This window comes from Mobula birostris, chromosome 2 (genome assembly GCF_030028105.1).
Source record: "Mobula birostris isolate sMobBir1 chromosome 2, sMobBir1.hap1, whole genome shotgun sequence".
Taxonomy (NCBI): domain Eukaryota; kingdom Metazoa; phylum Chordata; class Chondrichthyes; order Myliobatiformes; family Myliobatidae; genus Mobula; species Mobula birostris.
Genome location: NC_092371.1, coordinates 39874596 through 40018774, shown reverse-complemented (window position 1 = coordinate 40018774; position 144179 = coordinate 39874596). Strand labels below are relative to the sequence as shown.

The following is a 144179-nucleotide window of genomic DNA, read 5'->3' as shown; positions in this document are numbered from 1 at the left end:
AGATCAAAGCTGATAATTTCATAACCATTAATTTCAAAATTTTCCCAGAGGCCTTAGTATTAAGTTTGTAGCTCAAAAGAGTGTTGCTTAAGCACAGGGATTATGGAAAATTGAGCTTTGATATTAAGCTGTAAAACTAACTTTTTTGGCAGAAGGATTTTGGAATACCATTCAAAAGATGGCAGTTAAAGTCAAAGCCCATGAGTATTTTCAAACACATGGCTTTGATTTTAACCACCTCCTTGTGATGAAAACTAGCCTGAGTTTAAATAGTGAATATCCCTCATCCCACAAACTGGTCCCATTTCTTTCCCATTCTGTCTCCACATGAAGACCTTCAGGGCTGAAATGCTAAGCATTCATAGGAAAGAGTAGATCCTGTGGCAACTATACCAAATGGATCTGATGATGGCATTGTTTAGGACATTGAATGCACTTTTCTTCACCAAGGAATGGGAAAAAGCTGCTAGGAATTTGATTTCAGCATAAGATAAAATCTCAGTGGCACTGACCATGATCTTCTGGTGTCTTTGGATGTGGGATGATACCAGAGATCTAGGAGATAACAACCATTACTCTGTTGTTCAAAAAAGGGAGTCAGGATTTGTTCAACATCTCCAGCCCTGTCGGTTTAACCTTAATGTCAGTAAAGCTTTTAGAGTCATTGATGTCTTATAGGGTTAATTGTCAATTGGAAGGAATTCTATTATTTTATTAATTTATTTGGAGATACAGCATGGAGTATGCCCGTTTGGCCCCTCGAGCCGTGCCACCCCAGCAACTCCTGATTCAACCCTAGCCTAAGCATGCGGTCAATGTACAATGACTAATTAACCTACAAACTGGTACGTCCTTGGTCTGTGGGAGGGACCTGGAGCACCTAGGGAAAACTCATGCATTCCACAGGGAGAACATACAGACTCCTTATCGATGACATCAGAATCGAGGACCAAATTCTGACGCCTAGAGCTGCAATAGTGCAATGCTAATTACTACGCTACTGTAGATTAATTAAGGCAAAGGAACAGACAATTGTTCTGGTCAAATCATGTTTGTCCAATTTGACAGAGTTTTGGATTAAGTTGATGAGGGCAATACAATGAATGTGGTATACATAGACTTTCAGAAGGCATTTCATGACATACTGAATAACGCACTTACCAGCAAAGTTGAAGCACATGTTATAAAAAGGACACTGATAACATAGTTATAAAGTTGTCTAAATTACAGACAAAAATAGGTGGTTGCTATTGTTTTTTGAACTGGAGAAAGGTAAATAATGGTGCTTCCTGGATTTTGGGGAAATTAATCAAGAGTGATATGAAGAGAAATGTTTTAATGCAGCATGGAACTGGAATCTGCCAGCAGTTATGGTGGAGGCAGTTTCCATTGTGCCCTTCAAGACGGAATTAGTTAAATACATGGCAGAAAAGGGCCATGGAGAAATGTGGGTGGAATTTAAGATTCAGTCTGGTAGAGAGATGATGCAGCAATCATGGTGTTGATTGGCTTTTCTGTGCTGTAGCCATTCAATTACAGTTTAATCCCTTATCACGATTAATTAAAGGCATCAATTAATGACTGGAAAGCCAGTACTAATACCTCAGTATTTAAAAAGTAAGAAACTAGACGAAGCAACTTATTTCCTGGCATAATTTACATATTACTATTTAATTATTTATGGTGCAACTGTAATGAAAACCAATTTCCCCGGGATCAATAAAGTATGACTATGACTATTTGATTCACTGCCTCCATAGAATTATCTCCAAAATTCCCAACTTCTGCCTGGCCTGCTGCGTTCTACCAGCATTTTGTGTGTGTTGCTTGAATTTCCAGCATTTGCAGATTTCCTCGTGTCTGGCTGTTTGATTGTGTTTGTACAGTAAATCTAGGCTGTTTTCAGAATAGAGACAATGCATGATACTCAAAGAGCACGATGTGCTTAAAATCATCTTGTTCATTTGCCTTCCATTGAGAGTATTCACTGTTCTACTGTTCCCCTGCATCTACTAATTTGTATCATTATACAAAAAAGCATTGTATAATAATTTGTTGTTTGCATTGTATAATAATTGTTGGGTATGTAATGGAATTCACACCAAAACAATACATTCTAAACTATTTACTACAGATTCATCCCGGTTAAAACTACACAGGCCAGTTCAATAAGCTGATTCTGATTGTAGCAACTTCTCACAGATAGTATCAAGGAAACTGTACCACGAATCCATAAGCAATGTCCCTTTTATAAAAGATCAATGATTATCTTATTAAGTGGAGTCAGGAACAAAAAAATGTTGAAGTTGACAAGAACTAATTCTTTCATGAGACGCTTGACTGAAATATCTAAAAATCTTCCTCCCCATGCCTTTTAAATCTAATCCTCATTTTTTTGTCCCTTGTCCTGCTGAAGGGTCTCGGCCCGATACGTTGGCTGTACTTTTCCATAGATGCTGCCTGGCCTGCTGAGTTCCTCCAGTGTTTTGTGTGTGTTGCTTGGATTTCCAGAATCTGCAGATTTTCTCTTGTTTGTATCTAAAACCCTTATATGTTTACATTTTATGCAACCTTATACAGTATGTTATGATTCATTAACTTGCTACCTTCAGGGAAACCAATGTGCTAAGTTCCAAAGAATTCAGTCTGACCATTACTCTGCAAAAAGTCAGATCCTTCCAGATACATTTTTTATCATCCTTCTGGCATCTTTATTTTCATATGTTGTAATTCTGGATGGAGATTGACTTGTATGAACCTACAAGGGTTACTCAGGATTAATTAACTCCATGGAGTAGTATATTAACTCTTGGGACTTTTTTTTTGTGGTGTGGGAGAATCTTTACTCAGAGGCAGCAAAGAAATGGCCATTTTGAATTGAAGATTTGTTTTTAATAAAAAAATACTCAAATATTTGTGCTTCACCAAAGTCTGTGTAGGTGGGCATATTATACAAGGAAAGAAAACTGGCCATTCATTCAAAATCAATAGTGTTATGCACAAAACAAAATCTAAAAGTACTTCTTGTACAAATTGACAAAAGTTATTGTAGAGTGTGTGCTGACAATGCAGGTTTAGCCTACAAAGGAGCAATTACTGTACAGTAATTTACTCAAAGTCTTTCCACTTATCCATTTGTACGGTTCACTGTGAATAACTAAAGGCCCACTTGATCTGCTAGAGTCAAGTATATGGCGGTACAGTATGTGAATCTAGCAAGATCACCATTTAATTTTCTGCTGAGCTCCTCCATCAAACTGTCAGTTCTTTAGATTTACAGGCAATGATTTAAGATAAGTAAAAGCCGAGACTCTGTGGTGTAGGCTTTATTGCTATTAGCAATGAAAGAAAAATCAATGGCAAATCCTTCCTCAGAGAGCACTTCTGGAGCAGAGTCATCACCTTACAGCAATTACCAGCATTTGGTGAACAGCAAAACAGGCCACAAGGGTGGTAAAGCTCTCCTATGCTGATGAAGGAAATATGTCTTTGTAAAGAACCTGAAGTATTATCATCAGAGATGGATTACAATTGATGTTCTGCAAATAAGCAACAAAAGGGTCCATATTCTGCATTGACTCGATTTGTTTTGTGGTTCTTAACTCTTGCGCAAGAAAAATATTTAACATTCAGAAGAGTGTGTTGAGGTATAATAGAACCTTCTTTCAACGTTAACTGATTATGTAAAGAGAGCATACTGTACATTTGGATCTGAGTAGAACTGGTCCTTACTGGGTACATTGACATCCTAATCATAGCATATGACATTGAGCCTAGAATTTAATTTTGCTTTGACAGTGGTGAAACAAAAATAACTTCTTTTGAGGAAGCAGTCTTATTTCATCTCAGAATCAGTATCAGTTTCAAAATCTGACTCACACCAATAGCTTAGCATCGATGAACAATCAAAACTGTTTCACAATGATGCCAATTTTATAGTGGAGATTCACTTTCAATCGTTAGTACCTAATAAAAAGAACTACATTTTTTCCAAGTCATAAAAATAGTTTGGTCTTCCTTTCATTTAGCATTGACAACCTCTACCTCCCACTATAATGTTCAGAAGTTCTACAATCTAATGCAAAGTTACAACTTTTGAATCAGAATAATTTTACTGAAGAGATGATGTGTACAAAGTTAGAATCTATAGTGCTTGTGCCTGGAAGGCACAGCTAGCATCTATGCACACACTTTTAATGCAGATCGGGTCAGGTGCCATATTGATGGGATTATTAACGTTCACACAGCTAACATCTGATACTATATTATAGCAGCCATTGACATATATATAGCAAACATCAACTAGCGCACCAAGCAGGTGGATGGCAAATCAATTAGAACGCAACTGCTTTAATGCCAACACTTCACAAACTACTAACTTTTGCAGTAAACAAACCATCCCACATGGTTCAATATGATTTGTGGAATCAATAGAGGGCACCTAGAGCAGGACAAACTATTGTAAGTAGCAGGACAATAACAGAAGTTCCTACTATAAGACACTATGATGCCACTGCAAGATGCTAAAGACATCCAAGATGTGTACTGACCAACTCTTCCTCTCTGAATCATAGAGACGAACATAGATATCTGCTCTCATTAAAGTCATCTTCAATGAAATCGGCCAACTGCTGTAGCTCTATTTCCAATTGAGCAGCAAGGCAAAGATTTCATTCCCTGTTAAGGTACTTAAGTACCTGTAGGAATGATGGACATGCAGACGTGGATGTCCCCTATATATGCCCTCTGCTGCCTTTGTTTATGCTCCATCTTCTCTTGCATGTTTGTCAGACAGAACCATGCAATATGTTCTGGTGATAGGGCTGATATGGTTGTGTTGCTGACAAAGAGTGTGTGGGAGTGAGATTGCAGAAGCACGATGATTATTAGATGAGGTATAGGAATAACTGCTATGTCATGCTAGATTGCAAAGGTTTGTGAGTGAATGATGGAAGTATGCTGAATTGAGCAGTATTTGAAGTCACTGTTGTAGTGTGATACATTTGTAGATCAATTCTCTGACTGTGGCCAATCGTGCAATGACTTCGAATTTCTTTAGGCAGTGCATCCTTGAGATGTAACTCCTGGCAATGATTCCTGTGACTGCATGCTTCCATCTCATTTTGAACACTTAGAGGATCACATCAGGAAAAGGATGTCTCTTCTGTTCACTACCCCCTGCACCAGTCCAGCAAGTGGCAACCTAAAAAGCCATTTCTCATCAATGTCATGGAATTTTGCGCAATTTCTCTGATCAGATTAACTTCCTGCAAGACTGCCCCTCTCACAATATGTATCTCCCCTTTAAACAGAACAGGCTAGCTTTAATAGAAACTGACAAGTTAAAATATTGGTCACTCAACCCCGGTGATTAGGCCAGCATATCAAGAACACAGTTAAAACTGGCTGGACATTGAAATCATTGTTATTAGCAAGGAGCACACATTTGTGAACAGGCCCTGCAAAGAATTTTTTTTTTGGCAAAGGCAATTACTATTTGTTTAGTCCTGAGGTACTTTTGTTAAATTCATAAAAAAAAAGAAGGCTTGACCGATTTAAATAAAATATTTTATGTAAATAATTTTTCTTTCTTGGTTTTTAAGTTTATAAATCAGAATGTTTGAATTCAAGTCGTAGCATTTGATGAAAGTACACTTTAGCTGTCAAGACATATTAGAGATTTTCTGCAGTTTAGCAGCTTTACAGAGGAAGTTACACAAACCAAGATAGACATGTTTGATCTCTGATCAGTTATCAACCGCACGTGAAAAAAGACATAACATTGTAATCTGGTAACATTGCAACAACAGAATTACTGCAAAAGAGGTGGATATTCATTTTACTGAATCTTCTTCAACTGAAGCACTCTACTGTAATCCTATTCCCCAATTCCCAATTACATTTTCTCACTTTGTTTTCCATTACTTCAGTTTTTATATATTTGAACTCTTCAGATGGTTGATCAACAACAATGTGAATGAATACAGTTCTTTTCATATAACATAATACTTCAATATTTTGGTGTGGAAGATGTAAAAGGAAAGGTGGTAAGCAACAAACAATAGACGAAGGCTTGTGGAGTTTTATTATTTCTCCTTCAGAAGGTACTTGAGATCAGAAATGGACCCATAAATTTCTGCGTGAAACACACTCTTCTCTTTTAATTCTTACAACGACAATTCTTATTTTATTTTTCTGCTGCTACTTCCTCTTTGCTGAGGCAGCCCCTTCAAAGCAGGGACTTCTCACTCCTATTCCAAGCATCCAGGAGGAAGGGGAAGACAATGTGTGTATTTTTTTAACTTGGTCTTACCGTTGATTGCCAGCTGTCACATGGTCTGGATAGTGAAACATCTTGTTCAATCATTTTAAATTGCTAGAAAAATCTCACCCCGATACTCACTAGATCACCTAAAGATTACAGCCAGCAGCATGAAGATTCTCCTGAGGTTAATTTGGAGATGTTTAGCTTGGGATAGTTCAGAGCACATCTAAATTAGACCACATGCTTCAGGCAGCATGGCTGCTCTGACACCTGAATGGGGGTTGTTGATGGTCATCTCCTGAGAGTGAACAGCCAGCAAATAAATCTGGCAACGTTGAACATGAAAACTACTATCCTATTGAATGTTGTAAAAGATCACTTGGTTCAATAATGTCCTTCAGGGAGGAAATCTGCATCCTTACATGGTGTGACCTATATGTAACTCCAGACCCATCACATGTATATGGCTCTAAAATGTCTTTTGAAATGACCTAGCAAGCCTCTTTGTTGTGTCATAATAATTTTCAATTAAACTTAGAAGGAATTAAACTAGATACATAACCAAGTATCAATGTGGGCATCAGTACCAGACATGGCAGAATTACTCTCAGCCAAGGCGATATTGGCAAAACTTCCTCGATGTTGACTCAAAACCACATGATATTTTATGGCATCAAAGTGAAGCTCCTCCTGATTGACACCCACATTCCTCCCCCAGCTGATGAATCAGTGCTTCTCCGCATTGAAGGAAGTAACAAATAACAGCATCTGACCTTCTTTCTAAGATGTTTCTTCCATCAGTAAACCCACTCTCCAGCCAATTCCGTTCACCCCATGTGACATCAGAAGATGATTAAGGACATCAGATATAGCAAAAGCCACAGGACAAGATAACATTTCAGCTGTGATATTGAAGACATGTGCTCTAGAACAGGTCTTGTATCTAGCCAAGATGATCCAATACAATTACAACACTGGCATCTGCATGACAATATGAATGCTTGCCCAGGCACATCCCACATAAAAAGCTGGACAAATCCATTCCAACTATCTACTTCATTTCCAAATGCTCAAACATCAAACATGTTGGAAGCTGTGTCACCAATGTACTTCTTCTCAAGTTCTTAATATATGGCATACCTGATTATCAAAACAACCTCAGGACAGATCACATTAGATTAGACAAGCGACCAATAGTCTAATTTATAAGCCACTGTCCACAGCATGAACATCCTTTGAAACTCTACTAAGACACCAATTTACATCTGGAAATACTTCTCTTATAAGTCAAACTAAGATGGTATTATGTTCACTGTCCACAAAGCCCTAAACTCAAAAAAGAGATTTTAAGCCCTATCTGATATAAGTATCTATGAGTACCCTCACTATAGAGAAGTTACAGAAAAACCTGGAAATTCTGGACAATGTTTCTCACTTTCTGCATGCCACCTTGGCTGAACAGAGGAACACTTTTAGTAATAGGTGTGCTGTTCTAAAGAGTGCTATATGAGGTCATTTTTACCCTCAGCCATTAGGCTCTATAATGAGTCAATCTAAAGCTGGGGAAGTGATGACCCCCTACTATTAGACTGTTTGAGGTAACTTTTTTTTATTCTTTATTACTTCTGTTCTAATATTTGTATATTTGTATATCTGTGCACTTGTAATGCTATTGTGACATTGTAATTTCCTTTGGGATCAATAAAATATCTACCTATCCATCTTACACTATATCAACCTATACTTCAGGGTCCAGCTTACTTCTCTGTCAAGTCTCTGCCATGCAGTCTAGCTGCCAACACCCACTACTTGAGTGGTGGGTTCCCCCTCCCTACCAAGGAGGAGATACCTCCAGCTAGCAAAGTAATTTAAACACTGTTCATTTTATTTTTAATGATACACTTAAATTTAAACAAATAGTTCTTAACAGATATAAAACTCAGAGGATTTCTGATTTATAAAAGATTCCAAAATAAAAAATACAAAATACAAAAGATTTATAAACTACAAGGGATTTCCAAACACAGGTACAACTCTGACTAATTGAAGAACATGCCACCGAGTTATAGATGAATGAGTCATCCATCGCAGAAACCAAAGTTTGAGGAATAAATTCAAGTTCTTCTGTCTATCACCCCATCTTTCTGGCATTCTTTTTGTCATTCTTAGCAATCCTCAATGCTTTCTAACATTTATGCTGTTGTCTACATATAATATTTTTTCAGATACTGTACCTTTGCTGGGATAAATTAATTCACATAGATGGTCTCAAAGATTCTGGGAACAGACATCCCAGACACCCAAGACTAATGCTGTGGAGACTAACTCTCTGAGTACACAAATATCCTAACTAGTGACTGTTCAACTATTTTTGTGACCATGTTTTATGCGCTAAGTGACAAAGTCTGGTTTTCATGCTTCCTTGAACTCAGTCATAATGGTACATATAACTTAGCCAGTGTTGTCTTGTTTGATGCTGGCAAATTAACATAACCCCAATTGTCCTATGTTGATTAAGCATGGCCCTACAAGGCCTCACCGTTTTCTTGTTTATGACAAGAAGCTGAATAAGAAATATTGGTTAGAAGTTTAGCTTGTGACAAACATCTCTGACCCATTGGAAAGGTCATGTGGCTGTGCTAACAAACCTTTCAGGCACTGGAAAATGAATATCCATCACATTTCTAAGAAAACAGAAATAAAAATAAATCCTATGTTGTTAAGGATAGTGGTCTTTAATTGTGTTTTAAATGCAAGTTTATAGGAAAATAAGGGAGATGAGTGAAGCAAGTAGAAGGGTAATGAGAAAAAAATCTTGCACATATGGGCAGAATAATTTACAGACTAACAGACAATGGGGATAGGAAGGAAGAACAGGTGGAAGGAATTAGAATGACTTTGAAATCCTGCACCCATGGTTATATTATATTACATCTTTTGTGACAGGTTTTCCCCCAGGTCTAAGTGATTGTCACAGTGCAGAAGCTCCATTGAAACCAAGGGCAAGAAATGGCTGACGGAAGAATGGTAGTTGATATAATTTGAATATGTAAATATACTTACTTGTTTTAGATGTGTGATAATGCATTTTAGGATTTTAAAGAAAAAATGCTGTATTATTTCTAGTTTTGAATATACTGTATGTTATTATAGATGTTCAAAGCAGCTTGTGTTCGTGGGAGTGCTGCCTCTCTCAACAGATATCAGGCCATTCTGTGAGTACAGCCAGCCTTCTGCTCAAGGTAATGGCCTGGATTACACTGAGCTGGGCCTTGCTGAGGAATGCAGTCAACTTCCCAGCTGGAGACTGTATCTGGGACCACACCGGAACAGTGTGATCTATGGAGACGTGACTAATGATCTCTGGGTGCCAGGTTATCTGCATCATAATACACTGATCATCAGTACAGTTATCCTGTGCTGTCATTGCCTGCTCAGTGTACATTTTAGGCACCAGTCAATAGATGGTGATTATCTGGGATTGTTTCAAGGAGATTGATCAACAATAGCCGCCCAATGAAATTGCAGAGTGGCAAACACAGCCTAGTCATTCACAGGCTTATTATTTCCTTCCATCTAGTCCCCCTTCATGGTGGGTTGCTTCAGGAAGGCTAACAGTATTGTCAAAGATGCCTGCCACCCTGGCCATCCACTTTTTGCTCTTCTACCTTCTGGGAAAATATAGAGCTGTCAGGCTTGTATTGGCTGGCACTTCCCATTCTCCACCCAGCTATCAGGAGTCACCTGCCTCTTGTTTCCAAATCATCACCTGCAGCCTATTTAAACCTGGCTCTCATCCACAGTCCTTGGTTCATCAATTGAACCAAGCAACCTCAACCAGTTACTCCTAGACTTGAATTACCTTTATGCCTTGTTGTATTATGTATCTGCTTTCTTGTATTTTGTGGCCCTTTGTTGTTTGTTACTCTGCAGGTTATTAGTAAACTATAGTTTACTGCTAAATTACCTCAGCTGCTCTGATTTTGGGTCAAGCTTCCTTTACATTTCCTGACAGGATGGGTGAACCAACTATGGTCCCAGCAGAATATACTCACAGAGAGCAATGTGAGTCCACCCAATTCCTCCTTATTGACTCACCCAGCATTCCTCTCATCTTGTGTTACCCCTGGCCCTGGTTGTCCAGTTCACTGCAGCAATGGGGGTCCACCTGCCCGACTCACCCGCCTGCAAGCTCAGCTGATTTCAGCCCATGAAACCATGGAGACAGAGGAAACTGTCATTCTCACCAAACTCCCACAGGAATACCATGACTTAGCCATCACTTTCAGTAAAATGAAAGCCAGTACCCTGTTGCCTCGCTGACGACACGACTATGGGATTGTCCTCCTCCTGGCACCACCCCTCCCTGAGGTTTTATGTTCTCCCTCTCCACTCCTGAGACCCAAGCTATGAATGCCTAAAATGAAAATCACCTAACTCACGGATAACAGTCTGCTGCCATGGACCATGCTTTCAAGGAGCTCAAGAAATGCTTCACTACTTCTCCTATTCTACTCCATCTGAACCCTTCCAGACAATTTGTGGTAGAGGTGTACACAGCATAGGTAGGCGCTGGGTCAATCATCTCCCAGCAAGGACAGGATGGGATGGCACACCCTTATGCCTTCTTCTCTTGCAAGTTGTACTCTACACCGTGCTGTTAAGGAGTTGGAGACAGGGAACTACTCCCCATTAAATGGGACTTGGAGAAACAGAGACATTGGTTGATGGGAAACATCGAGCTCTTTCTGATCTGAACTGACCACCAAACCTCATATCCATCCAAAAGACCTGCCAACTTGATGCTTTCGCCGCAACTTGTGAGTGGGAGGAGGAAGGGGGGTATTGGGTTTCTAACGTTTTCTATCGTTTATTCTTTGTTTTTTTTTTCCTTTTTCATGGATGTCTTCAAAGAGTAAGGATTTCAGGTTGAACACTGTATACATTCTCTGATATTAAATTGAAACTTTGAACTATTGATCTCAACCCATGTCAGGATCGCTAGGCCCTCTTTCTTGAGCAATTCATCATCACCACCTCCTACTGACCCAGCTCCAAGAGCACGAAGATGGATCAATTCACAGACTATCAGACAGTTTGACCCAGCTGAAATGGAGTTCGACCCTCAGCGCATCATTCCATCCTTGCAGATCCTCACCCCAGTGGTCTGGGATCTTGAGAACCAGATACGCCAGGCCCTACAGCACTGGCCTGCTCTGGGTGACACATCTGACAACTGCATGTACGTGCCGGTGGCCGTGCAGTCTGAAGAACCACAGTGGGCCCACTTCTCACACCTCTCCAGCCATCCAGCAACACAATAACTCTGAATTTTCTGTAGTGCCGGTAATAGTGACCCACCATGATCGCAGATGAGCATTATTTTGTCACTGCTTTCTCTCAATGTGCCCAGGCCAATTCCTCTAAGCAGAGTCCCTCTGGGCTCCTGCAGCCCCTATCAGTCCCCCAGTGCTTGTGGTCCCATGTCACCATAGGTTTTATCACAGATTTGACACCTTCCAATGGGGCCATGGTGATTATGACAGTGGTGGAGCAGTTCTAAAAGACGACCCAATTCATCACTCTCCTCAAACTGCCATCAGCCACTGAGATGGTGGATCTGGTTTTCCAAAATGTAGTTTGTCTCCATGATTTCCCTCAGGACATTGTGTTAGACTGGTGCTCATAATTTGTCTCCCGCTTCTGGCAAGCTTTCTGCTCTCTCCTCTACACCTCAGAAAGTTTGTCACCAGGCTATCATTTGCAGACCAGCGGTCAATCAGAAGGAGCCAATTGGCCTCAGGCGATGTTTCTGCGATTCTTCACCACCTCTAACATTCTCACATGGAAGAAGTATCTGCTTTCGGCTGAGCTGTCTACACATCCGCTCTGTCATAGGTGTGTCACCCTTTGAAGTGCCTCATGACTACCAGCCCCCATTGCTCGCTACGGAAAATATCTTTTCACCAGGGCTGATGCTGGAATGCTTGGAAGAGGGCTCAGAGGGCCATCCTAAGTGCCAATCATGCCTACCACCACCAGGCTATCCACTGTTGTTGCCCACCCAGACTACTCCAGCCTGAGGACCAGGACTGGCTCACACCAGCAATCTGCCCCTGCACACTGACTCCTGCAAGCTCTCACCCCAGTTTATTGGTCCCTTTGTGATTATCCATTACATCAACACAGTCACTTACCATCTCCAGCTGCCACTTGTCCTTCAAGATCACACCCATCTTCAATGTGTCCTGCCTCAAGCCTGTTGTCTATGGGCAACTCAAACGACCTGAGCCTGTACCTCCAGAACCAATGATGGTGGAAGATGGTGCAGTGTACATGGTTCGCCAATTGATGGACTCGTGTTGTTGTGGATGGGGTGTGCAGTAATTGGTTATCTGGAAAGGGTACAGCCCAGAGCAGAGAATTTGGGTGCACTCCAGATTCATCTAGGATTCGAAGCACAGTGAAGAGTTCCACCAGGCTCACCTGGATTGTCCTGGGCCACCAGCTGCCCACTGTAGGAGGGGGAGTCCTGTCAGTGCTGCATAGCTAACCTACCCAGCTAACAGAATTTATCTGCCGTTCATTTCCATTTCATCACCTGCAGCCTATTTAAACCCAGCCCTCATCCACAGTCCTTTATTCACCCACTGAACCAACCAGCCTCAACCGGTTGCTCCTAGTCTTCAGTTAGATAGTTTGTTGCCTTGTCATGTTAAATATCTGTTCTCGCTTGGTTTGTGGCCCCACTTGGCTTGTTATTTTGCAATTAATTAGTAAAATATCGTTTACTCCTAAATCGTCTCTGCTGCTTTGCTTTTGGGTCAAGCCTCCTCTACATTTTCTGACAACAGGAGTTTGAACATTCGGATGAACAGACCTAAGAACTCATCTGCTTCTGAAACAATCACCTCTTTTACAACTCCACCCCCAACACCCACCCCCCCCACCCCCCAGTTACCCACTTCCCAGTGATGCTGCCATATTCCTAGACTCTTAATGTTATGAATCTTGGTTGTTCTGCTATTGTCATTTTAGAATTTGTTTTTGCACTACTTCATATTTCACAACTCTCTTTGCACCATCCTGTTATTCTGTGTTCACTGCTGTGCTTATTGTTGTATTTATCATTACCATGTTTATCTTTCATGGAAACAAGGAACGTCATTCTTGCCAGTGTATATGACCACAAATGAATCTGGATCTGAAAACTAATTAAATAATTCCCTCTAAATTTGAAGTTAAATTGATGACTCTCTAAGGACTTGGTAATTTTGATGCGCAGACCGTAACTTATCGTTACCAAGCAACACACATCAAAGTTGCTGGTGAACGCAGCAGGCCAGGCAGCATCTCTAGGGAGAGGTACAGTCAACGTTTCGGGCCGAGACCCGAAACGAAGTCCTGACAGAGGGTCTCGGCCCGAAACGTCGACTGTACCTCTTCCTAGAGATGCTGCCTGGCCTGCTGCGTTCACCAGCAACTTTGATGTGTGTTGCTTGTATTTCCAGTATCTGCAGAATTCCTCATGTAATAGTTACCAAGTTGCATTTTACCAGATCTTGATCCATATTTGATCATTTTTCGTCAATTAAAACAAGGCATGTACAGGTACCATGGCTGAACGAAAGCAACACCCTGTCCAATGCTTCACTCCTTCTTAAAGTTACCTGGCATTCGGCCAGCTAATCATGCAACACAATTCAGATCAAGGACATGCTTCAAAGCTGTCAGTTCACAAGTACCACTAAAAACACTGATGACAAGCTGTCAACATGTCAACTATTATGTACATACTGTTAGGCATAAATCCCAGGGCAGAACTCCATAAGAAACCTTTAAACCATCTGGAATTGCAGATGTTTGTGTTCAGTGATTCACAATTGCTCGAGAGACCTGAGCACAAACTCTAAGCCCACACTACAGCCCCTACTGAGGAAGTATTGCTGTGTTGAAGATGTTGACTGTCCTTAATCATAGCACTGTCGGTTCTCTTAGGAGGACACAATGAGAGTTGGTGGTGGTGCTTTGAGGAATTCTTCCCAGAGACATGCCAAACATTTGTCTGAAGCAGAATGAGTTAATTGATCTTTGTCATATTGCTATCCGTAGGAATTGCTGAGGACTGGCTTTTTTGCTGCATTTTTGGACTACACACCTGAAAAATATTTCATTGTCTGCAAAGCACTGGGAGATCTTGGTCTGTGAAAGGCCCTACATAATAGTAACATCCTGGATACATAGAATCATAAGTGCATACAAAAATAAAGTTAAAAAAATCAAAGAATAGTCCCCACTTTATTTCACACATCATCATAATCACTCCTACTGCCACTGCCTACACATCACAGGCTTTCAAGATTCAAGATTCAAGATTGTTTAATTTTATTTCCTGTACTCATGTATAAGGAGAACAAAATAGTTGTTACTCTGGATCTGATGCAGCACAAAAAAATCCCCACAAAGATAAAGGACACAATATTAATAATAATAATATGCACAATAAATATAAATACTTAAGTTAGGTTGATTGTAAACTTCCAGTTTAAGATGCACTACAAAGATGCGTGCCAGCTTACTGGTAGTTCGAAAGCAAAGGAATTCAATTAAGACCATTATTAATAACACTTTGGAAGTAAATTGTGGCAAACTATCACCACAGGCAATGAAGAAGCAGGTGAAGGCAAAGTGAATTTGCGGGGTGTGCCCTGTTGGTGCACTGCAAAGTCAACGTACTTGGAGTTGGAGCTGTGTTGGAGGGGAGAAAATGGGACAGAGGAGTTCTACTGTCCATCCAACTAACCTAGTTGCGAGGGTGGATCGCTCTAAATGTCAAGCCGATTTGGAGATATTGAGAATGGCTTCTTCGGCAGTGAAATTCAGGTCTGAAGCAAATTAATGGGCGGCATAAGTGAGGTACAATCCGTCGTCTGGACAATCTAAATGCTGGCCCGTATAGACTGGAAAGGCATGGTATCGAGAGTCAGACCAAGTTGGATTGCTCTGGGCACTGAGCGGATTTGGAGAGGTCAAAAAGGGCTCCTTAGGCAGCAAAATCTAGGCCCAGGGTGATTCACTGTCATGAGGTTCGGACAATTTAAACACCGGCCCAGGTAGTCTGGGAGTTTTTCTCTCCATGACGCTAAGGGTTTGAGACTGCTTCTGGCTGCAGTGCTTCGTGTCTGAGAACTTTGCGGCAATTTGCGCCACTAATATGATGAACTGAATACAGAGGCTTTGGGCCTACTTCAGGCTACTCTGGGGAGTTGGATCTAACAACTCATTTTGGTTGTTCTATTTTTGATATGATTTGTTTCGTGACTTTTTTCTCTTTGTGGGCACTGGGGATTTGGTCTTATTTTTTAAATTGGGTTCTTTCAGATTCTTTGCCTTATGACTGTCTGTAAATTAACAAATTTCAAGGTTGTATAATTTATACACTCTTTGATACTAAATGCCCTTTAAAACTTTGAAACTTTCTATGTCCATAAAGAGACGCTAGGCTAGACGCTAAGGTGACTAACTAACGGAAAATAATACAGCAGTGAAGGAGTGAGTAGGTGGAAGTGTTACAGCTTGGAGGAAGAACTGTTTTGAGTCTGTTGGCCCTGGTGTGGATGTTACATAACCCCTTCACTAATGGGAGTGGAATAAAGAGTCTATGAGCAGAGTTCTGTATAAATACATAAAAGCAAGGTTTCAACACGTTTTTGTATATATGTCCTTGATAGAGGGTAGTCTTGTGCCAGTGACGTGTTGGGCATTTCTGACTACACATTGTAGAGCCTTCCTGGCTACCACAGTGCAGTTTCTGTACCAAGCAGTAATGCAGCATGCTCGAATGCCCTCTACTGCACCTCTGCAAAATGATGGGAATATTGAGGTGCGAAGTCCAGCTCTCTTCACCCTCCTCAGAAAGTAGAGATGTTAGTGATCTTTCTTGATTGTGTAGGATGTGTGCTGGGATCATGAGAGGCTGTGCGAGATGTGCACTCGCGGGACTTTGAAACTGCTTGCAGTTTCCACTGCTGTGCTGCTGATGTAAAGGGTGTGCAAGTTCTCCTGAAGTCGATAACCATCTCCTTTGTCATGTTGACTTTAAGGAAGAGATTATTTGCCTGGCTCCAGGCCTAAAGCTGTCCTACTTCTCTCTGTAGACTGTCTCATCGTTGTTGGTGAAGAGCCCCATCACTGTCATGTCATCGGTGAACTTGACAACATGTCTACTCGGGTGTTTGGCTGTGCGTCATGAGTGAGCAGAGTATACAGCAAAGGGCTTGGTATAGAGCCCTGAGGGGCACCTCTGTTGAGGATGAGGGGAGCAGTCATGCATCTGACTATCTGGGGTGCTGGAACTCCAAAACCCAGTTGCACAGTGGTGTATTCAGGCAGAGGAGTAGGAGTTTGCTCACCGGTAGTGTTGAATGTCGAACTGAAATCCAAAAGCAGCATTCTGACAGAAGTGTCCTTGTTTTCTAGGTGTGTCAGGCCAGGTGCATAACAGTTGCTATGGCATCTACTGTATAGTGGTTCTGTCAGCAAGCATAGTGGTGAGTATCCAATATGGCAGGAATGAAGTTTTTGATCTGTGTCATTATTAGCACTTGATGGGGATTGGTGTCAGTGCCACTGGGTGGTTGTCATTTAGTTCTGAAGGTGTAGAGTTCTTTGGTACTGGAACACTTGTGGCTGATTTGACGCATGGAGGGACAGCAGTCTGGATGACAGCAGTGTTGAAAATATCCGTGAAAACAGCGGTGAGCTGATGTGCACTCTCCGTGAGTACTCGGCCTGTGGTATTGTCTGGCTTGCCCACCTTACGGGGATTGACTCTGCAGAGGACTTTTACAGACAGTGGCTGCTCATTAGGGTGCGGGTGGAGCTATTGTGCCCAGCATTGTGCCGCATGCCTCGAAATGAGCATAAAAGTTGTTTAGAGCATCAGCGGGGGGCGGGGGGGGGGGAGGTGTCACTTGTACAGTCAACGCGTTATCAGTAAAGCACTTGATGCCTAACTGCATATTCCGGGGTTCGTTATCAGCCAGACATTTCTGAGGGCATAGGTGGTCTGTGCCCCCTTGATGCCAAAGATGAGATTTCTCCTGGCTGCTCTGAAAACTGTTCTGTCACCAGACTTGAAGGCAGCACCGCACATGGGCTTTTAGAAGGAAGTGAACCTTTGCGTTCAACCAGGCCACAAGATGACATTTCTTGAGGTACCAACACCGTCTACACACTTACTGATGCAGCCAAAGACAGATGACGCGTAGTCCTTAAGGAGAGTGTCTACACCGTTTGTGACAGCCTCCTTGAAACTCTGCCAGTTGGTCAATTCTAAACAGTCCTGAAGCCTAGAGATGGCCTCATGAGACCATACAGTAATGGCCCTCTTATACCATCAAGGAGGAGGTACAGGAACCTGAAGATACACACTCAATATTTCCCCTCCACCATCAGACCTCTGAATGTACAATGAACCTATGACACTACCTCATTATTTTTTACCCTCTTATTGAACTACTTATTTGATTTATATACAGTATTAAAACTTGTGGTAATTTATAGTTTTTATTATGTATTGTAATATACTGCTGCTGTAAAACAACAAATTTCACGAAATATGCCAGCAATATGAAATCTGTTTCTGATTCTGATATTACCATATCTGTAACTTCCATAACGCTACAGCAGTAACTTATTCTCTCTCTGTCAGTTTAAGAATTGGATACATACACATTCTTTCTGAGTGCCTTTATACTTACTGTATAGTGGAACTTGTTGCTTTCAGTTTCACCTCAATGATCTTCTTGGCTTAACAAGAAAAGCACAATACCATTCATTGCTCACAGCCTTATTCTTAATGGGAAGCAAGGCTGTTTTCTAGTATGGTTCTGCTTACATTATTTTCAAGGTTAAATTTTAGTTTATTTGCAAGTCTAAAATTTGAATCTGGCATCAGAGTCTGAAGGGACAGGAAGGAAGTGTTGGAAGTCTTCCTGGATCCTGGAGTTAAACTTGCTCCAATTTTCTTTCAGCTCTTGTTTGAACTGTCATACCTACTGTAAAATCAACTTGCATTTTTGTAACACTGCAAATGATTGTCTCAGAGAATCAACAAAAATTTGTCACCCAGCCACTATGCAGATATTAGGACATTTGGCTGAAATTTGATCAAAGAGAGGAGTTTTAATTTAAGAAGAGTCTTAATGAAGGGAAGAGGGAAAGAGTGATTTAGGGCAGTAATTCTAGAATTAGCCTCTTGATAATGAGTGCTTGAATGCCATTGATGAAGTAGGTTTAGATCACTTAACTTTATGATTTTGTAGTCTGAAGTATTACTCAGACGTTGACGTGATACTAGGCATACGCTGTATCATCAGTTGTTGGGAAAACGCCATTTCAACTGAAAGTTCTGTTAAATTCAGAAAATCAAATGTTCATAGACCATTTTATCTCTTTTTTAACATTTATACCACGGATAGATTCCACATACATACTGTAGATTAAGCTCTCATTTCTTTGGTCACACCTTCTCCATTAATTTGGAGGACATTTGATGTAAATTATGAGTATTTTAGTTTTTTCTAACAGTGCAAATAAAGTATTAATATTAACAACATACATGCACAGTCCAGTTGGGATGGTACAGCACGTAATTTAAATACTTCTATTTTTATCCAATTACTATTTTTAATTGAAAATTCAAATATAGAGACCTGAAAGATGACACCACTGTTGACTAATATGCCAATCAGTAGAAGCAATTTTCATTAAAATATAAACAACTGGAAACACTTGGTTTCTCTCTCCATAGATACTGCCTGACCTAAGTATATTAGAGGAAGAAATTATACACCATTTGAAATGAATGTACAACGAACCCATGTCTGTTTAGTCTAATGTACACTGCATACACACCTGTGCTCTCAACCCAGCATTATGCCATAATGTCCACCCAGCATTAACCACACTTCCTCCTTTATTGCATTTCCTCACAAGTCAACTTGTTGAGTGGCTAGTATCGGTTGAAGCTAGCCGACATTAATTAAAGGCATACCTGTACTTCTTAAAAAGGGATATGCATATTGCTTGCAAATGGTAGTAAAAATCAACCCAGAATTTTAAGAAGGTTGGTGGAAGCCATGATGGAGTTCAGGAGAAAGAAGGAATCCTAATATTTTGACATGGTTCTGGCTGGTGGCTGGGAACCCAGGAAGCCATTCACATTCACAGTCAAGTGATGGTGTTAGGATGTCACATGCAAGACCAAAGACAGGATAATGTCACTGCAACTGGGAATAGCAACTGAAAGAAGACAAAAAACTGCAGACACTGTAATCAAAAGTAAAAACAGGAATTGCCAGTAACATTCAACATGTCAGGCAGTACCTGTGGAAGGGGACACATAACTAACAGTTTAGGTCAGTGACTCTTCATCAGATGCAACAGCTCACCCTTAGTGATTTGTGGGATTTCAGTAGTTCACAAATAGATCTCAACGTATGCAATTTGACCTAAACTTTTACTCCAGTGTGAAATCCAGTAATCTTTCAATAACTTGTGAAAAAAAAGCCAAGCGTACAAAACGAAGACATTGGCAAGGTTACAGTTCTGTGCCTGACCAAGATTCCTGCAGCAGTTGCAAACATGAACGGCAGATGAGGAAGTATCTCAGCTTTGTTCCATTATTGTTAAGGGTCTCATGGATTAAGGTCACAGGCATACTGCCAAAAAGGGCCTGGTCTTCTGGAAACATGATACAGGATGGTGCAACCAACACCCCACAAACCACTAAGAATGGTTGTTTCTTATTATTCTCTTATAAAGTGACTTGTAAGGTCTGAGCAGTTTACAAATTGATCTCCACGTCTCCTCTGACCTAAGCCATTGATCGGATCTGAAATACAATAAACATTAATTAATTGATTGAGTGCAGCATATTTGCCACTGAGGCATTTAACAAGATGTTTTGAACTTAAGAGCTTGAATAGTATTTCCTAACACTGCCTCTAAGCAACATTACGGTGTTAAATAAAGAAACAGTTAACTTTTCTGGTTGGAGATCCTTCAACAGAAACATAAAAGAGGGAAAGCAAGTTTGACCGGGTAGTGGAAAATGTAGGGGATGATGATGGGTGGGTCTGCTGATAACAGATTGAAATGATACAACCACTAAATTCATCAGCTTCACTTTCCTTAAAAAGTAACTGCAGTTCTCACTTGGTATTGCATCACATCATTTCAGTACCTGTCATTAAATTAATCTTACCAATCTGGATCTTGCCTTACAGAAACTTCAAGCAATTTCTTGGGCTCACTGTTGCTGAACCAAGAGTTAATAAAGGAAGGACAAGAGGTCTCTGTAGTAAATTAACTTAAAGTGAAGGTGCTTGGCCATATTGAAGGAACCCATCCTTAAGCCAATAGAAAATGTTCCAATGAAAATGTTGGTTGGATCCTAGATGCAGTATATTGACTTGGAGTTGATCAGGGTGTTGAAAGCCTGATGAAGTCCCAGCTTGGAAGCAAACAGGGACATGGCAGTCAATGAGTGAATGTTGTTTCATTCATTAGGAAACAGGCTCTCTTCTCTTTCTGATTGAAAGCCTCTCAAAGTGCTTAGTTAGAGATGTTGCCTTTTGGGTCATACACTTCCACAGAACAGACCCACGGAGGCTCAGAAGTTAAGAGTATGCAAGTTCCTGAAGAATGGTCAGTTGTCCACAGTTCAGGTTGGCACATTTTGTCATATTCCTCTACCTTAACAGGATCTGGCATAACTTAACATTTCCATACTTTGCATCTTCTAATGTGGCGGCTATAATTCTGATTACACAGCCAAGGAGGTATTGGAGCAGGCACCTCAACAATTCGTAACTCACTGACTACAGTCTGCTTCTATACAGGACACCCTCATCCTCCATCATAAGATACTCTGAACATGAGAAACTGATGGGTTGAAGTTTGTGAGCTTGGTATAGCTTAAATTGGAAGGCCAGTTGGAGGAAGAGCATTCAGATGTGGAGCAGGTCGCAAGATCAATAGAGATATTGTCGTGTGAGAAAATGTGTCTGCGTGTCTGACTACTAGATCACGGAAGACCAGGAAAGTACTGGGCTCATGAACTACACTCAGTGACCACTTTATTAGGTATACCTCTACACCTGCTCATTATTGCAAATATCTAATCAGCCAATCATATGCCCATCACGCACAACCGTCTCTAAGCTTTACAGCGAATGGTGCGAGAACCAAAAAAAAATCCAGTGAGCGGCAGTTCTGTGGGCAAGAATGCTATGTTAATAACAGGTACGAGGAGAGTAGGCAGAATGGTTCAAGATAACAGTAGGAAAAAGGTAACTCAAATAATCACACATTACAACAGTGATGTGCAGAAGAACACCTCTGAATGCACAACCCATCAAAATGTGAAGTGGATGAAGACCAGGAATATACACTCAGTGTCCACTTTATTAGGTACATCCAATAATGTAGCCACTGAGTGTATTTTATAAAATATATGCAACAAAAGGCAAAAGATTTCTGTTGCTCAAGTGGTGGCAATTGAGAACACACTTTGCTTTCAGTTATAGGATGTAGCCTCTGGTCTATGATGCAGGCACTAATGATTAAGACATGGGCAAGATATACAGGGAACTGAATGTACCATATACAGTCTACTGGAGGAGTTGATCCACCGGAACAGAAGGTAGCTGGAATGGACATCTCGGCCACAATAAGTTCACATTTGCATTTGATTAACTTTGAAGTTAAAATAAATGTGGGTTGATTCAAATTCTGATTGACTGAGTTGATAACTATGTACATTGAAATGCATTGCCCTGATGCCTCCACTCCCTACCATCTGCTGGCTAATGTACAGTGTCTGGAAAATAAAAATGAAAACCTCAGAGCAAGTTTACAGTACCAGAGGGACATTAGGACTGCTGTGTACTTTGCTTCATGGAAACATAGCTCACCCCCAGTCAGCCAGACACAGCACTGCAGCCCAAGGGCTACATCTTCCATTGCATGGACTGAACAATGGGATCATGTAAAGGTTGAGGAGACAGAGTTTGCTTCATGATTAACTCATCGTGGTGCACAGACATGACGGTTCAACCTGGAACATCTAGTGGTCAAATGTCCTCCATTTTATCTGTCAATGGAGTATTCCGCCATCATCCTGGTAGCGGTGTACATTCCACCCCTGGCCAATGTCAGGCAGATATTGGAAGAGCTGAGCATCTTGATCAGCATTCATGAAACTTACCAGGAATAAATATTCTATAGTTTTCATCAACTTCATGGATGAATATGTGCCTTCAAGAACATACCAGACACACCCAAACATGGAACAGTGATGATCCATGAGATTCAGTCTGCTGAGGACTAGATCTATGACATTCAAGACTGGTGATCCAGAACTATACAAGAAGTCCAGGTATGATCTACGGAAGCAATTTTTGGAGTGAAAAAGCAATTCTGATTGAAGTTAGAGATGGAACTGGATGCACGCGAGCTCTGGCAGGGTTTTCAGGCTATTACTTCCAGCAAGGTGGAACCTAACATCAGAAATGGCTAAGATACTTCACTTGCAGATGAGCTCAATGCCTCTATGCTTTGAAAGGAAGATTAAAACTACACTTGTACAAGTCCCTGCAGCATCTGCCGACCCTGTGATCTCTGTCTCAGAGTTAACGTCAGAACGTCTTGCTATCCAGTGAAACCTTGCAGGGCGTCAGGCCCCAATGGTAGGCACTGAAAACTTGTGGCAACCAGCTGACGGGAGTGCTCAAGGACATCTTCAATCTCTTATTGCTGCAGTTGGAGTTTCCCATCTATTTCAAAAGGGCACCGTTCATATCAGTGCTCAAGAAGAGCAGGGTGAACTACCTCTAGGAGTATCACCTAGTTGTACTCACATCTGCAGTGATGAAGTGCTTAGTGAGGTTGGTCATGGCTAGAATTAACCCCTGCCTAAGCAAGGATATGAATTCGCTGTAATTTGCTTACGACCATAACAGGTCTACAGTGGATGCAATCTCACTGGCTCTGCACTTGGCCTTTGACCATCTGCATAACAGCAACACCTGCAAAAAGATGCTATTTATTGATTATAGCTCAATGTTCAACATCATCATAGCTTCAGTACCAGTCAACAAGTGTCAAAATCAGGGCCTCTGTACCTTGCTCTGCATCTGGATCCTTGACTTCCCCACCTGAAGACCACAGTCAGTGTGGATCGGAAGTAACATCTCCTCCTTGCTGACAATCAACACTGGCATACCTAAGGTTGCATGATCAGTCCACTGCTCTACTCACTCTATACATATTACTGTGTGGCTAGACACAGTTCAAACGTCATCTATAAATTTTTCGATATCACTGCTGCTGAATCTCAGCTGGTGATGAGGAGAGATACAGGACAGGAATAGATCAGTTGGATGAGAGGTGTCACAACACCAAACACCAAACAAGTCAATGTAGATAAAACCAAGGAAATTATTCTGGTCAGGAAGGGGAAGTCGAGGGAACAGACACACATTGAGGAGTCAGCAGTGGAAAGGGGTGAGCAATTTTAAGTTCTTGGGTGTTAACATCTCTGAGCATATGCTGGGCCCAATGTATTGGTGAAATTACAAAAAAGACATGACAGTGGCTATATTTCACGAGGAGTTTGAAGAAACTTGTTCTGTCATCAACAACTTTCAGAAATTTCTGGAGATGTACCATGGAGAGCACTCTAACTGGTTGCATCACCATCTGGTATGGAGGGACCACTGCACAGGTTCAGAAAAAGCTGCAGAAAGTTGTAAACTTAGCCAGCTCCATCATGGGCACTGGCCACCTCAGCATCCAGGACACCTTCAAATGGCGATGCCTCAAAAACGGGAGCACCCCACCATCTAGGACCTCCATCACCAAGGACATGTCCTATTCTCATTGATCCCATTAAAGGAGAAGGCACAGATGCTGCAAAGACACACTCACCATTTCAGGAACAGCTTCTTCCCCTCCACTATCAGATTTCTGAATGGATAATAAATCCATGTACACTACCTCACTATTTTTGCTCCCTTTTTGCACAACTTTTTTAATTTAAATATATCCATAGATATATTTCTTATTGTAAGTTGTAGTATTTTTTTGTATTGCACTGTTTTGCTCCCGCAAAACAATAAATTTCACACCGCAAGGGGTAAGTTTTTACTCAGAGAGTGGTGGGTTCCTGAAGTGCACTGCCTTGGGTGGTGATAAAGACAGAACATTAGATATTTTTAAGGGACATTCAGATAGGCACATGAATGTAAGGAAAATGGAAGGATATGGACATTGTGTAGACAGGAGAGATTAATTTAGTTAGCCACTTGGCTACTAATTTATTTGCTTCTGTACAACATTATGGGCTGGAGGGCCTTTTCCTGTGCCATACTGTTCTGTGTTCTCTGTGATATAAAATGTGATTCTGATTCTGACATATACATAAATATTTAGTTCTTGGCTTCTGTTGGTTGGGATTGATCGTACATGCTGCGTCCTAGCTGTCAAAATCAATACACAAGCCAGTATGCAAACCGGGGCAGCATGATATGGAGAGCAAATTGGTGCCTGTGCAGCAGGCTCCCTCTCTCCATGCAGCTGATATATCCAAAGGAATGGCCAGATGAGCTACCAACCACAGCTGACAAGCCCCATCTGCCCACAGCCAATAGTTTTAAGGCAACAGTAACCCTCTATTGCCCCTTGTCCTGTCAGTAGAAACGGTTCTGCTGGGTTCAGTAGGTATGCTAGATGTGAACACCAGGAACTAGACTTTGTTGCCAGGGGCTATTTGGAACACAAACCACTGGGAGCATTTAGTAGGAGCTTTTCCTCACTCCGTCCTCCAGCCTATGACAACCTTAAGGAACCATCTATCATGAAAGTTTATATGTGGTTTAAATGAGTTTATTTATTTCTATAACATACAAAACAGTTTCATTGTATGTAAGAAAGGACAACTTTTTTGCAACATTCTTTTATTGTATACTCTGAGGGAAGGACCAAATGGTCATCTGAGTGAATTCCTCTCATAATTATCATTTGAAACACATTCCAATTGAGTTCCATTAAAGCAAACATTGAGTTCACTATAAAGGACTTTCCACTGGAACAATACAACAATGTATTCAGCTTCTTGCCATTTAGTAATAAATGACTGATAGATAACCAATTTTAAGCAAGCATGATATCTTAGGATGAAATAGCATATCGTTTCTCAAGTGACTTTGAGAAAATAATGCCCATCGTCTACTTTTGGAATCAGTGAAGATGACTGGAGAGGCTGCATAATAGGATTGTGATGTTTATCAATGTCACATTCTTGGGGCTAGTGTGCACTTTCAGCTCAATGTAATTCAATAAAGACTTTTACCAATTTCATTTTTCAGATCAGCTAGTTCAAAACAAAACGTAAAGCACAAACTTACAGCCACCAGCCTAGTGAAGTTGTAAGAAACACAGGACTCTCAGCAGACACAGCAGGTGGTTGAATGAGTTAATGGTTCAAGGGCAAATCTGCACGTTTTCACTGTCAGACAGGCTCAATGGCACAAGCTAATTGTTTTATTGTGTTTATGACACTGTATTTGAGATAAAACACTTCTGTTAAAACTATGATATAGTTTTATCACTCTGGCATTCTGCCAATGTGTCACACAGCCTGAAATGGCAGCTTGCCAGAGGCATAATGTGGGGCCAGAGTGTAAATGTTGTGTCTTTTAAAAAAATAGTTTAACTAATCTGTCACATTTGTGTCAGAATTTTCAATATCCTTCAAATAATACAATGAAATCTGAGGAACAATCACTTTAAGCTTAAACCCTTAAAGGCACCAAAGCAACCATGGTTATTATCTGGAGGATCATCTGTATAAGTTATAGGCAAAGATTACTCATGCTAGAGTAATTGTAGAGTCACAAACAATAGGCGAATGGATCTGACAGAATGTCAGTGAGATTTTGGTTTTACTGATGTCTGCAAAACTGAACTGCTTCCTATTCTTATGCTGATAATTTGCAGTTCACATCAATGCAAGGGACTAAAGTAACAAAGAAGCACTTCTAATTAGAATTGAAAGAATGAAGGATTATCATGGATGTTAATCTATTCAAACCTGTACACTGTCTTCCATTAATTAACTTTGAAAAAAATCTACAATTTCCCAATGCTGGTTAGCGCTACCACTATTTTTTTTCTCTGAATTTATGCGTATTTTCCATTAGTTTGGGCATTCTTGAACTTTCAGGATTTTTTTAATATTCAGGAAGTCATTCTGCCGCATAGCATAATTGTGCTGTTGCTTTGGAAGCTGATTTCCTGAACCCCCAAAATTTGGTGAAAGTTTACGAGAAATAGTGAGTGGACTGTATCATCAATCGGCACAGTGCTGAGCATTCGTTATTAAAATCTGGATGTTTTCCTTTGCTGCTTCCAGAGCAGTAAACCCAAACTTCAGGCTGGAGAGGACTGTGTTTCTAAAGTTGACAACATTATTTCCTATACCTTTAAGCTCAGAACACATCTTCCTTCTGCAGTAGTGCTATCATCAAGTGAAGTATCAGATGCTGAAAAACTAAGTAAGGCAGAAATTTTCTAGTTTAGGCAGGAATATTTGAACATTTAAAGCTATGCTTGGAGTTACTAAAAACAATGAGGTAATTTAGATTGTACAATACCTTTCATTTCCTCCATATATCCCTTTAAATTATTGATGAAGATTAACAAATTGCACTTAGAAAGATCCCACATACAACAATAAGACAACAAATCATTGTTTTCTTAATTTTGGCTGAGATGTCAGTCATGGTACTAAGAAAACTCACTGCTTCTTTTTTCCCCAAATAATGTCAAGGGACTTCTTTCCATCCACTTGAACAAGTTACCAAGATTCGAGTTTAACAACTGATCAGAGAGATGACAATTCTCAAAAATGCAATAACTATCACAAATAAGCACAGAAGTACCAGTTACGGCCACGTTGGAAGTGGGCAGGTTCCACAGTGAAACATGAGCTGAGAACTCACGTGGAATGATTGCCATTGAGATAAACATCTATTAAGTGAAAAAAACGGAAATTTTATCTGTCTGCTGTAGAATTTATTTTATTGCAATCAGTACAGAACTATCAGTTATCATTCAATTGATTTTTTGCGTCCTTAAAACACATTTGCAATATTGTTTCAGTGCAGAATCTATGAAAATAACTCTTCTGGGATGTACCTACATTCTGTAAAATAAAAAGATGTAATACATTACCAGCTTCATCAAATGAGAAGTTAATCTTTAACTTTGAGAGAACTCTCTGCCGTTGGCAGTATGACTCCCTCTCCAGAATAATAACATTTCGAACAAGTCTTACACCACAGCGCCACAAATTGGTGGGCAATGAAAGTGCACCGATCACGTTAGAAAGCAGAGATTAACTGAAGGCAACTGATCTTCATCTTGCGCCAGGATGACCCAGCATTTTTTTCATCCGAGTAATGGAAATTTCTCTTTCAGAATTCACAAATTATTACCCAAACACCAGAGATGCAGAATTTATATGAAAAATGTAAACAAATACAAACACACAAGAGATTCTGCAGATGCTGGACATTTTGAGCAATGCACACAAAATGCTAGAGGAAATCGTCAAGTCAGACAGCATCTTTGGAAGGGAATAAACAGTTGATGTTTCACTGAGACCCTCCATCAGGACCTGAAAGGGAGAGGGCAGAAGCCAGAATAAGGTTAGGGGAGGAGAGGTACAGATTATGGGAGGGGATAGTTGAAACCAGGTGATGGGAAAGTGAATGGTTGGAGGAGTGGGGATGAAGTAAGAAGCTGGGAGGTGATGGGTGGAAGAGGTAAATGACTGAAGAAGAAGGAATTTGATAGGAGAAGGCAGTGAAACATAGAAGAAAGGGAAGAAGGGGGCATCTGAAGGAGGTAATGGGCAGGTGAGAAGGGGGGTGAGAGAGAAACGAGAATGGTGAGTGGAAGAGAGAAGGGAGGGAGAGCATCTCCCTCCCTTCTCTCTCAGTCCTGAAGAAGGGTTTCAGCCCAAAACATTGACTGTTTACTCTTTTCCATAGATGCTGCCTGACCTGCTGAGTTCCTCCAGCATGTGTGTGTTTTGCAAGAGGAATAGTGTTTTCACAAGTGACAGACGGAAAAAGGTGTAGGCAAGATATCTGTAAGAGTCAGTAGGTTTACAAAAGATATCAGTGGGCAATCCATCTCCAGAGATGGAGACAGCAAGCTCAAGAACAGTGAGAGGGGTGTCAGAGATGGATCAAGTTAACTTGAGAGAAGAGTGGAAGCTGGAGGCAAAATTGATGAAATTGATTAGCTCAGCATGGTTGCAAGAAATAGCATAGAAACTGTTAGAGAACATTACTAGTACAGACTTGGAATAAGGTCTGTTTGACATAGTTGATGAAAAGGCAGGTATAGGTAGATTCCATGGGCTTGGAGAAAGTGGGAGGAGCTGAAATGGATTCAGTTTTGCCAGACAGAGGAGAGTGGTGTTACTGGGGAATTGGTTAGGTCTGTTCTCCAGAAAGAAACTGAGAGCTAGAAGTCCTTCCTGATGTGGAATTGAAGTATACTGAGACTGAATGTCCATAGTGAAAATGAGGTGCTCAGGGCTAGGGTACTTAAAGCGATTGAAGTGATCAAGAGTTCATGAAGTGTCATGGATGTAGATAGAAAAGGACTGAACCAAGGGGAACAAAGTGGAGTAGAGGTTTGTGGACAGAAGTTCAGTGGGGCAGGAGCAGCCAGATACAATGGACGTACTGGGACACTCAGATTTGTGGAGCTTGGGTAGGTGTTAGAAATGAGTAGTGCAGGGTACGAGAACTTTGAGATTGGTGGCAGTAGATGGTATTCCTCTCAAATAGAGACACACAATAAAAGATTCATAAGTTAAATTGTTTTTTTATGGGCACAATCTGCTTGCCATTATTGCCTACATAAAGGTAGCTGCACTTATCTTGATCATGTAATGGGAGCCCACTCAACCACAAAGTCCTCCTCATTGTCTCACATTGTTCAGAAGGCCCACTCACTGGTAAGGCTGAGGGTTGAGTGCAGCTGAACCCTTATGGGGATGCATAAACTCAAGAACTCTACAACTCATATTTTCTGCATTTATTTTAGTTACTTTTTTTTTGTATTTGCAGTTTGTCCTCTTTTGTACATTGTATTTGTGTGTGGTTTTCCATTGATTCTCTTGAATTTCTTTGTTCTACTGTGAGTGCTTGCAAGAAAATGAATATTAAGGTTGTATATAGTCACATATACAGTAATACTTTGATAATAAATTTACTTTGAACTTTAATTCTTGGAAGAGGAGGGCTGCTGGTATCCATATATCCAACCATAACTTTATAGACAAAAAAAAATATAAAGGAATCTAAAGGAAATCTTCAGATCTACATCAAAATATCAAATAAACAAAGTCAGAATTTTAAGAAGAAAGAGCGTAAACTTGAATTTAACACTGAAACTCCACAGAGCAAAATTGTATAACAAATGAATTAGATACTAACTTTTAAATTTAATAAATAGTTCAGAAAACACTCTAGATTAAACAGAACCGTGTCAGAATATTTCTAATATTACAAATTAGCTTTATTCGATGTATGTACATTGAAGCATATGCACTGTTATCAAATCTAGTAACTAATTCCAGTATGGTTACTGGCTGGAACCAATCATCCCTCTCCTATTCTAATGTGATATTATTGGGTTTGCTGACCGCGAAGTTCTAAACTCCAATGAGGACCTTAAGCCCTATACAATATAGATATAGTACCCTCACTTAAGGGAGGTTAATATGTATCTACCAATCTTCAAAAGCCAGTTCGATTCCCTCTTTATTCCCCATAGTGAGCTTACCTGCCAATACCCACTATTTAAGCAGTGGGTCCCCTCTCCCTACTAAGGAGAAGATACTTCCAATTTACAAAGTAGTTTAAAATGCAGTTCCTTTATTTTCAGTGATACATGTTTAAATCCAAACAATATTTTTTAGACACATTTAAAATTCACAGTGGATTTCTATCTTAAACATTTCTAAATTATAAACACATAGGATTTCCAAAACACAGGTATAATTTCTATAACCTAAAAAGATATACCAATGATACAGACAAATAAATTGTCCATTGCAGAAATCACTGCTAGAGGAATGGATTCTAGTTCACCCTGGGTTTCTTTCATGTTTCTTGATGTTCCTTACCCCCTTCCTAATAAGGCTGAACTGCTCTCTACATTTATATAGTTTCTTTGCCACTTCGGTGACTTCACACGTGTATGATATTTCCTCAGATACCCCCTTTACACAAAAGGTCTATAAGCCTCTTGAGACACATTTCCCAGCTATCCACAAATAAGTCTGTGAAGCTAACTTCCTCGAGTACATAAAATTCCCAATTGTTTAATAGATCAGTTATTAATATGCTGTTTGTTTCCATCTGGTCTGCAAGCTTCCTTGAATTAAACAACTTAACCAGCAGTTTCTGTTATACAACAAGCCAAACTAAAGAACTCATTGCCTTATTCTGCATGGTTTGAGCAGCAATAAACCAGGTACAGTGGTTTACATCCTATTTTCTACTAATAGAAAATTTGCTATTATACAGAGCATATTTGCGAAGCTGTTTTTTTTCAAACTTCAAACTGATTACAGCTTGCCATTTAGACTTTAAGAACTGAAGACAGGCTCCCATTTATGACCAGAAGCTAAACAAAGTTGGAAGTTTTACTTACACTGTTTGATCTTACAAGTGGCAGCTGCTGTGTTTAGAAAGCCAAACTTGACAAATAACATGAGTCTCGCTGGCACAGGAAGCAAATATCCAACACACTAGTACGGGTACCTTTGGATGTCATTCATTTTGCAATAATTTTGCACTTTAATGCATTCTTGATACTTTGATTAGTATCATTAATGGCATCTTATCTAAAACTTCTGCTTATTTCAGTATAGAATACAGGTAGCAAGCACTCATGGACCTCTGCAATTACCAGTCATCGGTTAAGGAATTACTATCCTCCTCACAAGGAAAGAGAAAAAGCTAAAGGAAGCCCCCAACATTTTAATAAAATTACTTCACATTATACAGCTTGCAGTGTCATTTATTGAAGCAATTCATAATTATTCATTGGATCAGATTTGTGGTAAAAATGTCAGTGAAGCTTTCAATACTTATAACTTCTAAGGAGTATATCATTAATGATTAATTGCATCCACTCCCTTCATTCCATCTTGTTTTTCTTCACTTATTTTACTTTCAATATATAACATATTTTATATTTACTGTGATAATAACACTTGTTAGTTTAGAGAACTCTGATTCAGTTTGTTACTTGCCCTAATCACTCAATGCTCAGATATTCTCTCTAGAGTGCTGCATTGTTTCAATCTCCTGAGGACTGTGAAAGTATGTGGAAAAGTCTATCGGTAAAGGTAAACATTAAAAATCAAACATTACTTGCTCACCATTGACCACAACATTTGAACCATTGCATTTGTAATATGTAAATGACAATAAGGCAATGCAAATGCTTTATAAAAATGTTATGGTCATGAAAATCAGTTATATGGCATCGTTTTCACAAACCTATGGTTGCTGATTCATTCTCAACCAATCATACAAATTGCAAATCGACAAGATTAGATGATCCATGCACCAAGTGAACCAACTAGGAGTATGCAGAATAAACAACTGTGGACAGCAAGGGCAATTTTGCCTGCAACTTTACTAAAGCAGGCTGCAACAGCATTTGACAATCATGGACAAGAATACTTGAGTCTAACAGCAGGAAAAACTCAAGCACACCAACAAACTTTATTACTTAAGAAGCTCTCCAGTGAATAGCAGGTTAGTTGATGACCAAATTTTGTTTCAGTTTTCTCAAAAGAACTAGATTTATTAATTAGATTGAGGAGGTAAATACTGCTGGCTCCACAAAGAGCTGTGACTAGAGCTGAGAGAAACATATGCAGAACTACAATATCCAAGAGATTGTGGGAGGAAGGAAGAATGGAAGTAAAGAGGAGTAATCAGGTTATTAGCAAACCATCATCTTTTAAGATTGTTCTTGCAGTAGCACAAGTGTTAGCCATTACTCTATGCTCCAAGTGTGAACTGATGGATTAGTCCTTGTCCCCGGTGGCATTAAGTATGCATTGGTTCTTATTGAAGAAAGAGAGAAATATTTCAATGAGTGTGTACAAACTGCCTAAATAAGCGTATCAAGGAATAGTAAGTGACAAATGTACCAAAGTGCAGTAGAGTATTGGTATATTAGGAACATTGTGGGTATAGAAGTTTATTTCAATCACATTCTCACTTCTTGTCTTGTGGCTGCTGATAAAACTATACTTAGCTCTATCAATTTGCAGTGAAAATGTCCCATTGCTCCTCCTAACTGTGGTTTCTTATGTTAGGTGGCATTCTAGTGTATCTTCACTTCTTCACTGGATCTATTTCACCCCATGGGTGCAACATGGCAAGACCTCAGATATCAGTATATATTGTGCTCTGCGATTAATCTACTTATGTTTATTGCATTGCAGGCTGCCCACCACCTTTTAGCTACCAGCTCATGTTATTGGATTCTTTAGCATGCCAGTGTGAACCAATTTATTTTATAACGGAGTGACAGGCATCATGAGTTGCTGGTTCCATTTAATACTTAAGGCTGCACTAGTCCAGATTGCATCTCTTAAATGGGAGGTACACTGTGAAGGCAGTACATTCTGGCAACCAGCAGAGAGTAATGCATGCCCAGAAAGTACTGAAAGCTTGCACAGCATGGGGTAAGGGTGGACCGCAATGGTTTTTTAGACACTTCACCAGATTCCTTAGCAAGGAATCTAGGGAGGGAAGTGATATATGCAAAGAATCAGATGCATACTTAGCAGTCAGTGGGAGCAGATAACTTTGGAAGTTAATGTCAAGAACCAAGACCCTTGGGCACCTGCATTGCCACATGATTTTTAATGTCTTCACGTGAGGCATATAGTAAATGAATGCATCTTTTATCCCATTACAAAGAGAAGCACCAAGTTACAGCAGGGTGTACTGCAATCAGTAAAAATCCTCCTAATATATCAACCCGGGTACATCTCTGAAAATAGAAAAAAAACTTTGAAACTACTGGACGCTATAGTGTCAGCAAAATCAACCAGGAGAAAATCAACCATCAAATGGTCTCTTAAGTGGAGAACACTATGCTTGTATAGTTCTAGGGGGGGAAGGGGGAGGAACTTAATGTCCTGGAGAGGACACTGTAAATTAGTGTGACTTTAAAAGAGGGGTCCTTGTGGAGCAACAAGGTTTAGTATCACAGTAATGATTGACCTTTAGATCAGCCTGTTCCACACACTCTTAGCAGTTGATAAACCTCAACAAAATGGCATTTCCCCCACCCAAATTTGAACTGCTGAAAGCACCTTAGAGTTCAAAGAATGCTAACTCTTGGGAAAAAAATTCAGAGCTTATATTCCAATTTTCTAAATCAAATTTTATCTAAGCCAACTTCTATAATCAAAATTATACTCATCTTCATTGCAGCAGCACCACAATTAAGGTTTCTTTATTCCTAACTGGTTGAAATATTGCAATTATATTATTTAGAACTTTGATCAATATTCACAAAGATTAATGAAGGGAGAAAGAATCTGGAGTAATTTCTTTAAGTGTCGTTAATTACAATAAATGTTCAAATGTAAATTACTATAAAAATGCATTATTTGAGTGAAAGCTTTCCTTTTACCAGAACAACTTTTAAACAGATTCCAGAGAACCCAGTGAAAGGAATTCTTTTTCCCCTGTCATCAAAACAAATCATGGACTGCTTTGGTGTATTTGCAATAAAGGTAATTTATCCAGAATTCAAAATCCAAAGTTCAAAATAAACTTATTATCAAATATGTATATGTCACCATATACAAACCTGAGATTCATTTTCTTGCAGGCATATACAAGAAATATGCAGCTTTTCATTGAATCAATGAAAAACTGCTGTGTACATACATCTATTGATGCTTCTGGACACATCTTCAGTGATGTTCCTGGAATCATCGGGTGTTTCGGGTCTTTCAACATCATATAACCTCCTCCAGGTGACCCAGCCGGGGCTGATCAGACCCCAGCTTGTGTCCAGATGGCTAGCTGCTTATGACTCCATGGCTCCCCTCTTTTGAGCCACAGCCATCTTGAGGCCCTCTCTGCCGCATCGGTGGTACTGCGGATGGCTCTCCTCTTCCTCTCTCCCTCGATGCCCAAAATGCTGAAGGCTCTAACTAAGGAACGGGCTACGAATCCCCTACAACCAACCTCCACTGGGAGACAACTCGCTCTCCATCCAGCCTGCTGACAGTTGCTGACAATAATTGTTGTCATGGCTTGCAGCTTCCTATCAACCCCTCCCTTCGCCGTTGCCTCCAGAATTTGTTTAACATCTTCATCAAACTGCTTCCACAGTGAAGTCATGTTAGCTGCAGGCCATTTGATCTGCCTCCTGTTAGACTTCATGTTAGAGGGATTAGTTTGCAACACTTGGAGGTTCCAGGTACTATGGGATGACTCTGGGCTTGGCCCCTCTTCGTCTCACCAGGTTGGACACCTGCGCGTTGTGCTGCTCTTGCTCCCTCCAAACACTTCATCCTCGCTTAGTGGATCTTCAAGCCACGATCGTTCTTGCAGATTTTGCCACATGCACTCTGCTTCCTCACCGTCGTTTGTTCATTGCCTGGGTCTGATGTCGTTGTGTCCATCCGGCTGGGGTGCTCATCCTGCCCCCCTCTCGGGCACCCCTGGGGGTATCTTTCCCTTAGATTCCAAAAGATGGACACACAACCAATATGCAAAAGACAGATTGCGCAAATATAAACAACAATAATAATTAAATAATACTGAGAGTCCTTGAAGATGATTCCATAGGGTGTGTCAGTGATCAGTTCAATGTTGGGAGTGAAATTACCAATGCTGGTTCAGGTACCTGATGGTAGAAGGGTAATAACTGTTCATGAATCTGGTGGTGTGGGACTCAAGGCTCCCGTACCTCCTTTCTGATGGCAGCAATGAAAAGAGAGCATGGTCTGGGTAGCAGGGTTCTTTATTGATGGATTTTGCTTTCATGTGGTAATGTTCCTTGTATATGTGCTCAGTGAGACTTTTCTGTGATGGACTGGGCAGTTTCCACCACTTTTTGTAAGCTTTTCTGTTCTTTGACATTTTTTCCTTGCTACAATCATCCTTCCCTAAAAATTTGAATCCCAGTAATTAAGAACAATATGAAATTTCTTTTTTTGCATCTGAAAACAGGTTTTGTTTTGCATACAGTGAACTTGCAGGGCATAACATTAACAAAGTGCTGGAGCTTGTAATTTAATTAGGGTGATGCAAAGGAGGAACAAGGTAGAGTTTGTCCAAAATTCACAATTGAATAGGTACCCTGTCAAATGGAGATGATATGACTACAATTAAATTACAACCAAAGCCAGTGATCCTTTGGTGACAAAGTGATAGGAGTAGAAGTTGAAGCAGAAAAAGGGGTCACATGCTTGAAACTTGATTGACATGTGAGAATCAGGCTGAACACAGAACCTCTGAGAGGCAAAAATAGAGGTAGAACATAAAAGGAAGTACAAACATTTTTGATAGCATGAAATTGTAAATGATAAGACGTATGGCTGTATTGGCACTGATTTCCAAGGGGAGTTGGGAGGGAGAGTGAGGAATAAGGAATTATTGTAGCTGGAGGCCTGATGGTCAGTGTGGACTTTGTAGATAGATGGGTCTGTTTCTTCTTTGGCTCCAAATCAGACATTGACTAATGGATATAAAGGAAATGAGTGAGTATGTGTATTTTGTATTTAACTTCATGAAGGAAGACTGTCATCAAAGTAAAAGAGGTAGTTGAGATACAAAATGGGCCCAAAATTAATAAAAAAGAATCGTTGGAATGCAGACTGTACTGAACTACTTATTGCCTTTAAAGACCAAAGTAATGGCAAACTGTGAACCTAATTGGTAACTCAAGGGGTTTTGGAATGGTATTTTGATTCATTTTGCGCACTACTGATAGGCAGGTTCTGTTGAATTATTAAAACTTTTTTTATGAACTGCCTGAATCAGACCCTGTAGATTCTGTACACATCTACAACAATCAATCACGATTTAAGTGCTGCATAAATCATTTATATTCTCTCTCCTATCCTGAAGTCTTTTACTGGTGATGTATAACCCATCTATCTGACTGAAAATCCTCTTGTAATTCATCCACATCAAATTCTTCACGTGTACGTCCAAGCAGTGAGCACTGATGAGGCATTATTACATCAGAGAGAAAAATCACAATTAATACAAAACCTGTCACCGTACATGGCTACCCAACAATACAGAAGGCAAGAGTAAGAACAACAACTTAAGCTAGTATTTTCCCTCTTTGGTCAGGCTAACCAAATGCAGAGATACTGCAAATGGTTAAATTGCAAGTCAAGGGGTTGTGTCAGTATTTATGGCTCAGTGGCACAAAATGCAATACCTTTATACACTGAACTAACAGATAGGACTTTATTTGCAGCACTTATGCAGTGTCAGGGAGGCAACTGGCAGATGTGGCATATCTAAAGCAAATACAGATAACAGCAATGAAGTACAAATAGAGGGATGTTTGTTTTAAATTATTTAATATTGAAGCAGCATTGAAATTGAAGAATATTTTACATGATATGTTCAGTAAAAGGAACCTCAATGTCAGTTTGTAGTAAACTTGGATATGATTATTTAAATAAACATTTGCAGTATGTTTTGCTGCTGTTGGCAGATTGCTGAACTGCACTGTCTTCATATCTGCAATGAGAATTTTATTTGTATTCCAAGGTTTGAACCATAAAACCGTTACTCTACCCCCACCATATCAAATTATTTATTTTGCTTTGTTATATTCTACAGAAATTGTACTAGACAAATTGGCAGCAACCCCATTGGCAATTAAGAAAAACAACATCTGCAGTCTTATATCAAGGTTTCATAAAATTCTGAGAGCTTCATTTGATATCTGTTACTTCAGCTAACAGCGAATCTTATGCTTCATTGTTAGCTGAAGTTACAGTAAATGGGCAGAGCACAAAACCCATCACTGCATGAAGGGTCTCGGCCCGAAACGTCGACTGTACCTCTTCCTAGAATTGCTGCCTGGCCTGCTGCGTTCATCAGCAACTTTTATGTGTGTCACTGCACATGGGATATCTATGGAAGAAACCACTGGTGTTCCACAAATTTCAATAAAGCTTAAACTATGAAAAGGAATCGATCTCCATGAAGAGATATTGCAGCTAGAAAAAGTGTGTGAAATATTCTCCAGGTTCCTTTACTCTCCCAGCCAACTCTTAAGGTGTTGTCAGTTTTATGGGTGCATTTCTTATTGTGTTTTCACACAGACTCATCAATAGTTGGTGAAATCACAACCTTTAGTGACGTCCAACCATTCACCCATGCAATTCCCGCAGCAAGTTCTGGTTGCTTTTCTGTTCACTACTTGGGGATCCTGTAACTAATAGGATCCTTGCATCACTGGTTCAACTGTGATCAATGTCTCTAACTGCACACATTTTAAGTTATTCATGCTTCAATAAAGGACATTTTTTAAAAGCAGACAGCAGTACTGTTGCAATACAAAGACTTATGTGATACTTACCAAAGTATAGGAACAAAAATGTTCTGATTGATTTATACAACAATGGTTAGAATACAATGCAGAGTTTTGAGGCCACAAATGGAATTGTTATTTTTATTTATTTAGATACAGCACAGTAACGGACTCTTCCGGCCCAGTGAGCCAGTTAGATGCATGTGATCAATTAACCTACTAACCTGTACATCTTTAGACTGTGGGAGGAAACCAGAGAACCCAGAGGAAACTCACACAGTCATGGGGAGAACATACAAACTCCTTACAGACAGAGGCGGTAATTGAAACCAAGTCACTGGTGTTGTAAAGGGATGTGCTCATGGAAACACCACCGTGCTGTCTTCTGTCAGTAAATGAAGGCGGATCATTAAATATAAATGAATTACTGTGAATGGGGAAAGTGCTACAAGGAAATTACTTTGGGGGGGGGGGTTGTTACAGCAAAGAATAGTTTGCGTATTCGCTTTTGTGGGTGGTGGTAACTGAAGACATGAATATGTAAAACGCAAACAAACAAAAGACCATTTGCACATCAACCTAGGTTCATTTGCTTCCGCCTCTCACCCTCCGAACCCATTACACACATTTTCTTGGAAGAGAAACCTAAAGGCTAATTTATGAAAAAAGAGGCTGAAAAATGTTTCAGATTCTTTTTCAAAGGGATTCCTGTTGGTAGCCTTTCAAGATTCAGGAAATTGTAGTAACTGATCCTCTGGTCCCAGTTAAACCATCATTTACATTTTACGATTTCTTCTATTCACCTAGTTTAATCAACAACCAAAATGCTACAGGAATTCAGCAGGCCAGGCAGCATCTGTGGAGGGAAAGGGACAGGGCACATTTTGAATTGAAACCTTTTATCTGGAACAGATCTTGTTCGTCTCTCCAGATTACAGCATCTGCAGTCCCCTCTTTCTCCATTCAACTTGCTTACTATGGAATAGACAATAGACAATAGGTACAGGAGTAGGCCATTTGGTCCTTTGAGCCAGCACCGCCATTCACTGTGATCATGGCTGATCATCCACTATCAGTATCCAGTTCCTGCCTTATCCCCATAACCTTTGATTTCGCTATCTTTAAGAGCTCCATCCACCTCTTTCTTGAAAGCATCCAGAGATTTGGCCTCCACAGCCTTCTGGGGCAGTGCATTTCATACATCCACCACTCTCTGAGTGAAAAAGTTTTTCCTCAACTCCGTTCTAAATGGCCTACCTCTTGTTCTTAAACTGTGGCCTCTGGTTCTGGATTCACCCATCAGCAGGAACATGCTTCCTGCCTGCAGCATGTCCAATCCCTTAATAATCTTATACGTTTCAATAAGATCCCCTCTCAGCCTTCTAAATTCCAGAGTATACAAGCCCAGTCGCTCCAATCTTTCAACATATGACAGTCTCGCCATCTCGAGAATTAACCTTGTGAACCTACACTGTTCAAAAGGAATGGACAATCACTGGAATAAATAGACAAATTTTTCCAAACATCAAAAGTGCTTTCTGAAAAGAACGGCAAAAATTAATGCATTTTTAAAATATATATATAGATATAGTACTGTGCATAAGTCTTAAGCACCCTAGATTTTTATATAGTTTCAGATGGTATGCCCTCCACAGGGATTACCTGGAGAGACAGAAGCAAGCAAGACAGCCAAAGCCTACAGAAGAACTGTGGCAAGTTCTACAAGAGTCTTGGAAGAACATACCTGTCGAATTTCTTATAAAACTGCACAACAATGTACCTAAGAGAATTGATACAGTTTTAAAGGCAAGAGGGTGGTCACATCAAATATGGATTTGATTTTGTTTTCACTGTTTACTGCTCTTTATAGTATTTTTTAACATTCAGAAACTTTTCATTTCAATATTTTTGAAAGTAACTTCACTTTAAATAAGCTTTTTTTTACATGTGCCTAAGACTTTTGCACAGTACCATATTGCTCTGGATAAAAGATCTCCTTTTGTGATCTATTTTGGTATTTTGATTCTATTGTATTTGAAACAGAGTTCTAAAGAAAGAACATAAAAATGCAACTCATTTTAGATTGTTGAAATAAAGAGCCAGGGCAAACACAAGAGACCATGTGACATTCTTCTGTGTTGTAAATTTCTGTGATTCAACATTAACACAGGGAAAAATACAGCTTTCCATTTAAAAGGGCTTGTTAATACGTTGTGGTCAGATGTCAGCAAATTAATTCATCACAACAACCATATTTATTAATACCAATGGAAAATGCTACTATAAACTTTATATTGTAAATGTTACGCAGGTTAGATCCAACTGCAAAGCTTTAACCTAGTTATGCATGTCAGCCAGATGTACATAAATCTCAGGAGGTATGAGTCAGTTGAATGGTCCATAAAGTTAACTAACTCAAACTGGTCATGGCAACAAGCCCGCCCCAGTGAAATTTTATTCCAGGGAACAATCTGGAAAGAATTTACGAGGCAGTATCTCATCAACTTAATCTCATGGTTTGTATTTCAAAATGACCAGGTTAAATCAGTAGACTTCTAAATTCTGAATCATAAGGTAAATTTTATTGTGGCTAGACTTATTTCTATTGAGCAAGTTTTAAAAAGACTTATACACTGAGTGGTGTAGTGCCGTGTTTTTAAGCATCAACGCTCTACAAAATCAAATTTATTTTGAATAGACAGTATCACCAATCATTTTGTGCAATTGCACCAAATGGAAAAAGGACCAGACAATTCTATCTGCAACCATACCAGCATGTCTATACCTTGCCAGACATCAGGGACTTGTCTAATCACTGCACAATTTATAACACTATGGACAATTTACTGATATTAAGGTAGTTGACCAGGCAGCTTCAGAAATATCTGCACTCAGCAGAAAATGCATCAATTAAGAAGGAACTTCTGCCTGATGGGCTCCTCATTCACTAGTTACCTCTGTGATGACATTACAGGCTGCATTCCATGTAATGGACACTCAGGGAGAGTGGGAAATCTCAGGAAGGAAGCAGAGGCATACCAATCTGCACAGAGCCTGTGCCCAGGATCTTCAGAAAGACTCCATCAACTATAAACAATGCATTCACAGGCTAATCAGTCAACACTGAGAAAGGCAATACTTGATTGCAGATTAGTGTCTGGATTGTCCTCTAGTCCAGATGACAGTGACTCTCAATTCCATGAGCATTGGATTGGTACTGGTTGGCTTATTTTTCAATTGCAGATAAGTCATCCAGACAAATGATTTTTTTTGTGTGTTGATTTCAGTCAGAAGAAGGTGACATCTCGGGTACTATGATTTTTCAGCATTACCAGGTTTCCACCATTGAGAACACTCTTGTGCCCTTTATGTCTCCCTTTAATTACCCAGATATTTTCCTCAGTGGATCTTGCGAAGAATTTCCTCATGATGAATGCCATGTTTTCTAGCAGTATTCACAACTCATTTGTCATTAAGGAATACACATTGCAGGACATTTCCACAGCCAAACTCTGCTTGAAGGGATGAATCCTAGGAGTCAGAGCTATCTTACGCTTCCGATGTTCCTTAGTTCTGCCCCCACTCACAGAACTAGGTGTCAATACAATGAGAATCATTATCAAAAACACAATTGGCTCCTAATGATGTGATTCTATTGCTTACATTGGGTGGCCTGCAGTATATACCCCATTGAGGTGAGAAGCACTCATCATCAACTGTTTATATCAAAGCAAAATCTAACTATATCAAAACAGAAAGCCATGATATTTGACAGAAGAAATACGTAAGTTAGCACCTTACACATCTGGCAATTTCAACATCCAAGCAGAGCTTGGCTGTGTCTTTGTGTGGCTGCAACAAGGATGCCCCCTTTCACTTTGACTACTTTGAAGATGTCTGAGAATAAACCAGTTTTAGGTTGCTCTTCCAGTGAACTGAAGGTGTAATTTCAAATTGCTAGCTGTGTAGCACAAGTTAGAAAGGCTGCAGTGATAGTGAATCAGTGTGCTAAGTTTGGATAGTAGACAGCCTTTCAGCAGACTGGATAGACAATGGCTCCCAAACTACACCATCACTGTACCACCTAGAAAGGCAGATTTGACCCCGAATCACAGACGTCTGATCCCAAACTGTCAGGTGTGTTTACAGACATTTTTAATCTCCCAGTGTAGAGTGCCCTCCTGCTTCAAAACATCCACCATTGTCCCTGTACCTAAGAAGACCAAGGTAACATGTCTGAATGACTGGCATCCTGTCACTCTTACCTCAGTAATAAGCAAATGCTTTGAGAGGCTGGTCAAGGCCTACATCTGTAGCATGCTGCCACCTACACTAGACTCCCTACAATTCGCCCACCGACACAACCGATCGACAGATGACGCATTAGCCACAGCTCTACACGCTGTCTTTACACATCCGGAGAAGAGGGATGCTTATGTGAGAATGCAGTTGGACTACAGTTCAGCATTCAACACCATAATTCCCTCCAGGCTCCACAAGAGGCTCAGAGACCTCGGTCTTCACCCGGCCTTGTGTAGCTGGTTCCTGGACTTCCTGTCAGATTGCTGGCAGGTGGTAAGAGTGGGCTCCCTCACCTCTGCCCCTCAACACAGGGCCTCCTCAGGGTTGTGTACTAAGCCCCCTCCTTTACTCTCTGTATACCTATGACTGTGTCACCACCCACAGCTCCAATCTGCTAATTAAATTTGCTGATGACACTATCAAAGTTGCTGGTGAACGCAGCAGGCCAGGCAGCATCTGTAGGAAGAGGTGCAGTCGACGTTTCAGGACTAACTGAAGGAAGAGTGAGTAAGGGATTTGAAAGTTGGAGGGGGAGGGGGAGGGGGAGATCCAAAATGATAGGAGAAGACAGGAGGGGGAGGGATGGATCCAAGAGCTGGACAGGTGATTGGCAAAAGGGGATACGAGAGGATCATGGGACAGGAGGTCCGGGAAGAAAGACAAGGGGGGGGGGACCCAGAGGATGGGCAAGAGGTATATTCAGAGGGACAGAGGGAGAAAAGGGAGAGTGAGAGAAAGAATGTGTGCATAAAAATAAGTAACAGATGGGGTACGAGGGGGAGGTGGGGCATTAGCGGAAGTTAGAGAAGTCGATGTTCATGCCAGCAGGTTGGAGGCTACCCAGACGGAATATAAGGTGTTGTTCCTCCAACCTGAGTGTGGCTTCATCTTTACAGTAGAGGAGGCCGTGGATAGACATGTCAGAATGGGAATGGGATGTGGAATTAAAATGTGTGGCCACTGGGAGATCCTGCTTTCTCTGGCGGACAGAGTGTGGATGTTCAGCAAAGCGGTCTCCCAGTCTGCGTCGGGTCTCGCCAATATATAAAAGGCCACATCGGGAGCACCGGACGCAGTATATCACCCCAGTCGACTCACAGGTGAAGTGTTGCCTCACCTGGAAGGACTGTTTGGGGCGAGACCCAACGCATTCTGACATGTCTATCCACGGCCTCCTCTACTGTAAAGATGAAGCCACACTCAGGTTGGAGGAACAACACCTTATATTCCGTCTGGGTAGCCTCCAACCTGATGGCATGAACATTGACTTCTCTAACTTCCGCTAAGGCTCCACCTCCCCCTCGTACCCCATCTGTTACTTATTTTTATGCACACATTCTTTCTCTCACTCTCCTTTTTCTCCCTCTGTCCCTCTGAATATACCTCTTGCCCATCCTCTGGGGTCCCCCCCCCCCTTGTCTTTCTTCCCGGACCTCCTGTCCCATGATCCTCTCGTATCCCCTTTTGCCTATCACCTGTCCAGCTCTTGGCTCCATCCCTACCCCTTCTGTCTTCTCCCAGCATTTTGGATCTCCCCCTCCCCCTCCAACTTTCAAATCCCTTACTCACTCTTCCTTCAGTTAGTCCTGACGAAGGGTCTCGGCCTGAAACGTCCACTGCACCTCTTCATACAGATGCTGCCTGGCCTGCTGCGTTCACCAGCAACTTTGATGTATGTTGCTTGAATTTCCAGCATCTGCAGAATTCCTGTTGTTTGCTGATGACACTACACTGATTGGCCTAATCTCAAATAACAATGAGGCAGCCTACAGAGAAGAAGTCATCACCCTGACACAGTGGTGTCAAGAAAACAACCTCTTCCTCAACGTTGCAAAAGCAAAGGAGCTGATTGTGGACTACAGGAGGAATGGAGACTGGCTAACCCCTATTGATATCAATGGATCTGGGGTTAAGAGGGTGAGCAGCTTTAAATTCCTCAGCATAAACATCACCGAGGATCTCATATGGTTTGTAAATACTGACTGTGTAGTGAAAAAGGCACAACAGCGCCTCTTTCATCTCAGACAGTTGAAGAAGTTTGGTATGGGCCCCCAAATTCTAAGAACTTTCTACAAGGGCACAACTGAGAGCATCCTGACTGACTGCATCACTGCCTGGTATGGGAACTGTACTTCCCTCAATCACAGGAAACTGCAAGAGTGGTGCGGACACTACAGCACATCTGTAGATGTGATCTTCCCATTATTCAGGACATTTAAAAAAGACAAGTATGTAAAAAGGGCCCGAAGGATCATTGGAAACTCAAGTCACCCCAACCACAAAGTGTACCAGCTGCTACCATCCGGGAAATGGTACCGCAGCATAAAAGCCAGAACCAACAGACTCCGGGACAGTTTCTTCCACCAGGCTATCGGACTGCTTAATTCATGCTGACACAACTGTATTTCTGTGTTATATTGACTATCCTGTTGTACATAATATTTATAATTGCACATTGCACATTTAGACGGAGGCATAACATAAAGATCTTTGCTCCTTATATATATATGAAGGATGTAAGTAATAAAGTCAATTCAGTTAAATTCAAAGCTTCACTCTGCACCTCAGAGCCAGCTAGGTGCAATCTGAGCAGGGCCTTCCTCACAATGAACAGGTGCGTGCTTCTGTTCTTGTAAAAGAAATGCCAGTTCTCGTGTGCTATCTCCTGTCTGGCAACAGGGACAACGTCTGTTCAGGTCTCGCAGCTCTTGCAAAGGAAGCAATCTGTTGGTAGTTTATGGAGAATATCGTTCTGCTCTCATGTCATCAAGCTTAGCTCCAGAAGAAGTGCGAGTTGCTTCTGGGTTGCACAAATCCATTGAAACCAGCAGGTTTTTTTTTAACCTGAGTAGTGAGGACATCAGACTGCTCCCTGGTTTAAAGCCCAACTTGAGGACATCACTATAGGAGTTCCTCAAGGCAGAGTCCATCTCAATTGTTTCATCAATGAAAATCCTTCTGTAATAAGATCAGAAGTGGGGAAGCCTGAGGGTGGTTGTAGAATGATGCAGTCTAATAAAGCCCATAGCAAGACCAGACAATGTTTAAAGCATAAGCTGATAAGTGGTAAGTGGTAAATAAAATGCCACAGTAACGGTCTCCAGTGAAAAAGTTTCCCGATTCTAGGTATTCAATGATATTACCATCACTGTATGCACAACAAGCATTCAGAGAATCACCTCAAAAGCTTTTCCACCATCTACAAGTCAGGATTGGGAAGGAATAATTTTCACCAGCTTAGATGACACAGCCAACATAAACTCAAAAAGAAATCCTATCATATTAAAAGGCTTCACTTTAATTTCAAGGGCATTTAACAAAAATTGTTGTATTAGGCTAGACTTTAAATTCTTAATGACTGAAATTTTGCATCTTATCACTGCTGCTCTATGAAACTTAGGATCTTCAACATACACATAAATACTGAACTACAGACACAAGAGATGGCCGAGGCTGGAATCTGGAGTTTTTAAAAAAAAAACAAACTGCTAGAGGAACTTAGTGGTAGAGGTACAATCAATTTTTCAGATCAAGTCCTGCATCAAGACTGAAATCCTTCAGTTGGTATCAGCAATTCCCTGTTCAACCACAGGGCGCACTGTTTCATTAACTTTCCAAGAGTTAGAAAGTTCTGAGATGCCTTTACACAAAGAATTTGATGGACAGGCACAAATGACTCAAGAAATTCGGTTGTTTGAAGTTCCACAGGCACTTCATATACACTTAAAGTTTTCTGATCTCTGAAGACAATTAATTGCTTTGTGCTTGGATTACATAATGAGTTAAGCAAGGATGTTGAGATAACTCAAGGTCAGTTTATTGATCCCGTTAGTTATTGACACGTGTTTCTTTTTCCTCATTATTGGAGTTTGATAATAAATCTTATAAACCTCTAATTTCAAAATAATGCTTAACCTGATACAGCACACTCCACAGATTATACTTCTTGTACTGGTAAACTTTTATTATCTAGCTTTGTTTGCAGTTGCATTCACGGAATAGTTACAACTCACAATATACAAGCTCTACCCCGATTGAAGTATAATAATATTATACATGCTTGCTGCATCTAGTTGATGATTCATTAAAAACTTATCCTGCTTCAAATGCACTCAGATGCTTGGTAGCTGTAATTTAGTAGTTTAATTAACTTCAGATTAAAATTAAATCCATTATAGAATGATTGTGTTCAATATTAGATTCAATTAGAGATTATATGGAAGAAACAGGAGAAGCAAAATCATGAGAGAATTATGTCCTGCGTGAGGAACAATCTCCATTAGCTTTGTACACTTTTTTCCTTTTAGCTTCAGTTTTATCTCCCTCCAGGTGGTGCAGTTTACATTGCCTACTTGAGTAAAATCATTTGATGCCACTTAATATGAATATCTTTTGTTTTTCCTTGAGTATTTTTGCTCAGGAATTGTTTGGATAAAAACCTGTTGTTTATTTTTTGAATACTTTTGCTCATAAAGATCCATAATCTGTGAACCCAAACAGTCAAGAGATTATGAATGTACAGCCCATGGCAAAACACGTATTCAATGGAGATAATAACTTAATTATGAATTCTTCCCAAATCCCCAGTTCTTGAATACTCATTTCTGATGCTGATTTAGTTAATGCTAACTCCACAAGGACCAAAGCTTGAAAGGCTCACACTTGATCCCTACCCTCACTTACCATACTCCCTTCATCATTCAATATGATTTATCAATAAGCTGTTTGATCAGACAAACATGAAAGAGAATATGATTCACTGATGATTTTGCTTTCCCTTCTATTTTGGAGTGTATACTTGCAATGAGCTATTAAGTATTGAACTCACCCAAGAACAAAGTAATTAATATTCTGAATTATTAACTAAGGTCAAGATTTGAATCCAAACTCTGCTAACTTTAACAGAAGATGCAAGGTGAGCCTAGGATCTCAGATTACAATTATCAAGATAGTTTGTTGTGGGGATGGTCCCACTTCAAAGGTGACTGTGCAAAATAATCACACTTGCTGGATCAGAGCTGCCTACAGAACACAGCAAACAACACTGGATTCTACTTCATCACTGAACTTCAGTTAATTACACTGGGGCTCCATACCAGAAATATACCCATACTACGTTGTCCACCCTCGAGTTTCAGTTACAGAACAGATAGGTTTTGCGTTCTTTGCACCAGAGGTGGGGTGCATTGGTTGTCAATCAGAAAGTTGAGAGGTATCCTGCAGCACTAAGGCTGATGGAGCACTGGACTCAGAATAGAAAGCCCTCTCAGAGAGCTGATCATCAGATGGCTGTTGCTGTGCTGTGGAAACAACCACTGGAAGACTCTGTATAATCACTCCTGAAGTGCTGATGCCAATACTGGATACCAAAAGACTGTTTGTTTCCTCGGACTGGGAAGGAAATTCTGTAGCTGAAGAGTTATGAGATGGGATTTGTAATACTGAGCAAGTAACGCTGGACGGAGCACCAGCTGGAACAAGAGAATAGGTTTGTTTAGATTCCTGCATCTGAGGGGATGGGGAGGAGAAGATGGGCGATGTTGAGGATGAGGAGGCAGATGCAACAGTCTGGTTAGAATCACTAACTACAGTGACTTCTCTGCTTTCCTCTTGAATGAGGGCATTGAAGCCATCCAGATCTGAACAATTAATTGCAGGTTCGGTGATGAATGATTGGTTGTTTGAAGATTCCTGGCTAGCATCTGGTGTGGTCTGCATTAGAGCCTGATGTAGGTTGTCTGTAGAACTTGAATCAACTGGGCTAAGTAAAGGGCCTTCCTGTTCTAAAGACGAGCTAGTTTCAACTTCATTCTGGGATATTGTCTGTTGAGTTGGAGCAATCAGGCTGACCTGTTGTAACAGTTGCAGCTGGCTACTGGAGGTTACATCATCCCCATCTGGGCTGGATTCAGACACCATAGAATCTCTTATTGTAGGATGTTCATTTACAGCTTCTTGAACAATGGGGTTAGTTGGATTTAGCTGGTGGCTAACAATAATATTCACCTCTCCTTTGCTAAAGGATGTGACTGATCTTGATTGAAGATCACTAGACATTGAAGGAGAATTGCCTTGGTTAGCATGATGCACCTGCAGATGTAGAACTCCTAGTTCACTACTTTCACTGCTGTGGGACAAATCACGATGTTGATTCTTATGGCTGCGTAGTGAATCTTCTCTGACAAAACTTGCTTCACACAAGTCACATTTGAAAGGCTTTTTGGCATCCAGTTTGACCACTAACCTTGAACTGTTTTGCTTACGACCATCAATATCTTTCTTCCCTGCACCAGTCTTGTCCTTACCTATATGATGTTTCTTCATGTGCATAAGCAGGTTACTCCGTTGCTTTGAATCAAAGCAGCAAAATTTGCATCTGAAAGGTCGATCTTCAGAATGAATCCTTTCATGCACCTTCAGAGATCCTTTACTGGAACAGGAGTAGCTGCATTGCAAGCACTTTATCGGCTTATCTGGCTGGTGAGACCTTACGTGCTGCCGAAGAGTGGATTTATTGCCACACTGGAAGTCACAGTGAGGGCACTTGAAAGTGTTCTCCATGCTATGCTTCACACGGACATGAGATCGAAGATTCCCCTTCATGGCACAGCGATAATCACAATAGTCACACTGGTATGGTTTTTCACCAGAATGGATGCGCATGTGTCTCTTTAGGTCTGAATTGATTTTAAATTTAGCATCACACAATTGGCATTGGAAAGGAGCATCACCTGGGTAGCAGAGCAGAAATATACATACAAGATTATACAAGGCATGCTTCAAAACTAAACTTAAAGGTGAACAATATGTAATCTTAGACACCACCAGGTTTATACAAGACAGTGTTCAAAAAATGAATAATTTAATTATCTGAGGCTATTGGTAGTCATTCATAAAGAACAGATTTATGTTTCTGTGTATGCCAATTTTCATGATGACTAAGACTGGAAGTGACAAGTGCTTTAAAATATTCTAGCAAATAAAACATGTTTTTCCCCTCTGTTTCAACATTCGACTCTTTCAAATGTTCTTATGTCATCAAACTGCATGCTTTACAAGCATTTTTAAAAGGTCTTCAGCAGAAAATTTTCAAATACCTCCACGGGAGACTGTGAAACTTGATCAATAAATCATAAGACAAGATAATGTGATTTGGATAGATCACAAATGGCAGAGTATGCGACATAACAGTACATGAAGAAGGAAGCAGCAAAAGAAATAAAAATCAGTGATGTCAAACATGAGAGCAAAAACAGAAACTAGCTCAAGGCAAATTAATAGATTGCAATAAGCAGATAACAATCTTAGATTATGAAAATCATAAAAAACAGTTTTTGTGGCTTTTAAAAATAAATTCATAACTGAATAAACAGAATTCTATATTTATGCACAAACTTTGATAGTTAAGAATATAAAGCCATGCACAGCAGGTGTCAAGCATTTTCACATTTCTGTTCTCAAAAGTCTAAAAATTCTAAACATAGAATCAGTTGGTTACTGGAATGTTTTAGGGAGTTTCCATTCAAGTTTTATTTTTCAGTTTGCTTTTCTAAATGTACTATATTGTTTAAATGTTTTACTATTACAGAAATTATTTATCTTTAGATTGGTTGTTGATCTTAATGAACAATGGTTAAGAACGGTTAATGTACACAATACAAATCTTATGTTAAGTCAGAGAATGAGTATTCTAATTGCAATGTGACCTAAACTAATTGCCTATTATAAAATATTAGCAATATAATTTGCAAATGTACAGCAGATTTGGAGTATTGGCCCTCATAATATCATAGTGGCAGCATTCAAATTTTACCACAGCTATTAATCACTGGCAGTGGCTATGCACAAACAATAGACAGCCTCGATCTGACATTTTGCTCAAACTAACTTTGTCAAGTATCAACTGAGATATGGCAGCTGTCCATACCCATAGTCTGCTGATTTATCATAACAGAATCTTAGTTCTACAACTATTTGTTTCCTGTGTGGCCTTTCAGTACATGTTATACTTGTTATACTGAGTGTTTTTTTTGTTTAGCAGCAGAGCATATTTTACAGTGAAAACCCTACAGTACCTAATCAGATACAAGCACCACCCAGTGTGGTAATTATACCTAGAAACATAAAAAAAACTACAGCACAATACAGGCTCCTCAGCCCACAAAGCTGCGCCGAACATGTCCTTACCTGAGAAATTACCTAGGGTTACTCACAGCCTTCTATTTTTCTGAGTTCCATATACCTGTCCAGGAGCCTCCTAAAAGACCCTTTCGTATCCGCCTTCACCACCGTCGCCGCAGCCCATTCCATGCACTCACCACTCTCTGTGTAAAACAACTTACCCCTTTATCTCCTCCGTACCTACTTCCAAGCACCTTAAAACTGTGCCCTCTCGTGCTAGCCATTTCAGCCCTGGGGAAAAGCCTCTGACTATCCACACGATCAATGCCTCTCATCATCTTATACACCTCTATCAGGTCACTTCTCATCCTCCATTGCTCCAAGGAAAAAAGGCCGAGTTCACTCAACTACCTAGAGATTCCAAGGACTTGACTCTGTATCTCTACTAACTTATGGGATTTGAAACTAGTGCTATGGGTGCTCCAAATAGTTTTTGTCTCTGGAATGTTAAAGCCAGCAGTTAGGAATCCCATAGCCTCTGAAGCATCACAAACTTCGAGCAGTGGATGCTTCTGCGACAACATCCCAGCTGCAGGACACGTGCTTTAGAATGATTCCCAGCTCTAGCAATGTTGTCCTAGAATAGTTACACTGTTAGCATTTAATGAGAACGTAGATGTGTCCTATTCACAAAAACACTACAAATTCAATCTGCCTATTACCACCTGTTCAGTTTTTACTGTTCCTTCATTTTCAGCATGAGGGTATCACCAGCAAGGCTAGCGTTTATTGTCCATCTCCAATTCCCTTCTGAATGAACTGTCTTCCTGAACTGTTGTCCTTCCAGTGAAGATACTTCCCCAGAACTACTGGGGAAGATTTTACATGATTTAGGTCCAGCAACACTGAAGGGCTGGCAATATATTTCCAAGTAAGGGCAATGCATGATAAGGTAAGGAACCTGCAGGCAGTGGTATTTCCAACTGTCTACTGCCCTTGTCCTTCTTAGTGGTAGAGGGTGGGAGATGCTGTCTCAGCAGCCTGAGTGAGTAACTGCAGTGCATTTTATTGATGGTACACACTGAAGCCACTGCATGTCATTGGCCGAGGGCATGAATGTTTAGGGTAGTGGATAGGATGGCAGCCAAGTGGATTGTTTTGCTTGAATGATGTTGAGTTTCTTGAAATTGTACTCATCGTTTGAAGTGGAAAGTACTTTATTATGCTCCTGAATTATGAATAGGAAGTGCCTCCAAAAAGAAACACAAAATATTGGACATATTCAGCAGATCAGGCTGCATCTGTGGGAAGAGAAACAGAGCTAATGTTTCTGATTGGAGATCCTTCATCCTGGAAGTCAGTGGAGTTGAAGGAGAAATTGTTCAATGTGACAGCAAGTTCAACCACACGAATGAGTATGTTGGTGGAAGGGAATTGGTTGGCCTCTTTTCAAGGAAGAAGCAGAGGTTCCTCAGATCTTCCTCATGTACAGTAGGATAGAGGTGTAAAAAGATTTTACATCATAGTAAAGATGAGCCTGCTGGGACCAGGTAATTGGACACTGAATGTCACAAAGTTCATCAGATGGATATATTGTAAGTAGGAAAGAAATGGACCTGAGGAGAAAGGATAGGGTTAAGGTTGAAAGAATAATTCTGATAAGGCAAAAGTATTCTAAAACAATAAGTCTGCCAGGGTTGTTTGTTTGTAGATTTCAGGGAGGAGAAAGAAGTCCAAAATAAACAGGGCTGGGATACAGTAAGAGTGGAAGCTGTGGACAGAAGATCTCCTAAGGAAATGAAGTCCATGACTGCCTGGATGACCATGGCTTACGTTCAATGATTGGGTAATTATCCAAAGGGAGGTATGAGATACCCAACAGCCGACGTTTGGCCTCTACAAGATCGTCTCCAGACCAGTTTAGCACAAACTTTTTCAGCAGGTTTAATGATGACATCAGGGCTAGTTCTTAGTGAATGGAGTGCTGCAAGCTCAGAAGGAAGTAGGTTAGAATACAAGAGGGGAGTGGAAAAAATGTCTCAAGTCAGCTCTCAATCACTACCCATATGATCAAAGACACCATTGACAATACCATCAAGTACTCATAAATTCAGTGGAAGCAACTTCAATGGACGGTCTGCAGCAGTCAGAGCAGCCTAGAGAAGACACTGAAGTGGTCCAATTAGGTAGCTCATCACCACTTTCTCAAGGGCAAGCAGGAGCCAGAAAGAAACATTTGCCTTGTCAGCTTCATCCATTCCCCGAGAAATGGATCAATAGAAAAAGCTACTGAGTGGGTCCTTCTATAAAGGTCAGCATTTACAAATGCCTAGAACAAGACTGTACCTGGTTCAAATATTTTGTTCATGTCCAGACACTGGGATGACCATTTGACTAAGATATCCTAAACGGTTGGCAAAGAGAGAATGGAAATTTGGGGGAAATAATGTACAACTACAACAATTTGTTCCCCCATCTAGTTTGGGACAATTTGTTTTATGGGAAGGATGTAATAGAGAAATGGAGGTCATTTAAAGGTGAAATTTTGAGGGTACAGGATCTTTACGTTCCTGTTAGGTTGAAAGGAAAGGTTAAAAGTTTGAGAGAGCCATGGTTTTCAAGGGATATTGGGAACTTGGTTCGGAAAAAGAGAGGGATCTACAATAAACATAGGCAGCTTGGAGTAAATGAGGTGCTCGAGGAATATAAAGAATGTAAAAAGCATCTTAAGAAAGAAATTAGAAAAGCTAAAAGAAGATATGAGGCTGCTTTGGCAAGTAAGGTGAAAATAGATCCAAAGGGTTTCTACAGTTATATTAATAGCAAAAGGATAGTGAGGGATAAAATTGGTCTCTTAGAGAATCAGCGTGGACGGCTATGTGTGGAGCCAAAAGAGATGAGGGAGATTTTGAACAATTTCTTTTCATCGGTATTCACTAAGGAGAAGCATATTGAATTCTGTAAGGTAAAGGAAACAAGAAGGGTGGTATGGAAAGTATAATAATTAAAGAAGAGGAAGTACTAGCGCTTTTAAGGAATATAAAAGTGGATAAGTCTCCTGGTCCTGACAGGATATTCCCTAGGACCTTGAGGGAAGTTAGTATGGAAATAGCAAGGGCTCTGACAAAAATATTTCAAATGTCATTAGAAACTGGGATGGTGCCAGAGGATTGGCGCATTGCTCATGTTGTTCCATCATTTACAAAGGGTTCTAAGAGTAAACCTAGCAATTATCGGCCTGTGAGTTTGACGTCAGTGGTGGGTGAATTGATGGAAAGTATTCTTAGAGATGGTATATATAATTATCTGGATAGACAGGGTCTGATTAGGAACAGTCATCATGGATTTGTGCGTGGAAGGTCATGTTTCACAAATCTTATTGAATTTTTTGATGAGGTTACTAGGAAAGTTGACGAGGGTAAAGCAGTGTATGTTGTCTATATGGACTTTAGTAAGGCCTTTGACAAGGTTCCACACGGAAGGTTAGTTAGGAAGGTTCAATCATTAGGCATTAATATCGAAGTAGTAAAATGGATTCAGCAGTGGCTGGATGGGAGACGTCAGACAGTAGTGGTGGATAACTGTGTGTCAGATTGGAGGACGGTGTCTAGTGGTGTGCCTCAGGGATCTGTACTGAGTCCAATGTTGTTTGTCATATACATTAATGATCTGGATGATGGGGTTGTAAATTGAATTAGTAAGTATGCAGATGGTACTAAGATAGGTGGAGTTGTGGATAATGAAGTAGGCTTTCAAAGCTTGCAGAGAGATTTAGGTCAGTTAGAAGAGTGGGCTGAAAGATGGCAGATGGAGTTTAATGCTGATAAATGTGAGGTGCTACATTTTGGTAGGACTAACCAAAATAGGACATACATGGTAAATAGTAGGGCATTGAAGAATGCAGTAGAACAGAGAGATCTAGGAATAATGGTGCATAGTTCCCTGAAGGTGGAATCTCATATGGATAGGGTGATGAAGAAAGCTTTTGGTATGCTGGCCTTTATAAATCAGAGCACTGAGTATAGGAGTTGGGATGTAATGTTGAAATTGTATAAGGCATTGGTCAGGCCAAGTTTGGAGTATTGTGTACAGTTCTGGTCACTGAATTATAGGAAAGATGTCAATAAAATTGAGAGAGTACAGAAGAGACTTACTAAAATGTTGCCTGGGTTTCATCTCCTAAGTTACAGAGAAAGGTTGAACAAGTTAGGTCTTTATTCTTTGGAGCGTAGAAGGTTGAGGGGGGACTTGAGGGGGGGGGCTATTTAAAATTACGAGGGGTGATAGACAGAGTTGACGTGGATATGCATTTTCCATTGAGAGTGGGGGAGATTCAATCAAGAGGACATGAGTTGAGAGTTAAAGGGCAAAAGTTTAGGGGTAACATGAGGGGGAACTTATTTACTCAGAGAGTGGTAGCTGTGTGGAACAAGCTTCCAGCAGAAGTGGTTGAGGCAGGTTCGATGTTGGCATTTAAAGTTAAATTGGATAGCTATATGGACAGGAAAGGAATGGAAGGTTATGGACTGAGTGCAGGTCGGTGGGACTAGGTGAGAGTAAGAGCTCGGCATGGACTAGAAGGGCCGAGATGGCCTGTTTCCATGCTGTAATTGTTATAGAAACATAGAAAATAGGTGCAGGAGTAGGCCATTCAGCCCTTCGAGCCTGCGCCGCCATTCAGTACAATCATGGCTGATCATCCAACTCGGAACCCTATTTACTTGCCTTCTCTCCATACCCCCTGATCCCTTTATCCACAAGGGCCTTATCTAGCTCCCTCTTAAATATAGCCAATGAACTGGCTTCAACTGTTTCCTGTGGCAGAGAATTCCACAGGTTCACCACTCTCTGTGTGAAGAAGTTTTTCCTCATCTCGGTCCTAAAAGGCTTCCCCTTCATCCTCAAATTGTGACCCCTCGTTCTGGACTTCCCCAACATCGGGAACAATCTTCCTGCATCTAGCCTGTCCAATCCCTTTAGAATTTTATACGTTTCAATCAGATCTCCCCCTCAATCTTCTAAATTCCAGAGGGTATAAGCCTAGTCGATGCAGTCTTTCATCATATGAGAGTCCTGCCATCCCAGGAATCAATCTGGTGAACTTTCTGTATACTCCCTCTATGGCAAGCATGTCTTTCCTCAGATTAAGGGACCAAAATTGCACACAATACTCCAGGTGTGGTCTCTCCAAGGCCTTGTACAACTGCAGTAGTACCTCCCTGCTCCTGTACTCGAATCCCTTTGCTATGAATGCCGGCATACCATTCGCCTTTTTCACCGCCTGCTGTACCTGCATGCCTACTTTTAATGACTGGTGTACAATGACACCCAGGTCTCGTTGCACCTCCCCTTTTTCTAATCGGCCACTATTCAGATAATAATCTGTTTTCCTGTTCTTGCCACCTAAGTGGATAACTTCACACTTATCCACATTAAATTGCATCTGCCATGAATTAGCCCACACACTTATCCACATTAAATTGCATCTGCCATGAATTTGCCCACTCACCTAACCTATCCAAGTCACCCTGCATCCTCCTCACAGCTAACACTGCCGTCCAGCTTCGTGTCATCCCCAAACTTGGAGATGCTGCATTTAATTCCCTCGTCTAAGTCATTAATATATATTGTAAACAACTGGGGTCCCAGCACTGAACCTTGCGGTACCCAACTAGTCACTGCCTTCCATTCTGAAAAGGTCCCGTTTATTCCCACTCTTTGCTTCCTGTCTGCTAACCAATTCTCTATCCACATCAATACCTTACCCCCAATACCGTGTGCTTTAAGTTTGCACACTAATCTCCTGTGTGGGACCTTGTCAAAAGCCTTTTGAAAATCCAAATATACCACATCCACTGGTTCTCCCCTATCCACTCTACTAGTTACATCTTCAAAAAATTCTATGAGATTCGTCAGACATGATTTTCCTTTCACAAATCCATGCTGACTTTGTCCAATGATTTTACCGCTTTCCAAACGTGCTGTTATCACATCTTTGATAACTGACTCTAGCATTTTCCCCACCACCAATGTCAGGCTTACCGGTCTATAATTCCCCAGTTTCTCTCTCCCTCCTATTTTAAAAAGTAGGGTTACATTAGCCACCCTCCAATCCTCAGAAACTAATCCAGAATCTAAAGAGTTTTGAAAAATTATCACTAATGCATCCACTATTTCTTGGGCTACTTCCTTAAGCACTCAGGGATGCAGACCATCTGGCCCTGGGGATTTATCTGCCTTTAATCCCTTCAATTTAGCTACCACTTCCCTACTAACATGTATTTCCCTCAGTTCCTCCATCTCACTGGACCCTCTGTCCCCTACTATCTCCGGAAGATTATTTATGTTCTCCTTAGTGAAGACAGAACCAAAGTAGTTATTCAATTGGTATGCCATGCCCTTGTTCCCCATGATCAACTCACCTGTTACTGACTATATTGTTATATGGTTATGGTTATATCTAAGCAGCAGCAGCTGTGAGAGATTTAAAAGCAGACCTTTCAGAATCAGAAACAAAACCACATTTATGATCACAAATTTGTTGTTCTGTGGCAGCAGTACAATGCAGAATCAAAATTACTATAAACTATAAGATTAAATAAATACTGTACAAAAAAAAAATAAGTAGTTAATTTTCATGGACTATAGAGAAATCTAATGACATAAGGGAAGAAGCTGCATGCCTTCAGGCTCCTGTGCCTACTTCCTGATGGCAATAGAGAGAAGAGGCCATGTCCTGGATGGTGAGTGCCGTTAGTGATAAATGCTGCCTTTTGAGCAAAGCTTCAGTGAAGAAAATAGTTTAGTAGAAACAGACGGTGAAAGTTAGAGAGTCATATGGCATGTAAAAGGTCCTTTGGCTTAACTTGTCCATACTGACCGACCGTCTAGCTGAGTAGGTCCCTTTGTTTGTCCCATAAAGCTCTAAAACTTTCCTGTTCATGTACATGTCTAAAAAGCCTTTAAGTGCAATGGTATCCATGTCTGCAGCTTCCACGAGCAATTTACTTCACTTACCCACCACCCTCAATGCCATCTTCGCCAATCTGTCTAGTCTTCCACTTTCAGGAAGCTATGTACTTTTATCACTAGATTTCTGTTCTAGAACACTTTCCAAGGCCTTATCATTTACTCTGCAAGTCATATCCTGATTTATCTTACCAAAGTGCAACACCTTGCATTTGCTTGAGTTAAATTCCATCTGCCATTTCCACAGTTGATTCAGATCCCATTGTAATCTTAGATAACCCACTTTGCTGTCTACTATACCATCAATTTTGGTGTCATTCACAAACTTCCTAAATCATGCCAAATACATTCTCATTCAAATTGGTGATATAGATGAACAGGAACAGCACCAATCCTTTGTGCACATCTCTAATCACAGGACTTCAAAATGAATAACAACCCTCCACTACCATCTTTTGACTCCTTCCACCAAGTCAATTTTGTATCCAATTGACTAGGTCACCTTGGAACCCATGTGATTCAATCTTCCTGTCTAGCCTACTATGCAGAATCTTGTGAAAGGCCTTGCTAAAGTCCACATAGACAATGTCCACCACCATTTCTCTTCATCACCCCATCAAAAAACTCAATCAAATTTGTGAGACATGATTTCCCACACACAAAGCCATGCTGACTATCCCTAATCAGCCCTTGCCTTTCCAAACACTGGAAGATCCCATCACTCAGAATGTTCTCCAGTAATTTTCCAGCTACTATGGTTAGGCTCACTGGATTGTAGTTCCCTGGCTTGTCAATGCAGCATTGTCAAGTTCAACACCCCTTGTTTTCAAGTGTCTGACCATGGCTAAAGACGATGCAAAAAGTTGATCCGCAAAACCTCTGTGGAAGAAAGAATTAAACTCGCAGGCAACAGGAAGTTCAGAGTCACTCCTACGGACTGAGCGCATGCGCTTAGGCTCGATTGCTGGTCCTGTCCTCCTGATCTGCATTTTGCAACCCCAACATTCTTTTGTCTTGGTTGTTTTGCATATGTTCTCAGTCTTTCACAGTTCCCATTCCCTCATTGACAGAGAATTTTGTTTACACCTTATCCTTATAGTCGTCATGGTTATACTGTCAGACATTACCTTCCCACCCAGTACCCCTCCAACAGTCCTTACAGTTTTATAAACTTCTTTTTGTCTCCTTTTTCATTCTGATGAAGGGACTCTGACCTGAAATATTGACTGTGTTTATTCCCACAAATGCTGCCTGATCTGCTGACTATTTTAAACCATTATCAGTTTTTGTTTTAGATTTCCTGCATCTATAGCTTCTTGGATTTTCACAGCTAGATTGAAGAGTTTGTTTTGCTGTCAGAAGATATGAGGGAAGAGGCTTTGTTTTGCCGCAGGAGAGTTTAGTATCAAGAGTTTACAAAGTTTAAGCAACCAACAGCAAGAATTGTAGTTTTGAATGTATTTTTCTTGTTTGAATCAGTACTATTAATTTAGTAAAAATTGCAGGCCATGAAATTTAACTTATTAGACAAACAAGCTGGCATAACGGTTAGTGTGATGTATGCGGCTCCCATTTCAGTAGGACCAAGAACCAGCCCTCACTAGCTAACCATAAGTATGATCCAGCCCAACCTTTATACATATGCCTTTTCACATATTGTAACTTCCTGATGACACAAACTTAAACACAAGAGATTCAGCAGAATTTTGATTCATCAGGACTGGACGAGAAGGGAGAAAGTCCAGAATAAGACAGTGGGGTAAGGGGAAGGAGTACAAACTGGCAGATGATAGGAGAAGTGAGGTGAGCAGGAAAGTAGGTGGGTGGGGGAAAGGAGATGAAACGAAAAGCTGCGAGGTGATAGGTAGAAAATACAAAGGACTGAAAAAGAAGGAATCTTACGGGACAGGACAATGAACCATGAGAGAAAGGGAAGAGGAGGGGCACCAAAGGAAGGTGATAGGCAGGTGAGGAGAAGAGAAGTGGTAATAAGGGAGTCAGAATAGGGAATGGAAAAAGGGGGAAGGGGTAGGGGAAAGAAATTAACAGAATTTAGTAAAATTGATGTTTAAACCGTCAAGATGGAGGCTACCCAGAGAGATTGAGGTTTGCTCCTCCAACCTGAGAATGGCCTCATTGTGGTGGTAGAGGAGGCCGTGGACTGACATGTTGGAATGGGGTGTGGAATTTAAATGGCTGCCAGTGGGAAATCCAGCCTATTATAGATGGACAAAGACTTACCAGTGTGAGAGCGAAGATGAATAATGAGCTGACTGGAACTATGGCTGGCATAGGGGCATATCTGGCATTTGAATGGACGCTCATCAGAGTGGATCCTGAGGTGCTTTTTCAGGCTGCTGCTATCAGCAGCAGCATAATTACAGTGCTGGCACTTGTGTGGCTTCTCTCCAGTATGTGAACGATTATGCATCTTCAGCTTATCTAGGCGACTGAATCTCTTGTTGCAAAGATCACATTTGAATGGTTTCTCACCTACAAAACAGAAACTTGAAATGATAAGTTTGGAAAAGAAAATTTGCCTATCAAGTTGAACTGTGAGCTCTATTTCAGATTATATGTTCTCATTTAAACATGTTGTAACTTCATTTGAGGCAGGGAAGTGATGAAATTCATAACGATTAACTAACTATTCAGTCTCAGAGTATTGCTTGATCTAATATACTGTCAAAAAATGAAAAGACAGGTTAAAAGAATTCTCTTTTAAATAAGCATATATACACTGAAATAAGTCTTAACTGGAAAGAATCATTATAAATATTTTAAACATATTCTGCAAAATGAAATGCAGGAAGAGTACAGTGATTGTACAAGTAGGAAATAAACAAAATCGGGTGGTAACTGAAGCTATGGGCCCATCATTCGCCCTCTAAATGCAGCACTGTTAAAAGATCACAAGATAACAGAAGAGAGATCATATCAGTGCCATCCAACTATCATCGTATCACTTGCCTGACTACTGCAAATTTGCAAAGGCAGGTACCTACTCCCCCTGGGGAAGTACCATTTATAGCAAGGAAACTTTTCATGGAACTCGGAGCAGATGCTTTAAAATTTACATTGTAAATTGAATAATGAAATAAGGCTAGCTATTAAATTATTCTATTAGTTCAGTAAGCCAGAAGCAATCATGCATTACATTACAATTACAAGATCATCTATTGAAGAATCAAACACTACTTCTTTCATAATACAAATTACAGAACAGTACAGAACTTACTAATCAGCCTGCCTAAACTTAAAACTAAATTGTTTATATATGAACATCAGCAAAATCATCCTGCATAACACCACTAATCCAGTCAGAATACGACCCCTTGATCACTGTTCTTTGTCTTTTATGCCTAAACTAATCTTGAATTGGTAGCTACTGTAGTTGCCAAAAGAGTATTTCCAATGTTTTATTAGGGAAGACAATGATAAAATCTCCAATGAACTTTAAACCAGGTGTCATTTCCCCCTACACTCATAGCTTTAACTTAAAAGATTTTCACAAACTATGGTGTGTTTGAATTTGGAGAAAATTAGAAGTGCAGTTTATGACTCTTCCATTAAGTTTGAAAAAACTTGGAGGCCATTTATTCAGCATTTTCATTTGATGTAATTTGATCATTTCCAAACTTGTTTTATTTCTGTGTACTGTTGTTGGAGGGGAATGGAGTTGTCGACACTAAGGTTTTTTTCTCTTCCATTATTAAGTTGTTAGTTTTGCCCAAGTCTTTTAGTTTAGTTGATTAATTCTGTTTTTCTTTGGGGGGATGGGCCTTTTTTTTTGGTTTAGTTTTTTTCTTTTTCCTGATTTTTTTTTCCCCAGTTTTTTTTTGATTTGTAGTATCCGTTGTCAGTTCTACATGATTGGGAGCTTTGCTAACTTACACTATTTGATTTTACAATTACTTTTCTTACTGTAACAACGTATCTCCTACTATTTGTATTATTGCTATGGTTTGTTTATATATTTTGAAATTAATAAAGAGATTGAAAAAGAAAAGATTTGTTTACTTGTCAACTGGATTACTTCCTCACAAGTAAAATCACTGGAAATAATTGAATAGTAAAGCTACAATAAATTAAAAACAAAAAACGTTGGAAATAGTTGGCTGGTGAGGCACCTGTGGAGTGAGAAGCAGGTTAATGGTCAGTTCTGATTAAAAGGCACCTATTCAAAATATTTACTCTTGTTTCTCTCTTCACAGATGTAGTCTGATCTTCTATTTCCAGCATTTCCTGCCTTTATATTAGATTTCTAGAACCTGTAATGTTTTGTTTTTCAAATAATACAAGAAGCATGTCTTACCTGTGTGAGTTCTTAAATGTCGATCTAAATCTTTATTTCCATGGGATGTTTGAAATGGACAACCTAGAGGCAAAAATAAAATTTACATACATTATAGGAAATAACTCTTTCCATTTTCCCAAAGACTCATCAGGTTAGCATTGCTTGATAGATTTTTAAGCAGTAGAGACTGAATGTATCTTGTGTTTGCTTTAGAATTAGGTTGTTAGTTATAAGCAGAAATACTCTGTGTTCCAATTTATTGAAATAGTCAGGCTGAATTTTCTTCTCAGAGTAAGATTGGATTTGTCAGCCCCCTGCAACAATGTTTGAATATATACTCCATATCATACTGTCATAATTTTCGAAAAATATGTGTGTTACCTATACAGTGACTATAACTGGACTTCTCACTTGCAATTCAAACAGAAGGCTGCTGAATAGTGGCCACAATAAAACCTTTACAGGACCTAAAAGAATTAAGCTGAGGAGATTAGTTTGTTTTTCGAGGATGCTCTTTCACCTGGGACACTTCAGTACATTAAAGAGAAGTTGCTCTTGGTCTCATCTAGCAAGAGCTCCAGGAATAGCAGGACTAAAGCTAAGTTACTGTTCTATAGATTTACTAACTATGCCTGCAGAAAAAAAATCTCAAGGTTGTATGTGGTGATATGTCTGTACTCTGATAATAAATTTTACTTTGGACTTTAAATGGGGCACAAGTCAGTAATAACCGGAAGGTTTTTGGTTTTGTGTTGGTTCTATCCTGTTGCAGATACGGCTATAGAGCGTTCATACCCAGTACTGAAGACAGTAAGATGTAGCAATCCAAGGGTTCTCATGCTAACATGCTACATAAACAAATTACTTTGTAAACCTGAGTAGAAGTAATATTTGAAATTCTGCAGCAACTATTAAATATTAAGCTGGAAAAATATTAATGAATTACTTGGGTTTTTGCTAATTGATGTAAAAAGTGCAAAAGAAACAGAACTGTAGTTTATAGGCACGGACCACTGAAATGAAATGGAGTGAATTCTGAGACTATCTAAACCACATTCTATAGACAACCCCCAATTATTGTATAGCGTTAATCACATACTTGAAGTATGTGGTCCCATATCCAAGAGCCTCCACTCCAGCAGTAGAGTGAGCAGCTTCAAGGTCCTGGGCATCAACATTTCTGAAGATCTATCCCAGGCACAATATATTGATGCAATTACAAAGAAGGCATGATAGCAGCTATATTCATTAGGAGTTTGAGGAGATTTGGTCTGCCACCACAGACTCAGACAAATTCCTACAACATTCTAACTGGTTGCATCACCTTAAGGTATGGAGGGGCTGCTGCACAGGATTGGAAAAAGCTGCAGAAAATTGCAAACTCAGCCATCTCCATCATGGGCACTAGTCTCCCTAGCATTGAGGATATTACGAAAAGGCGATGCTTCAAAAAGGTGGCACCTATCATTAAAGACCACACCCCCTGCCCCCAAATCACCCAGGACATGGCCTCTTCTCATTGCCACCCTCAAACAGGAAGTACAGGAGCCGGAAGACACACACTCAATGTTTTAGGAACAGCTTCTTCCCCTCTGCCAACAGACTTCTGAATGGACAATGAATCCATGTACACTACCTCATGGTTTTACTCTCTTTTTGCACCACCTATTTAATTTTATATATATTTCTTTTGTAATTTATAGATTTTTTATTATGCATTGCACCGTACTGCTGCCACCAAAAGAAACAAATTTCACAACATACGCCAGTGATATTAAACCTGATTCTGATTCACTGGGAGTGAAACTAATACTGCAGTTTTAAAATCAAAAAGCACAACGAAGGTCTGGAAGGGCCAACAAAATTTTGTTCTGGAGAGAATAGTCTTCTAGCTTATAACCATTTTTCTTGATACAATCCTGCACCCTAAAGAAAGACTGCTAAAAGAACTCAGACCAACTCTCAATAGACAATTACTGGAATTAATGCTTCAATTTTTGTCCACCATGTCCATTATGTCCTCAGGTTGTAAGTAGGCACTGGCAGGATTTGGCTTTTATTCATTGAAGAAATCTCACTGGGTCTTTTCTCTATGAGAGAAGTTGGGTAGAATCAAATTCAAACATTTCCTACCTCTCAACTCCACTCCACCCATTCCATTTCTTCATTGTTATCTGGCAATGGAAAGTGTCAGGACACAACTGAATCATTAGCAAAATAATTTTATACTGAGTGTCTGTGTTGCATAAGCTAGAGCATAGCACGGTGCCATCTTTTAGTAGACCTGAAAGATTTTGGCCATAATGCCAAAGCCAAAGCTGAATTTTCAGTGAACTCCCTACCTGTACAGAATCATTAGCACTGAGATTTCATAAGATTGGAAGTTAACTCAGATGATGAATCATTTAAGAAAACCTGTACATACCTGGGTAACAGCATGCTAATTTCTTTGGTGATGTTGAATTTGATTTTGATTTTTTTGCAGTAAGTCTGGTGCGTCCTAGGGATAGATTGGTAACTGGACCTGCACTGCTGGTACTTGGTAGATAAGTCTGATAGCCTTGTTCAAAGCCAAACTCTGACAAACGGCTGGAAACTGCACAAAACAAAATATTTAATATATAATTAAATGTTCTCCATTTCTTAGAATCTGTTGTTTTAAAAATACTTCTATTTTACAATGTATAAGTGAATTTCAATAATAAAGTTATAGCTTAATATTCCACAACATATATGTAGGAAGCAGCTGACACACAACTTTTGGTGCTTGGGAATATCAATTTTAGCAGTGCCTAGAATCTGATGGCAAAGCATGCTGCTACCTCTACTGATAGTCAATTTTCTAAAGATAATCTATACCGTATATTCTGTAAAACAGAGGCAATCTTATCAGAATGAACCTAAACTCTGGGTAAAATAATGTTTTATAAAACGGGTCTCTCTGAACCTCAGATCTATTTTGTTGATTAGCATGTACAAAAGTTGGAAGGCTATCAGATGGAGAATATAAATATTTTGTTTGCTCTTTCTGTTCCAAATTAAATCAAACCTAATGAGAGTAAAAGCCAATTATATTCCTTTTTACAATTAAAGGTATAAATAGCAGGTCATGATGAACTCTATTTTCTCCAAACAAGGCTTTTATCTCTAGAGAAATGCCACAAAATGCTGCTTGGCAATTATTAAATCATTCAACAGACCTGTATAAGATCACCTCAATAATAGTGTTTAGTTATCAATTTAAAAGCTGATAACCAAGTAAGATCTCTTCCTCATCTATCTGCTTTTCTTCCAAACTTTCTGAAGGACCATAAAACTCACTGGATTATCGTTTGACAGCTGATAACCTGGCTATTCTTAATGGATAACGCTAAATATTGAGCACCAACAAATTATTTAATTTTGATGTATGGCAGTAGCCAAGACTAATCCTGCCCTCAGTGCTGCAGACATAGAAAAATGCACAGATTTTCCAACAGTCAATATATTCCTAGACACTTCCCCTACTTATTTTTCTCTCAGCGTTATCATAGAATTCCAAATGCTCCCCTGACAACAAGCTCCAAGGAACACACTATGTGGATAAAGCCTTCACCCACTATGCCATCAATGGAGTCCAGTCGAGAAGTTCAGGCCTTCAGCTTGATCATGAACAAAATATGGTGCTGTAGACATAAGTTACCCATGGTGGATACTGAAAATGTGGTAAAATCTAACATGAGATTGGATTCAATTGTTCGTCATCTAAATCCCCAATTTTACATTGACCTTTCAAATCCAATCCTATTTAAGCTAATCCAGTCACCTCATACTCAACTCTCTTGCACTAGTGAAAATGATAATTGTTCTAAACGTGGCAGCAACCTTCAGCTGGAAAGCAATTCTGAATGTGGATCTCTTCCGTGAATACTGAAATCTAGAAGTTCTGTCCTCAGACTTCACAACTACAAGCAGATTTATTGGGCAGTGAGTTGAAGATTGGGGCAAGCTTATTCATTCTTGTCAATTGATTTTGACGCCGACTGCAAAAAACAAAAATGGATAACCGGTCTACTCTTGTGATAAAGAAGGGCTTTTCAGAAATATTGAGCCATGTCATCATTCATTATTTTTTAAAAATCCTGTAGTTTATGCTGAATTGATATTGTCATTATGGCAATACATTTTGATTTACAATTAAGTAATGCAGATGGTTTTCCGCCATTACCCAGCTTGATGGAACTGCAGTTGGTGCCATCCTCACCTTTCTAGTCATAGGCAGAGGATCTCAGTAATGGCTTTGCTTTTCACACTCACAACTGTTACTTTAGGTCAATCCTTAGTGTTCCTAAAGATTAATCATTGTATCTTTTGGATCTTTCTATTACATGTTGTTTAAAATTTAGAAACAATTCCTAGGCAAGTGCTGGCAAAAGCAGCTTTCCATACTTACCACCTCATTTGACCTCTCCACTTTCTCTAAACTGACAAAGTATTTAATCTGACATTCAAAACTAAATGGGCACATACTTCTTGCATTTAAATTTGTGGAAATCTGAAACCACAGACTCATCACAAATTCCATTCTCTATCCACTTATTTCATCTTTCTCCTTAGCAAATTGTACCAGCTTATTGGCAACATTGGCGTCCTACTACATCTAGACATGAGTTGCATATTCCACATGTTCACCTACTCAAAGACAGCTTATGCTCACTTTGGTAATATTGCCTATTTGTTTTTTTTTAAATATATATTGAATCTACAATAAGAACATGCATATTGCTGAAAAGCTGGCATTTATTGCCCATCCCCAATTGCCCTGAAATAAATGACTTCTTGGTCCAGAGGGCTAAAAAGACATTTGTAAGTTTGCAGTTGGGCCTAGATGTAAGCCAAGCTCAACAGTGGTGAGAGATTTCTACACACTGTTAGTGCTGATGCCTCGCAGATCCTGGTTCAACACTGACCTTGGGGATGCCACTCCACAGCTCACATGTTCTTTCTATAAGATTTCCATACTTTTTGCTATTAGATCAAGGGAAAAAAAATTCAAAGGGGATTTGATGGGTATGTGTAAGAGGGAGTAAGTTGCAGGGTTTAGGGATATAAGCAGAGGGGAATAGAAGTAATAGAATTGTTTCCCAGGAAGCACATGGACTAAATGGATAGGAAAGGCCTGCTTCCGAGTTACTTCTATAAACATTAATAAAACACATTTACTTAACAGAATTTTCAATGATCCTAGCTTTTTATTCCAAATGTATTTACCTGAATTTAAATTCCCCATGGTGGGATTTAAAACTCAAATCTCCAGGTCAATGATCCAGGCCTCTCAGTACCAATGAATGCTAACAGACTTTCCCTCAACTTATCTGCTGCTGAAACATTGAAAATTCAGCATGTTATCTAAAACTCTGACAAACTTCTATAGATGTGTGATGGAGAGTATATTGACTGGTTGCATCATGACTTGGTATGGAAACACCAATGCCCCTGAATGAAAAAGCCCACAAAATGTAGCCAATGCAGCCCAGTCCATCACAAGTAAAGCTCTTCCTACCATTGAGCACATCTACAAAGAGCGCTGTCGCATGAAAGCAGTATCCATTGTCAAGGACCCCCACCATCCAGGCCATGCTCTCTTCTTGCTGTTGCCATCAGGAAGAAGGTGTAGAAACCTGAGGACCCACACAGCCAGGTTCAGGAACAGTTATTACCCCTCAACCATCAGGGTCTTGAACTAGGAGGGATTACTTCACTCACCCCAACATTGAATTGTTTCCACAACCAATGGACTTACTTTCAAGGACTCTTCTTCTCATGTTGTCAATAATTATTGCTTATTAATTATTATTAGTTTTTATTTCCTTTTTGTATTTGGACAGTTTGTTGCCTTCTTCACATTAGCTGTTTGTCAGTTTTGTTATGCAGTTTTTCATTGATGTATTGTGTTTCTTGGTGCTTACTGTGAAAGTACACAAGAAAATGAATGTCAGGATAATATATGGGGACATCTATGTACTTTGACAATAAATATAGTTTGAACTTTGCTTGCTGATCTTTATTGGTTACTGTTACAGAAAACCCTCACTTTTTTTCTTTCTAATCCTTCTATGGTCTTACCTCCCCTCTTTCGGTTAGAATTTTATTCTATCTCAACAAACCCACAAAATCAAAATCAGAATTAGGTTTATTATTCCTGCCATGTGTCGTGAAATTTGTTAATTAAGCAGCAGCAGTTCAATGCAATATATGGTAATATGGAAAGAATAAATAAATAAATAAATATTTGCACTCTTCCAATTACAGAATTTTACAAGCTTCAAATTTTAGAATTGGTCATTTCTTCAGCTGTCACAGATGTAAGCTCTGGAATTACTCAAGAGTCTGGGTTATAGGGTGAGGTTAGACAATCTAGGGTTTTTTTCTTGATTTCCTGTAAGGGACTAAGAGTGATCTCACAGCAGTATCTAAAATTACAGGGCAAATGCACTCAGTCTTTTCCCCAGGATTGTGGAATGAAGAATTAGAAACATAGAAACATAGAAACATAGAAAATAGGTGCAGGAGTAGGCCATTCGGCCCTTCGAGCCTGCATCGCCATTCAGTATGATCATGGCTGATCATCCAACTCAGAACACCGCCCCAGCCTTCCCTCCATACCCCCTGACCCCCGTAGCCACAAGGGCCATATCTAACTCCCTCTTAAATATAGCCAATGAACTGGCCTCAACTGTTTCCTGTGGCAGAGAATTCCACAGATTCACCACTCTCTGTGTGAAGAAGTTTTTCCTAATCTCAGTCCTAAAAGGCTTCCCCTCTATCCTCAATCTGTGACCCCTCGTTCTGGACTTCCCCAACATCGGGAACAATCTTCCTGCATCTAGCCTGTCCAATCCCTTTAGGATCTTATACGTTTCAATCAGATCCCCCCTCAATCTTCTAAATTCCAACGAGTACAAGCCCAGTTCATCCATTCTTTCTTCATATGAAAGTCCTGCCATCCCAGGAATCAATCTGGTGAACCTTCTCTGTACTCCCTCTATGGCAAGGATGTCTTTCCTCAGATTAGGGGACCAAAACTGCACACAATACTCCAGGTGCAGTCTCACCAAGGCCTTGTACAACTGCAGTAGTACCTCCCTGCTCCTGTATTCAAATCCTCTCGCTATAAATGCCAGCATACCATTCGCCTTTTTCACCGCCTACTGTACCTGCATGCCCGCTTTCAATGACTGGTGTATAATGACACCCAGGTCACGTTGCACCTCCCCTTTTCCTAATCAGCCACCATTCAGATAATAATCTGTTTTCCTATTTTTGCCACCAAAGTGGATAACTTCACATTTATCCACATTAAATTGCATCTGCCATGAATTTGCCCACTCACCCAACCTATCCAAGTCACCCTGCATCCTCTTAGCATCCTCCTCACAGCTAACACTGCCACCCAGCTTCGTGTCATCCGCAAACTTGGAGATGCTGCATTTAATTCCCTCACCCAAGTCGTTAATATAGGTTTAAGGTAAGGCAGCCTGTGGCATGATGCAGGAATCAGAATAACAGAATTAGGTTACAAGAATTGCATCCAAGTATCATTAAAACCTAATTATTTTCAGAGTGCTCAACAATAATTATTCCTGGGACAGTTTGGTCTATATTCCTCTGGAAAGGGGATTACCTCATTCTATGTGCAACAGCTCCTGTTATGAATGCAAGGGAAATTCACTCCAGTAAATGTTACATTGAATTTTTGCAATGTGTCAAGTGATTCTGAAATGATCATTACTGCTTTACATTCTACATAATGTCTGATTAAGTAACAGAGAGATTTTTCAGCCTTTGATGCCACAATAGGTTTCAAAGTAATGGTTCTAACATTTGGGCTAAAAGTAGATGAAGTTAAAATTTTATGTAAATGTTAAACTTATTCAAGACAAAAATACTCATAAATTAAATTCACTGTTGTTCCAAATTCTGCAGCAAGTTATTTATATGAACTAACACAATGGTGGGAAGATAGTCTCTTAAAGTCCAGTGAACATCTTGACAGTTACCGGGTTATAATTTTGTCACATCCTTGCCAAAGAAGTACAAAATAACAAATCATCTGTATTTGCGTTTAATGGAATTTTGTCTGTAGCCTCCAAATTCACTGTTTGATGCCATAGAATTTTAGAAGTACTTCCTCACTGACTACCCCTGGCAGCTGAACACCTGAGGACATTCAGGGTAACACACACAAAATGCAGGAGGAACTCAGGAAATCAGGCATCATCTATGTAGGGGAATAAACAAATGGCATTTTGAGCAGAGATCCTGCTTCAGCATTTCTGGATTTCCAGCATCTGCAGAATCTCAAACTCATCATTCCAAATAAACTGATTCCTAAGCTCCAGAACCTGAGCCTTAGCACTCAGATCTGCAGTTGGATCTTCAACTTCCTCACAGACAGGACCCAGGCTGTAAAAATAGGGGACAAGCTCTCCTCTACAATCACTCTGAGCACCGGTGCCCCACAAGGCTGTGTACTCAGCCCCCTGCTGTACTCACTGTACACCCATGATTGTGTAGCTAATTTTCCATCAAACTCAATATATAAGTTTGCTGATGACACAACAATTGTAGGCCGTATCTCAGGTAATGATGAGTTTCAGTACAGAGAGGAAATTAAGAACCTGGAGGCATGGTGCGAAGATAATAACCTATCCCTCAATGTCAGCAAGATGAAGGAATTGGTTATTGACTTCAGAAGGAGTAGCGGACCGCACGACCTAATTTACATCGGTGGTGCGCAAGTGGAACAGGTCAAAAGCTTTAAGTTCCTCGGGGTCAATATCACAAATGACCTGACTTTGTCCAACCAAGTAGAGTTCACTGCCAAGAAGGCCCACCAGCGCCTTTACTTCCTGAGAAAACTAAAGAAATTTGGCCTGCCCCCTAAAACCCTCACTAATTTTTATAGATGTACTGTAGAAAGCATTCTTCTAGGGTGCATCACAACCTGGTACGGAAGTTGTCCTGTCCAAGACCGAAAGAAGCTGCAGAAGATCGTGAACACAGCACAGCACATCACAAAAACCAATCTTCCGTCTGTGGACTCACTTTACACCGCATGCTGTCGGAGCAGTGCTGCCAGGATAATCAAGGACACAACCCAACCAGTCAACACACTTTTAGTCCCTCTTCCCTCCGGGAGAAGGCTCAGGAGCTCGAAGACTCATACGGCCAGATTTGGGAACAGCTTCTTTCCAACTGTGATAAGACTGCTGAACGGATCCTGACCCCGATCTGGGCTGTACCCTCCAAATATCCGGACCCGCCTCTTGGTTTTTTTTGCACTACCTTACTTCCCATTTTTCTATTTTCTATTTATGATTTAAGTTTTCCATATTTACTAATTTTTACTATTTTTAATATTTAATATTTGTAATCAAGGGAGTGTGAAGCGCAGAATCAAATATCGCTGTGATGATTGTACGTTCTAGTACCAATTGTTTGGAGACAATAAAGTATAAAGTATCTCATGTTGGGGAAATTCAGCCCTCCTCAGACTAACCAACCTTGACCACTGTGTTTCCATTGTATTCATGATATCAGATGCAAGAGTCCTGAGTTTCAAGTGTAGATTCAGTCAGCCTAATGGGAAACAACATCTTAACAACAAGAGAATTTCATGGAACATAGTTTATTACTTTCGTCCTCGATTGCAAATCAATTAATGAAAACAAGAAGTGAATTTTATATACATAGTGACAAAGTTGGTAAACCGTTGGCTAACTAGTTGAACACTAACTATTCCAAATTTCAAATTAATCAGATTCATAATCAAAATGGTCAACTGGTATCTGATCAAGCTGAGACTAATCAATCCTTTTTTGATTTTTATTCCTCCTTATATCAATCAGAGTCTCCACGAGACTCTAAACATATATATGACTTTTTAGATAACCTAGATTTCCCTAAGATTTCACATGATGTACCTCCTATGCTTGACACTTCCTTTACTACTGATGAGATTAAGAAGGCTATTTTCTCTATGAGTCCAGGGAAAGCTCCTGGTCCTGATGGGTTTACTGTGGAATTTTATAAATGTTTTGCATCTTCATTAATTCCTTGGTTATTCAGGGTTCTGGAGGCCTCATTAAAACTTGGTAAACTGCCTGAATCTTTCTATAGAGCTTCGATCTCTTTAATATTAAAGAAGGATAAAGATCCTACTCAATGTGCGTCTTATAGACCGATATCCTTATTAAATGTTGATTCTAAAATCTTTTCTAAATTATTAGCAAACAGATTAGAAAAAGCACTTCCTTATATTATTTCCGAAGACCAAACGGGTTTTATTAAAGGTCGTTACTCTTTTTATAATATTCGTACACTGTTAAATATTGTTTATACTCCCTCGCAAAATGATCCTGAATGCGTCATTTCCTTAGACGCTGAAAAAGCCTTCGGCAGAGTCGAATGGCCTTATTTATTTAAGGTGCTTGAAATGTTCAATTTCAGCCCAAAATTCATATCCTGGATCAAATTGTTATATCATTCTCCTATGGCCTCAGTCCGTACTAACTCTTTAAGCTCATCTTTTTTTCCTCTTTTCCGAGGTACCAGACAAGGTTGTCCTCTTAGTCCTTTATTATTTGATATTGCATTAGAACCTCTTGCAATTGCTATTCGAGAATCTTCAAATATTATTGGGATAACTCGGGATTTAAAGTCCCACAAAGTATCACTTTATGCTGATGATTTACTTTTATATATTTCTAACCCTCAAAAATCTATTCCTGCTGCTTTAGATTTATTAGCACAATTTAGTCTTTTTTCAGGTTATAAGTTAAATCTCGGTAAGAGTGAACTCTTTCCGATTAATAAGCAAGTTCCCTTATATCAGAATCTTCCGTTTAAATTGGTTAATAATAATTTTTCATATCTTGGGATTAAAGTTACCTGTAAACATAAAGATTTATTTAAGACTAATTTCCTACCCTTAATCGATCACATTACTAAACTTTCATTTAAATGGTCTCCATTTTATTTAACTTTGATTGGTCGTATTAATGCTGTTAAGATGTTTATTCTTCCAAAATTTTTATATGTATTTCAGACACTACTGATTTTTGTTCCCAAAGCCTTTTTTGATAAAGTTGACTCTAAAATTTCTTCATTTATTTGGCAAAATAAAAACCCGAGATTGGGTAAAATACATCTACAGAAAGCTAAGACAGATGGAGGTTTTGCATTACCTAACTTTAGATTCTATTATTGGGCAATTAATATTCGACATATGAAATTTTGGTTACTTGACCAAGATACACTATCCATTCCTAAATGGGTAGTATTGGAATTACAATCTGCCCAAGGTTATGCACTTGGCTCCATTTTAGGTTCTTCTCTTCCTTTTGATTTGAAACGCTGTAAACTGGTTTGTAACCCGATAGTTAAATATACCTTACGTATTTGGTTTCAATTCCGAAAATTTTTCGATCTCAATCAATTTGGGCTTGCGATTCCTATTTTAGGTAAGATATTTTTCCCTCCATCTTCCACTGACCATGCCTTTCAAATTTTGTACGACTAATGGTATTTCACGGTTCTTGGATTTATTTTTAGATGGTTCCCTTATGTCTTTTGAGCAATTATCTAATAAATATAACTTACCAAGAATACATTTTTTTAGATATCTCCAAGTTAGAAATTTCCTAAGTACTATACTCTCTTCCTTTCCGACGTTATCTTCTACATATATTTTAGACACTATAAATTAACCTTAATCCATGTCAGAAAGGTGTAACGGCTATTATTTATAATACTATTATGAAACTTAAGGAAAGCTCCATTTGATAAGATTAGGTCAGATTGGGAAAAGGAATTGGGTCTTACTATTCCGGTGGATGACTGGGTGCATATTTTACAACTGGTTAATACTTCCTCTATCTGTTCTAAACACTCCCTAATTCAATTTAAAGTTGTCCATAGAGCACATATGTCTAAAGATAAATTAGCTCGTTTTTAATTCTCATATTAACCCTTTGTGTGACAGATGTCACTGGGAATTAGCTTCCTTAACTCATATGTTTTGGGCCTGTCCTACTCTGGAAACTTTTTGGAAAGATATTTTTAATATTATTTCAAAGGTATTGAATATAGATATTTCTCCCCATCCTATTACTGCTATCTTTGGATTACCTAAAATTTCCAGTAATCTTTCCCCTTCAGCCCATAGATTGATTGCATTTCTTACTTTAATGGCGAAAAGATGTATTTTACAACATTGGAAGGAGATTAATGCTCCAACTACATTCTTTTGGTTTTCCCAGACGATACTATGCTTAAATCTGGAGAAAATTAGAAGTCATCTTTATGATTCTTCAGTTAAATTTGAACAGACTTGGAGATCTTTTATTCAACATTTTCATTTAATGTAATTTTTTTTTCTTTCTCTGGCCATATCTACATTCCCTTCTTGCTTTTTAATTGTTTTTGATGGAGGTCGGGTTTGAGGACGTAATTGTTTTAAGTTGTTTAACTCTACTTGATACCTAGTTAGCCCATTGCTTTGCTTTGCTTTTTAGTTTAGTTGCACGGTGGGTTTTTTGGGTTTTTTTTTTCTCTTACTGACATGTTTGAAAATTAGTATACTATTATATTACTTGGTTATTTTATATTTAAACTGCACTGTCTGTACTAATTTTTTTGTATTAATATCTCTTGTAAATTTATATTGCAATTGTGTATCAGTGCTTATATGGTTTACCTTTTGTGTACTAATTCGATAAAAAGATTTAAAAAGAAAGAAAGAGAGAGAATTTCAGAAAATATGCTCACTTGTGATTAATGTGCTATTTTCAAAGTGACCCTACCATAAAACGCATCTTTTCCTCCCCCTCCAACTCCCCGCCTTCTGCAGGGATTGCTTCCTCCATGATACCCTTGTCTATTTGTCTCTCCCCACTAATCTCTTTCCTGCCACTTATCCCTGCAAGTGGCAGAAGAACTATAAATGCCCATTTACCTCCTCCCTCAACTGCAATCAGGGCCCTACACAGCACTTCCAGGTAAGGCAAAACTCCACACGGGGTTGTCTACTGAACCCGTTGCTCCTGGTGCAGCCTCTGCTACATTGGTGAGACCTGACATAGACTGGGGAACCACTTTGTCAAGCACCTCAGCTCCAGCCACAAAAAGCAGCATTTCCCAGTGGGCAACGTTTTCAATTCCTATCCCCACTCCCACTCCAACAAGTCAGTCTATGGGCTCCTCTTCTGCCACAATGAGGGCACTCACAGGCTGGAGGAGCAGTACTGTACCTCATATTCCATCTAAGTACCCTCCAATCCAATGGTATGAACACTGACTTCTCCAACATACAGAAATTTTTTTCCCCTTTCCCTCTTCCTCATTTCCCCACTCTTGGTCTTTTAACCCTTCTCTTCAACTGCCTATCACCTCCCCCTTGTGTGTCTCCTCCTTCCTTTTCTCTTATGATCCACTCTCCTCTCCTAAAGGATCTCTCTTCTTTGCCTTTTCCAAGTAGCAACTCCCAGTTTCTTATTTATGCCCCTTCCACCACCCACCTCACTTGACCTATCACCTTCTAGCTTTTCCTTCTCTCCCTTCCCCACCTTCTTATTTTGGATTTTCCCTTTCCTATCCAGTCCTGATCAAGGGTTTTGGCCCAAAATATCAACTGTTTCTTAATTTCTATAGATGCTGCCTCACCTCTGAGTTCCACCAGCGTCTTGTGTCTGGATTTCCAGCATCTGCAGGATCACCTGTGTTTCTGATTAATGTGAATATGAACTGTTCTTACAAACATTAAATCCAGGAAACAAGCAATAAGTTTGACCCCAGAGAGAGAGGGGGAAAAGAAAACATTTTGCTTTGGATCACTTACAATGAAAATAAAGATCAATACCAGGATTAGCTACAGTATGTACAACAACTGATAAATAATTCCGCCAGTATCAAACTGGTTTGCTACTTCTAACAAACAAGAGATTGAAACATTGTCACAGCTTTTAAACTAGCTTCTTGGATTCACTACATGTCCCTGAACACTGCTTCCAAGGATGAATTTAAGACAATTCTCTTGGAGGTGCTTCCAGCAAACTACATCATTTCCAGCTTTTTCTGCTAGTGGTCCCCACTTATTTATCTGCTCTCTCACTGAGTACAGTGAGAAAGCTGTCCGAACAAGGTTCCCAGTATGAATACCAGACAATAAGAATGTTAAGAGTCTTAAATCTTACCCCACCAATGTACCTCTATAAACATTCAACTGGTTAGAGTAGACTAATTAATACATTGAGGAAGACGAGGAGAGAGAATTTGTCATGCGATCAGGCTCAAGAACAAACTGTAAGGAAAAACAACTGGAGATGGTTTACAGACTGATGGAGTAGTCCCTTTGAATATTTGTTACCTTCCACGCTGGTAGTTTTAAAGACATGAAGATATTTCTTGCTTCTTGGAATATTGAAGACTACAAAACAGCACAGGACTTTCGGCCCACAATGTTGTGCTGACTTTTTAACCAACCCTAACATCAATCTAACCTTCCCTCCTGCACATAGCTGTCTATTTTTCTATCATCCATGTGTCCATTTGAGAGGTTTTTTTAAATTCCACTAACGTATCTGCTTCTACCACTAACCTTTCTTGCACTCACCACTCTCTGTGCAAAAAACTTACCTCTAACAAACCCAAATACTTACCTCCAATCACCTTAAAATTTTGTTGTTCTATTGTAAGACTTCATAATTATCAGCATTCTCCTGAAAGAACTGAATTTACAGCTGTAATGATAGTACTGGCACATCTGATATTACCCTTAAAGGTCACTCTTGCAACCTCAAATATGAAATAAAAGCTTTGATCTTTAGCCATCTTCTGTCTGCAGGCAGGCTAAATGCATATTCCATGGCTCCATTTTCTCATCTCCTGCATACTATTCCACCTCTGTCACTTCCAACTGTTGTTTCTGCCTTGCACTGCAAATCAACAAATCCCTGATGACGCTTACAAGTACACTGTAGTATGAACCCCATCCAGATGCATCACAGCTTAGTACGGCAACTGTTCTGCCCAAGGCCACATGAAATTAAGTTGTGAACGCATACCAGTCTCACATACATGACTCAAGTTGAAGTTTACTGTCATGGGCGTACATATACAGGGTATAAATGCCATGGCAATTAGTTTTTTTGTGCCAACTGCACAGTACCTTATAAATATGACAAACATAACTTAACATAAAGTTAACGAATTATATATAACCTACTTGACATTATAAACATGACATAAATCTAAGATGAGAGAGTGCTTGCTGCCTTAGAAAAGCAATCACATAATCAAGAAACCTTCCCAGGTAGAGGAAATGTCCTTTCAACATCTCCACCAGTATCTTACTTGTTTCTAGAAGATCAGTCTTCATTCCTCTAATCTCCATTCAATCTAGGCTCAACCTTTCATAGTCATAGTCATACTTTATTAATCCCGGGGGAAATTGGTTTTCATTACAGTTGCTCCATAAATAATAAATAGTAATAGAACCATAAATAGTTAAATAGTAATATGTAAATTATACCAGTAAATTATGAAATAAGTCCAGGACCAGCCTATTGGCTCAGGATGTCTGACCCTCCAAGGGAGGAGTTGTAAAGTTTGATGGCCCCCGGCAGGAATGACTTCCTATGACGCTCAGTGCTGCATCTCGATGGAATGAGTCTCTGGCTGAATGTACTCCCTTTACCACCCAGTACATTATGTAGTGGATGGGAGACATTGACCAAGATGGCATGCAACTTAGACAGCATCCTCTTTTCAGACACCACCGTGACACCATCATCCCTCACTGCAGAAATCAACCCAAAAGAACTCTCTGCAATGAAAGTACGGTGGATTCCGATTAATTGGGCCATTGGTTAATTGGAGCAGCCACTTATTTGGGACAACTCTTAAAGAACAAAAACTAATCAAGAAAATAACTGGTATTCAAGTCAAGATGGTGCCTGTGTACAATGCTCTTTTGGTTGACATCTTCTGGATAGATAAGGAACCATCTTTTTCACTCCTTTTATGTCTTTTACATTTGCTTCTTGTCTTGGATGTGATTCTGGAACTATTGGAGACTGTGTTTTGCAGGATGGAGACCGTTTGGGTGCTTCAGTGCCCTGCAGTCTCCGAGATTCCGGGAGATAGAAGAGGCATGAGTGAACATTGTGGAGAGAAGCCTGTAGGATGGCACGTGAGCCAATGTTTGACCTGATTTGATGATTATAGCTTTTATTGTTCATCGAGTGATTGACACATCACGCGAGTGCAGAAGTTTGGAGATCATTTGGGTGTTCCAGTGCTCTGCAGTCTCCGAGAGGATTCTAAGAGGCAGAGGCAGCGTGCATGAACATTGTAGCAGGCAGGCTAGAAGGCAGGGTGCAAACCAATGTTTGTCTTCATTTCACCGATTAAAGCTTCCATTGTTCGCTGACAAAAGCAACAAGGGTGATTGAAGCGCAAACAACAGGAATTCTGTAGATGTTGGAAATTCAAGCAACACACATCAAAGTTGCTGGTGAACGCAGCAGGCCAAGCAGCATCTGTAGGAAGAGGTGCAGTCGACGTTTCAGGCCGAGACCCTTCGTCAGGATTAACTGAAGGGTGATTGAAGCATTGAAGCAAGTGTGGAGGGAGATCACCATCTGCCTGTCATTTGATCGCTCTGCTATGCTACCAGAGAAGGAAGAGCCAGTCGCTGCAGAGAGAGTTGCCCAGCTTTTTCTGTGTTTCGGATATGGACTCAGGTTATAAATTTTTTTTTGAGCCTTATAGTTTACATATTCTGTGCTTTTTCACCAGATCTCTTTTTTTTGCATGGAAGGAGGGATTTGGGGGGGGTCAATGTGCCTGATCCATTTTGCTAATTTTTTGAGTAGGGAGAGAGATTTGGGGTCGATGCGCCTGATCTGCTTTGCTCATTTTTCTATGCGGGAGGACAGATTTAGGGGCTGATGTGCCCGTTCCATTTGTTTTTTGTTTATTGTGGGGAGGCTGGATTTGGGGGTTGATGATCTTGCTGCCTTTTTTTTCTTTCTTGGTTTCATGACTACCTGGAGAATTGAGGTATTTCTGAGTTGTATACTTTGATAATAAAATTAACCTTTGAACGGCTTTTTATATGAACATTTATTCCCTTCATTTATTTGGGACACTATACCACTTAACTGCGGAAGGAGACTGTTGTTGAACAGTTTCTAACTAGCGTCCACCACGTGTAATTGCATGCCATTAGACACAATACTCTGCTTCAAGTGTAATGTATGGATCGATTACATTTAGCGCAATAACTCCCCTTAGCACTACTTATTGAATGAGTGATCTATTGACCTCTCTCTCTGCAAACTGAATACACCAGTTAACATTACCTCCATGTGCGTGCTGTTATTTAACTGGTATGTAGTTGTACAGACACAATAAATTGGCAACGAGTACAAAGCTGAATGCCAGCAGATATGACCAACTGCACTGATAGTTATGAGGTGACAGAATTCAGAGGAAGAGAGAGAGATCATGAGGGGAAAGAGTAAATTAGTATGGAGAAGGCTGTGAGGGATGCTAACAATGCTCGAGTAATAGTGCACAATATACAGTGAGCGATGCATAGCTAGCAACGTTTAAGTGGAAATAACATGATAATGGCCTTAATAGGGAAAGCTGTTGAAATTGATAGTGCAAATGAGGACTGGGAGTCGTATATCGAGAAGATTGAACTACATTGTAATGTGAACGACGTGGATGAGAAAAAGAAAGTCTCCACACTTCTTAGCTTAATAGGTGCTGAATGTATGGGCCTGTAGGCAACTTGGTAACTCCTGAAAAGCCAGCAAGCAAGATCTTTGTCGAAATGTTTACATTTTTACAAAATCAAGACCACTAAACCACAAGTAATAGCTGAGAAAATTACATTTCACAAAAGGAACCAGTCAAAAGGTGAAAGCATTTCTGAATACATTGCAGAACCACACAAACTTTCCCAATACTGTGACTTGAGAGATGGACTTTCTGATGCATTAAGGGACAGGCTTGTATGTGGCATGTATAGAAACATAGAAACGTAGAAAATAGGTGCAGGAGTAGGCCATTCGGCCCTTCGAGCCTGCACCGCCATTTATTATGATCATGGCTGATCATCCAACTCAGAACCCCGCCCCAGCCTTCCCTCCATACCCCCTGATCCCCGTAGCCACAAGGGCCATATCTAGTCAAGGCACTGAAAAGAAGCTTCTGTTAGAAAGAGACCTAACCTTAGAATGGGCATTGACCATATCACAGGAGATAGCAGAAAAGGATGCACCAAGGGATATGGGGAAAAAGCTGGAAATTGGAACTAGATGGGAGAATAGATTAGCTCATGGTGGAGGGGCGGAGCAGACTCGATGGGCCGAATGGCCTACTTCTGCTCCTTTGTCTTGTGATCTTGCGATCAAACTACAGAAAAAGAGCTTAGAATGTGAAATGCACAAAATGCCCCTGAATGGTGCAAAAAGCCAAAAATCTTATCGATGTGACTAATCCTCCCATGATGCAAATGATTGTTAGTTCAAAGAAAAAGTTTGCAGAAAGTGTCACAGACAAGGTCACACAGCGACAGTGTGCAAGTCAGACAAAAAGCATAACCAAAGAGAAACATTTCAGACACAAAACTAAACAAATACATAATGTGAATGAATGTGAAACTGAATCAGACAACACACAGTCTGACAAAGGTGAGCTGTCATGCCTAGAACTGCACAGCATTACTGAGCAGATCGCAAAATCATATAAATCACAAGACATGTCTGGTGTAAAACTGAAAATGGAGTTGGATACAGGGTCAGCTTTGTCTGTAATTTCCAAGGCTCACTACAAAAAACTGTATTCTGACCTACCACTAGAAATAACCTCAGTGATGCTAAAGACCTACTCAGGTGAAAAAGTGTCTCCCAAAGGCAAACTGAAATTAAATATGACATACAGAGGCAAAACACAGCAGTCAGAGCTTTATGTGTTGAAGATCAGAGGGCCAGCCCTATTTGGGTGTGAATGGTTAAGAAAAATCCAACCAGACTGGCACGCAATCAAAGCTCTCAATGTGTCATCAATAGGCAACTTTAGCCCAAAGAGTAGCACTAACCAGAGTCTGTCACAGCTGATTAATGTGAATGAAAAGGTGTTTGAGAAGAGTACTGGCAACCTCAAAGGCATGAAGGCCAGAACTGAACTGGATGAAGCAGCAACGCCAGGATTCCATAAACCTTGGACACAGTGCCACCTTACGCACTACGTCCTAAAGTGGATGCTGAACTTCAGAGCTTGGAGGCATCTGGCATTCTCTCCAAGGTTGAGTGGAGTGATTAGGCCATCCCGATTGTCCTACTGATCAAGAAAGGGAAGGCTGGAGCAGGGATATCAAAGGTGGAGTATCAGCTCTGTGCTGTGTACTGTGCAGTATCCCCTGCCACAAATAGAAGACATTTTTGCATCTTTGGCAGGCGGGGAGAGGTTTTCCAAGATTGACTTGTCACAAGCCAATCTGCAAGTAAAGATCGAGGAGTCAAGCAGGAAGTTCTTCACAATCAACACTCACAAGGGACTGTTCCAGTATAACATCTCATCGATGGTGTTGCGACAGCTCCAGAAATTTGGCAAAGAGCAATGGACCAAGAGCTCAAAGATATCCCAGGAACACAATGTTACCTTGATGACATTGTTGTGACTGGCAAGAACGATGAAGAGCGCCTCCAGAACTTTGGTAAAGTGCTTCCCAGGCTGAGTGAGTATGGTCTGCGTGCAGAGAGAGAAATATGAGTTTTCAAGAATGAAATCGCGTACTGTGGACATGTCAGTAATAAGCATGGCTTGCATAAGTCACAAGAGAAGATTGAAGCAGTGCTGTAGGCACCCAAATGTGTCACAACTCAGGGCATACTTGGGCCTTGTAAACTACTACCACTAGTTTCTTTCAAATAAATATTGCTCCAGTGCTGCACCCATTAAACACATTGTTGCAGACAGAAGCAAAGAGGTAATGGTCAGAAAGATATGAAAGAGCATTCAAGGAAACAAAGTTACTAAGAACATCAGATGAACTGCTCACCCATTATGACCAACTCTGCCCATCCCTGGCAGGTGATGCACCCCCTTATGGTATTGGTGCTGTTTTGTCACACTCCATGGAAGATGGATCTGAACATCCAATTGCATTTGCCTCAAGATCACTGACGAGCATAGAACGCAACTATGCACAGATCGACCAAGAAGCCCTTAGTCTAGTACAGAAAAAAAGAAGTTCCACCACTACCTCTATGGACAAAAGTTTACGCCAGTGACAGCCCAGCAGCCCTGGTGTCCAATCCCAGGAAGGAAATTCCAATGACGTCTTGCAATGTTGGGCACTTTTCCTAGGAGCCCACTCTTATGACATAGAGTTCAAGGAAACCAAACAACACAGCAATGCTTACCAGAACAAATTGTGAGTGACAACAGACCATGATACACGTTAGAAGAGCTCAGCCTATTCATGAAGAAAAATGGCATCAAACAATTCAAGTCAGCTCCTCACCACCCAACAAAGAATGGGTTGGCTGAAAGGTTTATCCAAACCTTCGAGAAGTCCATTAAAACTATGGACAAGGAGGACATGTCTCTATAGCACAAGGTGAGCAACACGCTTCCTGTGTATCGGACTCTGTTCATGCGACAACAAATCAAACACCTGCAATGTTGTTCATCAGCATGAATCTGAGACTTCTCACAGACCTCCTGAAACTAGATCTACAGAGGAAAGTGTAGAATAAACAGTTCAACCAGTTGCCAAGTAAATCAGCAAGCAACTTCGAGTTTGGACAGAAAGTCCTAGCACGTGATTTCCGAGAAGACAAACTTACACCTGGTAGGATAGCTAAAGAACAGAACCACTAATGTAGACAGTGGATGTTGCAGATCATACACGGAGATGTCATGTGGACCAGATACTGAATGCTCAGCTGAAGAGCACACCTGAGTCGAATGCATCTAAAAAGACACATTACAGCCACTCGACTTATATCTCAGTGATGATAACGTCACTAACAACAATGGGACACCTGCAACAGAGAAAGTTGTCTTTGACGAGACACCTACCAAACCTGATGCCACTCAAAGGCACTATCCTGAAAGAAACAGAGTGTCACCCAAAAGACTGAATCTTTAGTATAGTGAAGTTAGTTATGGACTGTACTGTTAAAGCATGTTTATTTGGATATGATTTGTTGAAGGGAAATTGAATATTTTGTTACATATACAGTTTTATTTTACATTAATCTAAAGGGGGAATACGTGTAATGTATGGATCTATTTCTTTTAGCACAAGGACTCCCCTTAGCAGTACTTATTGACTGATAATTTATCCATGTGGACTGATCTATTGAGCTCTCTCTCTCTGCAAATGAATACACCAGTTAACCTCATCTTCGCCTGTGTGCTGTTATTTAATTGATATGTTGTTGTACAGACACAACATTTAGCATATGAGTGTATGTTCGTGGTGTTCAGCTGCTGTAGCACATCTATGTCAAATTTCAGAGGGTTTTGCATTCAGAGATGTTCTTCTGCACAGCACTTAAACCAGTCTGGTCATCCTTTGACTTTTCTCAATAACAAGGCGACTTTGCCCATAGAACTGCCACTCACTGGATGTTTTATTTTTTTCTACCATTCTCTGTAAACTCTAGAGACTGGTGTGCATGAAAATCCCAAGAGATCAGCAGTTTCTGAGACACTCAAACTACGCTATCTGGCATCACCAATCATTCCACAATCAAAGTCACTTAGATCACATTGCTTTCCCATTCTGACGTTCGGTCTGAATAAAAACTGAACCTCCTAACCATGTCTGCATGCTTTTATGTGTTGAGTTAATGCCACATGATTGGCTGATTAGACATTTGCATTATGAATTGACTTTATTACTTACATACTTCAAATACATGAGGAGTAAAAATCTTCATGTTACATCTCCGTTCAAATGTGCAATGTGCAATTATAGTAATTTATAATAAATATTATGTACAACAAGATAGTCAATATAACATAGAAATAGAGAAGCGTCAGCATGAATTAAGCAGTCTGGTGGCCACGTGAAATAAGCTGTCCCGCAGCCTACTGGTCCTGGCTTTTATGCTGTGATACCGTTTTCTGGATGATAGCAGCTGGAACAGTTTGTGGTTGGGGTGACTCTGGGTCTCCAATGATCCTTTGGGCCCTTTTTACACACCTGTCTTTGTAAATGTCCTGAATGGTGGGAAGTTCACATGTACAGATGCGCTGGGGTGTCCACACCACTCTCTGCAGAGACCTAGATTCAGGGAAGTACAGTTCCCATATCAGGCAGTGATGCAGCCAGTCAGGATGCTCTCAATCATGCCCCTATAGAAAGTTCTTAGAATATGGGGGGCCACACCAAACTTCTTCAACCATCTGAGGTAGAAGAGGTGCTGCTGTGCCTTTTTCACCACACAGCCAGTATGCAAAGACCACGTGAGATCCTATTGTCGATTGAGGTTTACAGGTGTACCTAATAAAGTGGCCACTGAGTGCATATACAAGCTCTTGTTGACGGAGAAGGTAAGAAAACTCCATCATATAAACAACAATTTTTTTTAAAGTATACTGTATCTCACTGTCATAATTAGCTTAAGCTCTGAACATGGCATCAAGCACAAGGGTTTTCATATTGATTTTATATTGCTTACTGTTGACCAGGAAGACTCTATGCTAAGATAAAGTGTCACACACACTAATGTTGGTATGTGCAGCGGAAAGGACATATAAAAAGGAACGTTCAGGCAAGGTTATTACTTTAACAAGTGATAATGCATTCTATTATCAGTATTTTTAAATATAGTGCTTCTTACTGCAGTTAGAATAACTGTGTTTTATTATGTTAGAGCAGACAGTGAGGTGGAGGAGGATAAAGGTCATGCGAGAACTGTAAGTACAGTGCATGGAGTAAAGCCAGATCTAACATACAAAGAGGGTTTAAGGAAAGAGAAGCAGAAGAAAGGGTGTAAAGGTAGTAAGGTAGAAGGGCTAAAGTGTCTGTACTTCAATGGAAGAAGCATCAGGAACAAAGTTGATGAACTGAGAGTTTGTATACAAGCATGGAATTATGATGCAGTGGCCATTACAGAGACTTGGCTGGCACCAGGGTAGGAATGGATTCTCAATATTCCTGGATTTCAGTGCTTTGAAAGGGATAGAGAGGGAGAAAACGGGGAGGAGGGGTGGCATTACTGGTCTACTACTACTACTACTACGTCGAATCAGGCCTAGGGGGCCGGCGTCGGGCACGATGACGGACTCTCCACTTCACCCTCTCCCTCATCAGTGTGTTCAGCTCATCTACATTAGCCGCGCCGCTGTCTTCTAGGAGCGTGATGACCATAGTCTTGGGAGGGCACCCAGGGTTCATCCTCCTGTGCTTGGGCTCCCATATGACGACTAGGCTGGCAGGTAGCTCAGGGTGGCGTAGACAGTGCCCCGCTAGTTGCAGTCTTCTTGCCTCGATTTTAGTGGAGAGCATCGGTAGGTTGTTATAGAGCTCAACATTTGTCTTGTGCTGTAGCCAACTCACATCAAGAGCCATCCGGAGCATTCATGTATAGCAACCATCTAGAGACTTTCGCATCGTCTTGGTGAGTGTCCATGTCTCGCATCCGTACGTGAAAGTGGACTCTATGACTGCTATGAAGATCCTCTTTTTAAGCCCTATGGTCAGGTTCAACTTCCAGATTTCCTTCATGTCGTTCATAGCCCTCCATGTCAGCGCCTTACTGATCAGGGATACTACTACAGCTACAGAGAGGGCGGGTAATGTAGCAGGATCCTCTTTTGAGTCAGTATGGGTGGAAGTCAGGAACAGGAAGGGAGCAGTTACTCTACTGGGAGTATTCTATAGGCCCCCGGTAGCAGCAGAGATACTGAGGAGCAGATTGGGAGGCAGATTTTAGAAAGGTGCAAAAATAACAGATTTGTTATCATGGGTGACTTTAACTTCCCTAATATTGATTGGCACCTGATTAGTTCCAATCGTTTAGATGGGGCAGAGTTCGTTAAGTGTGTCCAGGACAGATTCCTGTCACAGCATGTTGACAGGCTGACTAGGGGGAATGCCATACTAGATCTAGTATTAGGTAACGAACCGGGTCAGGTCACAGATCTCTCAGTGGGTGTGACCACCGCTCCCTGGCCTTAAGCATTATCATGGAAAAGGATAAAATCAGAGAGGACAGGAAAATTTTTAATTGGGGAAGGGCAAATTATGAGGCTATAAGGCTAGAACCTGAGGGTGTGAATTGGGATGATGTTTTTGCAGGGAAATGTACTATGGACATGTGGTCGATGTTTAGGGATCTCTTGCAGGATGTTAGGGGTAAATTTGTCTTGGTGAGGAAGATAAAGAATGTTAGGGTGAAGAAACCATGGGTGACAAGTGAGGTGGAAAATCTAGTTGGGTGGAAGAAGGCAGCATACATGAGGTTTAGGAAGCAAGGATCAGATGGGTCTATTGAGGAATACAGGGTAGCAAGAAAGGAGCTTAAGAAGGGGCTGAGGAGAGCAAGAAGGGGGCATGAGAAGGCCTTGGTGAGTAGGGTAAAGGAAAACCCCAAGGCATTCTTCAATTATGTGAAGAACAAAGGGATGACAGGAGTGAAGGTAGGACCAATTAATGATAAAGGTGGGAAGATGTGCCTGGAGGCTGTGGAAGTGAGCGAGGTCCTCAATGAATACTTCTGTTTGATATTCACCAATGAGAGGGAACTTGATGACGGTGAGGACAACATGAGTGAGGTTGATGCTCTGGAGCATGTTGATATTAAGGGAGAGGAGGTGTTGGAGTTGTTAAAATACATTAGGACAGATAAGTCCCCGGGGGCCTGACGGAATATTCCCCAGGCTGCTCCACGAGGCGAGAGAAAAGATTGTTGAGCCCCTGGCTAGGATTTTTATGTCCTCGTTGTTCTCGGGAATGGTACCAGAGGATTGGAGGGAGGCGAATATTGTCCCCGGTTCAAAAAGGTAGTAGGGACAGTCCGGGTAATTATAGACCAGTGAGCCTTATGAATGTGGTGGGAAAGCTGTTGGAAAAGATTCTTAGAGATAGGATCTATGGGTATTTACAGAATCATGGTCTGATCAGGGACAGTCAGCATGGTTTTGTGAAGGGCAGATTGTGTCTAACAAGCCTGATAGAGTTCTTTGAGGAGGTGACCAGGCATATAGATGAGGGTAGTGCAGTGGATGTGATCTATATGGATTTTAGTAAGGCATTTGACAAGGTTCCACATGGTAGGCTTAGTCAGAAAGTCAGATGGCATGGGATCCAGGGAAGTTTGGCCAGGTGTATTCAGAATTGGCTTGCCTGCAGAAAGCAGAGGGTCATGGTGGAGGGAGTACATTCGGATTGGAGGGTTGTGACTAGTGGTGTCCCACAAGGATTGGTTCTGGGACCTCTACTTTTCATGATTTTTATTAACGACCTGGATGTTGGGGTAGAAAGGTGGGTTGGCGAGTTTGCAGACGACACAAAGGTTGGTGGTGTTGTGGATAGTGTAGAGGATTGTCAAAGATTGCAAAGAGACATAGATAGGAAGCAGAAGAGGGCTGAGAAGTGGCAGTTGGCGTTCAACCCGGAGAAGTGTGAGGTGGTACACTTTGGAAGGACAAACTCCAAGGGAGGGTACAAAGTAAATGGCAATGTGGAGGAGCAGAGGGATCTGGGGTACACATCTACAGATCCCTGAAAGTTGCTTCACAGATAGATAGGGTAGTTATGAAAGCTAACACCCCATTAGCTTTCTTAAGTCAAGGGATAGAGTTTAAGAGTCACGAGGTAATGATGCAGCTCTATAAAACTCTGGTTAGGCCACACTTGGAGTACTGTGTCCAGTTCTGGTCGCCTCACTACAGGAAGGATGTGGAAGCATTGGAAAGGGTACAGAGGAGATTTACCAAGATGCTGCCTGGTTTAGAGAGTATGCATTATGATCAGAGATTAGGGGAGCTAGGACTTTACTCTTTGGAGAGAAGGAGGTTAAGGGGAGACATGATAAAGGTATACAGATATTAAGAGGAATAGATAGAGTGGACAGCCAGCACCTCTTCCCCAGGGCACCACTGCTCAGTACAAGAGGACAAGGCTTTAAGATAAGGGGTGTGAAGTTCAAGGGGGATATTAGAGGAAGGTTTTTTACTCAGACAGTGGTTGGTGTGTGGAATGCACTGCCTGAGTCAGTGGTGGAGGCAGATACACTAGTGAAATTTAAGAGACTACTAGACAGGTATATGGAGGAATTTAAGGTGGGGGGTTATATGGGAGGCAGGATTTAAGGGTCAGCACAACATTGTGGGCCGAAGGGCCTGTACTGTGCTGTACTATTCTATGTTCTATGTTCCATGCATGAAAACAAAGTGACCTTGAACATTGCAAGAAATCTGATTTGTGTGTGAAGCACAGAATAATGAAATGATCAACTCCAAGGAAAAGAAGGCTCTGCGACATTGTACAAAAGTTTTAATGTCCACCAAATGCAATGCCAGCATGTGTGCCTTTGCTTAATTGCTATTTGATAAACCTAATGGCATTGTCAATACTGGCATTATAACAAGCAGAAACTCACAAAGTTCAGTTTTAAAAGATTATGTTAATGCCACTCTGAGGGAGTGTATTGGACACAACAATATTTTTCAGATGGGGCACTAACTGAGATCCCAGTTAACTCTCAAGTGAATGTAAAAAGACAGCATAACTAATGCTGTTACAGCAGAATGACCTACTGTTAATTTAACTATACATAGTAAAATTTTGTTCAGGACTAATATGTTTACCTTAGAGTTGTCGATTGTGGTTGAAAGTCTTGCTGAAACTATAATCCTACAACATATTCAAAAAATTATAGCATTTGTCAATTGAAACATTTAATATAAATTTATCAACAAGGTACATATACTGAATGTCACTATTTACCACCTTGAGTTTCATCTTCTTGCTGGCGCACGGTAAATGCCAATAGAATCAATGAAAAAATGGACACAACAAAGACAGACAAACAACCAATGTGTAACAGTTAACAAACTGTGCAAATACAAAAAGGGAAATAATCAAAATAACAGAGATAGATAAATAAGCAATAAACATCGAGAACATGATTTGCAGAGTCCATGAAAGTGAGCCCATAGATTGTGAAACCAGTTCAGTGTTGGGGTGAGTGAAATTATCCACTCTGGTACAAGTGCCAGGTGGTTGAGGGGAAATAAATGTTGCTGAACTTGGTGGTGTGGGACCTGAGGCTCCTGGACGTTCTTCCTGATGGCAACAGCAAGAAAAGAGCACAAGCTGGATGGTGGGGACGCTTGATGACGGATGCTGCTTTCCTGCAATAGTGTTCCATGTAGATGAGCTCAATGGTGACTAGGGCTATACCGGTGACGAACTGGGCCATAACCACTACTTTTTATAGGCTTTTCCATTCACAGGCTTTGATGTTTCCATACCAGTTCATGATGCATTCAGTACATATACTGTTCATTGTACATCTACAGAAGTTTGTCAAACTTTTAGATAACATGCCAAGTCTTCACAAACTTCTAAGATACATTAACGATACAAGCTAATGGTTTAAAAAGCTTGTGTGTTTCGCGAGGTAAGTGGGTGAGTAGACTTACTTTTCTTTGTTTCATTCCTGTAGAATTAAGTAGCATGTCTGCAGGATTAGTGCTTTGTCAGGGTGTCAGATGTGGGAATCCTGGGAGACCTCCAGCCTCCCTGATGGTCACATCTGCGCCAGGTGCACCAAGATGCAGCTCCTCAGAGACCGTGTTAGGGATCTGGAGCTGCAGCTTGATGAGCTACTGCTTATCAGGGAAAGTGAAGAGGTGACAGACAGGAGCTACAGGGAGGGAAAAGATGAACTATAAAAGGAAGCTAGCAAATAATATCAAAGAGGATACTAAAAGCTTTTTCAAGTATAATAGAGTAAAAGACAGATGACAGTAGATATAGGACCAATAGAAAATGATGCTGGAGAAATTGTAATGGGAGATAAGGAGATGGCGGAGGAACTGAACGAGTATTTTGCATCAGTCTTCACTGAGGAAGACATCAGCAGTATACCGGACACTCAAGGGCGGCAGGGAACAGAAGATTCAAGATTGAAAAAACTTTATTGTCATTCTAACCATACGTCAGCTCTACAGGGCGGAATGAGACAGCGTTTCTCAGGGGCAGTGCAATCATAACATAACAAACGCAACACTAAATAGTAAACATAACAATAAATAGTAAAACACAACAGCCACATGTCAGTTAAAATCAGTTATAAGTGTTCAGTGCAAGTTAAAAGTGTCCAAAGCAGAGTCAGGTGGAGCAGCTATTTAGCAGTCTAACTGCCTGTGGGAGGAAGCTATTTAGTAGCCTTATGGTTTTAGTTTTGATGCTCCTGTAACGTTTGCCTGATGGCAGAAGAACAAACATGGAGAGGGTATGAGGGGTCTTTAATGATGTACCGTGTCTTCTGGAGGCATTGACTCTGAAAGAGGTCTTGGACAGAAGGTAGGGAGACCCCAATACCCTTCTCTGCTCCCCTAACCACCCTCTGCAAGGCTTTTTTGTTGACAGCACTGCAGCTGGAGTACCAGGTTGTGATGCAAAAGGTCAGCACACTCTCAACCACGTCTCTGTAGAATGTAGTTAAGATGTTAGTGGGGAGTGATGCTTGTTTAAGCTTCCTCAGAAAGTGCAATCTCTGCTGTGCCCATTTAACAATCCCAGTGGTGTTCCTGGACCAGGTGAGATTGTCCGAGATCTGCACCCCAAGGAACTTGATGTTTTCCACTCCACTGTGGAGCCGCTGATGCTGAGGGGTATGTGCTCAGGCTGAGACCGTCTGAAATCGACGATCATCTCCTTGGTTTTGGTGACATAAAGTATCAAGTTGTTATCCCTGCACCAGCTCTCTAGGTGTTTGACCTCCTCCCTGTACATAGTTTCATCATTTTTGCTGATGAGCCCCACAACTGTGGTATCATCTGCAAATTTAATGATCAGGTTCTCCTTGAATCTGGCTGCACAGTCATGTGTTAGCAGTGTAAACAGCAATGGGCTAAGCACACAGCCTTGTGGGGATCCAGTGCTCAGTGTGATGGAGTCAGAGATGTTCCTGCCAACACGGATTGACTGTGTTCTCTCTGTCAAGAAATCCAGAATCCAGCGGCACATGGCAGTGTGTGCGCAGTCACAATTACGACAGATAAAGTACTCAGGAAGCTGAATAGTCTAAGGGTAGATAAATCTCCTGGACCAGATAGAATGCACCCTCGTGTTCTGAAGGAAGTAGCTGTGGAGATTGCAGAGGCATTAGCAATGATCTTTCAAAAGTCGATAGATTCTGGCATGGTTCCAGAGAACTGGAAGATTGCAAATGTCACTCCGCTATTTAAAAAGGGGGCAAGGAAGCAAAAAGGAAATTACAGACCTGTTAGCTTGACATCGGTGGTTGGGAAGTTGTTGGAGTCGATTGTCAAGGATGAGGTTACGGAGTACCTGGAGGCACATGACAAGATAGGCAGAACTCAGCATGGTTTCCTTAAAGGAAAATCCTGCCTGACAAACCTATTGCAATTTTTTGAGGAAATTACCAGTAGGCTAGACAAGGGAGATGCAGTGGATGTTGTGTATTTGGATTTTCAGAAGGCCTTTGACAAGGTGCCACACATGAGGCTGCTAAACAAGATAAGAGCCCATGGAATTACGGGAAGGTTACATATGTGGATAGAGTGTTGGCTGATTGGCAGGAAGCAGAGAGTGGGAATAAAGGGATCCTATTCTGGTTGGCTGCCGGTTACAAGTGGTGTTCCACAGGGGTCCGTGTTGGGGCCGCTTCTTCTTAAGTTGTACATCAACGATTTGGATTATGGAATAGATGGCTTTGTGGCTAAGTTTACTGATGTTACAAAGATAGGTGAAGGGGCCAGTAGTGCTGAGGAAACGGAGAGTCTGCAGAGAGACTTGGATAGATCGGGAGAATGGGCAAAGAAGTGCCAAATGAAATACATGTTGGAAAGTGTATGGTTATGCACTTTGACAGAAGTAATAAACAGGCAGACTATATTTAAATAGGGAGAGATTTCAAAGTTCTGAGATGCAATGGGACTTGGGAGTCCTCGTGCAGGATATCTTTAAGGTTAACCTCCAGGTTGAGTCGGTGGTGAAGAAGGCGAATGCAATGTTGGCATTCATTTCTAGAGGAATACAGTATAGGAGCAGGGATGTGATGTTGAAGCTCTATAAGGCACTGGTGAGACCTCACTTGGAGTACTGTGGGCAGTTTTGGGCTCCTTATTTAAGAAAGGATGTGCTGATGTTGGAGAGGGTTCAGAGAAGATTCACTAGAATGATTCCAGGAATGAGAGGGTTAACATAAGAGGAACATTAGACCGCTCTTGGACTGTACTCCTTGAAGCTCAGAAGAATGAGGGGGGATCTCATAGAAACATTTCAAATGTTAAAAGGCATGGACAGAGTGGATGTGGGAAAGTTGTTTCCCGTGTTTAGTACGAGAGGGAATGACTTAAGGATTGAAGGGCGCCCATTCAGAACAGAAATGCAAAGAAATTTTTTTTTAGCTACAGGGTGGTGAATCTGTGGAATTTGTTGCCACCGGCAGCAGTGGAAGTTAAGTCATTGGGTGTATTTAAGGCAGAGATTGATAGGTATCTGAGTAGCCAGGGCATCAAAGGTTATGGTGAGAAGGCCGGGGAGTGGGACTAAATGGGAGAATGGATCAGCTCATGATTAAATGGCAGAGCAGACTCGATGGGCCGAATGGCCGACTTCTGCTCGTTTGTCTTATGGTCTTATGGTCTTATTACCATGCTGTCTTTGTAATCGCAGTTATGTGCTAGACCCAGGACAGATCCTATGAAATGATAATGCTGGGGATTTAAAAACTGGTGATCCTCACCACTTCTGATACCCCAGCGAGGACAGGCTCATGGACTTCTGGTTTTGTCCACCTGAAGTCAGCAATCAGCTCCTTGGACTTGCTGACATTGAATGAGAGGTCGTTGTTGTGGCACCACTTAGTCCAATTTTCAGTCTCCCTCCAATATGCTAATTCGTAACCACCTTTGATTCGGCCAACAACAGTGGTGTCATCAGCAAACTTAAATATGGTGTTGAAACTGTACTTAGCCTTACAGACTACGACCTTAGTTTCTTCCTTCTCTCTCTTTGTTTCTATCTTTATGGGAAGGAGAGTTGCTTTCACCAGTGAACCATTGGTGAAATGGGGAGAAGTAAGATTTGAATTTTAAATCCCACGCCACCATTGCTCATGTTCTGTCTATTTATTTATTTTTTGTTTTAGACAATAGGTGCAGGAGTAGGCCATTCGGCCCTTCGAGACAGCACCGCCATTCACTGTGATCATGGCTGATCATCCACAATCAGTATCCAGTTCCTGTCTTATCCCCATAACCTTTGATTCCGCTACCTTTAAGAGCTCTATCCATCTCTTTTTTGAAAGCATCCAGAGACTTGGCCTCCACTGCCTTCTGGGGCAGAGCATTCCATATATCCACCACTCTCTGGGTGAAAAAGTTTTTCCTCAACTCCGTTCTAAATGGCCTACCCCTAATTCTTAAACTGTGGCCTCTGGTTCTGGACTCACCCATCAGCAGGAACATGGTTTCTGCGTCCAGCGTGTCCAATCCCTTAATAACTTTATATGTTTCAATAAGATCCCCTCTCAGCCTTCTAAATTCCACAGTATACAAGCCTTGTCGCTCCAATTTTTCGACATAAGACAGTCCTGCCATCCCGGGAATTAACCTTGTGAACCTACGCTGCACTCCCTCAATAGCAAGAATGTCCTTCCTCAAATCTGGAGACCAAAACTGCACACAGTACTCCAGGTGTGGTCTCACCAGGGCGCTGTGCAGCTGCAGAAGGACCTCTTTGCTCTTATACTCAATTCCCCTTGTTATGAAGGCCAGCTTGCCATTAGCTTTCTTCACAGCCTGCTGTACTTGCATGCTTGCTTTCCGTGACTGATGTACAAGAACACCTAGATCTCATTGTATTTCCCCTTTTTCTAACTTGACTCCATTTAGATAATAATCTGCCTTCCCGTTCTTACCACCACATTTATCCACATTAAACTGCATCTGCCATGCAGCTGCCCACTCACCCAGCCTGTCCAAGTCACCCTGCATTCTCATAACATCCTCCTCACATTTCACACTGCCACCCAGCTTTGTGTCATCGGCAAATTTGCTAATGTTACTTTTAATTCCCTCATCTAAATCATTAATATATATTGTAAACAGCTGCGGTCCCAGAACTGAACCCTGCGGTACCCCACTGGTCACTGCCTGCCATTCCGAAAGGGACCCGTTAATTGCTACTCTTTGTTTTCTGTCAGCCAGCCAATTTTCAATCCACGTCAGTACTCTGCACCCAATACCATGTGCCCTAATTTTGCCCACTAATCTCCTATGTGGGACTTCATCAAAGGCTTTCTGAAAGTCCAGGTACACTACATCCACTGGCTCTCCCTTGTCCATTTTATAGTTACATCCTCAAAATATTCCAGAAGATTAGTCAAGCACGATTTCCCCTTCATAAATCCATGCTGACTTGGACCAATCCTGTTACTACTATCCAGATGTGTCATAATTTCATCTTTTATAATTGACTCCAGCATCTTTCCCACCACCGACGAGAGGCTAACCGGTCTATAATTCCCTGTTTTCTCTCTTCCTCCCTTCTTTTCTTTTCAATCTTTTTATTAATTTCATAGAACGAAAACATAAAGCAAAAATACAAGTAGTAGGAGAAACATTGTCACATTTAAAATGAGTAATTGTAAAACCAAATAGTAAAAATTAACAAAGCTCCCAATCGTGCAGAATAATACAACGCAAAAAAAACCTGAAGAAAAATCATGAAAAAGAAAAAAAAGAAAAAAAAAACAAACCCCATCCCCCCAAAAAAACTAAACTAAACAGAGTTAGTCAACTAAACTAAAAGACTTGGGCAATACTAACAACTTGAAAATGGGAAAGTAGAAAACCTTAGTGTCGACGGCTCCATTCCTGTCAACCAACAGTACAGAGAAATAAAACAAGTTTGGAAATGGTCAAATTACATCAAATGAAAATGCTGAATGAATGGCCTCCAAGTTTTTTCAAATCTAATGGAAGAGTCATAAACCGCACTTCTAATTTTTTCCAAATTCAAACATACCATAGTTTGTGAAAACCAATGAAATACCGTAGGAGGGTTAATCTCTTTCCAATTCAGCAAAATTGATCTTCTAGCCATTAGAGTAAGAAATGCAATCATCCTACGTGCTGAAGAGGTTAGATAATTTGAATCTATCATTGGTAATCCAAAGATAGCAGTAATTGGATGAGGTTGTAAGTCTATATTCAAAACCGTTGAAATAATGTCAAAAATGTCTTTCCAATATTTTTCCAACAAAGGACATGACCAAAACATGTGAGTTAAAGAAGCTATCTTCCTCCCTTCTTGAAGAGAGGGACAACATTAGCCACCCTCCAATCCACAGGAACTGATCCTGAATCTATAGAACATTGGAAAATGATTACCAATGCATCCACGATTTCCAAAGCCACCTCCTTAAGTACCCTGGGATGCAGACCATCAGGTCCCAGGGACTTATCAGCCTTCAGACCCAATAGCCTATCCAACATCATTTTCTGCCTAATATAAATTTCCTTCAGTTTATCCATTACCCTAGGTCCTTTGGCCACTATTACATCTGGGAGATTGCTTGTGAAGACAGATCCAGAGTACCCGTTCAACTCATCTGCCATTTCCTTGTTCCCCATAATAAATTCACCCGCTTCTGTCCTCAAGGGCCCAATTTTGGTCTTAACTATTTTTTTTCCTTTTCACATACCTAAAGAAGCTTTTACTATCCTCCTTTATATTCTTGGCTAGTTTATCTTCGTACCTCATTTTTTCGCCGCGTATTGCCTTTTTAGTTACCTTCTGTTGCTCTTTAAAAGTTTCCCAATCCTCCGGCTTCCCACTCGTCTTTGCTATGTTATACTTCTTCTCTTTTATTTTTATACTGTCCATTACTTCGCTTGTCAGCCACGGCCTCCCCTTAGGGAGGGTTTTATTTGTTCACTTTTTCTAAGGTGGAGAAGCACCAGAGGGAGGTGATGGGCAGGTAAGGAGATAAGGTGAGAGAGGGAAATAGGAATGGGGAATGGAGAGGGGGTGGGTGGGGAGAACATTACCAAAAATTCAAGAATTTAATGTTCATGCCATCAGGTTGAAGGCTAATCAGATGGAATATAAGAAGATGCTGCTCCTTCAACCTGAGTGTGTCGTCACCATGACAGTGGAGGACATCATGGATGGACATGTCAGAATAGGAATGGGAAGTGGAATTAAAATGGGTGCCACTGGGAGATCCCGCTTTTTCTGGTGGATGGAGCGTAGGTGCTCGGCAAAGCAGTCTCCCAATCTGCATTGGGTCTCACCGATATACAAGAGGCCGCCACACTCAGGTTGAAGGTGCAACATCTTATATTCCGTCTGGGTAGCCTCCAACATAATGGCATGAACATCGATTTCTCGAATTTCCAGTAACGCCTCCCCGCTCTTTAGTCCCCATCTCCTTTTCCCTCTCTCACCTTATCTCCTTGCCTGTCCATCACCTCCCTCTGGTGTTCCTCCTCCTTTTTCTTTCTTCCATGGCCTTCTGACCTCTCCTATCAGAATTTCCCCTTCTACAGCTCTGTATCTCTTTCACCAATCAACTTCCCAGCTCTTTACTTCAGACTTCCCCCTCCCAGTTTCACCTATCACCTTGTGTTTCTTTCTCTCCTCCCTTCTAACTCTGATCCCTTATCTTTTTTACTCCAGTCTTGCTGAAGGGTTTCAGCCCGAAACATCGACTGTACTTTTTTCCATAGATGCTGACTGGCCTGCTGGGTTCCTCCAATATTTTGTGTGTGTTGCTGAAAAATGAATTCATGTCTTTATATTGAATAGACAAGATTACTGCATTGTGCTTTTTTACTGGCCTTCCAAAGCAAACTTCAACTCATTCTGAATACCACTACTTGACTTTAACTAAAACCAGGATGAGAGAGCATATCTCCTCCGTCCTAACTACTCTGCAATAGCTTCCTGTATCTTTTACAATTGATTTTAAAGTTTTTAAAGCTCTCAATAAGACCAAGGTACATCACAAAATTGCTTTCATTTTTCACCTTCTGCAGCTCCCACATTTAAATCCACTGGTCTCTTAAATTTAAATAACTTCCATCAAAAGAAAATTAGCTGGTCAACTTTTTTTTAAAACTACACTCCTAAACTGGGGAATTTAATACTTAAAACTATAAGGGATGCAGACTCAGTTGACATTATTAAAAGGCCAGCTCAAAACATATTAATTTAACCTTGCTTTTAACTATCATCATTTTACAATGAGATAAAGTTTGCACTTTATCTCATTTTAAAGCACTTTGAACTACATTGCTTAAATGAAAAGTGCTCTATAAATAAGTTATTATTAAAATGAGGAAGGATTCTCAGAGACAATTAAGGATAAATATTAAAAATTGGGCTTATCCATATGCCACTCATAAATGAAAATAGAGTCAGAGGGTCATAAAAATGTACAGCACAGAAACAAGACCTTCAGTCCATCTAGACTATGTGAATCATTTAAACTATCTACTCCTACCAATGTTACAAATTGAGGGACTTGAAAATGTAGCATTTTTGGCTCAAGCTCCAGCACTCAGGTACCTCACCTGTCATGGAAGAGGTGAGGGGATACAGATACATGCACACCACTGCACAGTAGTCTGTAGTTTTTTTGCAGTCAACAATTCCAGTCTTTATATTTCATTTTATTTTTTATATATTTGAGAATGCCAATCCTATTAAATTCAATAAATATAAAAAGAAATTTGTTTCAATTAAATAAATTGACAGATTACATGAAGGTTGGTGTTACAACAATTTTGGTATTATACTGCCCTCTAAAGGAACATATTGTCATAAAGTGATTTCAAACATAAGCAACCCTGTGGGACAACAATTTTGAGAATAATCGTGATGGAGTTGTATCTTTACTGATTCTGTTGGTTGGTCAGGAAGTCAAGGATCCAGTTGCAGAGAGAGGTGCTGAATCCCAAATCTACAGGTTTGGAGATGAGTTTGCTTGGAATTATCAGATTGAAGGCTATACTCATCCAAAGATGAGTACAAGGCCAGGGAGAAGGCATCTGCTGTAGACTTGTTTCAGTGGTGGACAAATTACTGTACCATGGGATGAGGTTTTCTGGGATGCTGGAATTAATGCAATCCATGAACAGACTCTCGAAGTACTTCATGATGTTAGATATCAGAGCCACCAGATGATAGTCATTAAGGCATGTTACCTTGTTTTTCCTTAGGTACCAGGATGATAGCTTTCTTCTTAAAGCAGGTGGGAACCACAGAGTGAAGCAGGGAGAAGTTAAAAAAGTTTGCAAGTACCCTGCCAGCAGATCAGCCCAGGATCGAAGGGCATAGCTAGGAACACCATTCAGGCCAGATGTTTTCTGCAGGTTCACTCTCAGAAAGGATGATCTTATGTGCACAATGGTGAAAGTGCATTGATTATTTTTGTATCACAATAAATTTTACACAGAATAAAAATTATTTACATGAATAAACTGTGCAACTCCTTTTTACTTTTATGTTTATAGACAATGCGTTAAGTAGAGTTCTATTACATTTCTTAAAAACAAAAGGACTGATGCTACTCATGTCGCCCCCTCCCCAGGACATTACCATTATAACTGAGGGACTTCCTCATCCAACCTGCTCCTCCCTATCTAGTAGTGTAACAATCTTGTACTGTGGTCCTTTCCCTTCGAGCCCTTGTGTGGTGCCTGCACCAGCTTAGGCACAGCCCCCAGCACGTGCTCCAGTTGGCAGCATTCCATTGGAGGCTGTCAGGGTGGGTGGTGACATTTTATTTCCCCTCTGTTCAAAACACACAGCATGGTAAGGGTTATCCTCATACTCACACAGTGGCAGCAGCCCAGGCTCAATTCTGCTGCTGCCTATAAGTAGTTTGTATGTTCTCCCCATGACTGCAGGAGCTTCCTCCCACATTTGAAAGATGTACAGGTTAGTAAGTTAACGGCTCACATGGGTTTAATAAAGCAGTGCAGGCTCGTTGGTTTGGAAGGTGATGTTCCATGCTTGATGTCTAAATAAAAATAAAATCTGCATGGAATGTGTTAAGCTCATCAGGAAGGGATGCAATGTTGTCAGCAATACCGCCTGACTTTCTTCTATAGTCTGTTATAAGATGTAAGCCATGCCACAACTGATGGCTGATCTGATCTGAATTTGGACAGGCACTGTCTCTTGGCATCCTTCATAGAAGTTGATAGATATAGAAACATAGAAAACCTACAGCACAATACAGGCCCTTCGGCCCACAATGCTGTGCCGAACAATTACTTACTTTAGAAATTACCTAGGATTACCCATAGCCCTCTATTTTTCTAAGCTCCATTTACCTGTCCAGGAGTGTCTTAAAATACCCTATTGTATCCGCCTCTATCAGCATCGCCGGCAGCCCATTCCACACACTCACAATGCTCTGCGTAAAAAACTTAGCCCTGATATCTCCTCTGTACCTACTTCCAAGCACCTTAAAACTGTAGCCTCTCATGTTAGCCATTACACTCCTGTGAAAAAGCCTCTGGCTAGCCAAATGATCAATGCCTCTGATCATCTTATACACCTCTATCGGGTCACCTCTCATCCTCCGTCACTCCAAGGAGAAAAGGCCAAGTTCACTCAAGCTATTCTAATAGGGCATGCTCTCCAATCCAGGCAACATCCTTGTAAATCTCCTCTGCACCCTTTCTATAGTTTCCACATCCTTCCTGTAGTGAGGTGACCAGAACTGAACACAGTACTCCAAGTGGGGTCTGACCAGGGTCCTATATAGCTGCAACGTTATCTCTCGGCTCTTAAACTCAAACCCACAGTTGATGAAGGCCAATACACCATATGCCTTCTTAACCACAGAGTCAACCTGCACAGCAGCTTTGAGTGTCCTATGGACTCGGACCCAAGGTCCCTCTGATCCTCCACACCGCCAAGAGTCTTGCCGTTAATACTATATTCTGCCATCATATTTGACCTACCAAAATGAACCACCTCACATTTATCTGGGCTGAACTCCATCTGCCACTTCTCAGCCCAATTTTGTATCCTACTGATGTCCCGCTGTAATCTCTGACAGCCCTCCACACTATCCACAACACCCTCAACCTTTGTGTCATCACAAAGTTGTATCTCAATTTCTTGTAAAGGTCAGGGGGGGGTCAGGGTCCAAGACTTCAGTAGGGAGTGGATCTCCCAATCTGCACGTGTTTCTAATTTAAGACCATCCAGTTTGTTCTCTTTGGTACATAGCCCTCAAGGTATGAAGAGAGACTAGGATCAACTATGGAGCTTCATTTAAAGGCATGATGATACTCTCACTTAAGGAATGAATGCAAGGCGGCAACAGTTATACATTCTATAAAATGATAAGTGTGTCCTACCCGTAGCTAACAGGAGAAGGACAGAAATAAATTCCAAGAGGAATCATACATAGTCGCAGGTCAGAAGTTTGGCAGCAGTTTGAAATTCAGCAAAAATGTTGTATTAAGACAACAAAAGGTAGTGTATTGAGAGTAAACTTGTAAGAAAAATCAAAGTGAAAAAATGTTACAAATGTTTAAAAAGATAAAGATTGATCAAGGTAAGCATAGGTCCAGTAGGGTCAGACATGGGAGAACTTTCCAAGAAATACTTGACAACTAAGAGAGTAGTAAAAATAATTAAAAGAAGTCAACAATAGTAAAACCAAAGCATGCTGGAGAAATTAATGGCATGGAAATTTGGGCCAGATAATTTGCAACCTGTACTAAAAGGTTGTCATGGAAAAATTAGATGCATTGATTGTTGCCTTCCAAAATTAGACGGATTATTAAATAGTTTCTACAGATTAGATGAGGGTAAATGCACTCCCAATATTTTTGAAAAGGAAGGAGAGTTAAAATCAGGGAGTTGCAGACTAGTCGGCTTAACAACAACATCTGGGAAAATGTTAGTGTGCAATAAAGGATATGATGGTAGAACACTTACAAAATATAAATTACGGACAAAGTCAGCACAAGTTCATATAAAGATGGAGGATTTTTGAAAATACACTCAGTGGCCACTATATTCGGCACAGGAGATAACTAATAAAGTAGAGACTGAGTGTATGTTCATGGTCTTCTGCTACTGTAGTCCATCCACTTCAGCCATCCATTTCTAGGTTTGACGTGTTGTGCTTTCTTCTGCACACCACTGTTGTAACACATAGTTATTTGAGTTATTGTCATCTTCCTGTCAACTTGAACCAGTCTGGCCATTCTCCTCTTGCCTCTCTAATTAACAAGCCATCTTCATCCTTAGAACTGCTGCTCACTGGATTTTTTTTGGTTGTTTTTTGCACCTTTCTCTGTAAACTCCAGAAACTGTTATGCATGAAAGTTCCAGGAAATCAGTAGTTTGAGATACTCAAACCACCCTGTCTGGCACCAACGACCATTCCTCAGTGACATAAGAGTATTGCATAGAAAATTAAACAAGGGATTGTGAATAATATACTGGCATGAACTGGAAACTGGTTGATAGACAGGAAACAGAGTAGGAGATAGACTTTTTTTAGGGGTGGCATGAGTAACTGTGTGCAGTAACTGGGGAGCTAATCAAGACTGTCTAATCCTGGATGGCATCAAGCTTTGTGAAAATTGTTGGGGCTGAACTTATCCAGGGAACTGGAGTGTATTCCATCATACTTCTAACTTACAGCTTTGGAATGTCACTAAGCAAGTTAGTCACTAGTGCTAGTCTGCTCTAATATCCACAGTATCTGTCTGACTGGTTCAGTTGAGCTGATTAGTAGTGACCCTAAGATGATGTTGGAGAGAGACTTCGTGATGGCACGAAGTGTCAAGAGAAGGTGATTGAACTCTTCCTTGTAGAGACAATCACTACAGCACAGAAATTACTTGCCACTTACAGCATCATACTACAAGTATACAGAGCAATACAGCATAGATACCAGCTCTTAAGCCCAAAAAGATGATGCAAATTGTGTTGCCCACACAGCTTGCCCCAATTTCCTGCATTCAGCCCATACCCCATCCCAACATGTACCTATCCAAAAGTTTAAATTATACTAGTGTACCTACCTCAACCACTTTCTCTGGCATTTCATTTCCCATATTCACCACCCTCTGGATGAAAAGGTTGCTCTTCAAGATCTCTTTTCAAACTTTCCCCTCTCATCCCAAATCTATGCCCTAGTTATGGTATCCCCTACCCTTTGGAAAAGAATGTTACCATCCACCTTGACTATGCCTCTCAATCTTAAACATTTCTACAAAATCAACCCTCATTCAAAGTCAAAGTTGAAGTAAATCCATTATCGAAGTCTGTATATATCACATACTACCTCGAGATTCATTTTCTTCCATGTGTTTATAGGAAAATAATTAAATACAATAGAATCTATCAAAAACTATTCACAAAGACTGACAAAGAACAAATGTGCAAAAGAAGAAAAACTGTTCAAATAAAGAGAAATACTGAAAACATCAGTTGTAGTGTCGATGAAAGTGAGCCTGTAGGTTGTAGAATCAGTTCAGAATCGAGGAGAGTGAAGTTATCCATGCTGGTTTAAGAAGCCAGTTAATAACCGTTCCTAAACCTGGTGGTGTGGGACCTAAAGCTCCTGTACCTCCTGCCTGATGGTATGAGTGAGTAGGGGGCAAGAACTGGATGTGGGGGTCCTTAATGACAAATGCTGCTTTCTTGTTTCAGTGCTCAATGATGGTGAGGGCTTTGCCTGTGAAGGACCGGAGACTTTTTCATCCCTAGGCATTGGTGTTTCTATACCAGCCGTGAATCAACTAGTTAGGATACTCTCCACTTTGAAGTTTGTCAAAGCTTTAGGTAACATGCTGAAGCTACACAAACATCCAAGAAAGAAGAGGTGCTGTTATGCCTTCTTTGTGATAGCATTTGCATCCTGATCCCTGGGCAGATCATCTGATCGGTTAACACCAAGGAATTTAATGTTACTGATCCCCTCCACCTCCGGCCTTCTAATGAGGACTGGCTCATTGACCTCTGTCTTCTTCCTCATGTAGTCATTCTCCTACATATCAAGAAATAAAGACCTAGCCTAGCAACCTCTCCCTATAACTCTAGCCTTACAACATCCTCACTTTTTGTGTACATTTTCCAGTTTAACAACATCTTTTCTATAACAGGGTGCCAAAAACTATACACAGTATTCCAAGTGTGACCTTACCTACAACTTATACAACTGCAACATAATGTTTCAACTCCTATATTCAATACCCTGACTGATGAAGATTTGACATTGCTGGTCTGACTTTCCAAAAGGCATCACCTCACATTAATCTGTATTGAAAACTGTTTGCCACTCCTAGCCCTACTTCCCTAACTGATTAAGATTGCTTTTTAATTGATACTGTACAATCTTCTTCACTATCAACAACACCTCCTAATTTTGTGTCACTTGTAAACTTACCAATCAAATCTTGTACATTCACATCCAAAGCATTTATATAAGGAATGAGTAGCAAGGTTCTTGACTGGCCTCCATTTCAAGAAACAAGCTTCAACCACCAACCTCACTTCCTGCCTCCAAGCCAATTTTGAATCCACCTAAATCATTTTCCCTAGAATCCATGGGACATAACATTCCAGATCTGCCTCCCATACGGAACCATGTGAACGGTATTGCAGAAGTCCAAATAATCAACATCTACTACCTAACTCTTGTCCATCTTTATTGGTTACTTCTTCAAAAACACAAAGTTTCTTCACGTATGACTTTACATGCACAAAACCACGTTGACTCCTCCTAATCACACTCTGTCTGGCCACATTAATCACTTAATTTCTGAATGTTGTCTAGGTCTTACAAGATCATTACATCAGATCCTCAAATGAAGAGCTAATACCAAATTTGGCATGCACTGTGCCGATGGGCTGAAGCAGAGCCACACTGAAAATGCCTGTTACTAGAATTAGAACAATAAAACCCCACCCCACCTCAACTTATCCAGTGTTATAAGGCCCTCAAACATTTCCTACTTATTTACCTACTCTGAAATTCTGCGGGCCAGCCTCTGTGTTTCTAATCTCCTCAGCCTTTTGCTCACCCGAAACTCTGCTGCCTGTAGCTGAACTTGCTTAGAGACTTGTTCACCACTCCTTGACCTTGTCATCTTCACCACTCTTTCTCTAAATGGCCAGTCCATCTCTGCAATTTCTTCAGCTCCTTAAGACTCCTCGATCTCTGTGCTGCTCTAATCCTGGAGTTGTGCCCACTTGCATCACTGGTGATCATGCTTTCATCTGCCTCCAGAACTTACGCCCTAAATCATCTCTCCATGTCTTCTTTTATCGAATATCTATTACTGTTAAATTTTTGACCTGAATTAATACCTGTGACTTGATGTCTTTTGTTATTATTTTTTGATAAGGTGATATACAAATGCAATCTTTCATGATTATTCCACCCCCCCCCCCCCGAAGTATTTCCCATTAAGAGGACAGAGTACATAAAGTTTTGAACTACTTTTACTATTGTCCCTCCTATCCAATAATACATTCTTTGGTTGGCTCCTTAATAGCTGATCAGGCAACAAGATTGCACCATCAAGGGTTACTACTCAGGAATCTACTACTAAACTGGCTGAGATCTCCAAATTTAAATGAGGCCAAGTGCTGCCATGCAGATGACATTTCTAATCACAAAGCTATTAGATGACTTATTTACTTCAGTGCATATACTGTGATTACTTTGATGATCAGTATTTGTGCTCAGAAGTGATTCATATGTAGAGAAACTTGTTTGGTGAGTCAACTTTAGTAATCCCTGAGTACTGTTTTGTTCTCATTGTTTAGAAGGTCATATTTTATGAATTCATTATTGTGTAAAAACTTGCAACCAATCACCTGTAGTTCTTTAATAATAACTTAAGACTGTTCATTTGGATGCATATCATATATTGGTTTCCTGTTATCGCATAACATGTTATTTAGCAACCTGAGCCACATCAAAATACTTGTAAGATGCACACAAAATCTACTGTTGTTGTGAAAAAATGAAACTCTGCTGATCTCGTCCATCACTGGAAATGCACCACCTGCCACTTTGCAGGACAGAAAGAGAGAGTAGCAAATATATGGTACATTAGTTAATATTCTAGAAAAATAAAGAAAAACAAAACAGTAAAAGTAGAATTCACAGTTATCATTCCAGGGCCAAGACATTTGATTTATATTCCAGTTATGTGAAGGAAAACCTTGGATTTCAAACTTCCCTTTATTCTGCCAAATCACACCTATCTCTACCTCCCAAAATATCACATTATTTTTGGCAGATCAGATAACTAAACACAACTTCAGGTTAATGAACTAATTTTTAAAAAATCAAGATATAGCATTAACATTACAGTAACGTTATCAATGGTCCAATATTAACTCAATTTATTTTCCACTAACAGCTTAATTACCCGGATTTAATAAATTCACATGCATTTCACAAATTTCAGTTCAGTTGCAACTAAGAACGCAATACAAACAAGCACAGCTGAAAATGAAAACTATGCCATCGCTATTCCTTTTCAGAATCTAATAAAATCTGTTTGCCTTTTTTTGTACCTGAGATAGTCTGTGTCTGTGCGGTAATGGTACTGGTAGCAGTCTGAGTCTGTGTTGCTGATGTCGTTGCCTCTGCCACAAACTGAACAGAATTTGGGCCTGCAGCTGTACCCAGATGGCAGCCATTTTGCTTGTGGGCCACAAACGTATCTAATGTGTTGTATTGTTGCTTGCAGATGCCACAAATGTGAATATCGGCACTCACTTCTACTAATACGGTGGCCCCTGGAGAAACTACATAAAAGGAAAAAATTAGGGTATAAAGCAAAACAAAAGATTTTTTTCTCCCTTTTCTATACAGTTGTTCTCTTTGGTCTAAGCCAACATGGAAACCAGCAGTCTTAAATGCTTTTAATTTTCTTCAAGAATACATTATTCTGTTAGAAAATTAGTAAGTGCTATACACAATAGTCTAAAAAAACCTAGAACATTGAAATGTACAACAGCCCACAATATTTTGCTGTCCTTTTAAACCACATTAAGATCAATCTAACCCCTACCCTCCCACATAGCCCTCCATTTTTCATACATCTATATGAAAATAGATCTTAAATCTCCCGACTGTATCTGCCTCTGCTACCACCCTTGGCAGTGCATTACAGACACTTACCACACTCAGTGTAAAAAAAAACTTACTTCCGACATCCCCATATACTTTACTCTAATCACTTTAAAAGTATGACATCATGTTATCCATTGCCGCCCTGGGGAAAAGAGGCTGATTGTCCTCTCTATGCCTCTTATCACTTTATCTCAAAAGCAGAGACGAACCACCACGAGTGGTGCAAGTGCAGCCTATGTAAGATTAAGGAAATGAGACTTTGAAGACCATGACCTACATGTCCAAACAAAACACTCGGGTCTGCAGAGCAGTCATTCTTCTGACATTACTGTATGAAGCCGAATCATGGGCCACCTACAGTAGACAGCTGCAAGTCCTGGAACAATATCACCAAAGACACTTAGAAAAGATTTTGCAGATTCGCTGGAAGGACTGGCACACTAATACCAGCACACTGGAAGAGGCCAATATGAACATCATTTCCACCACAATAAGCAACACCAACTCTGACGGATAGGTCTCGTTATTCAAACACCTAATTCACACCTCCCCAAACAGAACCTTTACTCCCAGTTAAAGAAAGGTCAGTGGGCCCCTGGCAGGCAAAGGAAACACTTCAATGATAACATCAAAAATTCAACCCAAAAAATTCAACATTATATCTAAAACCTGCAAAGATATCGCACTCAATAAGAAATCTGTGCAGGAAGGAGCTGTGCTACATGAAAGCGGCCTCCCCCGTGCCCTTAGAGAGCAAGCTGCAGTTGCAAAAGGACCAAATGAACAACCAAAAGACACAACCACTACTTACTCTTGCTCACACTGCACCAGAATATGTGAATCTCAGATCAAATGTAGTCTAAACCTTCTGAAAATTCAAGTAAACAGCATCCACCAATTCTTCTTTGTCTATCCTGGTTGTTATTTCCTCAAAGATTTCTGACAGCTTTGTCAGGCAAGATTTTCCCTTAAGGAATTCATGCTGACTTTGGCCTATTTTATCATGTGTCCCCAAGTAACCTGAGACTTCATACCTAACATTCAACTCCAACATCCTCCAAACCACTGAGGTGAGGCTAACTGGCCTATAATTTCCTTTTTCTGACTCCCTCCCTTCTTGAAGAGTGGAGTGACATGTGCAATTTTCCAGTTCTCTGGAACCATGCCAGAATCTACCGATTCTTGAAAGATCATTACTAATGCCTCCACAATCTCTTTAACTACCTCTTTCAGAACCCTAGTGTGTACTCCATCTGGTCCAGGTGACCTATCCAGTACCTTCAGATCTTTCAACTTCCCAAAGACCTTTCCCCTAATAACTCACTTCTTCTCCCTGACACTCTCAAACTTCCAGCATACTACTAGTTATCTTCCACAGTAAAGAAGGATGCACCTCCACCAACCTTTATGTCATCCGCAAACTTGGCCATAAAATCAACTTTGACATCCAAATCATTGACATATTTCACAGTGACATTGACATATTTCACAGCAAATTTATAGCCATTGGGATGAGTTGCAGTGCAATCAAAGCAAGAAGTGCCAAATACTGGTCATAAGGTGTTATACTTAAATACACGCAGCATAAGGAATAAGGTGGATGATCTTGTTGTACAGCTACAGATTGGCAGGTATGATATTGTGGCTGTCACTGAGACGTGGCTAAAGGATGCATGTCTCCGGGAGCTGAACGTCCAAGGATACACGGTGTATCGGAAGGATAGGAAGGTAGGCAGAGGGAGAGGCGTGGCTTTATTGGTAAGAAATGATATCAAATCATTAGAAAGAGGTGATATAGGATCGGAAGGTGCAGAATCTTTATGGGTTGAGCTAAGAAATCGCAGGGGTAAAATGACCCTGATGGCAGTTATATACAGGCCTCCAGACAGCTGCAGTGATGTGGACTATAAATTACAACAGGAAATAGAAAAGGCTTGTCAGAAGGGCAGTGTTATGATAATTGTGGAGGATTTTAACATGCGAGTGGATTGGGAAAATCAGGTCGGCACTGGATCTCGAGAGAGAGAATTTGTAGAATGTCTGCGAGATGGCTTTTTAGAACAGCTTGTTGTTGAGCCCACTAGGGGATCGGCTGTACTGGATTGGGTATTGTGTAATGAACTGGAGGTGATTCGAGAGATTGAGGTGAAGGAACCCTTAACAGTGATCATAACATGATCGAGTTCTCTGTGAAATTTGAAAAAGAGAAGCTGAAATCCGATGTGTCGGTATTTCAGTGGAGAAAAGGAAATTATAGTGGCATGAGAGAGGAACTGGCCAAAGTTGACTGGAAAAGGACACTGGCGGGAAGGACGGCAGAGCAGCAGTGGCTGGAGTTTATGCGAGAAGTGAAGAAGGTGCAAGACAGGTATATTCCAAAAAAGAAGAAATTTTTGAATGGAAAAGGGATGTAACCATGGCTGACAAGAGAAGTCAAAGCCAAAGTTAAAGCAAAGGAGAGGGCATACAAGGAAGAAAAAATTAGTGCGAAGACAAAGGATTGGGAAGTTTTTAAAAGCTTACAAAAGCAAACTAAGAAGGTCATTAAGAGGGAAAAGATGAACTATGAAAGAAAGCTAGCAAATAATATCAAAGAGGATACTAAAAGCTTTTTCATGTATATAGAGTAAAAGACAGGTGAGAGTAGATATAGAACCAATAGAAAATGATGCTGGAGAAATTGTAATTGGAGATAAGGAGATGGCGGAGGAAATGAACGAGTATTTTGCATCAGTCTTCACTGAGGAAGACATCAGCAGTATACTGGACACTCAAGGGTGACAGGGATGAGAAGTGTGCGCAGTCACAATTACGACAGAGAAAGTACTCAGGAAGCTGAATAGTCAAATCTCCCGGACCAGATGGAATGCACCATCGTGTTCTGAAGGAAGTAGCTGTAGAGATTGCTGAGGCATTAGCGATGATCTTTCAAAAGTCGATAGATTCTGGCATGGTTCCGGAGGACTGAAAGATTGCAAATGTCACTACGCTATTTAAAAAGGGGGCAAGGAAGCAAAAAGGAAATTATAGACCTGTTATCTTGACATCGGTGGTTGGGAAGTTGTTGGAGTCGATTGTCAAGGATGAGGCTACGGAGTACCTGGAGGCATATGACAAGATAGGCAGAACTCAGCAGGATTTCCTTAAAGGAAAATCCTGCCTGACAAACCTATTACAATTTTTTGAGGAAACTACAAGTAGGCTAGACAAGGGAGATGCAGTGGATGTTGTGTATTTGGATTTCCAGAAGGCCTTTGACAAGGTGCCACACATGAGGCTGCTTAACAAGATAAGAGCCCGTGGAATTACGGGAAAGTTACATACGTGGATAGGTGCTGGCTGAATGGCAGGAAGCAGAGAGTGGGAATAAAGGGATCCTATTCTGGTTGGCTGCCAGTTACCAGTGATGTTCCACAGGGGTCTGTATTGGGGCCACTTCTTCTTATGTTGTACATCAATGATTTGGATTATGGAATAGATGGCTTTGTGGCTAAGTTTGCTGATGATACAAAGATAGGTGGAGGGGCCAGTAGCGCTGAGGAAACAGAGAGTCTGCAGAGAGTCTTGGATAGATTGGAAGAATGGGCAAAGAAGTGGCAAATGAAATACAATGTTGGAAAGTGTATGGTTATGCACTTTGGCAGAAGAAATAAACGGACAGACTATTATTTAAATGGGGAGAGAATTCAAAGTTCTGAGATGCAACGGGACTTGGAAGTCCTCGTACAGGACTCCCTTAAAGTTAACCTCCAGGTTCAGTCAGTAGTGAAGAAGGGGAATGCAATGTTGGCATTCATTTCTAGAGGAATAGAGTATAGGAGCAGGGATGTGATGTTGAGGCTCTATAAGGCGCTGGTGAGACCTCACTTGGAGTACTGTGGGCAGTTTTGATCTCCTTATTTAAGAAAGGATGTGCTGATGTTGGAGATGGTACAGAGAAGATTCACTAGAATGATTCCGGGAATGAAAGGGTTAACATATGAGGAACGTTTGTCCGCTCTTGGACTGTATTCCTTGGAGCTTAGAGGAATGAGGGGGGACCTCATAGAAATATTTCGAACGTTGAAAGGCATGGACAGAGTGGATGTGGCAAAGTTGTTTTCCATGATGGGGGAGTCTAGTACGAGAAGGCATGACTTAAGGATTGAAGGGCGCCCATTCAGAACAGAGATGCGAAGAAATTTTTTTAGCCAGAGGGTGGTGAATCTATGGAATTTGTTGCCACGGGCAGCAGTGGAGGCCAAGTCATTGGGTGTATTTAAGGCAGAGATTGATAGGTATCTGAGTAGCCAGGGCATCAAAGGTTATGGTGCGAAGGTAGGGGAGTGGGACTAAATGGGAGAATGGATCAGCTCATGATAAAATGGCGGAGCAGACACGATGGGCCGAATGGCCGACTTCTGCCCCTTTGTCTTATGGTCTTATATAACATAAAGAGAAGTGGTGCCAACACCGACCTCTCAAACTTCCGCAGACTGCTAGTATTTTCCACGGTGAAGACAAATGCAAAATTCTTATTTATTTCATCTGCCATTTCCTTTAGCCAGGGGACCTTGCCTACCACAGTGTATTGATCATAGCTTTATAATAATATTACCATAAATAAAGAGTACAGGTATAGTGTAATTGATGGGAAGTTTAAAGTGGCTATGAGTGGCTACCTTTTCACCTAGAAGATAGTGGAATCTGGAACACGCTACCTGAAAAGATGACAGGCAAGTATTCTCACGACATTTTGGAAATATCTATACAAACACCTTAAGCACCAAGGTACAGTAGGCGATGCACCTAGCAGCATAATAGGGTTTAGTATAGATAGGTACTTGATGATCAGCATTCACAGGCTGACTAGAGAAGACATGATACTGGTTCTAATACCAGGCAATGAACTTGGTCAAGTGACAGATTTCTCAGTAGGTGAGCATTTTTGAGACAGTAACCTCAACATCCTGACCTTTAGCATTGCCCTTGGACAGGGATAGGAACAGATTGTATGGGAAAGTATTCAACTGGGGGAAGGAAGGTTATGGTGCTATTAGACAGGAACTTGGTAGTGTATATCGGGAACAGATATTCTCAGGGAAATGCGGAGGTTGTTTAGGGGGCACTTACATGGTGTTCTGGATGCGTTTGTCCCATCGAGACTGGAAAAAGATGACAGGGTGAAGGAACCATGAGAGAACAAGAGAGGTGGAACATTTAGTCAAGAGGAAGAAGGAAGCATGCTTAAGGTTTAGGAAGCAAAAATCAGGCAGGGCTTTTGAGAATTATGAGGTAGCCAGGAAGGAGCTAAAGAAGGAACATAAAGCTAGAAGTGGACATGAGAACATGAGAAGGTCTCGGCAAGTAGGATTAAGGAAACCTCCAAGGTGTTCTTCACATGTGCCACACATGAGACTACTTAACAAGAAACCAAGGTGTTGCAGGAAAGATACTAGCATGGCAGGAGACAAAGGGAGCCTTTTCTGGTTGGATGCTGGTGACTAGTGGTGTTTCGTAGGGGGTCGATGTTGGGACCGCTTCCTTTTACATTATATTACATGATTTGGATAACAAAAATGATGTCTTTGTGCCCAAGTTTGCGGATGATACAAAGATAGGTGGAGGGACAGGTTGTGTTGAGGAGGCCACAGGACTTCAACATGTTAGGAGAATGGGCAAAGTAGTAGCAGATGAAATACAATGTCAGTAAAGGCTGATTTATACTTGTGCATCAAATCGACGCCGTAGGTACGGCATAGCCGCGAACCTTACGCAGTGCCTACGCAGATCCCTACGCGGTAGCCTGCCGCGCACCTTTCCCAAAATGTAACTACGCACCACAGCAACGCAGACCGCAACAACTGTGATTGGTCCGCTTGGTAGCATCGCATTTCCTCCTACGCTGCAATAACGTCCCACTGGGCGACTGAAGGGCAGGGAAGGAACTCTAGCTGCAATGCTTTCCATAAAGCTTTACAGACCTCCGAAATTATGGAGGACACATTTCGCTTTTACGAAAAAAGACACTTGCTTTAAACTTGTTTACCCTGAGAAAGACTACCATGACCATGAAGCCTTGCACGGGCAGGTGTGTGCACATGCGTGACGTGCACATACGTGTACGTGCCCGAATTGCACAGCGACGCAAACACACCAATGCACAAGTATAAATGCTCACAACGGCATAGCCCACTTGCGTAGGCTACGGCGTAAGCTGGTACGCACAAGTATAAATCAACCTTAAGTGTATGGTCATGCACTTTGGAAGAAGGAACAAAAGCGTAGTCCATTTTCTAAGCAGGCAGAAAGTTCAAAAATACGAGCTGCAAATGGACTTGGGCATCCTCATGCAGGTTCCCTGAAGGTTAACTTGCAGATGGAGTCGGTGATGAGAAAGGCAAATGCATTGTTAGCATTCATTTCGTGATGACTAGTATATAAAAGCAAGGATGTAACACTCAGGCTTTATAAGGCACTGGTGAGGCTTCACTTGCAGTATTGTGAGCAGTATTTGGCCCCTTATCTAAGAAAGGATGTGCTGATATTGGAGAAGGTTCAGAGGAGGTACACAAGAATGATTCTGGGAATGAAAGGGTTACCACATGAGAAGCGTTTGATGGCTTTGGGTCTGTACTCACTGGAATTAAGAAGAATGATGGGGGAGGAGAATCTTATTGAAATCCCTCAAATGTTGAAAGGCCTGGAGAGACTGGATGTGAAGAAGATGTTTCCTATAGTGAGGGAGTCTAGGATCAGAGGACACAGTCGCAGAATAGAGGGATGTTCATTTAGAACGGAGATGACAAAATATTTCTTTAGTCAGAAGAATGGTAATTCTGTGGAGTTTGTTGACACAGGCACCTGTGGAGGCCAGATCATTGGGAGAAAATAAAGCGGAGATTGATTGATTCTTGATAAGTCAGGGCATGAAAGGTTATGGGCAGAAGGCAGGTGAATGGGGTTGAGAGAGAAAATGGATCAGGTATGATGAAATGGCAGAGCAAAATCAATGGGCCAAATGGCCTAATTCTGGGCTCCTCTCTCTTATGGTTTTAGAGATGAATGAACACTCAGCATCAGCCTGCTTGGTTAAGGACATTGCTGTTCCAACCAACTCAAGAACCTTACGCTATGTCGGTGCAGCCTCAGCATCAGAATCAGGATCAGGTTTAATATCACTGGAATATCTGGCAAAACTTGTTGTTTTGGGGCAGCAGTACATTGCAATACATAATAATAAATCTATAGATTACAATAAGAATTATACTTTGAAATTAAACTAAATAAGTAGTACAAAAAAGGAGCAAAAAATAACGAGGTCATGTTCATGGGTTCATTGTCCATTCAGAAATCTGATGCAGACAGGAAAGAGCTCTTCCTGAAGTGTTAAGTGTGTGTCTTCAGGCTTTTATACCTCCTCCTTGATGGAAGCAATGAGGAGAGAGCATCCTAGCTGAAGGGGGTCCTTCATTATGGATGCCACCTTTTTGAGGCATCACCTTTTGAAGGTGTCCTTGATTCTGGGGAGGCTACTGTCCATGATGGAGCTGGCTGGCTTTATAACTTTCTCCAGCTTTTTCTGATCCTGTGCAAACACTTAAAATGCTCTCCATGGTACATCTGCAGATATTTGCCAGAATCTTTGGTGACATACCAAGTGTCCTCAAACTCCAATTAAAATTTAGCCACTGTTGTGTCTTCTTCGTAATTGCATCAATATCCTGGGATAGATCTTCAGGAGAGCCATCAAGGAGAACTGCACATTGGTTATCTCCAAGGCTGAGGTATGTAGAACATTCCAATATGTGAAGAGCCGCAAGGCAGTGGGGCTGGACAGCATCCTAGTCCTTAAAGTGTGCGCTGAACAACTGGCTGGTGTGTTTATGGCCATTTTTAATCTCTTCCCCCTCCCAATGTGTAGTGCCCTCCTGCTTTAAATCGTCCATTATTGTCCTTGTACCTAAGAAAACCAAGGTAGCATATCTTAATTATTGGCACCCTGTTGCACTCATCTCAATTATAAGCAAGTGCTTTGAGATGCTGGTTAAAGACTACATCTGCAGTATGCTACCATCCACACTGAGGTTCAGTCCTATCAACCTCAGAATCGAGCATTTAGCTCGTCTGGAGTAAGGCGGCAATGTTGGTTGAACTACTGCATTTCCTCTTAATGGTTTGCAGTCCTTCCATCTGGTAAACGCAGCATTAAAGCCAGGACCAACAGGTTATGGGATAGCTTCTTTCTACAAGCCATTAGACCTGTAAATTAACATGTCTGTGCATTGTGACAGAATAATGTAAAGATTTTTACTCCCTCACGTTGTGGGATGGATGTAAGATTTAAATAAATTCTAATTCTAATGTTGAAACTGAAACTTCAGGTATTTGAAACTACTCACCCTTTCCACTGATGATCCCTTGAAGAGGATTGGCATGTGTTCTCTCGACTTCCCCTCCTTGGTCTTATCATGACTGCAAGTCATTGATGTGACACTACTCAACCAGCTGATCTATCTTGTTCCTGTGTGTCTCCTCATCATCATCTCAAATTTTGCCAACAATATTTGTGTCATCAGCAAATTTATAGATGGCATTTTAGCTGTGTCTAGCCACACAATCATGGCTGTAGAGAGCAGAACAGCAGACTAAGCCTTGAGGTGCACCAGCATTGATTGTCTGCAAGGAGGAGATGTTATTTCCGATCCACACTGACTGTGGTCTCCCGGTGAGGAAGTCAAGGATCCAGTTACAGAGAGAGGTACAGACACCAATGTTTTGGATCTTGTTGACTGGTACTGAAGGTATGATTGTATTCAATGCTGAGTCCTAATCAATAAACAGCAGCCTGACTTTTTTTTTTAATTGCTAGTGTCCAGGTGATCCAAAGCCCAGCAGAGAGCCAGTGAGATTGCATTCACTGTAGACCTGTTGTGGCATAGGTAAATTGCAGCAGGTCCAGGTCCCTGCTTCGGCAAGAGTTGACTCTGGCCATGACCGACCTCTCAAAGCAGTTCATCATGGTAGATGTGAGTGCAATTGAGTGATAGTCATTCAGGCAGCTCACCCTGCTCTTCTTGGGCACTGTTATGATTGTTGCCCTTTTGAGGCAGGTGGGAACCTCTGGCTGCAGCAGGGAGAGACTGAAGATGTCCTTAAACATTCCTGCCAGTTGGTTGGTACAGGTTTTCAGCGTCCTACCAGGTGCACCATTAGGTTCTGATGTCTTGCAAGGGTTCACCCTCAACCTGCTGAAAGATGTTCTGATGTCAGCCTCCAAGACAGAGATCAGAGTCACCAGATGCCATAGGGATTTCCAGTGGTGTAGTTTTATTCTCCCTTTCAAAGAGTGCATAAAAGGTGTCAACCTCATCTGGGAGTGAAGCAGCACAGCCATTCATAATGTTAGGTTTTGCTTTGCAGGAAGTAATGGTCTACAAATGTCAGATCTAACCTGCATCTGATTTTGTCTCTAACTTCAATCAGAATTGGTTGCTTTTGCTCTTAAAATAGATCTCTGTAGGTCATACATGGACTTCTTGTGTAGTTCTGGTTCACCAGTCTTGAATGCCACAGATCTAGCCCTCAGCAGACTATGAACCTTCTAGTTCATCCGTAACTTTTGGTTTGGAGATGTTTTTGAAGGCACACACTCAATGACACAGGTCTTCAAGTCTGTGACAAGTATGGCATATTCATTCATATTTGATGATGTATCCCTGAATATTGTCCACTCCACAACTAAAAGCATCCCTGTAAGTGCTCCTCCACCTCCGTTGACCATAACTTCTTGGTCATCACCACTGGTGTTGTGGACTTTACACTCTGCCTATGCGCTGGGAGTAGAAGTACAGCTGGGAGATGGACTTTTCAAGGAGTGTGGTAGCACAATAAGCGTTCTTAATTGTGGTCAAATGTGGCCTGAGGTGGAATGTACACTACTAACAGGATGGCGGTAAACTCCCTTGAAGATAAAATGGACGACATTTGATCGCTAGATATTCCAGCTCAGCTGAGCACGATTGAGACAGAACCATACGTCTGTGCACCACGATGAGTAAATCATAAAGCATACTCCACTTCCTCTACCCTAAAAAGACTGACCTGCCCTGTTTTTGTGGAGAACGGTAAAGTCATTGGGATGGAGTGTTGCATCCAAAATGGCGGTGGTGAGCCATGATTCCATGAAGCAAAATACACAGCTGTCCCTAGTGTCCCTCTGGTAATGCAATCTTGCTCTGAGATCTTCAGTTTTATTTTCCAGAGACTGTACATTCGCCAGCAGAATAGTCGGGAGTAGGATCTGAAGTCTCTGTGTTTCAATTTAATCTGTAGATCGGCTTGTTTTCTGCGCTTCTGTTTTCTTAAAGGGGCACTCATGAATTGAGTCTGCAGTTTGGGATCTGCCAATTTTAGATGTTTATAAACGTCTTGAAAGGACATTGCTTACAGAAGTGCCCATGACTGTGACTGTGGATTTCAGCTGCAGTTGTCCTAAACTGGAATATTCGATGATCCCCATCAGAGCTGCATGCAAAGAATCACCACATATTGGGAAATGTATGATGATGTATTTTACTAAAAGGAACAATAGTGTAGGCTATAATCTAAATGGGCAGAAAGTTCAAACATCAGAGGTGCAAAGGGACTTAGGTCCTCATGCAAGACTCCGGGAAGGTTAATTCACAGGTTGAGTCTGTGGTAAAGAAGGCAAATGGCATTTACCTCAAGGAGAATAGAATATAAAAACAAGGAGATAATGCTGAATAAGACTGCACTTGGAGCATTACCAACAGTTTTGGACCCCTTACCTCAGAAAGGAAGTGTTATCATTAGAGAGGGTCCAGGGGAGGTTCAAAAGCATGATTCCAGGAATGAAGTGGTTAACATATGAGGCGCATTTGGCATCTTTGGGCCTGTAGTCACTGGAATTTAGAAGAATGCATGGGGATCTCATTGAAACCTACCAAATGTTGAAAGGACTAGACAAGGTGGATGTGGAGAAGATGTTTCCTCTAGTGGGGGTACCAGAACTAAAGGGCAGAGCCTCAAAATTGAGTGGTGACCTTTTACAACTGAAGTAAGGAGGAATTTTTTTTAGCCAAAGACAATAGGTGCAGGAGTAGGCCATTCGGTTCTTCGAGCCAGCACTGCCATTCACTGTGATCATGGCTGATCATCCACTATCAGTATCCAGTTCCTGCCTTATCCCCATAACCTTTGATTCCACTATCTTTAAGAGCTCTATCCATCTCTTTTTTGAAAGCATCCAGAGACTTGGCCTCCATAGCCTTCTGGGGCAGAGCATTCCATATATCCACCACTCTCTGGGTGAAAAAGTTTTTCCTCAACTCCGTTCTAAATGGCCTAACCCTAATTCTTAAACTGTGGCCTCTGGTTCTGGACTCACCCATCAGCGGGAACATGCTTCCTGCCTCCAGCGTGTCTAATCCCTTAATAACCTTATATGTTTCAATAAGATCCCCTCTCAGCCTTCTAAATTCCACAGTATACAAGCCCAGCCGCTCCAATCTTTCAACATATGACAGTCCCGCCATCCCGGGAATTAACCTTGTGAACCTATGCTGCACTCCCTCAATAGCAAGAATGTCCTTCCTCAAATTTGGAGACCAAAACTGCACACAGTACTCCAGGTGTGGTCTCACCAGGGCCCTGTACAGCTGCAGAACGACCTCTTTGCTCTTATACTCAATTCCCCTTGTTATGAAGGCCAGTATGCCATTAGCTTTTTTCACTGCCTGCTGTACTTGCATGCTTGCTTACAGTGACTGACGTACAAGAACAGCTAGATCTCGTTGTGCTTCCCCTTTTCCTAACTTGACTCTATTTAGATAATAATCTGCCTTCCCGTTCTTACCACCAAAGTGGATAACCTCACATTTATCCACATTAAACTGCATCTGCCATGCATCTGCCCACTCACCCAGCCTGTCCAAGTCACCCTGCATTCTCATAACATCCTCCTCACATTTCACACTGCCTCCCAGCTTTCTGTCATCGGCAAATTTGCTAATGTTACTTTTAATTCTCTCATCTAAATCATTAATATATATTGTAAACAGCTGCGGTCCCAGCACTGAACCCTGCAGTACCCCACTAGTCACCGCCTGCTTTTCCGAAAGGGACCCGTTAATCGCTACTCTTTGTTTTCTGTCAGCCAGCCAATTTTCAATCCATGTCAGTACTCTGCCCCCAAAACCACGTGCCCTAATTTTGCCCACTAACCTCCTATGTGGGACTTTATCAAAGGCTTTCTGGAAGTCCAGGTACACTACATCTACTGGCTCTCCCTTGTCCATTTTCATAGTTACATCCTCAAAAAATTCCAGAAGATTAGTCAAGCACGATTTCCCCTTCATAAATCCATGCTGACTCGGACCAATCCTGTTACTACTATCCAGATGTGTCGTAATTTCATCTTTTATAATTGACTCCAGCATCTTTCCCACCACCGACGTCAGGCTAACCGGTCTATAATTCCCTGTTCTCTCTTCCTCCCTTCTTGAAGAGAGGGACAACATTAGCCACCCTCCAATCCACAGGAACTGATCCTGAATCTATAGAACATTGGAAAATTATTACCAATGCGTCCACGATTTCTTAAGCCACCTCCTTAAGTATCCTGGGATGCAGACCATCAGGTGCCAGGGACTTATCAGCCTTCAGACTCAACAGCCTATCCAACACAATTTCCTGCCTAATATAAATTTCCTTCAATTCATCCATTACCCTAGGTCTTTTGACCACTATTAAATCTGGGAGATTGTTTGTGTCTTCCCTAGTGAAGACAGATCCAAAGTACCTGTTCAACTCGTCTGCCATTTCCTTGTTCCTATAATAAATTCACCCACTTGTCCTCAAGGGCCCAATTTTGGTCTTAACTATTCTTTTCCTTTTCACATCCCTAAAGAGTGGTGAATCTGGAATGATCTGCCACAGACTGTGGTTGAGGCCAAGAGCGAGGGTATATTTAAAGAGGAAGTACAAAGCATTTGTAGATAGATTCCTGATTGGTCAGGGCATCAAGGGATATGTTAGAGGGCAGATATATGGGGTTGAATGGGATCCAGGATCAGCCACGATGAAATGGTGGAGTAGACTCAATGGGCTGAATGGCCTCATTCTGCTCCTCTGTCTTATGGTCTTATTGGCACCATCTTATAACTGATGCCCAAATGCATCTCAACTCTCTGGTGACAGAAGTTGTTTCAACGTTTAAAGCCCTTCTTACTTACAAACTGCATACATGTGGTAGAATTCACAGCAGTGATATCAGTTACATATTTTGGTGTGTGTTCTTTATGTGCTGTGCTCAGATGCATTCATGCACAAGCATGTTACTCACATAGAATATCATTACAATTTCTCAACCCATTCATGGAAGGGCTGATCTCATTTAGCAACTAAATTTTGCATAATATTCAATTGTGTAGCATATAAAAACACTGTGCCCTGCAGTAGAACTTTTAGTAATTATCATTCACATGAAACCTCCACATTTCATATATTCACAGATCTTAATGTTTATTCAGCTTCAGCAACATTTAGTTCAATGTGCATCATCACCAACCCAAAATATGATTCTTCAGTCAAAGTGAATGACCCCAAGCAATCCACTTTTTACAGGAATTTAATCTGTACATTTCATTCATGGTCCGATAAATTTATACTTTGGTCATTTGATTACATTTGAACTTGAGCCTATCCTTCTTTGCCTTAAATTAGCTCAGACCATCAGCTCTCTACTCATAACTCAAACTAGAGCATATTAAGTACCAGGCATGAACCTACAGGTTCTGACCTTGGCATGATTTTGAGTTGGTTCAACACCAGAGGGAGCCCTTAATCTTCCTCAGAAATTTTCATCAAATTTAACATCCAAGCATGGTTAAGAATTGATGCTGGCATTGTAGTCTGAATGTTAAGTAGACATAAGAAATGGAACATAAAATAACCTTCATATCAAATTGCATAAATCCTTATGCAAATGTTCTAGACAACTTCTATGAAGCAAATATTTGATTTTTGATTATATTGATTAAGTGCAATATTTAGGAATGACAGAGAAAGTTGTTCAGTTGTACAGTGTGCCACAGGGTCCTTTACTTAGAGCTAGGATATTATCACAACATGTGAGACATCAATCTCAATTGCAAGTAAAATCAAAAAAGAATGGAAATGCTGAGCAGGTCGCTACCCCACCCAGAAAATTAGCAAATCTGAATAAATACTATGGTAAAAAAGTTGATAGTTCCAATCTTACATAACACAAGGTCTCACGCAGTAATGTACTGAACCATCATAAGTCAAGTTACAAGTACAATGGATTCTGGTTAATTGGTACAGATCAGAACCAGTACATTTTGGCCCAATTAAGCAGCTGACAAATTAGCTTCAGTTCCATGGAAATAGTTAAAGAGGTAGAAAACCAACAAACTACTGTTTAACTGAGTAATAAATTATGTAATTAAATGAAATACAGAATAAATAAGAAAACTACCAATACTACTACAGTACTATAAGACTGTGTATTAGTGCCTAATACTTATCGACGAAGGAATTTATCCAGTTTATGTTGCTGTGTTCTTTTGACTGACTGTAAATAAACAAAACCAGCGCAGGCAACTAGTTGAGATAATGGACTGCCTTCATACAATGGTTTCAACAATTGCATCCTCATTTTCTTTGTAACATTTAAGATGATTGTCGATGCTTTCAAATTCTTCATAGGTCCAAACTTGTTTAAGTAGTGAAATAGTTTCATTTTCACTCCCGATCGTTTCTGGCATCTCCAAGCCTGATTGCTTGAAACTTCAGTGAGCAAAGCAATTCTGAATTGTCTTACTGCCCATTTCTCACCAAATATTAGTGACAAAAAAAAATCACGGTTATTTGAACACAGACACACACAAATGACACTATTTAAAAACTGTTTGCTCCAAGGATGGTGTGGTGATTAATGGACACACAAGTGCATGTGACTGAGACCAGTTCATCAACAGTCTCCTGTCCTAATTAAGCGACATAAGTGTCCCAAATAAACAAAAGGAATCCTAAAGAGGTAAAAAAAATCATCTTGTGCTTCAGTCCCAAAGACGTGTCCCAAATAAGCCACTATCAATGGCCCAATTAACAGGAATACACTGTATATATAACCACTTTAATCTCACACTTCATTGAATTTAGAAGTGATTAGAAGATTTGCAAAATGAAGATGCAATATTTATTGTCTATTTGTATTTCTGCTTCACTTTTAAATGCTGATCAATATTCCTAACTTGAATTCTTATTTTCTTGCAAAATTTTCAGATAACTTAGATTTTTACTCTGTTCAGTGACGAAAGTTTCTTTATCTGCTTTCTTGCAAAAATCTTATGGGGTAAAACACAAGAACTTACCTGAAAACAGGTGCAAGGGGTTGCCACAACAGGCAACAGGATAATTTCCTACTGTAAGTTTAATTGCATGATTGCCACAGGCAGCCAGTGCTAACCTCACTACTCACTGGCTATATTCCTTTGGAAAGTTTCACAATACCATTAGTAGTTATCCATTTTAAGCTGGCCTACAAAAATTAAAGTTGGCTTACATATCTTAAAGTGGAAATATGCTGACATAGCTATTCTACAGAGAAGTTAGTCTGAGAAATTGAAAAGGAATCAGGCTGAAAGTGAAGCTGAGGCTGAAATCAGATCAGTGATGATCTTATTAAAGGGCAGATCATATTAGCCAGCAAAGCCACTTTCCAGATCTCTCAAATGCTCATTGTATGCTAACATAATTACTTCAATACTAGGGCTCTTAACTAGTGTACCAACTTCTTACGCAGTACTTTGTCACATACCTTTTAGAAATTTAAATCTACCTCAGCTACAGGTTCCCTTTTATCTATTCCCTCTTTGTCACATCCTCACAAAAATCATGCAAAATTGTCAAATATGATTTATCTTTAACAAAATCCTGGTGACCATATTTGATTATATTTCTCTTTCTTAAATCATTAGTTATTTCCTCTTTGCTTAGTTTCTCCATCATTTTGCCAACAAGACATTAAACTAAATGGGCTATAATTCTCCCACACAACCCTCCCGCAGCCCTAGTCTGGAGTTTTGAAAAACTTCAACCAGTGAGTCTCTTGCATCTGCAGCCACTTCCTTTAAAATCCTAGAATACAAGCCATCAGGTGCCAGCTATTTGTTTACCTTTACCCTGCGATTTAACATATCTACCATTTCTTTGTTTGTGGTTATTAAATCACCAACCTAGAGGTTCTACACTTACCTTAGCTCCCTTCTTCCTCTTTTATATGTTCACAGATAAACTCTTACTGTTTGCCTGGAGATTGCATGCAAGTTTTCTCTCAAAATCATTTTTCTCACTTAGGGGTTTTCATTGCAGGATCCTAAAATTTTCTCAGTCTTCTGGCCTACCACCACCCTTTGCTAACACAAATTTTGAAGCTTTCTCAAGGAATTCCTCTTTCTTAACTAGGTTAAAGTTTGGTTACTGACACACCTCTTATTTTCCCAATCTACGTTAAACAAAATCACCTTCATACCATTAATAATTTCTTTATTTATTTTAAAGAAGTGGCCCCATGAAGAGGTGGTCACACTCATCCTCTTAACTTTATCCAGCTATAAGTGCTTTGGACTTCTTTTGGTCATGAAGGATGCTATATAAATGAAAATTTTTTTTTAGGTGCAGGAGCAAATTTTCTGGATTCAAAGTTTGAGTACACTTTGAGGCCAATTCTCAATACACAAACTAAGCAACTTATCATAGATAGTACCTGGGCTCTGCCCATTTCATAACAATAACTCTCATAGTACATTTTGTTCTGCCAGTTATCAGGAAATTGGCTTGTAAGCTTATTGTAAATTTACAAAGGAACTGCCCTGCCAATATTGTTTCCTAGAATGAATACATCGTCAGTTTTGTAAAACAGGAAAATCTTCCCTGCCAAATTAAACTGACGACCTTCTGTTTTTTTAACATAGCTTATTTTTCACTGAAAAACAAGATATAATTTGGCTGAAAAGCAGGATTATTGGAACAGCAACTGGATACCTTTAATTTCAGGTCTCTAATGCATCAAATTTCAAGTGCTTGTAATGCAGATTGTCACCGTGTTATTTCGATAACAAAATGTGCTCGGAGAGCCGAGAAACTGTTCTTTAGGCAGAATTTCAAATGTTGGCAGCAACTAGTGGGAACCCCTGACTTTGCATATCATATAACTGCTCTGGAAAGCCCTGGAACCTGAGTAGTGTACCTCCCCGCCTTCCGATAGCCAGGTTCCCGGGTATGCCACTACCCAGGTTCCGGGGCTGCTCACCGGCTCATGCAAAAGCAACACTCTCGGCCTACACCCTGCCCAGCCGTCAACAGCCGCCCCGACACCTGCATACAAAACACAGCCGACTACTCACACGGCACCGAGCCGAAATTGTCGCTCTGCCCGCCCGCGTTCATGGTTCAGCTGCGGAGTCCAAGAGGGGAAAATGAGACCGAGGACGTGCAGGCTCCTCTCCCTGTCTCCTATATTACGGACAAACAAACAGATAAGAGACTGAAGAACAGCTCGGGCCCTCGGCGCTGCAGCGGAAGTGGGTGCACTGCACTTCCGCTCGCTGTAGACTTGAGGATTAGCCCCAAAGTCGATGGTTGGACCTGGGGTATTTGATTTATCCTTGGGGAAATGATGTGCTGGTTATGTCTTCAGACTGGTTACCTGCATAGCAATGGGCGGAGGGTTTGTTGATATATAGTTCAGATTCCATGTTCAAATAATCAATTATTTAATATGCGGGAGTCCTTTTTAATATTGTTTACCTATTCTCTAACATATCAATAGAAAGAAAATACGTGAAGGTTCCCCCCCCCCCAATAATTTACCTGGGATAGCAATTTGGATTTAGTGACCAAACCATTTAGATTGGAGAAACACAAAATTCTGGAGGAATTTAGCAAGAGTCGGGCAGTATCTATGGAGGGAAGGATAAGTCAATATTTTGGTCTGAGACACTTAATTCCAACAGGAATAGAATGGGATAGAAGCCAGATTTGTTGCTCCACTGCAAAGTCTCTAAGATATGCCTACCTGGCAAATTTTAAATTTCTTCAATGGAAATTCAGTGAGACCTATTAACACTCCCCCTCTATCTCTGCTGCTCTCTGACTTTCCAACCATGTGCTCAGCCAGACCTGCTGATCTTATTCTACATATCTTACCCCACCTACTTATTCTGGATTCTGTTCCTTCCATTCCAATCCTGATGAAGGGTCTTGCTTAAAACATTAACCATTTTATTCACGCCCCCCCCCCCCCATAGATGCTGCCTGACTTGCTGAGTTCCTCCAGCATTTTGGGTGCATTGCTCCTGATATCCGGCATCTGCAAAATCTCTTTATGTTTATAGTCAAGATTGGGAATGTGTGACAGAACAACGTTATTGCAAGGGAGAAGGAGACTCAGGAAAGTCTGTCAAACAAGCAGATGTATACCCACCAGATGACACCAGTGTATATACCTACTGCAATGGGAACATCAATACTTATGTAGCAGGCTTTGATCTCCATTTATCCTGGTCTCCCTTGCTGAATCAATACCTTCTGTTTAACAATACACAGATAACTTCTATTCCACAATATGAAGTTCAGGTCTAGGAATGTCAGGATCCTCAAGGACAACCCAAAGCAACAGCCTTGTTATCATAAGTGAGGAGTCAAATGCTTCAGAACTGACATTTCTGCACTGGTGACACCAAACAAGCAGTAGATAGCTGGTTTAAAGAACAATGTGTTTCCAGCGTTCTGTTATATTAAGAATGATAGGGCTGAAGGTATTAAGGGGGAAGGTTGATAATACTTGTCAGCGAAAATGTCATGGCAGTGCTCAGGCAGGACAGACTGCAGGGCTCAACTACTGAGGCTATATGGGTGGAACTGAGGAATAAGAAAGGGATGACCACATTAATGGGATCATATATTTCTCCCATTAGTCAGTGGGATTTAGAGAAGAAAATTTGTACAGAGATAGCAGACAGCTGCAGGGGAAAATTAAGATTGTGCTGGTGATTTTAGTTTTCCTCATATTAATTAGGTCTGTACTGTAACAGAAAAGGATGGGATAGAGTTTGTCAAATGTGTTCAGTAAAGTTTCCTTCATAAATATAGAGATCCCAGCTAGAGAGTGTGAGATACTGGATCTTCTATTAGAGAAAGAGACGGGGAAAGTGACAGAAGTGTGTATACGGAATCACTTTGGATATAGTAATCATAATTCCATTGGATTGAGATAGATTGTTTTCTGACAAAGATGTGCTTGGTAAGTGGGGGGGCCTCAAAATTGAAGCATTTAGAGAGTGCAGAGTTTGTACGTTCCTGTCAATATAAAAGGCAAGGCTAACAGGTTTAGAGAGCCTTGTTTTTTTGAGAGATAACCTGGTTAAGAAGAAGAATGTGCTTAGTAGTTATACGCAACAAGGAACAAATGAGGTATATGAAGGGTACAAGAAGAGCAAGAAAACATTTAGGAGGGAAATCTAGAGGGCTAAAAGAAGCCATGAGCTTGTTCTGGCAGATAATGTGAGGGAGAACCCAAGGGCTTCTATGGATATAGTAAGAGCAAAAGGATAGCAAGGGACAAAATTGGTCCATTTGGGATCAGTATGGTCATCTTTGCACAAAGCCAAAAGAGATGGGGAGGGGGGGTCAATTTAAAGTGGATTTAAAGTGGATTTTTTGCATCTGTATTTATATGAACATATGAATCTATAGGACTAAGGCAAAACAGCAGTGAGGTCATGAACCACATCCAAGTTACAGAAGAAGAGATGCTGCTATCCTAAGGGAAATTAGGGAGATAAGTCACCAGCGCATGATAAGGTGTTCCCTTGGACCTTGTGGACAACTAGTGCAGAAACTGTAGGGGCCCTAGTAGAGTTACTTAAACCATACTTAGCCTCTAGTGAGGAGCCACAGGGCAAGCGGATAGCTAATATTGTTCTGTTGTTCAAGAAAGAAAAAGCAGGAAAAGCTGATGCCAGTAGCAGGTAAATTATTGGAAGGTGTTCGAAGGGAAAGGATATATAAATATAGGATACTCAGGCCATATTAGGGAGAGTCCATATAGTAGTTTATCAGGAGGTTATCAGGAAAGTTGATGAAGGAAATGCAATTGACATTGTCTACATGGACTTTAGCAAGAGTTTGGAAAAAGTCCTGCATGGGAGGCTGGTCAAAGAGGTTCAGTTGCTTGGCAAACAGAATGAGACAGTAAATTGGATTCCACATTGGCTTAGTGGGAAAAGCCAGACGGTGATAGTAGATGGATGCCCCTCTGACTGGAGGCTTTTGACTAGTAGTGGGTTGCAGGGATCAGTGCTTGGTCTGTTGTTGTGTGTTATCTCATATAGCTGATAATTTGTTTAAACTGGATTAGCAAATTTGCGGATAACAGCAAGATTGGAAGTGCACTGGACAGCAAGGAAACCTGTCAAAGCCTGCAGTGGGATCTGGATCACCTGGAAAAATGGGCTGAAAAATGGCAGATGGAACTTAATGCAGACAAGTTTGAGGTGTTGCACTTTGGCTGGACAAACCAGTTTAAGACTTACACTGTGAATGGTAGGGCACCGAGGAGTGTAGTAGAACAGACGGATCTGGGAATACAGATCCATAATTTCTTGAAAGTGGCATCACAGGTAGATAGGGTCGTAAAGAAAGCATTTGGCACATTGGCATTCGTAAATCTGAGTACAGGAGTTGGCATGTTAAGTAGAAGTCCTGTGAGACCTAATTTGGAGTATTGTGTGCAGTTCTGGTCAACTACCTACAGGAAAGATGTCAATAAGAGTGCAGAGAAAATTTATAGGGATGTTACCCAGACTTGGGGACCTGAATCAAAGGGAAAGATTGAATTGGTTAGGACTTTATTCCCTGGTGTATAGGAGAATGAGGGGAGATTTGATACAAAATGATGAAAGGTATAGATAGGGTAAATACAAACAGTCATTTTCCACTGAGTTTGCATGAGATTAGAACTAGAGGTCATAGGTTAAAGGTGAAAGATGAAATATTTAAGGGAAACCTGGGGGCAATCTTCTACACCCAGAGGGTGGTGCAAGGTGGAACCAGCTGCCAGTGGAAGTGACGGATGGGGGTTTGATTGCAACGTTTAAGAGATGTTTGGTAAATACGTGAATTGGAGGACTATGGTGCAGGTGTGGATCAATGGAACTAGGCAGAATAACAGCTTGGCATGGACTAGGTGGGACAAGGGGGAAAGAGAGGAATTTAAGCTATTTTCACAGATGAGTTCAAAGAGGCAGCCACTTGGCGCCATCTTAACTTTGCTCCACAGCCCACACACCACCCCCACCCCCCAGTCCTGAAGAGTCACGGCCCGAAATGTCAGCTGCTTATTCCCATTCATAGATGCGGCCTGACCTTCTGAGCTCTTCCAGCACATTGTGTGTATTGCTCTGTGTTCCTTTTTTGTAATGGATCCATCAATTTAATCTAAAATGCATGACTGTCACCCTGATCATGGAAACTACACTGGGGTTCTTCACCTGACAAAATGCTTGGACTACAGTTTTATCATAGCAACCAGCCTGTTTCATTAGGGGAATATGTGCAATAGCTTCAGTATCAGTGATAGTCATCTGCTAAATTATACCATTATAGAGTTGAAGGACTGCAAAGATGTCTGCATCATCTGCAACATAACAGGCACCAATGACTGCTGATTGATCCGTGCTTAATCAGCTCTGTTACCTCCATCAACATAGCCCCAAATCATTACCAACAATGGAAAATTACTGTAAGAAGATCAAAAACAAAGCTGTCAAGAATACCACTCAGCTAGATTTTCTCATACAGTACCTCACAGAAATCCATAACACCATAAGACAAAGGAGCAGAAGTAGGCCATTCGGCCCATCGAGTCTGCTCTGCCATTTTATCATGAGCTGATCCATTTTATCCTATTTAGTCCCACTGCCCCGCCTTCTCATCATAACCTTTGAAGCCCTGGCTACTCAGATATCTATCTATCTCTGCCTTAAATACACCCAATGACTTGGCCTCCACTGCTGCCCGTGGCAACAAATTCCATAGATTCATCACCCTCTGACTAAAAAAATTTCTTCGCATTTCTGTTCTGAAAGGGCGCCCTTCAATCCTGAAGTCATGCCCTCTCGTACTAGACTCCCCCATCATGGGAAACAACTTTGCCACATCCACTCTCTCCATGCCTTTCAACATTCAAAATGTTTCTATGACGTCTCCCTTCATTCTTCTAAACTCCAAGGAATACAGTCCAAGAGCGGACAAATGTTCCTCATATGTTAACCCTCTCATTCCTGGAATCATTCTAGTGAATCTTCTCTGTACCCTCTCCAACATCAGCACATCCTTTCTTAAATAAGGAGATCAAAACTGCCCACAGTACTCCAAGTGAGGTCTCACCAGCGCCTTATAGAGCCTCAACATCACATCCCTGCTCCTATACTCTATTCCTCTAGAAATGAATGCCAACATTGCATTCCCCTTCTTCACTACTGACTGAACCTGGAGGTTAACTTTAAGGGAGTCCTGTACGAGGACTTCCAAGTCCCGTTGCATCTCAGAACTTTGAATTCTCTCCCCATTTAAATAATAGTCTGTCCGTTTATTTTTTCTGCCAAAGTGCATAACCATACACTTTCCAACATTGTACTTCATTTGCCACTTCTCTGCCCATTCTTCCAATCTATCCAAGTCTCTCTGCAGACTGTCCGTTTCCTCAGCACTACCGACCCCTTTACCTAACTTCATATCATCAGCAAACTTAGCCACAAAGCCATCTATTCCATAATCCAAATCGTTGATGTACAATGTAAAAAGAAGCAGCCCCAACACTGATCCCTGTGGAACACTACTGGTAACCGGCAGCCAACCAGAATAGGATCCCTTTATTCCTACTCTCTGTTTCCTGCCAATCAGCCAACGCTCTATCCACTGTTACATACCCTGTAACTGGGTTGCCTAACCAGCAGAAATGGATCACTCAGTTGGATTCTGGATTACTAGAACTAGGAAAGTTTTATTAAAGAAACAAGCAACACAGTACTCTAATCAAAAGGATAATGAATGCAACAGTTCAGCAATGATAAACATACATGTACACAGAATTAAGATAACAGGATCAATCAAGCTCTATCGTTGTCCAGGGGTAAATGACCAGTTTCAAAGTGACGCAAAGTTCAATTCAATTTAGTTCAGTTCAGTTCGCAGTAATCGCTGCCGTGGCGATGGACAGTGGGGGGAAGGAGAGAGCAAAACGAATGAATATTCAAAACGGCTTCCACACAGACCTTCGCAGTCAGCTTTCGAGCGAGTCCTTTGTGATGTCATCTGAGGTCACTGACCGTGACCCCTCCATTTCCAGATACAATCGTTTCTCTGCGGTGAACCCAGCACCCAGGCAAGGGTGGACACACACCAGGTTCCCGCCGATCGTGCCTTTCCACCCTGAGTGTCTATGGCCTGGTCCCGCAACCGGCCTTCCAAAACTTCCCACCGACTTGTGAGAGACGCACCGCTTCCAGGGTCTCGTTACCTCGGGTGTCGTGTGTGTATCGCCTTAGCGAACCTGTCCCTTTTTATCCCCCTGCTGGGGTATCACCTGTCCATCACTTCAAACAGTTCAGGGTTCAAAGGGGGAGCCGATCTTGACAGCTCTCCTTCCGTTACTCTCTCCTGTCCCTTCATTAACATCTCCAAATGCCGCTCCATTGTTTTCCTTATCTCTCTTTCTCCTGAAGACAGATGGCAGACCAACTGCTGATCCCACTGGTGCCAGCACAGGACAGCTAACATCTTAATCTATGTGTATTCTTGTCACACCACGTATGTAACTTTCCTGTAACTGCATGGGCTCTTAGCTTGTTAAGTAGCCTCATGTGTGGCACCTTGTCAAAGGCCTTCTGAAAATCCAAATATACAACATCCACTGCATCTCCCTTGTCTAGCCTACTGGTAATTTCCTCAAAAAATTGTAATAGGTTTGTCAGGCAGGATTTTCCTTTACGGAATCCATGCTGAGTTCTGCCTATCTTGTCATATGCCTCCAGGTACTCTGTAACTTCATCCTTGACAATCGACTCCAACAACTTCCCAACCACCGACGTCAAGCTAACAGGTCTATAATTTCCTTTTTGCTTCCTTGTCCCCTTCTTAAATAGCGGAGTGACATTTGCAATCTTCCAGTCTTCCAGAACCATGCCAGAATCTATCGACTTTTGAAAGATCATCGCTAATGCCTCCGCAATCTCCACAGCTACTTCCTTCAGAACATGAGGGTGCATTCCATCTGGTCCAGGAGATTTATCGACCTTTAGCCTATTCAGCTTCCTGAGTACTTTCTCTGTCGTAATTGTGATTGCGCACACTTCTCTTCCCTGCCACCCTTGAGTGTCCGGTATCCTGCTGTCTTCCTCAGTGAAGACTGATGCAAAATACTTGTTCAGTTCCTCTGCCATCTCCTCATCACCCATTACAATTTCTCCAGTATCATTTTCTATCGGTCCTATATCTACTCTCACCTGTCTTTTACGCTTTATATACTTGAAAAAGCTTTTAGTATCCTCTTTGATATTATTTGCTAGTTTCCTTTCATAGTTAATCTTTTCTCTCTTAATGACCTTCTTGGTTTCCTTTTGTAAGGTTTCAAAAACTTCCCAATCCTCTGTCTTCCCAATAACTTTTGCTTCCTTGTATGCCCTCTCCTTTGCTTTAACTTTGGCTTTGACTTCTCTTGTCAACCACGGTTGCATCCTTTTTCCACTCGAAAATTTCTTCTTTTTTGGAATATACCTGTCTTGCACATTCCTCATTTCTCGCATAAACTCCAGCCACTGCTGCTCTGCCGTCTTTCCCGCCAGTGTCTCTTTCCAGTCAACTTTGGCCAGTTCCTCTTTCATGCCACTGTAATTTCCTTTACTCCACTGAAACATCAACACATCAGATTTCGGCTTCTCTTTTTCTAATTTCACAGTGATCTCAATCATGTTATGATCACTGCCTCCTAAGGGTTCCTTCACCTCAATCTCTCCAGTCACCTCCGGTTCATTACACAATACCCAATCCAGTACAGCCAATCCCCTAGTGTGCTCAACAACAAGCTGTTCTAAAAAGCCATTTCGCAGACATTCTACAAATTCTCTCTCTTGAGATCCAGTGCCGACCTGATTTTTCCAATCTACTCGCATGTTAAAATCCCCCACAATTATCATAACACTGCCCTTCTGACAAGCCTTTTCTATTTCCAGTTGTAATTTGTAGTCCACATCCCTGCAGCTGTTTGGATGCCTAACTGCCATCAGGGTCCTTTTACCCCTGCTATTCCTTAGCTCAACTCATAAAGATTCTGCACCTTCCGATCCTATATCACCTCTTTCTAAGGATTTAATATCATTTCTTACCAATAAAGCCACACCTCCCCCTCTGCCTACCTTCCTATCCTTCCGATACACTGTGTATCCTTGGACGTTCAGCTCCCAGAGACATGCATCCTTTAGCCAGGTCTCACTGATGGCCACAATATCATACCTGCCAATCTGTAGCTGTACAACAAGATCATCCACCTTATTCCTTATGCTGCGTGCATTTAAGTACAACACCTTAAGACCAGTATTTGATACTTTTTGCTTTGATTTCACTGCAACTTTATTGCACTGCAACTCATCGCAATGGCTACACATTTGCCCCATCACCTGCCTGTCTTTCCTGACATCTTTACTGCTGACTATCTTAGATTTATTTCTGTGTTCCCCTTCCTCCACTCTATCATTCCGGTTCCCATCCCCCTGCCAAATTAGTTTAAACCCTCCCTAACGGCTCTATTAAACTTTCCTGCCAGGCTATTGGTCTCCTTCAGGTTCAGGTGTAACCTGTCCTTTTTGAACAGGTCATACTTTCCCCAGAAGAGATCCCAATTATCCAAGAATCTGAAGCCCTGCCCCCTACACCAGTCTCTCAGCCAGGCATTCATCTGCCTGATCCGACTACTCTTGCCCTCACTGGCACGTGGCACAGGTAGCAATCCTGAGATTACTACCCTGGAGGTCCTGCTTCTCAGCTTCCTTCCTAACTGCTGGAAATCTCTCTTCAGGACCTCCTCCTTTGTCCTATCTATGTCATTGGTACCAACATGTACCAAGACAACTGGCTGCTCACCCTCCCCCTTTAGAATATTCAGGACCCGATCCGAGACATCCCGTACCCTGGCACCTGGGAGGCAACACACCATGCGGGTATCTCTGTCAGGCTCACAGAATCTCCTGTCCGTTCCCCTGACTATGGAATCCCCCATGACTACCGCATTTCTCTTCTCCCTCCTTCTCTCCTGCACAACAGCGCCAGGCTCAGTGCCAGAGACCCGGTCACCGTGGGCGTCCCCTGTCAGGTCATCCCCCTCAACAGCATCCAGAACAAGATATTTCTTGCTGAGGGGGACAGCCACAGGGGTGCTCTCCACTATCCGGGCATTTCCCTTCCCTCTCTTGACAGTGACCCAGTGTTCTGACTCCTGTAGCCTAGGGATGACTACCTCCCTGTAGCTCCTGTCTATCACCTCTTCACTTTCCCTGATAAGCACTAGGTCATCAAGCTGCAGCTGCAGATCCCTAACACGGTCTCTGAGGAGCTGCAACTCAGTGCACCTGGCGCAGATGTGGCCATCAGGGAGGCTGGAAGTCTCCCAGGATTCCCACATCTGACACCCTGAACAAAGCACTAAATCCTGTCGACTCCAGACAACAGAAGCCACATATGAAGTCCACCATGATTGTCATTTGTGAAGAAACTTTTGCCTGTTCTACCAAGGAGAACCAGGATTGGCTTAATGAAAATGACATGGACATCGAGGAGCTAATTAACTACAGATGTAAGGATTTCCTGCACTGCAAGTTCCACCATTGTCTAAGGAAAATGAACCAGCTTTGAAGGCACCTGAATGCAGAGGTCCAGCAGAAACCCCATAACAGTTAAAACAGATGGTGGAAGGAAATGCTGAAGAGCATTCCTAACAGCAGTATCACATGCAGATTCTTAAAAGCTTCCTGTGCCCAAACAATCAAGGCCTCACCCTACTCCACCAACAGTTATGACCGGAGATGGATTCATCAAGGATAGAGAGGCCCCACAGTGCTGCCCCTCATCTCCAACTAATGTCTTGCGAGATTGCAGATAATCTTCAAAACTAGGTAGAAACAGCTTAACCACATTTGAGAGCCAAGGTCAATCAAATCTCAGTAGTCGAGCTGTAATATAGATAGGTGGAGGATAATTGTTCAGATTCACTGTGACCATTTTAGTAAGTGATAGGTGTGTTCAGAATTTCTTGCCAGGCTATCACACCCACATTTCAATAAATGAAATATTATTGAGATCTGCCTTACAGATTGACAATGTATATTATATTGCTAATCTGAAGCCTATTATAGGGTGTTGGTGTTTTGAATACTAATCAGCCAAAATTCCAAGGTATTTGATATGAAATTTGAGACCATAAGACCAAGATAGGTGGAGAGGCTGGTAGTGCTGAGGAAATAGAGAGTCTGCAGAGAGACTTGGATAGATTGGAAGAATGGGCAAAGAAATGGCAAATGAAATACAATGTTGGAAAGTGTATGGTTATGCACTTTGGCAGAAGAAATAAACGAGCAGACTATTATTTAAATGGGGAGAGAATTCAAAGTTCTGAGATGCAACGGGACTTGGGAGTCCTTGTGCAGGATACCCTTAAGGTTAACCTCCAGGTTGAGTCAGTAGTGAAGACGGCGAATGCAATGCTGGCATTCATTTCTAGAGGAATAGAGTATAGGGGCAGAGATGTGACGTTGAGGCTCTATAAGGCACTGGTGAGACCTCACTTGGAGTACTGTGGGCAGTTTTGGTCTCCTTATTTAAGAAAGGATGTGCTGACATTGGAGAGGGTACAGAGAAGATTCACTAGAATGATTCCAGGAATGAGAGGGTTAACATATGAGGAACATTTGTCCGCTCTTGGACTGTATTCCTTGGAGTTCAGAAGAATGAGGGGAGACCTCATAGAAACATTCGAATGTTGAAAGGCATGGACAGAGTGGATGTGGCAAAGTTATTTCCCATGATGCGGGAGTCTAGTATGAGAAGGAATTACTTAAAGATTGAAGGGCGCCCATTCAGAACAAAAATGTGAAGCAATTTTTTTAGCCAGAGGGTGGTGAGTCTATGGAATTTGTTGCCATGGGCAGTGGTAGAGGCCAAGTAATTGGGTGTATTTAAGGCAGAGATTGACAGGTATCTGAATAGCCAGGGCATCAAAGGCTATGGTGAGAAGGCGGGGGAATGGGACTAAATGGGAGAATGGATCAGCTCATGATAAAATGGTGGAGCAGACTTGATGGGCCGAATGGCAGACTTCTGCTCCTTTGTCTTATATCTTATAGTCTAATATGCAGGTGACAATTAAGTTTGTATACAATTCGATACTGATATCCAAGATTTGGCAATTCATCCATTAAAGCATTGAACCATAGAGCACTACAGCACAGAAAACAGGCCATTCGGCCCTTCTAGTCTGTGCCGAAACTTTATTCCGCCAGTTCCATTGACCCGCACCCAATCCATAACCCTCTAGACCTCTCCCATCCATGTATCTATCCAATTTATTCTTAAAATACATATGAGAAATGTACATTGCCCTTCAACAATAAAGGTTGATCCTGGAAAAGGTATACCACTTCCCATATCTGGGGAGCCATTTCTCACAAGAAGGGAGATAATGATGAAGTTCACCATTCCTTTCAGTGTGCCAGTATCTGATTAATTAATGAAGAGGGTGTTTGAAGATTTCAGTCCTAGCATTAAACTCTTGGTCTACTTGGCAACAGTGATCCCTGTTCTTCAAAATGCTTAGACCTGGACTACCAAGAGCATGCATCTCAATGGACTGGGAAAAAAAAAACACCAATATGGTCTCCACAAAACTCTACAAAACTGCACCAGAGTACTCTCCCAGACTGAAAGTCCATCACTGAGGTTCTGGTTGCTATATTGTATGTCAGCCACATTAAGTAGGCTAGATCATTCATATACGCAGTACCATATTCCAAAAACAGTCTGATTATTCCCAACTTTGTCCTGGGAAGAGATAACCAGCCAGGCAGACAATAAAATTCAAAGATGTCCACACATCTCTTGTGAAGAGTCTCACAATTTTTCTAGAAGGTGAAACCAGGATTGGCTTAATGAAAATCATCTGTAGGCCTTCAGGACCCCGTATATCCTCCCCGACAGTGGTAACAAGAACAGGGTATCCCCAGATGGTGAGGGTCTTTACTGATGAATGTCACCTTTTTGAGGCACCTTCTCTTGAAGGTATCCTCGATGGTGGGGAGGATTGCAGCCTTGATGGAGCTGGCTGAGTCTACAGCCCTGTGAACCTTGTCCGATCCTGCACATTGTGGCCTCCATACCAGGCGGTGATGCAACCAGTCAGATTGCTCTTACTGTATGTCTGTAGCTATCTGAGATTTTACCAGTAACAGTGAGTCATCTCAAATTTTTTTGATATCATTTAAATAGTGCTGACCCACACAGCCATGCGTATAAAGAACTTGAGGCACACCTGTGTTGATTGTAAGCGAGGAGGAGATGTTATTACTAATCTGTAATGACTGTGGTGTCCTGATGTGGAGGTCAAGCATCCAGTTACAGAAGGAGGTATGGAGGCCTGGGTTTAGAAACTTGGTGATGGTATTGAACACTGAGCAGTAATCGATCAGAACCAGGTTTGTTCAGAATCTGATTTATTATCCCTGACATATGTTGTGAAATCTGTTGTTTTGTGGCAGCATTACAGTGTGAGACATAAAACTTACTTTAGGTTACAAAAAAACAAATTGTGCAAAAGAGGAATAGAAAGGTAGTAATCATGTGTAACTTATTAACTAATCATAGTAACTTACTGCCTGTGGTTTTCTGTAGCTGTAGCCCATTCACATCTTAGTTCAACATGTGTGTTCAGAGATATTCTGCTTAACATTGTTGCAATGTGTGGCTTTTTGAGTTACAGTCACCTTCCTGTCAGCTCGAGCAGTTTAGGAATTCTCTTCTGACCTCTCTCATTAACAACACATTTTCGCACACAGAACTGCTCCTCACTAGATTTTTTTATTTTGTTTTTTGTACCATTCTTTGTAAACTCTTGAGAATGTTGTGCATGGAAAATCCTAGGAAATCAGCCGTTTCTGAGGTACTCAAACCACCCTGTTTAGCACCAACAATCATTCCATAGTCTTCGTCACTTGGGGTCACATTTCTTCCCCATTCTGATGATTGATGAACAACAACTGAACCTCTTGACCATGTCTATATGTTTTTATGCATTAAGTTGCTGCCACATGATTGGCAGATTAGATACTTACATTAATGAGCAGGCGTACACATATACATCATAAAGTGGCCACCGAGTGTAGGTTTTGTTGTTTTCCAGGTGGTCTACAGCAAAATGGAGAGCAGTAAGATTGCATCCACTGCAGACCAGTTGTGGTAAGCAAACTGCAATGGGTCCAGGTCTTTGCTCAGGCAGGAGTTAATTCTAGTTATTGTACCTGTTACTGTGTCTCTTTTTACCATCTACCAATGTGCAAACCTCCTTTAAATTTTCCTCTTTCTCTCCCGCAATCTATACCCTCTACAATTTGACATTTCATTTCGGGGGAAAGACTCTGACTACCTGATCTATGTTTCTCATAAATTTCTATACTTCTATAAGATTATCCTTTAGTCTTCAGTTCTCCAGAGTTTGTCAAATCTCTTACACCTAGCGGATTCCATGTCTTATAACCTCTTGAACCTACTTCACTATTTAATGTTCACAGCTGATCTTGTATCTCAAGACCTCTTTTCCATCTGATTGGCATGTTTCCTTGATTCCTTTCGTGCCCAAAGCATTTGGTACAAGCCCTTACTATACCCGATGACAAAGCATTTGCATATATAGAAACCACATATAAATTATGTCAAAGCAAAAATATCAAAATCTATTGCAATACTGTACAACGTGCAAGATTTCTTAAATCAGAATGTTTGTATACATTATACTGTTCACTTATAGTCCCATACATGACTTACTGTGTAGAGGTATGGGGAAATACATACAAAACGAATAAAAACTCAATTTTTCTACTCCAAAAGAAAGTCATACGAATTGTAAATAAGACAAGTTATTATGAGCCAACCAATCCACAATCCACTATTATGAGCCAACCAATTCAACTAAACACTTTAAAATTCAAAGATTTCATAGATTTTAAAATAATACAAATTATGTATAAAGTAAAAAATGGACAGCTACCACAAAGTATCCAAAGGTTGTTTAAAATGAGAGAATGTCAACATGATTTGAGAGGAACATGTATATTTCAAAACCAAAGGATAAGAACAAATGTAAAAAAAATCATTGTATTTCAGTCAGAGGGGTGAATCTATGGAACAGTTGTAGTGAGAATTTAAAAACATGCACCACACTTAACAAGTTTAAAAAATTATTTAAAAATAATTTAATGAACAAATATAAAATACATGATTTAAAATGAATGGGAGTGATGTAAATAAATGATACTTGGAATTGGATTTTGTGTTAAAAGACTATGATTTTTTTTGCTTTGATGTGATGATTGACATCAAATAGGTTGTTGTCTAAGTAAGAAGGGTAGGCGTAATAAGCTGTAGCTTCAGCCTACACCCTTTCGGTCTGTTTTAAAGAATATCTTTTTTTTTTGTAATTTTGTCCTACGAAATCATTGTTGAAAATTATGCTTTTTGTTATGTTTGTACTGACCAAAATAAATTTCTTTCATTCATTCATTCACTTGGAGTAGGGAATTCCAAAGAATTGTATGTTGTGCTGCTGAAACAGTGATCAAAAATATTAATTAAACTTCCCACATGAGATGCCTAATCTGAGTATTTCCTGAATTTTCTATTTTATTGCAGATTTTCTGCATTGAGGATATTTCAGCTTCACCCAGAGAGACAGCCATGAATAAAGAAATTTCTGTCCTAAGTGCCTGACTCTTTAGCCTGCATCTATAGCCTCTGGTTCAAGATCCTACAGCCTGTGAAAACAGCCTCTCAGCACCTACTTTAATAATACCTTTCAGAATCTTATATAACTCAATAAAATCACCTTTCATTCTCCTCTCAGAAAGCCTCATCCCAGAAATCAGTTTAGCGCATCCATGCTGTTGTGACTCTTAGGCAAGTATATAATTCCATTTGGCTAATTGTTAAAACAAGAAAGACCACAGAGGATGGAGATCTGGAACAACACAAAAAATGGTCTGGAAGAACTCAGCAGGTCAGGAAGTGTTTTTTTGGAAGGAAATGAACAGCTGATGTTTCAAGCGAAACCCCTTCATTAGATCTGGAAAGAAAAAGGGCAGAAGCCAGAATCAAAGGATGGGAGGAGGGAAAGGTGATAAGTGAATTCAAGTGAGAGGGGGAAATAGGTAAGTGGGGAGTTAAGTGGTAATGATGTAAGAAGCTTGAAGGTGATAGGCAGAAGGGTCAAATAGCTGAAGAAGATGAAATATGATTGGAGAGGACAGTGGACTATGGAATAAGGGGAAGGAAGTAAGGAGCCATGAGGGCAGAGGTGGGTAAAGAGAAGGGTAGTGAAGCAAGAGGTGTAAGGGCAGGGGTGCAAAGGGAAATGGTTACCATAAATTAAGGAAATTGATGTTAAGGGTCATGCCATAAGCTACTTACTGGCCCTTTACATTTGTTCTCCCAAAGTGCAATACCTTGCACTTGGCCACATTAAACTCCATCTGCGATTTCTCTGCCCATATCTTCAATTGATCTATATCTTGCTGTATCCTTTGGCAATCTTCTATATTATCAACAATGTCACCAATCTCTGTATCAACTGCAAACATAAAGCATTGTTTTACCTTTTGCTCCAATTTGTAGCAAAAATAGGACAGGCAGGGAAAGGTACTACAAATGATATGGAAGTCGTTCATCACAGTACAGATGCAGCAAGTCTTCCTTACTATTTGTCTGTGCAAAAAAGTCCAAGATTTAATTTTCTTTCTAAATTACTTTCTTATCAGCACATAATTAATTACTTATCATTAGACTGACTTTTTGTCTTTCTCAAGGACATCTTGATCTCACATATAATGGATATTTAATAATCTTTTTTTCTTCTTACAGAAGTGGATAACCACATTAACTCTCAATGGACTCCTTTAACTCAAACTTTTTATCTTCCTTTGTCTCTACCTCACAATTTACTTTCCCAATTACCATTGTATCAATGCCAAAATTGGATGTATTATACCTAGCTCCTCCATCAAGTCTGTTAAGATAGGTTGTAAATAGTTGAAGGCCCAATGCTGATTCCTGTGGCATACCATGAATTACATTTTGTCAACTTGAAAGTAACCCATCTATCTCTTATCTTCTTTCATGCCTGTTCACCAATCCACTATTATAATAAGTTCCCAAAGGTCTGTGAGGCTTTTATCTTGTGTGGTATCTTTTATGTAATACTTCACTAAATAAGCTTTGCAAATCCAAGCACAAAAAATGTGGAGATCCCCCTTTATTTATCCTGCTATGTACATCTGTGAAAATCTTTAAGAAATTTGCTAAATTTTATTTTTTTCTTTTATAAGACTATACCTATCCATGCTCTCTATCTGTAATACATGGACCAGCATTTTCCCAAAAAGTATGATGATTGGCCTGTAGTTCCATATTTTTCCACCCTCCTGTTTTGAACAGTTATTATATTTGATAGTTCAATTCTTCATCAAAGTTAAATGCAGCATTGGAATAAAAAACTAGCAAGTAACAAGAGCTTGTGGTACTGGAGGATACATGTTAGATGGATTGAAAATTAGTTATCATGTAGGACAGGGGTCCCCAACCTTTTTTTGCACTGCGGACCAGCGGACCCAGGGGGAGGTAGGGTTGCCAATGGACAAGAGCAGCAGTCAAATACGTTGTGACTACCAGGAAAGACTGCAATGACCATGAAGCTTTGCGCAGGCACCAGTGCGCATGCATGTACCTGCTGTTTTTTTCCCTGCAAATCGTTTTTGGCGATTCTGCTGGGGGCGGTGGGGGGGTGTTAATCATGACCAGAATATAGTGATAAGTGGCTAATACACTCAATTTTGTTTCTAAAAGGGTCTGTCTAATAAATTTAATATTAAACACACAGCACATCTTTTCCTCGCATGAATATAGTGATAAGTCAATTATCAGGGGAGGACAGGGGAGCTTGAAGTAAGTGTTGAATGAACTTCCAGCAGAAGTGGTAGAGGCAGGTTCAATATTATCATTTAAAGAAAAATTGGATAGGTATATGGACAGGAAAGGAATGAAGGGTTATGGGCTGTGTGCAGGTCGGTGGGACTAGCGTTCGGCACGGACTAGAAAGGCCGAGATCGCCTGTTTCCGTGCTGTAATTGTTATATGGTTATATAAGTCAATACCATCATAACATTTTAAGTAACGTTTGGATATTAAACACACAGCACATACTTTCCCCGTATGAACATATAAAATCATTGCAACACACCAATATCGCTGAATCAGTGGGAGCTCTGGGCTTGTTTTCCTGCAACAAGACAGTCCTATTGAGGGGTGATGGGAGACAGCGATACTCGAAGGGGGTTCCTTATGTCCAGTCTATTCCGCAATTTAGTTTTCATTGCAGCCGTTGCAGAAATCTCCGCTTCGCAGAAATATGTTGGAAATGGAAGCAACATTTTCAGTGCTTTCGTGGCTATCTCAGGATATTCAGCCTTGACTTTGACCCAGAATGCCAGCAGAAATGTTATATCAAACATACTTTTCAGCCCACCGTCATTTGCAAGCTCGAGGAGTTGATCTCCTTCCCGCGCTGACATGGATGACGCGCGGGTAATAACCTCGCGTGCGTACAAGCTCCACAGTGCGCGTGACAGGGAATGAGGAAAGGTGCAGCTGACTCATGTCGTTTCCTCGCGGCCCGGTAGCACGTGCTCTGCGGCCCGGTGGTTGGGGACCGCTGATGTAGGAGACAGAGAATTGGAATAAATGGCTCCTTTTTGGGCTGGAAGGATATAACTGATTGAGTGCCCTAAGCATTAGTTCTTGACCCACAATTATTTACTATTTATGGGAGTGATCTGAAGAGCATAAAATAGCCAGGTTTGCTGATGATATGAAAATAGGATATTTGTACTTTGCTACAAAATGTAAATAGGATGAATGAGTAGGTAAAAACTTAGTAAATGGAGTTTAATGTGAAAAAGTCAGTTGAAAAGAGGAATCTGAAGGCAGACTGGTATCTAAATGGGTAAAAAGATTGTAGATGAATAAAGTACAGAAGGATCTATGTATTCATGGGCATGAATTACAAAAAAAAATTAGCGGGCAGGTGCAGCAATTGGTAAGGAAGGCATGTGGTATATTGGCCTTTATTGAAAGAAGATTAGAAATTAGAAATAGTGAAGTATTGCTCCAATTGTACAGGTTACTGGAGAGGTCACACTGTGCATAATTTCTCTTATTTAAGAAAGGATACACGCGTATGGGGAGAGCACAAAGGTGGTTCACTAGTCAAGAGAAATTAGATTGATATTCTTTGGAGTTTAGAAAAATGAAGGGTGATTTATTGAATCATATAAGATCCATAGGCAACAAGGCAGGGTAGATGCTGAGATGTTTCCACTGATGAGAGAATCTCAGCAAGAGGGCATAATTATCTGACTAGAGGATCACCATTGAGTGGTGTGTAAGAACTTCTTGCAGATGGTGGTAAATATCTGGGATTCCCTATTCATTGTATAGTGGAAGCAAGATATTTGCTGGTGTGCAAGAAGTTGATAAATTCTATTGATTGACTATGGACTTAAAGGCTGTGAGGAACTGGCACACAAAAAGATGTGATGCCTGGGAGAGATCAGAATTGATCATATTAAAAAGTCATATGACCTACCCTTGCTCTTATATTTTCTTATGCCCTTCTTATTTTCAGTTCAATGTATCAGTCTAATTTGCTGAGTATTCAGAAAATTTGTGTGTTTTTATATGTGTGTCTTCATTGGCATACACACGCATGTGAGAATATGCTCAGTCAGGAATTTATAACTCACTGGCAGTAGATCAAATGAAGAGATTAGATTCTGTCCATTGCAATTGGTGAGTAAATAAAACATGTCTAGGTCATGGAGGGCTATTTGGCTCATCATCCTTTTAGTAGTGACGCTGGTAGTAATTTCACAAAACTCTTAGCACACGCAGATAGTGCAAGTTACTGGAAAGAATCCAATAACTGATTGAATCTTTCCTGAACCTGCTAATCCATTTTGTCTTTCCAGATGGGATAAAAAATAAAAGAATTGATCCTTTCAATATTCTAAATCATTGTTTTAATTGAAGGAGATATATACGGCAGAATTACTGAAGGTCCAAATCAAAGCATGCAAAGCTATTATGTAGAAAGGGTAAATAAAATACATTAGAGGTTAATTCAAATAAAGAATGGCAGAAGGCCCACTCATTGTTTTAAATAGTTGCTTCATACAGCCAGATTCTCTTTCAACTTTATTCTAGTTACAAGCATCAGCAGGATGTCCAGTATTCTGAGTTACTAGGCACTAGAGAAATTAGCATGCATTTCTTAAATTAGAAATACATTGTGGGAGCAGGATGTGATGGAATAGGTGAATGCTCAAAGAAAGACTATCTGTAAGAGAGTGAATACCAAGCTACAATGCTCTACATGTTTTCATGCAAATAATGAGAAGAAAAGTCATTTGAAGAAGGTAAAGGTGAATGGAGGACATCTGATTGGTAATTGGTTTATCATTGTCACATGCACAAAACTTGGTCTTGAATGCCATCCATACAGGTCATTTCATCACATCAGTACATCACATTAGTATAAGGGAAAAGAAATAATAGAATGCAAAATATAAGGCCATAACTAAGTAGACTGTTTTATCATACAGGTCCATTCAGTAGTATTACAACAGCAGGATGCAAGCTGTCCTTGAGCCTAGTGGTATGGCTGTTCAGCTTTTGTATCTTCTGGTTGTTGGGAAGGGGATGAAGAAGAATGTCCAGGGTAGGAGGTTTTTTTTATTATTATGTTAGTTGCTTAACTAAGGGAGTAAGAAATGTAGAGAGACTCCATGGAGGGCAGATGGTTTTTATGATGTGTCCACAACTCTTTACAGTTTTGTGGGGCAGAACAGTTGCCATACTGAGCTGAGATGCATCCAGATAGGATGCCTTCTATGGTGGATCTGTAAAAGTTGTGAGGGTGAACAGGGACATGCCAAAATTCCTTGGCCTCCAGAGGAACTTGAGGAGCTAGACATATGTTGATGAGAGCAGAAAAAAAAAAAAAAGAGGCTAAAGCCAGAAAGAAAGATCCAGTGCAGGGAGAAGTTTAACAGTCTGGAATGTATATCACAATCAGGTTAATTCCCACTGGCATATGTCATGAAATTGGTTAACTTAGCAGCAGCAATTCAAAGCATTACATAATAATATAGAAAGATAAACAAATTACAGTAAGTATATATACGTATATTGAATAGGTTAAAATGGCTCAGGATAGCTCATCCATTGCAAGTGCATCAGATGAGTTTTCGTTGGATCAGACGATAGAAAAACATGAGAGCACTGGAGAGTCATACTCTAAATTGGCCTGAAGCATTGTGCAGTGTTTAAAAGCAGTTCTTTACTGCATAAAACAGTTGATCAAACTTGTGGAAGCCATCCTGTTACGGGGACAGATAAATGACGTCACAATATTGCTGCACATTAGAGTTTCATCAGAAGTCTAAGCACGAAAGTAGATGCTCAGATTGCAGCCTTACAATTTTAAATTGCTGTAGTCATGTCACAGTCCGGTCTGTTGACTCCTCATTTCAGTTAATTTCCTTTTCCCCGTGCTCTACGGGGCTCCTTGATTAGGGCACCTGATTTTAATCTGAACCAGTAGCATAAAAACTCCGGCTTACGTCTACTCAGTGCTGGTCCATCTCCTGAGCAGGGC

The 144179-nt window shown here is 40.8% G+C and overlaps 1 protein-coding gene across 1 annotated transcript; it reads right to left on the bottom strand.

Moving 5' to 3' along the window:
- Positions 1-46097: 46097 nt before the first annotated feature.
- zfp64 (zinc finger protein 64 homolog (mouse)) lies at positions 46098-123637 on the bottom strand. The gene is made up of 6 exons (XM_072239854.1): positions 123505-123637; positions 105511-105744; positions 64081-64251; positions 61674-61736; positions 59600-59851; positions 46098-48999 (listed from the first exon to the last, which is right to left on the bottom strand). The coding sequence occupies exons 1-6, from the start codon at positions 123545-123547 to the stop codon at positions 47462-47464; spliced, it is 2301 nt and encodes a 766-aa protein (XP_072095955.1). The 5' UTR covers positions 123548-123637; the 3' UTR covers positions 46098-47461.
- Between the last annotated feature and the right edge of the window lie 20542 nt (positions 123638-144179).

What these genes read in the sequence shown, in the direction of transcription:
- zfp64 (XM_072239854.1), bottom strand. Translation starts at nt 123,547, where the DNA reads ATGAACGCGGGCGGGCAGAGCGACAATTTCGGCTCGGTGCCGT. An exon ending in ACATTTAAGAACTCACACAG is followed by an intron (nt 59,852 to 61,673) that starts GTAAGACATGCT and finishes TCTGTTTTGTAG; the next exon opens with GTGAGAAACCATTCAAATGT. An exon ending in TCATCTTCGCTCTCACACTG is followed by an intron (nt 49,000 to 59,599) that starts GTAAGTCTTTGT and finishes TCTGCTACCCAG; the next exon opens with GTGATGCTCCTTTCCAATGC.